Source organism: Armigeres subalbatus, chromosome 1 (assembly GCF_024139115.2).
Source record: "Armigeres subalbatus isolate Guangzhou_Male chromosome 1, GZ_Asu_2, whole genome shotgun sequence".
NCBI classification, from domain to species: Eukaryota; Metazoa; Arthropoda; class Insecta; order Diptera; family Culicidae; genus Armigeres; species Armigeres subalbatus.
The window spans coordinates 142791577-142892630 of NC_085139.1; the positions used below are offsets into that span (position 1 = coordinate 142791577).

Below are 101054 nucleotides of genomic sequence, written 5' to 3' on the forward strand. Positions count from 1 at the left end.
CCAACTTATCAAGCAAATAATCATTTCATCAACTAACAAATCAATCAATCAACCAACCAACTAACCAATCACCCATCCAAGCAACCAACAAAACAACTAATCAACTAACAAGCCGACCAACCAAATAACCCACCAATTAAGCAACCAATTAATCAATCAAGAACCAATCAACCATATAACCAACGAATCAAGTAACCTACTAACCAATCGAGCTACCAATCAAAAGCAATCAATAAACCAACCAACTAATTGACCAAAAACCAACTGATTCACCATTCCAGAAACAAACAAAACAACTAATCAACTAACCAGCCGACCATCCAATTAGGCAACCAATCATTCAACCATTCAAGCAAGCTGCAAATCAATAAATCAATCAAGCAACTAATCAACCAACCAATCAACCAAACAACAAACGGATCAAGTAACCAACTAACCAATCAAGCAAACAATCATTCAAGCCCACTCGAGCTACCAATCAAAACACAATCAATAAACCAACCAACAAATAGACCAACCAAACAACCAACTGATCCACCATTCAAGCAACCAACAAAACAACTAATCAACTAACCAGCCGACCAACCAATCATTCAACCATTATTTAAGCAAGCTACCAATCAATAAATCAAGCAACCAATTAACCAATCAACCAACCAAACAATCAAGCAACTAATCAATCAAACAACAAACGAATCAAGTAATCAACTAACCAATCAAGCAGCCAACCATTCAAGCAAGCTACCAACCAACCATTCAACTAACTAACCAAACATTCAATCATTCAAGGAAGCTACCAATCAATCAAGCAACGAATTAACCAATCAAGCAACTAACCATTCAACCAACAAAGCAACCAATCAATCAAATAACTAACGAATCAAGTAACCAGCTAACCAATCAAGCAACTAACCATTCAACCAACAAAGCAACCAATCAATCAAATAACTAACGAATCAAGTAACCAGCTAACCAATCGAGCAACCTACTATTCAAGCCCACTTCCAATCAATCAAGCAACAAACCAATCAATCAACCAACCAATAAACCATTTGAGCAAGCTACCAATGAACTAGTGGGTTCTCCTTAGCCGTGCGGTAAGACGCGCGGCTACAAAGCAAGACCATGCTGAGGGTGGCTGGGTTCGATTCCCGGTGCCGGTCTAGGTAATTTTCGGATTGAAATTGTCTCGACTTCCCTGGGCATAAAGAATCATCGTGCTAGCCTCATGATATACGAATGCTAAAATGGTAACCTGGCTTAGAAACCTCGCAGTTAATAACTGTGGAAGTGCTTAATGAACACTAAGCTGCGAGGCGGCTCTGTCCCAGTGTGGGGATGTAATGCCAATAAGAAGAAGACCAATGAACTAACCAACCAATAAGCATCTAATCAATCAACCAACCCACCAATCAAGCAACCAACCATTCAAGCTAGCTACCAATCAACCAAGCAAGCAATGTACCAAGAAATCAACTAATCCACCATTCAAGCAACCAACAAAACAACTAATCAACTAACCAGCCTACTTACCAATCAACCAATCAAGCAACCAATCATTCAACCATTCAAGCCGGAGGGGATTCTTTCGGGAATCCTGGGGAAATTCATTCGGGATTATTCTTTAAAACGAGATAGTTTTTTTTCTCTGTAAAATTCCTGAGCGTTTCTAAATTCCTTCCAATATCAATAAACCTAACTGCCAGCGGTTCCTTTTCGTGCTTTCCGATAAATTGCACACGCAAAACAACAAATTTACTTCGTTCCTGTTGGTGCAGGACATTCGAATCGTGTGTTGGAGTTGGTAGTAAGTCTTTGCAGGAAAGTTTTGCCGATTACGTTGGTGAGTCGCCTACGTTGGTTCCGGCAATGGCATATGTCGTACTGTTACGGGATCTGGATTGACCCGAGTGGAAAGTCGATCGCGATGGAATATTCCTGGGAAATGCAACCGGTTGTCTGGAATAATTAACGGCTGGTGTAAGACTATTGAGATTCACCATGGTGTTATCCGTGGTGGCATTTGTCTTTTCCGTCGAGGACGTCTTCTCGTACAGCGTCGTGGACCGCCTTGGCATCATGCCGCCGGCACTGGGCCCAACCGTCCGGTTGCCGTTGCCGGAGTCGAACTGGTGCTACGCGGTTTCGCCGGGCTGGAGATCGATGAATTATCTGCCGATGTGAATGGTTTGGAGCGGTTTGGTTATGCTCGACGCCGGCCTCTGGTTTTGTGCGGCTAATCTGGCAGTGTTCTCCTTCTTCTGTCGTTTGAAATTACTGCTAACTGACATCCGTTCCGAGATGCCACTGCTGGCCTTCGAGCTGTGATTATTACTGCCGGAGTTGTCAACCGCCGTGGGACCGGACCCAATGGCTGCCGATGCATCGCGTTGTTGCCACCGCCACCAGGCAGCGGTCACTGCTGCTGTCGGTCCGACACGTAAGGTTACACTGCCACTGGAGGCTCGTTTGATAGGTTTTGTGCTCGATGCAGATATTAATATTATACTTCGATGCACACCTCGGTACCTGGGACTTTCCTCTTGGGGGTAGCTAGCGGCGGCACCCTCATTGCCGGCGATATTACGTAGTGACAGAGACGATCCGGGCCGGGAGCCGTCGGACTCGGGGTCCGTACTCTTTCTTCCGAGTAGCAGATAAATGGTCAAAACATCAACAATGCTCACGACAAGCAAACACTTTGTTTAAATAAAATGAATAAAATCAACCGAAAAGTTGTGCGACACGCGAGGAAAAACATTGAACTGTCATGACAGATGATGTCATGATGCATTAGACTCTGATCGTAGCCAAAACATATCAGAGGTAAACAAAATGAAAATGACAACTGTTGTCAAACTGACGTGGTTCGAATTGAGGGGCTTCTCAATGGTCGAGTGATTGTAATAATTGTAATCCGTCACTCCCCAGGGGTATATAGTGGTGCCCGGAAAAATGGCCACCCCTCCGTCTATGTATTCGTCAATGAGGATACTATCTGAATTCCTTGAGAAATTCTCTCTGAATTCCTTATGTTATTCTTTTGGACTTACTAAAGTTATTCTTTCAATGTTTTTGCCTTTCTCGTACAACTAAGTTGTACCGAAAGGCTATCATTTCACTCCAAAATCGAACTTTTGATAGAAGTCCCGGAGACCCATAGTGTTATATACCATTCGACTCAGCTCGATTAGCTGAACAAATGTCTGTCTGTCCGTGTGTGCGTGTGTGTGTATATGTGTGTGCGTGTGTGTGTGCACAAAATGCCATAAAAAACATTAGCCAAATTTTCACATAGAAACTCTTAACCGATTTTCTTGCAACAAGTTGCATCCGACAGAGACTAAAACGCTGTTGATCACTATTGAATTTCATAATAATTGCAAACTGCAAAAAATAGATAATATTAAAATAGTGATGAGACATAGTCACATAGAACAATAATGTGTTATGAAAAATGCCTTGCATCTACACTGCCAAAAATATCTATATAAGATATATGTGCCGCCGTTATAAATTTTTGCAATAGCTCCACCCTAATATAATCAATATAGAACCACACATAAAATAAATAATTGCTAATTCGAGACCACACATAAAGTTTATTTGGACATATATTTTATTAGCAGTTCGCGTGGAGAATGGTTATGTGTGCGCTGATATACATCATAAGTTAAATCTATGAATTTTTGCCAATAAATATGTGTGGATTTTTAGTAGTGTATGAATATTTTATCCGTGGCTTCCCATTAACAGTTTCATCGTACTATAAAGATGCTCGTGTTGCACGCATTTAGGCGTAAGTATGCTCTTCGTTCAGTTTCATAGTACTATGAAATTGTCCGAAAGTCAAAATTCGAACATAGGAAATTCGAGAAACTTTTGGCAGCGCCATCTGTCGTCTACTAGTGTAAATTTTCTATCATAACATTAGACGGTGTAATTGTTTTGCTTTTCTTGTACATCATCGAGGTGTAAGCGTAAAGGCTACATTTATTACCTTTTGCGCGAGAAAGGCGCCATCACCGCTAGGTGGGTTAATCTGGGTTTTTTTCGTGAAATTGGTTTTGAATTCCTGGAGAATTGTTTCGAGAATGCTGGACGGACTTCTTCAGGAATCCAAGACGAATTCCGTCGGAAATGCCGATCGGACTTCTTAGGAAATCCTGAATGATTTCTGTAGTAAATCTTGGGAAAACTCCTTCGGAAATACGAGAAGGATTCCTTTGATAATTCTGATCAGTTCCTTCGGGAATCCTGGGCGTAACTTTGGTTGGGTTGCCTTGGAAATACTGGGCAGATGCTATAATAAATCCTAAAACAAATCTTCCGAGCATACCGGCTTCCAGGAATCCAGTAAGTGATTTCTTCGTCGGTCCAGTAAGGACTCCAACGGGAATCCACTAATCCTGTGAATTTCTTTTACCAGTGGATTTCAGAAATTCATTAGGGATTCCTTTGACGATCTAATAATGATTCCTTTGGGAATTCAGTGATGATTTTTTCAGGAGGGTCAAGTAACGATTTCTGCAAGGATTCAATAGGGATTGTTTTGACGATTCGTCGAGGTTACGGTAACGAATCCTTTGGGAATCCAGTAGATTTTCTTTTCAACTATCCTGTAATCTCGCCTGTAATGATAATTTTGGAAATTTGATTTCAGTGGGAACTCTTTTTGAATCAAGTATTTTTTTTTTTAATATAAGAGGGATTATTTCGGGAATCAAGTAGGGATTACTCCGGGAAAGCAGTATTGATTCCATAAAGAATTCAGTGGGAACTCATTTGGGAATCCAGTAGGGGTTTCTTCGGGATTTCAGCTGGGTTTCCTTCGGGGATCCAGTAGGAATTCATTCGGGTTCTAGCAACTATTCCCTTGGAAATTTAGTTGGGATTACTCCGGGATCCTGTCCTAGAGAATCCTTTGGTAATTCAATGGGAATTCCTCCAGGAAACCATATTCTTCCGGAAATCGAGTAGGGATTTCAGCTGAGTTTCCTTTGAGATTGGTGAACAGAATGCTTGTGGATCCAATAGCGATTTGGTCGAGGATCCATTAGGGATTCCTTTGGGAATCAAGTAGAGATTCCTTGGGGATCTGGTGAAGGTTGCTTCTGGATTGTTAGTTGGGATTCCTTCGATGATCGAGTAGAAAATCCTTCGGAGATACAGTAACGTTTCTTTCGGGAATCCAGTATGGATTCCCTCCAGTAAAGCCCAAAACTCAACACAACGGAACGGCGACGGAAACGGCAAATTTGACAGAAAATATATGGGCTAACTGTCAAATTTTCCGTTTCCGTCGCCGTTCCGTCGTATTGCGTTTGGGGCTTAACAACTCCTTTTGAAATTTAGAGGAGATTCCTTCGGAAATCTACTAGCAATTTCTTCGGGATCGCGTAGAAATTCTTTTTGAGGATGCAGTAGGGAACTATAGGAACTTCCAATGGAATGCCTGGAGGAATATTAGGGGGATTCCTGGAGAAAATAAAGGAGGATTTTTTGGAGGAACTTACAAAGAAATGTCCGAAGAATCTTTAGGAAGAATTATTGAAAGTATTTCTGGAGAATCTTCCGAAGGAATTCCTGGAGGAACTTCCGATGAAATGACCGGAGAAACATTAGGAGGAATTCCTGGAGAAACTTCCTGGAGAAACTTCCAAAAAAATTCCTGAAGGAACTTGCGAAAAATTCCCGTAAGAACTTGCGATGGAATACTCGAACTTCCTAGAGAAACTTCCGGAGGAATTCCTGAAAAAACTTTCGAAGGACTTCGTGTACGAACTTTCGAAGGAATTCCTGGAGGAACTACTGAAGGAATTCCTAGAGAAACTTTTGAGGGAATTCCTGAAGGAACTTTCGAAGGAATTCCTGAAATAATTTCCGAAGTAATTCCCGGACGAACCTTCGATGGAATGCAGGAACATTCGAAGAAATGCCAAGAGGATCTCAAGAAAAAAAATCTGGAGGAACTTTAGAAAGAAGCTTATGAAGAAATGCCCGGAGAATCACCAGAAAGAATTACTGGAACAACTTTAAGAGGAACTTCAGAAGGAACTCCTGGAGAAACATCCGAAGGAATTCCTTAAGGATTTTCCGAATGAATTCCTGAAAGAACTTGCCAAGAAATTCCCGTGGAACTTCCGATGGAATGCCAGGAGGAACATTAGGAGAAATTCATGGAGAAACTAACGGAGGAATTCCTGGAGGAACTTACAAAGAAATCTCTGAGGATCTTTAGGAAGAATTACTGATGGAATTTCCGGAGGAATTCCTTGAGAAACTTCCCGAGAAATTCATGGAGCAACATACGGATGAAATTCTGGAAGAACTTGCGAAGGAATTTCCGAAGGCATTCCTGGAGGAACTTCCTAAAAAATGCCTTAAGGAATTTCAGGAGGAACTTCCGGAAAAATTTCTGGAGGAACTTTCGAAGGAATCCCTGGAAAAACTTACAAAGAAATGCTCGGAGGATCTTCTGGAAAGATTACTGAAGAAACTTTCGAAGAAATTCCTGGAGGAACTTCCGATGGAAACCCTGAAGGAACTTCCGAAGAAAATCCTGGAGGAACTTTCTATAAAATGGAGGAACTTACGAAGAAATGCCAAGAGGATCTTAAGGAAGAATTTCTGAAGGAACTTCCGAAGGAATTCCTGGATGAATTTCCGAGAGGAATTCCTGGTAGAGCTTTTGAAAGGATTTCCTGGAGGATCTTCCAAACGAATTCCAGGAAGGAATTAATCTTAAGGAAGATTTTCTGGAGCAGCTTTAGAAAAAAGCTTACGAAGAAAGGCCCGAAGAATAAGAAATACTTGAAAATTTTTAGGAGGAACTTCCGAAGGAATTCCCTGAGAAATATTAGAAGGAATTCCTGGATAAACTAACGCACATGTGTCCCCCATATTAAGAGCTGGTATAGTAAATTCCCGATTAATCGATTACTCTCGATTCTTGTCGATTATTGAATCGATTAATAAAAGATATTTTAGTTACTAGATAAAGATTGTCGCTGTCGTCGCTGTCCGGAACATCTTTTGCTGGCGAGGATAGGGGAGCTAAATGTCAAAGAAGGAAAATCCAAACGATTTGACAGGTATGTACCACACATGTTTCGGACAGCAGAACAAAGGGAACCGAAGCGACAATCTTTATCTAGTAACTAAAATATCTTTTCGATTAATCGTTACACTGAGAAAAGCTTTATAGTAGAAACTACCATTTCAGGGGTAATATTGAGAATGGTACCGACACAGAGAAACAGACGTCTCACTCAACATATGTTCCATCGTTCACCTTTTTAACGGTTTATTTAACTTTTTGTAGGTGGTCAATCGGCCACCGATGGCGCTTTCATCGATTTTGCTTGTGTTTGACGTTTGCACACTATTGTGTATCCGGAATAAATTTATACCGCTTTTTATACCGAAGTTGGATTTTTCTCCAGATACAGGCAACTTTCCCAACTTCGGAAGTAGTGCGCTGGATTTGCCTAAAGATGCGCTAAACAACGCATCAATTAGTTTGACAAATAAAACTTCGGAAGAAAGTTCGGTTCGGAAGTCCCGACTTCCGAATTCTAACTTGGTGCTACGCCGACAATACCTCCATCTGGTTGCCGCTTGGTCACTCACCGGGATTTTAGCATTGGGCGACAATGTTTTCGTGACGATGATTTTGATTGCAATTTGTTCTAAGTGAGACGTCTGTTTCTCTGTGGTACCGACGTTTTTCAACCGAAGCGCCAATCGTCTTAAAATAACTAAAATATGGTCTATCTTACTATAAAAACAGTATATTCAACCGCTTACATGGTTATTCTTACTGAAAATATAGTAAAATTGTGTAGTAAAATCAACTATTTTGTTTGAGTCTACACTCAGCGAACTGGACTATCGAAATTCATAACCGGCGCCTTATGAATATTCGACTTATTCCACAATCAGTGCTTCTTATACGCAGTTACCTCTTCGAATACCCAAGCGTCGATAAGCGTGTGGTCTACATACCGGCCTCCCGACCCCGACGTCCATGGTTCGAATCAAGGATGTTAACGATCATTCAGTAATTCGCGTTCGATCATTTAGTAGTTTGTCAATAACACATTCCAGAAGCTGAATTTCAAATCATGTTGTATGGTGGACTTCTAGTGCGAAGGTTTTTCTACAATTTTGCCTAATGGTTCGTTATTAGAATTCAACTAATAACGTAGTTAGAGTGCTAGTTTTAGTAACTTAAACTAAATGATTGGAATTTTGTTATCATTTAGTCTAAGTTACTGAGACTATAGCTATAACTCCGTTACTAAAGGAATTCAAACGACGAATCATTGGGAAGAGTTGTAGAAAAACCTTCACACTAGAAGTCCACCATACAACATATTTTGAAATTCAGCTTCTGGAATGTGTTATTGACAAACTACTAAATGATCGAACGCAAATTACTGAATGATCGTTAACATCCTTGGTTCGAATCCAGTCTGCCGCACTTCACGTTTTTTTAAATGAAAATCATCATTCATAAGGGCCCATTCACAAATTACATAACGCTTTAGGGGGTGGGAGGGTATCTGCCCGAACGTTACGACCCATACAAATTTTAGAACCCTTCCATACAAAACACGTTACGAGGGGGTGGGTGGGGGTTAAAAATGGTCTATTTTAGCGTTATGTAATTTGTGAATGAACCCTAAGGCAACATATTGAAATTCATACCGATTCCTTGTGGCAAATTTCCATAGAGCGTTTTATTGAAAATCGTAAGTCCATTTTCCTCAGTGTATGCTAAATAACAATTTTTGTGGTGAAATTGAAAATAATGTCAATCAGATTTACTACATTTATGGTAAAATTAAGCGATTTGTCCCTTCAGTTGAAAAAACGTCGGTACTGTTCTTAATTTTACCATAAAATTGTAATTTCTACTACAAAGTTTTTTTTCAGTGTAGGAAGTAATCGATTCAAAATTAATCGATTATCACAACGATTAATCGATTAATCGAAGTAATCGATTAATTTGCGACATCTCTAGACAGATCTGACAGTTTGAAGCAAAACAAACAGGCCGAGGTCCAGTGCGGTGTTATACAATTTTAATCCAAAAAAATATTGGCAATCTATTCGATAATTTACTTTTGTAAGTATTAGAAGATTACCTTTTCATGATACTGAGGTTAACAAAATACTTTGCAGAATTGGAAATGTCTAAAGCAGCAGGCAGACTAAAGTCACTTAAAAAAAGTATTGACAAAATCAATCACTCCAGTAAGCTCCGAACAAACATCCCGGCGGGTATGGCCATTGCGGGACCTCCACTTGGGCCAATGCTCGGTCAACGTGGTATCAATATAGCAGCATTCTGCAAAGACTTTAACGAACGGACTAAAGATTATAAGGAAGGCATTCCACTTCCATGTCGTGTGGCTGTCACATCCGATCGCACTTACGAGCTAACAATTCACGCACCCCCGGCAACATTCCTTCTAAAGCAGGCAGCTGGAATACAGAGAGGGGCAATGAATCCCGGCCAAGAAGTGGCAGGCAAAATCACACGGAAACATCTGTACGAGATTGCCCAGATTAAGCTTCAGGATCCACCAAATGCCTTGTTGACGCTCGAACAGATGTGTAAAGCACTGGTAGGGGTTGCTCGGACGTGTGGCATTGAAATTGTTAACGAAATGGATGCTACCGAGTACCAGGCATTTCTAGAGGAACGAAAAGAAATTGTGGAAGCACAGCGTAAAGAGCTACAGGAGAAGAGAGAGGCCAGAATGCTACGAATGGGTTAACGTAGATCAGAAATGCATATGTTGGTAAATAGCAGAGAAAAATAAGCATAAATCGTAATAGAACTTTGAGAAAGCTGGTAAACTTATAGTATAATCTAATCGAATACAAACGAATCCTTCAAATAATTGGGTTAGGGATGACGTTCAATTATATTTCTTTTCAATATTGAGGCTTACATGAGCATTTGGGCTCATAGCCTATTCAGATTACGTTTTCTTCTTCTTCTATGGCTCTACATTCCAACTGGAACTTGGCCTGCTTTTCAAGTATTCTATTACCATTTCCTCAGTTATTATTTGAAAGCTTTTCTATGCCCACCATTGCATGAGTATGAATCTTGTGTGGCAAGTACAATGGATACACTATGTCCAGGATTTCGAGAAAGTTTCCAATCCGAAAACATCCTAGACCGGACCGAGAATCGAACTCGCAATCTCCGGATTAGCAATCCTACGCCTTTGCTCGCAAGGCTACTGGAGACCCCCGTCATTTATGATAATAAATATCATGATAAAAAATAACTTGTTACATATCCCCATACATTTAATTTTCTTTCTCCTATTTAACACGTTAAATATAATAATAAATGGCGTAATCTGAATAGGCTTTCAGGGTTCTTGGCCGAAATTAATCAGGAAAATCTTTAAATATTTTTGGTAAATGTGTGATGGATACGAAAACATGTGGGTGTGCACCTGAGTCAGGAAAGGATTTTCAAACCTGTGTATAAATTGAAAGACTTCCTCATTCCATATCAGCTATTGATTGATTTGCTCAAACTTGCACACCCCACGGCGTATCCTTTAGGAAAAGACCCTGCGCTTCCTACACGCCATTCGCTTGGATTCAAATGGACGAATATCATTGAAGTGTGTCATCAGGCCGGCGCATTAGGCCCTTATTATGGATTCCATTGCACACTCCACAGCTTCACAGAGTACATTTTATTCACTTCACTTCATGTGGAAACGTTAATAGAACAACAAATGTAAAATGTTCGTTATGTGGAGTGACGGTCGAAATGAATGTGGCCCTTAGTTGCTCAGGAAAACATGGAGTTCTTCAAGTTAACATTTAAAACAACTGTCTCTAACTGAACGAGAATTCAATTCTGGATACAAAAATTGTATTTTACCAATAAACATATAGTTAGCTTAAATTTAAACAAGTAAAGTTTGTATTGCTAACTCTAATTTTTGAAGATGAAACATTTTTGTGTTTCTTCATTGCAGCAAAGCATTGTATTACATCAAGTAGAAAAATCCAGCTTTTTTCTGTCCTTCGACGTAATCTTTCTCTTCCGTTTATCAATGTGTTTGTCGATTTTGCCCCCTTCCTTGAGCTTATTATACTTTTCCACTAGTTCACGGGCTTTTCTAGTGCTGTTCTTTTCATAGTAAGGTTGCTTTCCGTCATCTATGGCTCTACGAGCCTGCAGTTTCTCCTCCTTGCGTTTCTTGTCCTGTTCCTTCTGTTTATTGAACTCCAAGATTTGGTTCTCTGTTCTGCGAATGGTAAATTTCAGCTGTTCTATTCTCTCCGGGTCGTTGGACTGTGCTAACTGTTTTTTGAGCGTTGTTAGCTCTTGGCTCCGCATATCATTTATGAATCCGTATTGTGCACGAAATTTTGTGCCACTAAAATAGCCCTGCTTAGCGTCGAATCGGGGATCTCTAAAGCGGGATTGTGCCACTTTTCGACTGTTTTTCGCAACTCCAAGGGCGGGCACTTTCCGTTTAGCAGTCAGCTCTTCTGGCGGTCCATCGGAATCACTTTCGTTTTTTATTATACATTTTTTCTTGTTTTGCTGCTTAATCTTCTCCAAATCAGTAGTTTTATTATCCGTTTGAGTTTTTCCAAAAACTGCTTCATTGTACACTTTTGAACCGAGGCGACGCTTCAATTGGAGTAAATCTTCAAATGACATCTGTTGGAAGTCTTTGTCAGCCATATGAATCTGTTGCAATTTGTAAAAAAGGAAGTTTGAAAGTTTTGAAAAACATTGATCTAATTCATTCCACAAAAAAAAACATGTCGTCTACATTTTCAAAGAAATGTGCTAAAAATTTGTGAAATGAAAAAGTTCAGGGAAAGTTCATGCTTCTGGGAACTTATAGTGAAATGCTTTTTGAAAATACAAAAGGATTCCTTTCGCTTCTGTAACATCTAGACCTAGAATGCGAATTCTTAAGAGAACGATGATCCCGACACATCTAACTTAAACTCTTATTTTGACTGATTCAAATATCTCCTTCTTCAATGGCTCTACATTCAAGCTGGAACTTGGCCTGCTTTTCAACTTAGTATTCTGATAGCATTACCTTATTTATTAATTAAAAGCTTTGAGTGCCCACCCATGCATTAGTATGTATCAAGTGCGGCAAATGTCGTAGCCAAGCAGTGGGTACACTATGCCTAGTGAGTCGAGAATGTTTCCCACCGAAAACAGCCTAGACCGGATACGATTTTTTTTTAATCTTTATTTAGGTGTTTTTTTTTAATTCTAGATTAAGTTCAACACCGAGGAGACCGGATACGAAAATCGAACTCGTCATCCCCGGATTGACAATTCTACTTTTATTCGCAAATCCCACTAGAAACTCCTAGGTTTAAATAATAAATACATTTATTACTGAGTAAAATGAACCTCCTGTGGGAGTAGATTTTATAGGAGATTTGCACTTAGTGTACTACACTAGTAACGCATGGTAGGAACGTGAGTGATTTCATCTATTTATACCAGTGAAATGAATTGATGGCGTACCTTTGATGGGGTTGTAGATTCTTCCTTTTCTGATTGCAGGTCCGAACTGCCGATGCTGCCTTCCTCAGCATCCAGTTCTTCTGTAGATATGTCTGACGAACTTTCCTCATCTGGCGAAGACATGTTGCTGATCGCTTGTGTGCAGCTAGCTAACAAAAAAAAGTTATTACTTTTCCAACCAAAGAATCTCTAAATCTATTTCGTACACGCAGGTTACCAAAAAGCCGCCGCTAATCACATCAATGACAAACATTCAGTCTGAAAAACAAAAACATTCCGTCAAAAAAAAACAAAAGCGCACATGTTGACGATCAAACCAATAATATTTTGACAGATTTTGACAAAATCAGTCATCAAAAGGAAACTCGAAAAATCAACAGTGGCATTAAGGTGCATCAACGCGCACATAACAAGCAAAAAAAAATTGGTTAGTCGAGGGTTAATTTAAGATAATATAAATATTATGGACCGACGATTTTCAGCAGATAACAACCCGCATAAATCCAAACGATAACCGAACGATTATTGAAACGGTTTACGTTCCACGTTGAACCATAATGTTAATGGTACTGAACCATAATCCTACTGTAGCGACTACAGTCAAGGATGTTAACGATCATTCAGTAATTTGCGTTCGATCATTTCTAGATTGCTTTGAGAATAGGTCGTATGTACAAAAGAGAGGCTCTCTTGACTTTCATTCTCTTTCGATTATTATAGAACTATACTAAAGTTTACTTCGGATTTCTTGGCAGATATCTAAAGACAATAGCTTTGTCTATCGTGCTGGAGTGAAAATGTAGCAAAATATGCAAAATTAGCTTATCTATTAGCTAAAGAGAGTGCAAGCAAAGAGAGACTCTCTTTTGCACATACGACCTATTCTCAAAGCAATCTAGATTTAGTAGTTTGTCAATAACACATTACAGAAGCTAAATTTCAAAATATGTTGTATGGTGGACTTCTAGTGCGAAGGTTTTTCTACAACTTTGCCTAATGGTTCGTTATTAGAATTCAACTAATAACGGAGTTAGAGCGCTAGTTGCAGTAACTTAAACTAAATGATTGGAATTTTGTTATCATTTTTAGTCTAAGTAACTGAAACTTTAGCTATAACTCCGTTACTGGTGGAATACAAACAACGGACCATTAGACAGAGTTGTAGAAAAACCTTCGCACTAGAAGTCCACCATACAACATATTTCGAAATTCAGCTTCTGGAATGTGTTATTGACAAAATACTAAATGATCGAACGCAAAATACTGAATGATCGTTAACATCCTTGACTACAGTTTTCGTAGACCAGACTGTATGAGCAACACGGGTTGTTAAGAATGTTGACCGTAAGAAAAAAAAACGATTTTCTTCATATACATTTTTGGATGAAAGATTTTATTAGTATTATATTGATTATGGTTCGTAGACTGTAAACCTCAAATGTACACATTTTGAACACCCCCAATTAAGCTCTTAAAGGCTAGTACGCTGCTGAAAAGTACTGTGCAAAAAGATAGGACACGGAATGATTCCGCTACTGAAATTTCGTAAGCAGTACGGAGCCAAAAAGTAAAGCAAATTTCGGAACGCTAATAACGCATGCTGGGTAAAGTAAATGGAGCTGTCACTTTTCCTTACCGAAAAATATGCCGTACGGAAAAGTGACACTTCTCCCATACTGAATCAGCTGTCAAATTTCCCTTGGTAATTTGATCAAATTTTCCGTAAACCCATTCCGTAAGAGCAGCGTACTAAGCTTAAAAGTCGAATTATCAATTCACTCTGATTAAATAATTGTGCTGAAGCAAAGCCTTGAAGAATATCTAAAAGCGAACAGGAATCTACCTCGAAAAGACTTGGGCCCGTATAATACCCAAGTAACCACCAAGCATTAATTAATGCATTTAATCAATCACAGATCAGCATGTTAAATGCTAACTGCATTAGATCAGTTTTACCGATGTAAAGGTGCATTTATTCATTGCCTGTCAAGCAACGATACACTAGTTCAGCGTTACGAATGCAGAAATGCATTACTTATGTTTTATTTCAACATGTCAAAGTAATGAAGCATTATTTCAATCGTAAAAGGGCCTTTTTCCACTTTAAGTCAACTTTAATGGCTGTATTATTTGCAAGCACATATACACACTTAACCAGCTTTTCGATGTTCGGTATTTTGTTTACTGAGTTTCAACTGCAAAATTTCTTTTTTACTGAAATACTAGTTTTTTAATGGACCTCCAATGATTTTCAGTAATAAATTCCCGAGTTTCGGTAAAAAAATATGTTTATGGCTCTGACGTTTACTTATTTTTACTGGACAAATCATTAAATCTGTAAATTGCTGAACTGTACAAAAAGTCGGTAGAAATCAAAACAGCAGCACCGGTGAAAAATGAAAAATTACCGACTAGTCATTAGAAAAACACTGAACACAATTAGTGCACTTTGCTTTTGTTTACTTTGTTATTTATTACCACTTTGTCGGACGCAAGTCTTATTTGACGATTTTCTAAAGTGAAAAATAATCGCTAACCATTAAAAATAACAACTAATTGCCATATTTAGCTTCGATTCTAGTTTTTGATAGCAGCCTCTTCTCGGCTGTGGTAGACAGCATCTGACGGGGATACGCAACTGGCCGCCATCAGCATCTCCATTTCAATGTTCGTCTCTGAGCATTATGGTACTCGGTGATTTCGAGCGCCTCCCCTCGCTCGGCGGCTTTGAGATGCGGCATTACTACCGTTGCTCCGGACACCTAGTCTATGAACCAGTATGTAGATGCTTTTCAGACCCTAGGATCTCAGACCGAACACGTTCAAAAAGTACCACGACGCGGATGATACCCATACCAATTCGATACCCAGCTGCAGCATCGCGGCTTGAAGCGCAGCGTCAGCGGGAATGGAACCGTCGTCGTCACCAGCCCAGAAATAACCAATTGATCCACCGATCACTATTATCGGTAGAACATTGATGTAGTTACCTTTGACTATGTCGGACAACATTGCAGTCCAGTTAGGACAGGGCGAATCCAGTTTCTCATAGAGGTTGCTGACGTTGATCATCTTTCTCTTGCACGCGCACGGAGGGGATAGGATTTGTTTTCATCGGGAAACGCTTCCGAAGCGTTTCCCGATGAAAACAAATCCTATCCGTTATGTGCGCGTGCAAGAGAAAGATGATCAAACGTCAGCAAGCTCTATTGTTGAAGTAATGCCGTCGCATATAGCAAACGACTGCGGGGTGAGGTATTTGCCGTTCTCGCGGAGAAGCCGCGTGCGGATGATTATCTGGCTGTCTTGAATCTGTGTCAATTCGACCTTTTTCTGGGCAGAGATCAATATCGAAAAGTAGTGGCAGATGATTACGACCAGAAAGGTGGATATTCAGGATCGACAGAAACACCCAACTCTGCAATGTCTGCAAAATCTAGCAGAATTTATCACAAAATCCCTGAAATTTCCCCATAGCACTTATATATTTTCAATCAGTAAAATATTTCCCAAAAAATAAATCCTCATTTACTGACTAACTCAGTTATGTTCACATAAACAAACTACCTTCATTACCGATTGTAATGTTTATTTGACATTTCTCGTTTATGCTGACAACTCAGTAATGCAAAATATTGCTGTTAAAATTACTGGGTGATCCGTAGTCCAAAAACTCAGTAAAATTTTACCGACTCCGGTAAAATAAAGTAGCTGTGTAGCTCCATGGTTACTTGGGTAGTACTTTCGGCTATTTACAATTGTGTGTGTATCTACCGGTGCACTCGTCGAAACGGTTTAAATGCTACGCGCCGCGCCATCTTTTTACTTCTATCATTCGCATCGCACGCGCACCGTACATTGTACCCCTCCCATCCGTTCACGGCAACTTGCCGTAAAATTCGAGCGGAAAATACCACCCGTGAAAATTGCAGATGCGCAGATTCGTGGGCGGAAATGATTGTGACTAAACGGCAGTGCAGTGGACATCGGCTTAAAATCGTCGGCATGTTGCCCCATTGGTATAGTTTAATTCGCGAATCGGACCGAAGCCTAAGCGTTCACATTTCAGACACGCTACGTCTGAATATTCTGCCGCAACCTCGGGAGAAAAATACCAGCCATCAGCACCGATGCGAACACTCGTAGGAAGGATCGTGACCTAAGCAACAATGCAATGGAGAGCACCACATCGGCGGGATAAACCGATAAACCGATTCTCCGACGATAAGGACCGGGTTGACTGTGATAGCCCATAACTAGAAAATGGACATTCCGTGTATTTTTTCCAGTTTTTTTCGTATCCGATTACCCACTATGTACCGTGGTTAGTTTTCCCCAATTTATATTTTTGTTATAATTATCACCCTTACAAAAATAAAGAGATGTTTTATATCTTCCTAAAAAAAACTGTGTTTCATGAAATTTTATGTAAATATCAACAAAGAAAAGAAAAAGAATAAGCAACATGGTACCCACATCTAGGAGAAGTCTAGAAGACCCGTGGTATTCGATTCTAGAAGATATCGAGGTAATATCTAAGAGACCACTCCTGTCATATCGGTCAAACGGTCTACTCGTCTAAAATTTGAGGTAGACACCGGTTTAAACGGTTGTTGCATTTGAGGCGGATTTGAGGTCTGACAGGCTCTAGAAATCGACCAAAAATATCTAGGAGACTAATTTTTTTGTCTCAGAGATATCACGGGAGATTTCTAGAAGACCTTCCCGAGCGGATTATCTTTCGATTGACATGCATAAATAAGATGATTCCCGCATTCTAAATTCTGAATTTCAACTTTTTGCGTGCATTTTGAGATTTTCAGCGATGTATGCTTCAAAGCGTAACGCATCGTAACGTTTGCCTGCTTGCCCAAACTGATTTCATAAAAAAATAATCTAAATTTTGTTATTTTCGCACATGCAATTATAAAGTTGAACAAATGCAGAACAACATTATTCTCTTGAAGCCATCAGTGATGGAATTATAGCCGAATTAGCATCACCCGGATAAAAGTGTACCAGCCTATGTACATAGTGTAAACGATTGAATTACCACAGACAAACAGACATAACACTCGTCAAATTTCCATCGTTTACTGATTTACTGGTCATTTCAAATAATCATTAGTTGGCCAATCGATCACTCGTGGCGCGCGCATCGTTTTTGCTCGAGTTTGACGTTTGCTCACTACCGCCATCTGGTTCGTGATTTGCCCAACTAACTGAAATCAACAGATGTCGTTAGTGTTTGAACGACGATTAATTTGATAAGTAAATGTTCAATGTGTTATGTCTGTTTGTCTGTGGAATTACCATATGCTCTACGGTATACAATAAGATATATTGTTTCTTGATGGTTGTCCATATTCTATCAACATCGTGGATATAATACGTCAACATAGTTCTCTAATGTAACAATACTTCCAATTGTTTTTAGAACATTTACTGTATAAATTTTAATCAATGATAACTTCTGAAAATGTTGTTCAAATTGCATATAAGCATATAACAATATTTATCCCATTGCCGCAAATATGCATTGTTTTTCTTAAAATTTCATTGTTGAACGGTAGAGCCGTCATAATTAAGAAATCCAATATTGTATTGTTTTACTATAAAAATACAATTCAATGTAATGTAATTTGAACGGTTTTCTTCGGATATTTCAACAATATATTTACGATACACTCTATTGTTTTACAAAAAAAAGTGTATGAAAAAATCTCAGATTTTGTATAGTTACGATACTTAACAACCCGTACGTTTTAATGCGAAAACTTCATTTACAATTTAACAAATGGTTCATAACAATACATTCTAATGTATTTCTATTATTTCATCTTCAATAAAATCTATTGTAAATTTATTGTGTTTTATAGTGATGTTACAATAAATTGTATTGTTTTTCTATAATATTTTTTATTCGGGCAGCCAAGGCATCAGCTGCATTGATTTTGGGTCAGAATTCAAGAAAATGTCACTCCAAAATCGGTTCAAATCAAGTTGATTCTTGGTTACCCTATACCGTGTAGACAAATGATCAACTATGGTAAAATAGTTTTTTGAGCTGTTTAAATATTATTGTTGTCTCTCTTGCACTGCTGTAACCGAGAAGCATCGCGTACAACAAAATAGTGCTGTCCAATGAGCAGCTCGAAGAGGCTCGAAGTAGCTCGAAGTTGTTCCCGTCCTGCTCGTTCTTTTTTGTCAACAAATGGGCATGAGCAGGACAGGAAGAAACTTCGAGCTACTTCAAGCTCTCATTGGACAGCACTAATGTGTCAAATTTTGTATCCTCTTCTGTCGCCTGTCTTTTACCGTCTACTTGCTTTCTCGTTCTATACTTCTATTTATCAAAATCATCAAAATAGCACAGACATTCGGTCACATCGGTAGTTCGTCAAACCTTTCAGGATTTTCCGCTGTAGATTTCGTAGATTTAGTCAGTTTAGTAGTTTACTTACTAAATTCTAATTCTTTGTTCCGTTGTTCGAACATCCTGTGTTCTCAAGCCTTTTCTTTCCTATGAAAAGATGCAATTAAGGCGTTCAAAAACGGATTGATGTCAATAGGTGCTCAGTGTGAAAATTGATGAACGTGTTTTGTTTCCCTGAAAAAGTACATGCAAATTGCATGTTAGATAGTGGTTGTTTATGCATGTGCCGTAAATTGGAGAAAATTATGTGCTGGATTGTTTGAATCTAACAAAACTAGTGTGTAAAGGATATTTTTCAGTCCCTGCCCCGCCATCAAACTACGCCTGCTACGATAAAGGTAGTGCAGAGGAAGAGGTTTTTGTTGATGCACTGTTATTTGTTCAGCGTTCACAGTGGTCCAGGATGATATTTTTGCAAATATAGTTCTATTGACATGAAGTACAAACAACAGTTTACATCTAAATTTTTTGAAGTCATCTTCTATACTAGTCAGTTTCCCACTGATTTATTGGAATGTTATAATTATAAAAAAAAATGATCTTTATGATCCCACTGATCTTAACCGGAACTGACAAAAAGTTTTATAATACAGGCTAACGCATTATTATCAATATTACTGTATAAGAAAAAAATAAATAATAATTGTAATTTATCAATTACGGTTATTAAATAAATATTAATTAATATTTATAGCATTCTGAGATAGCAATTAGCAATCTCATACAAAGCCTCTATTGATTTTTTTCTACAAACTTGCTATTTTATTGTTCTGGACCGCTTAGAATACGCATCTATTATGAATAAACAGTAACCAAAAAATGAATAATTTCTATTAAAGATTTAATAGTGAATCAAACTTGGATACCTGTACTGCAGAGAGCAATTTTTAGTAGGCCGCACTCTGTATGCGAGAACCAATTGGCCACTGACTGATGGTTCGCAATAAATATTCCTTAACTAATGCTGGCAAGTCGCCGAGTAAAAAGTCTCGCATCAACAGTAAGCAGCATGATGCTGCCAGTGATCACGAATGTGGAGAAGGAGATTCCGGTGCGACACTGATCGACGGTGGTAATGGATTAAACGGAACAGCCCCGCGATGTGATTCTGTGCACAAACAAAACCTTTACATTATTTCCTTTCCTGTTATTTTTGTGTTTAACGTTTTGCGTTCTCTGTTATATCAGTTGTTCGTTATTTTTCGGTACATTTATAATTTTACCACAAAAGTGGTTTACAAACCGGTGAGAAAGGACTGCGGGCTTGAAATCGTCATAAACGATCAGCAGCAATCAAAAGCACAGATTCAGTCTAGTGTGAATCCACATCAACAGTTTTCGTACGACCATCAACAAGAGCAGCAAGCCCATCCACTGCAGTATTCAAATAGTGGTGTATTAATTACTGGAGAAGGCCGAGAAATGGCATTGCAACGCTCGTCTAGCGGCAGTCAAGTTGGTCCTGGGGATCCGCTGCTTGCGAAACAAAAACATCATCATCGAAGAGCTTTTGAATATATATCAAAGGCACTGAAAATTGACGAAGAGAATGAAGGTAAGTACTGGTATATTTTTTCCATATCAAGTAATTAAATTTTACTTTAACAGCAATGTTTTAAAAGAGAGGCTAGACAAAACTTAGTTTTGGGAGGGACCAGAATAAAAATCCAACAAGTAGTACATGGAGAGAAGCTTTTTAACACTACGAATACCGATATCAGAATTGAAGGGAACTTAAAATTTAAATCGTTATATCTCAGCGCTGACCGATTTTCAAAATTCTTTTTATTGATCTTTTACCCATCTCATGTAGTTTCATAATACCAGTGTTCTGCGTACTCAGTACTCAGTTTTCCCCTGAAATGCCGTAAATACACCAAAAAAATTAGCCAGAGCATCGGGGTCGGACCACTTGTACTTGCGCATGTGCTGGAAAGTTTGTTGTACGAACGTTGATTGCAAGGACATGAATTGGATTAGGTATTGTTTTGGAGACAAGAAGCTCAGGAAGACTAACTCAATGTTGGGCGGCACGAGGAGATTAGCAAAGCGAATATCAGCTAGTGTACACCACCTCGCTGTAGACGGGAGATGGGTAGGAAGCAGGCGCCAAATAAATGTAGCTGATATTGTACTGTAGATACTTGTCGTTTAATTAAAAGAGAGCTGTAGCTGCTAGAAAAAGTATCAGTCAGTAGCCATCCATTGAGTATAGGGAAATCTAATATTTTTGTGAAGGTGTTCTATTAACTATCTCCGATATTTTCATGTCTGTTCCTCTCTTACTAATTTAATAATAAGATGATATCGATTGTGCATCACAAAGAACCTTGGCTCCGTATACATGCTTGAGCCTACCAAATAAACAAACTTGCAAAAAACATCATGTCTGATGGGAGGTATAAAAATATGATATGAGTTTATCACCTAAGTTGGGTTTCGCGTTCAAAACAAAAAACTTTTGTAAGAAGAAAAATTACACTGTTTGCAAACCGGAAATGAAACGGATTTTTTTGTCCCGGGTATCTCGGGATTTCAAAAATAATATCCCGGGAATCGGGAAATCCCGAATTTTCCTAAATCCCGGGAATTTTTGTCCCGGGATGTTCCGGGATGGAAACTTCCACGTTGAAAAGCTGAATTAAAATGTTTCTGTTTTGAGACATTCATGGTTCGCCTTAGGCGACCCATCTTGCCCCATCCTACCCTTCAAACACTGGTGGTAATACAAATACAAAAATTACTACAGAAATTCCATGTTCTCCAAATCGTCCAAGAGTTCAGATCAATTGATCTACCAGGACAACTACGCTCTGTATCACACCGACGTCTACCCATAAAACCCACATATATCCATTAGAGTGATTCAAATTTTGTTTTTTTTGCCCCCCGATGCTTAGCCGGACCTAGCCTACTCCGAATAACCGAATTCTCATGCACTGAGCCATTCGGCTTCTTGCCTAACATTTGAGACATTCAGCTCATGCCTTGGCCGTGAACTACTCGGATAGTCCCGGATAGATGTGAAAGATCAATCCTACTCAGGGGAGTTCCCCGATGTTGGAAGCTCCTTCGTAACCGACAACCCGTCTCAACGGGTGACCGGACGAATGCTGAGGTCGATTCAAAGATTCCGGGTGGAGATAGCTTCCGATTCAATGGTGCCCCGACGACCTGAAGCCGGTGCATTCACACCCCACGGTCTACTCAGCTGGTCCCCGGCGGTGATCCTAGCCTACATCGATAACGGATTCTCGATGCCCTTGAGCCATTCGGCTTCCACCTTATTTGTTGAGCCATTTAGCTCCCTCCTCGGTCGCTATATCATCCACGGTGGTGTACTCATGGTCCGCTATCCGCAATGGCTTGTTGCTGCTCCGTGCGCCAACTTCGTTTTGGGATGTCGGCTATCCTGGACGTCACTCTTGGGACCGCACTCCACTCTTCTGCGTTTTGGCACATGCTTCTGACCATTTTATCGGTGGTAGCGTCTATTTAGCATACCTTCAACACCGTACTCCTCTCCATTTCAAACCGCTGACATGTAAAGTGAACAGGGTGTGCTCAGCCGTTTCTGTCACGTCTGGGCAATACGGACAGACGGGGTAATCCGCATGTCCGAAACTGTGCAGGTACCATCTGAAGCTTCCGTAGCCTGTTAAGAACTTAGTCAAGCCAAAGTTTAGCTTTCCATGAGGTCTGATAATCCATGCCGAAACACTTGGGACTAGACGATGGGCCCAACTGCCTTTTGTCGAGTTGTCCCACTCTCTCTGTCATTTGACTACCGTTGCTGCCTTGACATTCCTTCGGGAATTAATGTTGCCCCTGAGGGCGTAGCACACATCGTCTTCATTCACCACCAGTTTGATAGGCATCATGCCCGCTAGTACACATGAAACCTCGCGAGACACGGTGCGATACGCACTGATGAATTTCAGGCACATTATGCTATGAATACTCTCTAACTTTCGGGCGTTGTAGTTTGCGCTCAACACCGATCTCCGATTGTTGAAAACTATCATCTCCGTTTTATGATGCGCTAACTGTAGGATATGCTGCAATGAATTCGACGTCCTCGATGGACTACCGGCGAATCCTATTAACTTGACTCCTGGCGGGAGCTTTAACCTCAGCATGCCATCGTATATCACGTTCCGGAGCAATGGACCCAGAATTGATAAAAAACCGATTCATGATCGTTTGAGAATAACATAGGTGACATATAGTCATTTTGAGCGCTGTTTTGCTTTGTTTTCCAAGATAGTAGTAGGGATGTTCAAAAGGTTTATGTGGCATTTCCTTATGGAATGGTAGTGAACTATGCTAAATTATATTGAGTAAACCGAATTTTATAATTTTTTGATTGGTAGGGTCCAGTTTCCAGGGGAAAACTGAGTACCCCTAGAAACACAAAACACCGGTATTATGAAACTACATGAGATCTATATGGTATTATGAAACAGCATGGGATGGGTAAAAGATCAATAATAGTAGTTTGTGCAACTAGTTGCAAAAAGATGAAATTTTCATTTATTTTAAATTTTCGGCAAGCCTCGTTGGATAAATACTACGAGTGTTGAAAAAATCGAATTTGCAACGAGTTGCACACGCTATTTTTTGCAATGACGATAAATGGGTTTTAATATGATAAATCTGTACTAAAACGGTACAGACTGATTTACTTCACATGATCATTCATACCAATAAATCATGTTGTTGCAGAGAACAATCATATTCCATGTTATCGTGTCACATAGCATAGCTCGACAAGCCGTGAAGCGATAAATGAATTTGCCTTTGTAAAATTCTGATGCCATGTCCATCAAAATATTTCATCTATTATGCGACGCAGAGAGTACACTATTTGAACACTTACCCAAGCTAATTCAGCAAAATTTAGTCATGTAACTTCTGTTCTGATGTTGGTTTTTCATTATAGCATCCAAATGAGTGCTATAATGGATTTTTTGCAATTCCTGATCATAATAGGGGAAAAGACGGCTTTGTCAGGGAGGTTTTTGTCGACCGAATTTTATGAAATTTGGCCACAACATTCTTTGATATGCAAATAATGTTTAGGCCAAATTTGAGCATAATCAGTCATAAAAAAACCCCTGCCAATAATAGAACAAAACCTGCCAAAGCCGTCATTCCCCCTACCTGGTTTACAGTTCGTCTTTGAGTGATAAAACGGCCTACTTTTCCATACCAACGAAATGGGTGCTTTAATGAACATTATGCAACTCAAATGAGTTGGCGGTATTGGTATATAACGCTATGGATCTCCGAGCCTACTTATACACTGCAAATAATATTCACGTAGCATTTACCTGAAAAGACACGTAGATATTTTCCACCTGTTTTTTCAGGTGAACTCTACGTGAATCAAAATGTCAAAATCGATTCATCTGATTCAGGTGAAATGTACCTGATTTTCACGTAACATTTACCGTTCACGATTAACGTAGAATTTACGTGATTTTCATATGAATTTTATTGGATTTTTGGGTGAATCTATTTTTTAAACCTTATATAGAATAAAGATATTTCTCATTGAAAATTGAAAATACAAAGATTAATCATTCTAGATTTGCTTCAGATGATGTATTTTTATCAAATGCTACATACATAAACAAATTTGGATATCACATATATATGGGCGGGGTTCAGCCAAACCGCACCAAACGGCTTTTGGCTGAATTGTAATATTTTGTTCGTAAAATGCAAACGGAAATAATTTTAAACCAAAATGCTTGATACGATTTGGCAGAACCCCGGCCATAAGTGTCTCTCATTGTTGTAACGAAACTGAATCCTTCATCCAAAGACGGCTACCCGTACACACAAAAAAAAAATCGTTGGTAAAAATGAAAGAAACGTTGTAAACATTAAGAAAATAAGTTAGTGATTTTCAGTAGAAAGTATAAGACTGTTGAATCTACCAATGCAAAAATTGTCATTTCAGTATGAACGTTGACAGGTGAAAACTTTTCGAAATAACATCTTGCTCTTAAAACTAAATGCGTTTTTACTACTCGAAATAACATTTTCCTTTTAAAACTAAATATGCATTTTACTTGTTAAAATAACATTTTTCTCTCAAAACTAAATGATTCTTTCAAAATCAAATCAACAATTGTTGTGCGCTTTCAATTTTCCTTTATTTAATCATAATGAAGTAAAAAAATTTCTTATTTTGGCTAATTCCGCCGAATGACCGGCTTCCTTGTCTGCTTCCTACTGCAGCCCATTGTTGAATGATGGTCGTATGCCAAAATAGGACGATGCACTTAAGATAATTCCCAGCACATGACTCTGAACATCCAGACATCGCTTTTCGTAGTTTAGATCCGGTGCCATCCATTTGACCGGAACACGATCTTCGCTCTCCTTCTGGTAGGCATCATCCTCGTACAAGTCGCAGCAGCCCAAGTCGCACATCCCAAGCGGTTAAATGACGATGAACTATAGTTTGATTTTCGCCGATAGGCAGTTTCCTTGCTGATCGGCCAGTTGAACAACAGGATGTCTTTGCCGTGATGACTCTAATGATCCACTATAGTGATTCTTCCTTTAATACCGGCAGGCTTTTCCTCCATTACCTGAAAAATAAATAAAATCACCATTATTTCGTCATTAATATAAACATCAAATTACGAACCGGCATTGGGATATCCACTCTGCAACCCAACCGACGACGGGACTGCAAGGTTTTTCATTAAAATGATCGTTGATCAGTGCTGGATGGCGACGGTAGGCAGCCTTCTGAGACTTCAAGGATCCGTTCGCGGCGGCCATTTCGGATCAAAACGCCCGGAAGTCCAGCGTTGGGTGAAAATGGGGCTTTCTAACCCGCACAATACACACGAACTCACGAACAGATTAGAAATGCACCTGATTTGGAACAACGGAACAAGCAAATAGTAAAAATCTCCGAAACGAGGGTTGCTTGTTTTTGTTCCCAACTTTTGCTATAAGTCATCGACCAGGCGGGTGCTGAGCTGTCAAATTTTTGTTGCCACCAATCGAGCGAATGCCGACGGCACTACCACCAAGCCGTAGTCAATGAAAAATAAACACTGCAGTGAGTGAGAATGTTCTGAAACGCACAAAGTTTGGATTATGCAAGAAACAACTGTTTCTGCTCAGCACAGATTTTCTTCTACCAACATAATTATTTATCTGCATATTTCGCGTAAGGAATAAAGTGAAAACACTACATATTTACGGATCCAAATCCGTATTTTTGTTCTTGCGATTTTTAATTTAATATGTGCTTTCGACACCACTCTCTCTTGTGAAAACGGTAAACAATACAAATTTTTACAAATACCACCACAATTTATGATAGTATATGAGCAATTTGACATTGGAGTATAAATTTATGCGCCAAATAAGAGGGTACTGTCATACTTGTCAAACTCCATATGAAAAAAATCCGTTGTCCCCCCTCTGTCATCGACAGATAGCAGTGGGCCGCCAGTTACATTTATTTTTCTGTCAGTGCTGCCAAAAAGGTAGATTGTTGAAGTTTGAATAAAATTTTTACACTTTTCGTTTTGAAAGTTACCGCTGTGAAAGTCACAATTTTAAACTGGAGAAAAACTTTCAAAACAGTCAATTTATAATTTGACTCAAAAGTTTTAGCTCTTAAAAATACCATATTTACTGTACTCTTAAAATAAAATTGAAAAATGTTGGAATCCCAACTTTTTTTTGTTCTGTGTAGAATTAAAGCGATATTAGTCGTCCATTACCCTTCTAGTGGAGTATGGCCAGGCCCGGTATGGCACCCGCTCCATCAACTGCCAGCTCGACTTCGAGTTCGATAAACACGGTATGGTATTTAAATATTATCAAATCCATGATTGATGATTCCTGTTGAAGAATATATGAGTAAAATTATTATTTTTCCTCTTATAAGTACAAACAAAAACTTACGTTCGCTTTCCTTCATGGTTATTACTATTTTCACTGAACTCATTTGCTCGATGTCACCGCCTTCAACGAACGACTCGAAACACTAAACTTTTCTTACATGTTCTCCTATAAAATTCACCCAAAATTCACGTAATATCAACCTGAACATCAGGTAGGGTTTACCTGCATATCTATAATATCTACCAACAACATGTGAAAAGAATCAGATAAGCAATTTTTATTGTTTACCTGAATTATCCGGTAAAATTTACATGCAAGATAAGTTGAGTGTACGCGAAAGGCAAAAAAACGAGCTCGAAAGATATTCAATGAAACACATAAATAATCTTTTCCAATTGTGATGCATTGATAATTCCTGAAATAAAAATTAATTCCTGAAATATAAAATGAAATCATAATCAATTTCATTTGTTAAGAATTTGATTCCGTAAGAAGCAGCAACCGTGGGCGTTCAACCATACTCATGCAAAATCAAGCTCTAAGGAGATATTACCTAAAATAATGATTTATTAATTAGACTTTTTCTTCGTTACGTACAAATTACACAAATTCTACACACGGATGTGGACGAGAAGTATTGAGTTGAAAAATAATGGTAGTGGTTTGAATGATGTTATGTTATTCATGATGTTATAGATAAATAAATAGCGTTACTGCTCCTGGACTTCATCTCATAGCACCGATATTCATCCCATGAAAAACACAGCAATGAAAAGGAATTTGGTTTGTTTCTTATTTTTTGATGTTTTCAAAAGTGAGCACGTATGTTTGCAAAAAGAAGCGACGAAATTGGTGCCGTATTTCTTTGTTTCGCGATGAGATGAATTCAGTGAGATGAAAAACGGAACAGTTCCCCTAGGTAGATTACATTACTGCGAACATTTCTTAAAGAATATGTTTTCTGAATATCTTTTTTTTTATAATTTGAACGTAAGGGAACAATTGAAAATATAGCTTATGTGCAAAATGTGTCATATCATGGGTGTGCTTTACAACGTACATTCCATGCTTATGGCCGGGAGTGTACGTTGTAAAGCACTTACCGTTAAGTTATTATTGATTAGTTTTTGTCTGGTGCATTTCTTTGTCTGCTGGTGGGCTGCAATAGGTGGGAATGATGCAGGCCGCCAGTTTGAGAAGTAAATTACTATTATAGTAGACTTGTCGAGCAAAAGCCGCATGGATTATGTCTGGACATCGTTAGTGCTGACTTTGACCCCTGCACGCTATGTCCAGAATACACATACGTTATTTGGATCAAGGCTAAGTGTAGACGTATATATTTTTCCTTTTGTAAGAAAGCGTATTGCATTGTTCAAATACAGGAGTTGGACAAATTGATGGGTCAGGTAAAGTTTCAACAAAATTCACTCTGTGAAACATCATCCGCTTTCTATGGTAATGCCAGGGTTCGACGGAACAATTCATCTAGTTTCATCACTGATTCATATTCATGTTCATACCGACGGATATCAAAAATATTCCAGATTATTTGAAGGCATGTTGAAAATACTATTTCTGAGCGCTTGTATTTTGCACGAACTACGAAAATGTCTGTCTGTTCGTATGTGTGTGTGCACATGTCCCATAAAAACATTAGCCAATTTTTCACATAGTAATTCTCAACAAGTTCTTCCGCAATAAATTGTATTCGGCAGAGAATGAAGCGTTATTGATCACTATTGTATTTCATAACGATTGTGCATTCCGAAAAATTTTAAATTTTAAAATAGTTATGAAACATAGTGATTAAGTCATAATATGCTATAAAATGCCTTGTAGAACCAACCCATGCAAGCTTTTCAACTAATTTTCTAATAATGCATTTGATTGATCAATTGGCTTGTTAAATAATGCACGAGAAAGGCGCAATCACTGCTAGGTGAATTAATCGGGTTTTTAAATTTAAAGTTCTCCACTCAAACAAGCGTCGTATGTACTCTACTCTCTCACTTATCATCTCTGTATTCATTTTTCGCAAGCTGTCATGATAGAGAACTGATTCGGGATCGGGATGTTATACCCCATGATAAATTTCTTTTAGAAAGCTTCAAATGCGGGGAGCACTGGCTCTGATGATGCATTTCAACTTGTTCTACACAGCTGTGCAATAACCAACACGAAAGGAGCGTAAACAAAGCTAGAATCACCATTTTTCTGTGGGGGCTGCCTATCCAATTCTTTTTTTTTTCGCACTTGTATACAAGTTTGATAAATTTGTTATCATGGCTTGTTATAATTCGGAACAGTTTTTGCCTCCCTTTTATCGTTGTTTTTATGCTGTATAACCGATATACTCTACGAATACAAAGCGATTTACGCAGGAATCCAAAACAGTTTTGGAAGTTTGTCAACTCAAAACGTAAGGAAGTAGGTTTACCCGTCGAGATGTATTTGAACAACGAAGTCGGTAGCACCGCAAGTGAGAAATGAAATATGTTTGCTAATCACTTCAAGCGTGCATTTACCGATTCCCCATCATATGCTGCTCAAATAGAACTGACATGCAGGGATAGACCGAGCAATATTTGTACCTTACAATCATTCCAAGTTACTCAGGAGCATGTCAAAACCGCTATCTCGAAACTCAAATACTCATCTTCTAGCCCCGATGGTATTCCATCGTGTATTTCCAAGAGGTGCAGTGATGCTTTGGTCTACCCGCTGACAATAATATTCAACGCATCGCAATAATATTCAAAGCACCCGTCTCTCGAATACTCCAAGCACTTGCCAGTCCTCCTCGAGAATGGTCCAAGTTTCATGTCTGTAGAGGACTACCGGTCTTATAAGCGTTTTGTACATGACACATTTGGTGCGATTGTGAATCTTTTTTGACCGCAGTTTCTTCTGGTACCCGTTGTAGGCCCAACTTCCACATATGATGCGCCTTCGTATTTCCAACCTCGAAAGTATCCCCGTCTATCTTAACACTGCTTACCAGGAGGGCCGTGTCGCGCTCAGTTCCGCCCACTAGCATGTACTTTGTCTTCGATGAATTCACCAACAGTCCAATTTTTGTTGCTTCACGTTTCAGGCAGGTGTACAGTTCTGTCACCTTTGCAAATGTTCGGCCGAAAATGTCGATGTCATACGCAAAACAAATAAATTGTAATTGACTGGATCTGTTAAAAATTGTACCCCGGCTGTTACACCCGGCACTCCACATGACACCTTCTAGCGCAATGTTGTTTTAGTGCCCGGCGCGATTAGAACGAACTGGAGTGTTCGCCCGAAATCTTCACACAGTTTTGCATACCATCCACCGTTGCTTTGATCAGTCTTGTAAGCTTGACCGCATCGTGCTTTCGTGCTGTGCGGTTCTTTCTCTTTGCGGAAGGAAGTTTTTAATACTACCCGAAGCTATTTTAATTTCAACGGTGCTTCTTAGCGCTATTTCTACCCACTGATCCCGTTACGATCTTTGCAAGGACCCGTGCCTTCGTTTTACGTTGGACCCGTTTGCGGAAGTAAAATTCCGACAAGCGGTGGTAATCCTGCAGGGACACCGTTCTGGAAAAAAACTTTTAGAAGGTCACGTCTCCACGCTCAGCAATGAGTATTAATAAAAACAAGAGGAAGGGGGAGTCTCTGAATTCTCCACTTCCTTCAAAGAAACAAGGTTTCAAGACCGTCCTGCCCAAGCGCGGAAAAAAATAGAAGGAAGCTGGAGACTTCAGATATTCCTTCTAAATCTAACGTTGACATTATTTCTTCTCCCATCGAACTGAGCAATCAGTTCGATTTGATTAATAACGAATTTGAGGAAATCGAATCTACCTCTAGCCCAGGTGATTCGATTCATGCGAAGAAACAACGGATTCCGCCAATTGTGGTATCTGTTGCCGAGTTTTCTGGCTTTCGGAATGAAATCTTGAGTAACCTTCAGGGGATCAAGGTTTCATTTCAGATTGCTAGGAAGGGTGACTGCCGCGTTTTGCCGGGATCCTTTGACGATCGCAAACGTCTTCTCCAGTATTTAACTGAGAAGCGCCATAAATTCTTCACATACGACGACAAAACTGAGCGATTGTTCAAAGTCGTCTTGAAAGGTCTGCCCAGTGATGACAAATCACTGGATGAGATTAAAATTGAAATTTCTGAATTACTTGGATTTTCACCAGTCCAAGTAATTAAGATGAAAAAGAAATCCCACTCTGGTATTTCCCAAAGGGGCATTTCTCAAGAATTTTATTTAGTTCATTTCAACAAAAGTGAACTAAATAATATGAAAAGTTTGGAAAAGGCCTGTATTATGTCCCATGTCCGTGTTACATGGGAACATTTCCGCAGGCCTGGGGGATATTTCCAAAATCCCACTCCAGTGCCGTAAGTGCCAAAAGTGGGTCACGGAACCAAACATTGCCACATGGATGCTAAATGCATGATTTGTGGTGGAACCTCTCACGCCAAGGACGCTTGTCCTGTGAGAGAAGATTCAATAAATTTAAGTGTGCAAATTGTGGGGGTAATCATAAATCCAATTTCTGGGAATGCCCTTCACGCAAAAAGTTTTGAATTCCCGTGCAAAATTGATGAGGGAAATTCCAATCGGATCCCAGATTCGACGGGTAGAAATTTTTCAAACGTTCAAATTTCGAAACCAGTTAACGGTCGAGCAATTCATACCCACCACAATTCACAAACAAATTTTGCCGCTCGTCAACGGGTAGCAAGCACTTCAGTAAATTCCAATTTTTCGAATGTACCTACGTATGCAAACATCGCTGCTGGTAGACAAAATTTCTCTTCTCAAAATGAGGTTTATACCCATGTCCCAACGGGAAATAATGGTCATGTTGCCGATTCAGGTAGCATGACTGCTTCCTGATTTTGATTTTTAACTGAACAATTGCATCACATGATTGATGCAATGTTCAAAGCAAATACCATTCCTGAAGCTGTTCAGGTAGGTATAAAGTACACACAAAAATTGTTATCGGACTCCGTTTCAATGGATCCAAATAATTGTGTGAAAGTTCTAAATTGGAATGCCCGCTCTCTAAAGGGGTAAGGAAGATGAATTATTCAACTTCCTAACAGTTCATAATGTGCATATTGCCATTATAACAGAAACTTATTTAAAACCTGGACTCTCCATTAAAAGAGATCCAAATTATTTTATCTACAGAAATGATCGTCTTGACAGCGCCTGTGGTGGGGTCGCCATTGTCATCAATAGACGTATCAAACATAAATTATTTTCTTCGTTTCAAAACCAAAGTTTTTGAAACCTTGGGAGTTTCTGTTGAAACAAATTTTGGAAAATTTTCCTTCATTGCAGCTTACTTGCCTTTTCAATGCAATGGGCAGCAAAAGAATTTGTTGAAAGCTGATCTTCAAATTCTGACTCGCAACAAATCTAAATTCTTCGTAATTGGTGACTTCAATGCCAAACACCGTTCATGGAATAATGCTCAAAGCAATTCCAATGGTAAAATTTTATTTGAAGATTGTTCTGCGGGATATTATACTATTCAATATCCCAATGGACCAACTTGTTTTTCTTCCAGTCGAAATCCTTCTACAATTGATTTAGTTTTAACGGATTCAAGTCAGCTGTGTGGCCAATTGGTAACTCATGCTGACTTTGACTCTAATCGCCTTCCTGTGACATTTGAAATCTCACAAGAAGCCATTTATAATCCAATCAGCTCTACTTTTAATTATCATAGAGCTGATTGGGTTCTCTCAAAACGTATATCGATAGGGATTTTGATGTTGATATTCCTCTCGATACCAAAAGTGATATTGATAATGCTCTCGTATCTTTGACAAATTTAATTGTCGAAGCCAGAGGCATTGCAATTCCTAAATGTGAAATTAAATTCAACTCCATTATTATTGACGACGATCTTCAGCTACTGATCCGTCTTAAAAATGTGAGGCGAAGGCAATACCAAAGAACTCGCGATCCTACTTTAAAAGTTATTTGGCGAGATTTGCAAAATGAAATTAAAAAACGTTTCGCTATTCTGAGAAATACCAACTTTGAGAATAATGTCTCGAAGTTGGATCCCAGTTCGAAACCCTTTTGAAATTAACGAAAATTCTTAAAAACCTCAAAAAGCCAATTCCAGCGCTTAAAGAGGGATATAAAATTTTATTAACAAATGGCGAAAAGGCTCAAAACTTGCTCAGCAGTTCGAGAGTGCCCATAATTTTAGTCTAGGTCTCACTAGTCCAATTGAGGATCAGGTTACACGAAGCTTCGAAGACATTCTCAACCAAGATAATGTTTTGACCCTTCGTTGGGAACTAATTTGGATGAAGTGAGATCTATTACTAGAAAATTTAAAAATATGAAAGCCCCAGGTGATGATGGTATTTTCTACATACTTATCAAAAACTTCCTGAGAGCTCTTTATCCGTTTTGGTTAATTTATTTAACAAATGTTTTCAACTGGCATACTTCCCAGATAAATATAAATACGCCAAAGTTGTTCCAATTTTGAAGCCGGACAAAAAATCCAGCTGAGGCTTCTAGTTATCGCCCAATCAGTTTGCTTTCTTCAAGAAGCAAACTTTTTGAAAAGATTATTTTAAATAGAATGCTGGTTCATATTAATGACCATTCTATTTTTGCTGATGAGCAATTTGGTTGTCGCCATGGGCATTCAACCACTCATCAGTTATTAAGAGTTACGAACTTAATTCGGCTCAACAAATCTGAAGGATATTCGACTGGAGCTGCTCAATTCTCGATATAGAGAAAGCATCTGACAGTGTTTGGCATGAAGGTTTGATTGTGAAATTGATGAATTTTAATTTTCCTCTGTACATCATTAAACTGATCCAAAACTATTTATCAGATCGCTCACTGCAGGTAAACTATCAGAATTCTAAATCTGATAGATTACCTGTTAGAGCTGGTGTTCCCCAAGGCAGCATACTGGGGCCCATATTGTATAACATTTTTACTTCTGACTTACCTGATTTACCACCAGGGTGTCAAAAATCTTTGTTTGCAGATGACACAGGTCTCTCAGCCAAAAGGCGAAGCCTTCGTGTCATTTGTAGTAGATTGCAAAAAAGTTTGGATATTTTCTCCACTTACTTGCAAAAATGGAAAATTTCCCCGAATGCTTCCAAAACTCAGCTTATAATTTTCCCACATAAGCCGAGAGCTTCTTATTTGAAACCTTCTAGCAGACATATTGTCACTATGAATGGGGTTCCAATTAATTGGTCTAGCGAAGCTAAATATTTAGGACTTCTGCTAGATCAAAAATTAACTTTTAAAAATCACATTGAAGGCCTTCAAGCCAAATGTAACAAATATATTAAGTGTCTATATCCACTTATAAACAGAAAATCAAAACTTTGTCTTAAGAACAAACTTTTGATTTACAAACAAATTTTAGACCAGCCATGTTGTATGCTGTGCCAATATGGACTAGTTGCTGCAATACCAGAAAGAAGGCACTTCAGAGGATTCAAAATAAAATTTTGAAAATGATTCTGAAGTTACCTCCGTGGTATAGTACCAATGAACTTCATAGAATTTCTAATATTGAGACATTGCAACAAATGTCCAACAAAATAATTTCCAATTTTAGACAAAAATCGTTGCAATCTTCTATTGCAACGATTAGCTCCTTGTACCCTTAGTATAAATTAGGTTAAGTTTAGTTTAAGTAGAAAACATTGTAATTCCTACATGGTTTAATTCAACCAGAGGAAATATCGTAACTGCCAGAGGCAATTGAAATGTATTAATAATATCTAAAAGCGTAACATAGCAAATAAGGATGATAGTGTTAAGAAAACACGGAACACCTAGTCTAAGAGATAAATGCATGTATTAGATAATTAGCAAATAAAATTAGTTAAAAAAAAAAAAAAAAAAAAAAAAAAAAAAAGTCTTGTAAGCTTCCTAGGGAAGCTGTTCTCGTTCATAATTTTCCATAGCTCTACGCGGTCAGTACAGTCGTATGCCGCCTTGATATCAATAAACAGATGTTGCGTAGGGACCTGGTATTCACGGCATTTTTTTTTTTTGAAGATTTGCCGTACATTACAGATCTGGTACGTTGTCGAGCGGCCGTCAACGAAGCCGGCTTGATAACATCCCACGAACTTATTCACAATTGATGATTTGGTGGTAATCGCTCGAAAGTTCTCACTCTTTCTTGTACATGGGGCATATGACTTCTTCCTTCTATTTCTCCAGTAGCTCTTCAGTTTCCCAGATTCTGACAATCATTTTTTGCAGGCAAGTGGCCGGCTTTTGCGGGCACATCTTGATGAGCTCAGCTCCGATATCATCCTTTCCAGCTGCTTGACTGATCTTTAGTTGTTTAATGGGATCCCTAACTTTCCTCAAGGTTGACTTCCATCTTCCGCTGAACTGACGTTGTCATCTACTCAGCTGCCTTGACTCTAACTGCCTTTACTCTCAGCTCCATTTCGTAGTAACGCTTCCACCTTTTGATCACAACACGTTCGTCCGTCAAGATGCTATCATCCTTATTTCTGCAGATCCCAGCTCGCGGCACGAAACCTTTGCGAGATGCGTTTAGCTTCTGATAAAACTTGCGTGTTTCATGAGAACGGCACAGTTATTCCATCTTATTGCACTCCGTTTCTTCCAGGCGGCGTTTCTTCTCCTGAAAAAGGCGGGTATGCTGTATCCGCTTCAGTCTATAGCGTTCCACGTTCTGCCGGATATCTTGCTGCAGCGTGACAACCCGCGTTGCGTCCTTCTCCTCCAGTATCTGTCTGCACATTTCGCCGAACCAACCGTTCCGTCGACTTCGACCCACATACCCGACCCGTCGAGATGCTGCATGGCGACATCAGGCTGCTGCAGTCGCTCTAGGTCAGTGATCCCCAAAGTGCGGCCCGCGGGCCGCATGCGGCCCTCGAAGCGTTTTCCTGCGGCCCGCGAAGGGTTTCAGAATATACACTACATGTGGCCCATTGACAAATATCACATCCAGGAGAAGCTTTCATAGTGTCCAGTTTTTCATTGTACTCGGGCTGGGCATACACACTTAATTTTTTTCCGGGATCTCAGCAATTTGTTCAACTTTTACCGGGATTCACACAGCCGAGCCCCAGCAAACATGTTTTTCGCCGAGAAATCGGTCAAAGTTGCTTTAAATCAGCAAATAATTTGCCGAAACCCAGCTAACAAACCTCATTTTCGACGAGAGATCAGTTTTTTTTCATTTTGCTGGGCACACGGCTGTGCGGATTTTGCCGAGCTGCGGAAATAAAAACTGAGTGTGTATGTCTTGTTCAAATTATGTTGATGTTCAAGAAACATATAAACCAATAATCTTTTTATCATCAAGATCAAATAAATTTCTCACTTCATACATGATATGTAGGCTAACGGCCACATACTTTGATGGTAGTTTTGGCGCTTTAACCAAGCTGAATATATAACGTTCTTAGGTAAAAATAATGTTGTCATACATTGCACCCTAATATGAATTCTTTCATTCTTTAAAATAAGTTAAGTTGTGGCAAAATTCGATTGAAAATTTCTTGATTTATAATTCCTGAAAATGCGTTATGTTAACGTACTTCACACTAAGAATAATTGTTCTTATTTTCTGAATTTGTTAGTTTGAGATATTCAAACAGGTTTACATTTGCAGTGTCCGACGTTTCGGCCCGTTATTGAGTCTTTTCCTGATGGCCATTTTCCGTGAAAAAGATCAAATAAACGAGTCGACACGTCAGGCAATCTGAGTTTAATCCGTTTGAATATCTCAAATCGAAAAATCAGAAAATAAGTACCACTGGTAAGTTCACCTGGCTTCAAAATCTGAATCGTAGACATGCTGTCGTTATTTGCAACGACTTTCATTGAACAATAATCATCGAGGATAAAAACAGTTCAAACTCTTAGAATCGGTCGACAGATGTTTATTTGGTAAAACAGTTTGGCCAACTAAGCCTAGGAGATTTTGTTGTGAAAGTAAAATTTCACGGTAAATCCGCTCTCGCAGAAGTGTGTGATAATATGAACTAAAACTCGGCTACGCTGTAGTATGTAATGCCCCTACAAGTATGTTTTTAAACAGTTTTTTTGATTACTTTGTATTATACTTCAAAATTCAATTCGAAATGATAAACAATATTGCAAATATACCGCGGCCCGCTTCAACAGTTTAAAATTGCTGTGTGGCCCTCGATAGTAAGCAGGCTGGGGACCACTGCTCTAGGTCGTACCGCGGATTCCAACGGTACCGAAGATTGTTGATGATAGCCAGATAGTGGTTGAAGTCGATGTTAGCGCCACGATATGTCCTGACGTCGAGATTTTTAGTTCAACGAACCGAGTTTCCAATCGCAAGTTCGGTCCGTATTCTCTCGCTAATTATGCGTTGCTGTATTTTTCTTAAAGCTGGCTTGCAGGGCCTTACACCAACCCACAACTGAGTCGCTCCTGCGATGATTTAGGTGTTACCGAAACCGAGCATCAAAGGTAAATTCGGCGAACGGTGTTGAATTTACCGGGCAGGAAAGTTCAGATCTTTGGGCTTTCCAACTGTGCTAGACCTCCATGTCGGGGCAGATTTCAATCCAGCACATCCAAATAGAATGTTGGTCATCTTCTCGGTCATCTATTTCAAAATTTGATCAGAATGGCGATATTTTCTCTTCAAATCATCTAGAATTTTCACCCTGAAAAAGAAACAAAATCTGAAAGCGTAGAAAAAAAACGGCCTACTAAGCTTCTTCCTTTCTTCCTTAAAAGAAAGTTCAGCAGATGATGCTGTTGATGATATTGGTTTCGTAACGCTTTACGGAATATTTGCATCCCAAATTAATTAATTAATTTATTTATTACCAGACTAAGGCCGGAGTGGCCTGTGCTGCACGGGTCCGTGACGTTAGGCATAAGTACGTTAGGCATAAGGACGTTAGGCATAAGTACGTTTGGCATAATGGACGTTAGGCATAACGGACAATAGGCATAATGGACGTTTGGCATAATTCTGCCTTCTTGATGTCATGGGCTGTATATACTTACCACCTGACTTACCACGCTTCCATATCATATTTAATTGAATTTCAGCAATTATTGTTGTTCTCTACTACAACGGAAGTGAAATGGAAAAATATAACTGTTGGTTGTTACGTGTTTTCTTTAAGAAGGATAATTTATTCATTACATATTCATATTTATGGAAGAACTGAATTATATTGGTGTTTAAAACTACGCGTTAGCAACAGCTACTATAATATTTTTATAAATCACTATACCTTTGACGAAAATATCAGCTTGCAAGTACTCGTCGTGATCATGCAGTAAAACTGGAGTGTTATTCATTGGTGAAAATCCGATTGCTGGTATCCCCAATTCTCTTATATATCGGATATCCGTTGCACCTGGCATAATTTGTGGCTTTACTTCCAAGTTCATATTTTGTATAGCTTGCTCAAATGCAATCCAAAATTGGTTGGATTCGTCAAGTTTCGTTGATTGAATGAAAGGATAATCATCGTATGCAATTTCTATTCCGCCTCCAGATTCTACGCACCATTTCTCCACAAGCTGTTCGAATTCACTCAACCCTATATTGTGTGATAGCCGTACGTCGAAACAAAGTTTGAACTCCGGAGGGACTACATTAGTTTGCACTCCTCCCTAAAAAATATTAATATATAGTTTATATCTACTAAATATTTGAACGCTACCGTTGAATGAGACGTAACTGCTTGTGTTTTGAAATCTACTTGTTTTTATTCAACAAAAAAGTAAAAAGTTGATATTAACAGCTTAGAAGGGGCAGATTTAACATTTTACATATTTTGAATGAAAGCAACACAAAATTGTTCTAAAAAGCAGTAAAACTTTTCGGTTGTACTTAGATAATAGCGATAAATTAATAAAAGTATCGCTATCATCAATTTAATCAGTTACAAACTCTACGTATGTAATATAAAATAAAATAGGATAAAAAAACGTTATTCGGTTATTTCTTTATAACTTATTTCAAACTTACCGAAATCATTGTCAAATTAATAGTTGTTACATCGCCGAGTGTTAATTCGCTGTTTGTTTTCAAACGATGTTCTTCGTGCTGACGAAACGTCATTATTTTTTCAATTAATCTTCCAGCTTTCTCGCCTGGGGTATTTTCTAGAAGAAGAGACCCATGCCCAGCAGTTCCACTTATGGTAAAAATCATAGCTGAAAAGCGACAATTTTATCATTTATTCACTTAACACACATAGGTAAATCGTAAAATATGTTACGTTTCATGGTGCGTTCGCCGTAAAATAGTCTGAATACATCTGTCTCAGAAGCGTAACCTTCATCAATGCCGAATCCACAGTTTAGTTCCTTGAAGCAATCCGTCTTTACAAACTCTTTCATGCCTGTGACACCGCCGATTTCCTCATCTGGTACAAAAACTACATGAAGGGTTCTCTTCAATCTGCAATTTTCTATTTTTAGTGCACGAATGACTCCCAAAAATTGTATTCCAACGCATTTCATGTCTTGCGATCCACGACCGTAAATTCGACCTTGTTCGTCCATGTGCGCAGAAAAAGGTGGATAAGTCCATTTGTCTGGATAAACAGGCACAACATCCATATGAGAATTTAAAAGTATAGACTTTGCTGCCGGATCTGTGCCTGTCCACGTCATTATGACAACGGGTTTTTCCGGGTTGATCTGAATGACCTTGCATGGCAGCTCCAGTACTGCAGCTTGATATTTTAAAAACTCGACGCACTCATCTGAACATTGTAATTTCAATTTATCATATCTATTTCTCAAATATATTGTAAAGACTACTCACCGTAATTTACATTTGGGTGAACTGACGGAATTTTGATGTATTCTCGAAATATTTTGATATCTTCATTGCTCTCCCACTCAGCAAATTTAGCTCGCTGATTGTCTTCCATTATTATTTGAAACAGTTTGTGGTGCGTCTTCGAGGTAAGACAAATCTAGTATTATTAAAAGCTACTGAATGTGCACTGTCGTTTGTTGATTCGGTTGATCACGCGGAAAACACACAGATGTATGAGATAAAGTCGAAACTTTTGTGACATAAAGTAAAATGTATGTTCATGTGTGCGTCTGTGGCACAGATTTATAACTCTTTATCATCAAAACAAATAACTAGTACAATTTATACTACAGGGGAAAAGTCACTTTGGCAGGTTATTGCCATAGAATATTCCAAAAATCAGCCACAACCTGCTACGATATACAAAAAAAATGTGGGCAAATATGAGCGCGATTGGTGTGAAACCCTGATTAATCCACCTAGTGGTGTTTGTGCCTTTCTCATAGGATATTAAAGGCAAATATCATAAAAGAAAAGTTTGAGAAAACCTGTCTACCGTACTGGTTTCGTGGGATCATTGTTATCGGATCGTGGTTACCCTCCAATACATTTTACGAACATCTGTCACATGTTGTGCATATGCATGAATCGAGTTTCATACATAGTAAACGTAAATGTTCTGAATGGGATCTGTACTCATTTCAAGAACACCCGTCGAACGCAACTTGTTACGAGAAAATCAGATGAGAATAAAAATAAGTGTCAAAAAACTTATTTTTAACACACATATTTTTAAATTAGTATATAAGCCCTCGATCCGCTCATTATAGTCGAGCCACTCCTCCCGAGCAGCACAAGTCAGACGAAAATTGTTGCAGTAACTTTTGTGACTGAATACGGTCACTTATGAGTTGCAGTAAACTGTGTGGAACATGTGTGCTAGAGCTGCCAGCCATTCGCAGTCATCCGGGTCCTGTGAATGAGTCTTGTCATGCAAGGCTTCCAAACCGTTATTTCAGGCAAGTCCAATATCGTCCCGAACAATTTTATTCCGGTAACGTCTATTACTTCCAGTATCCAGCCAGTAGATACTGATTGCAACCCTAAACTTCCTTTCCATATTGTGGGGATGCAGAGGTATTCGCGGCATCTAATGGCAACAATTACTACACACTAATATTTATTTCCTTTCCCAACTGATTGTAAGGACGTGGCCGGCGCCGTTTTTGATCTAGACTTGTAAACTCTGAAACGTGTACTTCGAGAATGGGTGATAAATCCCAACCTCTATTCAATTGAATCGTAGTGCAATTTACACCAGTTCTGATCAATCACGGAGTAGCAACCATTGACATGTGCAGTCAGTCTAAGCTAAGCTAGAGTTTCTTCATATTCCTACACGTTTTAACTTGATTCAGGACCTAAGCGGAGGTGAACAAAACATCCCTTACTTTCATTGTTTTTCGAGTTGTGAAATAAGGTCTTCTTCTTGGAAATAAAAAGTTGTTGCAATATATACCAATCGCACATTTTTGTTTGTTCTTTTCAGGTCAAAAAGAACTTGCTATAGAGCTGTACCGGAAAGGCATCTTAGAACTAGAACGTGGTATTGCTGTAGAATGCTGGGGTGGTCGAGGCGAAGTATGGGAGCGAGCCCAGCGGTTGCATGACAAGATGCAAACAAATCTATCCATGGCACGCGATAGATTGCACTTTCTAGGTAAGTTAGTTTACATTCTCTGAATACATTTATGAATATTATTATTATCATATTTTTTGAAAGTAAAAAACTATTACCTTTTTGTAAAAATCAAGCAAATGAACCAAAACAAAATCACAGCTCAAATTTGAAAACTGACAGCATAACGTGTTTAAATGGGTGTTGATACTTTTTAATCCAAAAAACTCCGAATTAGCGGGATCCGGACTAACGAGTCGCCAGACTAGCGAGGTCTGAATAAGCGGGGGGATACTGTAATTCGAAAATCTGTGTAAAAGTCTTTTATCATATGTCCTTTTGATTCGAAAATTTTTAGAATAATTTAATATAGGGGTAATGACGGCTTTGGCAGGTTTTGTTCTATTATTGGCAGGGGTTTTTTTCATGACTGGTTATGCTCAAATTTGGCCCAAACATTCTTTGCATATCAAAGAATGTTGTGGCCAAATTTCATAAAATTCGGTCGACAAAAACCCCCCTGCCAATAATAGAACAAAACCTGCCAAAGCCGTCTGTTCCCCTAACTAAAAAGTGTCTCCGTCTATTTGACAGAAAACTTAGAAACTGGGTATTGTCGAAACGTGCTCGATTAGTAGAAGCCGAAAGTCGATACAATATGAGTATTGTCGACATGGGCTCGATAAGTAGAAGCCCGAACTCGATGTTTGGGTCAATTTTAGAATTCAAGATGGCCGACTTCTGGTTTGTTAAAATTACTGCAAACCCATGTAATATGGTTATTGTCAGGACGGGCTCGATAGGTAGAAGCTAGAAATCGATGTTTGGCGACCTTATGAAATTCAAGATGGTGGACTTCCAGGTTGCTAAAAGGACCAGAAACCCATGCAATGTGGGTAACCCGGAAGTCGGTTATTTCGATTTTTAGAATGGCTCCAAACGTCGGTTTCAAGCATGTACTCATCGAGTTCATTCCGACAATATCCATATTGCTCGATTAGTAGAAGCCGGAAGTCGATACAATATGAGTATTGTCGGGATGTGCTCGATAAGTAGAAGCCCGAACTCGATGTTTGGGTCAATTTTAGAATTCAAGATGGCCGACTTCTGGTTTGTTAAAATTACTGCAAACCCATGTAATATGGTTATTGTCAGGACGGGCTCGATGGGTAGAAGCTGGAAATCGATGTTTGGCGACCTTATGAAATTCAAGATGGTGGACTTCCAGGTTGCTAAAAGGACCAGAAACCCATGCAATGTGGGTAACCCGGAAGTCGGTTATTTCGATTTTTAGAATGGCTCCAAACGTCGGTTTCAAGCATGTACTCATCGAGTTCATTCCGACAATATCCATATTGCTTGGCCATCTTGAATGCTAAAATGGCGCAGCTCATCGATTTCCGACTTCTATGCATCGAGCTCATTGCAACAATATCCATATGGTATGTAGTATGATACGTTACAGAATGGTCGTTCCCATATCCATAAAATTATGCTTGTGTTTTCCATTAAAAAAAAACTTTTCAGCTGGATACCGCGTCAATTCAAAAATCTGTGTAGAAAGACCTCGCAAAAAACGTGTAAAAAATCTGGTATTCACATCGCCGGGTTGCTGCTAAATCGAACCAAGTGTTTTCGTGTAACTGATTTAATTGATCATAAATCGTATTGGATATCCAAAACAACTCATTATTTCTGACGGAAGCAACACGATTTTACTAAACAGATATGATGGTGCTTCATTCAAAGAGCTAAATTCTCAATTCCTGTAAAAATAAAATGTGAGGAGTCGATGAAGTTTGAATTTCCAAATACACATAAAATCCACAATTGACTTCTCTAAAGCCAAAATAGTTTAAAAAGTAGAATTTCTAGATACTCACTGTAAGTAATGACCTTATCAACAGAAATGAATAAAATGGTATTCGGCGGTAATATATCCTCATAAATAAAAAGGTGGTATGTACCAAGAGTTGTTAAAAGTGAACCAAGATAAAAAAGATAAAAGACAAAACAAAAACAAAACTCTGGGCCACCTGAAAATAATTCTAGATTTTTTATTCAAATTCTTTCATCGTTCCTACCAGATACCTAGATCACAATTTATTCTTTCTGTTGGATTCATGAAGTTGTTCAAAATTGTTTAGTTAAGAGCATTCCTTCTGATTCTTTGTCCACATATATAGTTATACACTTATACATATATGTAGATGAAGAATCAGAAGGAATAAACTTTGACTATTAAGCACTTTTCAAATGTTGGTCTAGATTTATCCTAATATTTAAACCAGGAGCGCTCGGGATAATGCGAAAGAGCGAATGGCAAAGGTGATGTTTATATACAAACCAGCGGAGAGAATGAATGAATGAAAGCAAGTTGCACATGTGAAATTTTCATGCAAGTCTTAATTTTAGTTTTTCACGGTTCACTTTAAGGTGTATCCCATTGGGATCCACTTTCAAAACTACTAAGCGCTTTCAGGCAGGGGCACAATGCACATAACTACAAAAGCAAACGACAGACAAAAGCGAAAAGCCGTTTCCCATCTTTGCTCACTTGCAGCATACACGAAATATGGTTTTCAGGTGTGCTAATCGCCTATAAATTTACATTTGTGCGAGCAAAAATGCGAATTGAGGGCTGGCACGGCCATCGTGGCAGCCATTTTCGGACTCTGCCGTAAGTCACCTCATAATATGAGTTAATTTGAGCCCACCCACGCAATCCAATACCAATGATGGAAGCATCGAATCCTCTTCTTTCATTTAATGGTGCTGGATTGCGTGGGTGAGCACAAATAAGCCCACCCGAGACGTGAGAAGCTCTTGTTTACAAAAGCAGTTTCGCCCTTTTGAAATGTTGGTGCCGATATAAACCCAGGGTGGCCAGTGAGTCGGGAAATGCGGGAAATATGCGGGAATTGAAATTCCATGCGGGAAATGCAGGAAAAAGTCGGGAATTTCTTGAAATTACACAAAAAATCGGGAAAAAAGTCACCAGGTGTTCATTTCAATCATGTATAATTATTGTACAGTAGACGTTCGATAACTGCAAGTCATTTAACTGCAATGCTTTTTAACTGCAATTCGATAGTTGCAACAGTTTTGCAGTTATCGGACCACTAAACTTCAAACTGATGTCAGACTCAATGACAGCTGCATTGCGCTGCACATTTAGATGCACTTTTATTGCATCTGATGTCGATTGACAACCGTTGACAACATCTAACAACGTCTAGAATGCATTACAGTTATCGAACGGCATTCGTTAACTGAAAAGTAAACATGTTGCAGTTATCGAACGGCTATGTAGTGTATAACATGAAAAAACATTATTTACTATTTTAAAAGCATATGTTTTTCCACGTAACGTTTAAAACTATTTGAGGAACTATTCGACTTTGTCGAATTCTCTAATGTCGAGTCTAGAGCCCTCGGTAGTGATGATGGAAAGCAACATGCCACCTACGCTTCGGCAGGTTTCTGAGACCATAGATATCTCCAAGAGTCCGAGAAAAAGCTAATTAGCATTTCGTTGCAGCTTGCGGATTCCTGAAGATGCTTTATCGATATTCTCTTGAAAGCGACTCGAGTTTTGTCTGGAGACTTGTCGACATTGGTCGAGTATTTCCAATTATGGCCAATTCAAGGCACACTTCTCAACAATCTCTGGTCATTCGTTGTTACCATCTTAATTTTAACACATGGTAATGCTGTACAGAAGAAGTGCTTTAGATTAATGATTTAGATGTTTGATCATAAACCAGCAAGAGGATGAAGGAAGGACTGGAGTATGATGCCATAATAAGATCAGGATGTGTAGGTAGCAATAGTAGAAATAATCAAATCAATAATACATCAATGGTCAAAGTAAAATAAGTCTCAAAAACTGAAAATAGATTGAGGAAAAAAATAGAGATGGGTAACAAGCAATGAAGAACATGAAGGTTATAATTATTATTATTTTTATTAAAGTGGTTTGCAGCAGAAGAGATGAGCCAGCCTAGGGCTGGAAGAAGATGGATGAAAAAATATTGGCAGACGCAAAAATGTTTATTCTCTCAACGGCTTCTTCGCTTTATTTTAAACGGACTCGGTAGTCATATGGCTACTGCTTCTGCCTCATACGCAGGAGGTCGTGGGTTCAATTCCAGGTCCGTTCGATTATCCTACTTTGTATCTTTCTCTATATTTCTCATGTTCTAGCAATCGCTAGAACTGGAAATGGGCTTCCATTCCGTTTCCATTTATATCCTATACCTTCAACTTGACTATTCTAACAGTAGCTGCTAGAATTGGAAATGAACTAAAAAAAGCTCGTTTCCTACATCTAATTAGAAATTCCATCAGTTGCTTTCTTCTATCTATAAAATTGGCAGCTTGTTAACCAAGACAAACCTCTGCCTCTCGAACCTAACCCAAAAATTCCAATAAATCCCGTATGAACTCGTGACAAGTGCAGAGGTATATTCGGCTTGCAGTGGGCGAGTGAGTACATCATCATTTCTTCCCCTCCCCTGACGTGGCAGGCGCCAGTATGACCTAACAAATGAGATCACCAGTACTTGTACTAGGAGTGCTAGTACCAAGCAAACATCTGTTTGTTCTCTGTGCAAAAACAGCTGATCTGGTCATAACGGAGTAACAACTACGGACAGTCAATCAAGCTCAAGCTCAACGGCTTCCTCACTTTATTTTAAGGTTTACTCTAGACCAACATTTGAGAAGAGCGTAACAGTCATATTTATTCTTCCCGGTTCCTCGTTTGCATATAGACAAAGAATTGGAAATGATAAATTTTGGCTGTTACACACTTTTCAAATGTAGATTTAGAACTATCGATTTCTAAAATACATTGTTAGAGGCCTTAAAAATTGAGCCTAAATTAGCCAAAGAATTGACTGAGACAAAAAAAACTAAATAAATTTATGTCAGGAAACGAAAATTAAAAGCACTTTTTGAATAAAATATAATCAATCAGGATTTTTTTAGATTAGAATACAAATTTGAAATCTTCAAAATTGCATCGGGAATTTTTCAAAAATACAGTCCCATCCCGATTTTGGCAACACCCGTTTTTGTCTACCCCCGATTTTGGCAACATCCGTTTTTGGCAACATTTTCTACCCGATTTTGGCAACAACCTCGATTTTTTTTATTGCTTTTTAGAGCTAAAACCTTTTTATTAATATGTAATGGGATAAACAAAGCCAAAAATGAATGCCATTAAGGTTTATATGCGTATTATGGGCTCTGTACGAATAGTGAGCACCTTCACTGAAATAATGAACCACCACTCGTATCACCGCTCATTGCAAACAATATCTATTGAAACTTTTCTGCTCTTTTTATTCACGTTTTCCATGTCTCTATTCACACTACCCTAATCTCACCAGCCCACCGTAGAATGTCGAATTTTTTGGCATTCTCACTGATTTTGTCGTCGACAAGCTAACTTACACCGTTGTACATAGTACAACACCTATTAAGCGAAGCCCGCTGTTTACATCACAATGCAACCGATACTGCATGGGTGATTCAGGAGCAAGCAAGCCCCAGTAGGTTTAATTGCTAGTGATTAGCACATTCGATTTTCTAAATGCGTTATATAGCTTCAAGTCGTTTTGCTCATTATGTGCCTCTTTTCTGGTTGCGTTGCGTTGCGTTGTAACGGAGTATTTCGTAGATTGCATACTGATAGCTGTCATGTATATTCTTTAACTTTCTTACTCCAATTGCTTATGGATTACTATTTGGGATTTAATAGCAACCCAATTAGAGGTCCAAAAGGATAAAGCATGAAAGCTACCATTGCTGGCCACGCCCATCTTCTCCGTTACTAGGGAAAGGGAGGAAATGATGATATGACATCTACTTAGCGAGAGGCCAGCGACTCACCGACGCCCTCATAGATGTCAAGGAGTTGGATGGTTGGTAGAGGATATAGTTTAGGAATATCATCATAAGCAAATGATATAATAAGTTTGAACATACGTTGGGAGTGACCATGCTAAGAAAATTATATCACTCCATTGATGGCTTTCCTGGGATGGGACAAAGCTATTAAACTTGCCCTGGCTAAATAGCCTAGGTTTAAGCGCCATTGTTCGCTCTCTGAAACGAGAAAGAAAAGAAAATATATTAAATGCCCCTTCTCCCCTTATTTATTTTTTTCCAATTGAGAGCCCGCATCGAATAATATAAGTAAAGTTATGCATAAAATAAAATTTATTCATTATCTTATATGATTTTCATAATGATGAATAATATTGTTTCAATGCACCTCTTGGTTAACTAGTTCGTTTTCTATGACAAATATTGGCTGTATCTATTTCTTAAAAAAATATCGTTAGCTGCACTGGGAACGCAATAATATAACATATGTTTTGAGCCAATTAGGTCGATATTATGATCAACAACAAAAAGATGTAGCGGATAACCTTATTGGTTTCCGAAGAACATGCTCCTACAAGATTACAGATTTAAGCAGATGTGGTGTCTGGAGGACGTGTGTTTTTCGGCTTCGGAAAGATTATTTTAGCGACTGTAATCACCTCCAAATCTTATATTAATTGTTTAGGATGAAGTTTTTTAATTGTTTAGCGATACTATACTTAAAATTCATTCAGTAGAGGAGAGTTGTAACAAGATCACAACATCCATAGTACACAAAAGAATTGTAATAAACAGCATTGTGTAAATGATACTGAACCACTACAACTGATAAGCCTTTTGCAAACGCTATTAGGATTGGCAATCAAATGCACCATCCCTATTAAAATTGTTACACCCTGTCGCAAACCCAGTATTTTACGGCGTACGTAGTTGCCCACGGAAAAGATGTTGAAAAGGGCGTATTGACGCATCTCTACAAAAATTTAGTGAAGTGGAGTGAAATTGTACTCACCTTTTTGCTCGGTACTTACTTCTCACTACCAAGACTGTCTTACTACCCATGTTCCCACTCGCATTCCTGGACATCATCATAAACTTGCCCGACGTCAGACGTCATTTTAGTCTCAGCAGCAGCAGACGAACAGCGCTTTTGATTTTGCGGGAGTTAATGTCGGCGTTCGACGACACACAGTTACCCGTGTAGATTTGCTTCTGCATCCTGTAAATGCAATTTGGTCTTCCTTCTTCTTCTAGATCGTTCCTGTGGGGTTTAGTGACGTTTCTTTGTGATTTATCCAGGATATCAAAAAGTTGTAAATCAGCCGAAACTGGAATTTCAACGATTGAAAAAAATTCTAACAGAAACAAAAAAATCGCCTTCACTTCGTCACGACTTGCTTCGATCTCCATAGCTTCAAGTCGTTTTGCTCATTATGTGCCTCTTTTCTGGTATCAGCCGACAAACTGTCATTTTATCATTTTATCCGTCTTTAAGCTACATTGCTGTATAGATAAAAAGCAATAATTTTATTCCAAAAAGTCTTTTTGCTTAAAATTGACGCAAATTTGTCTAGCGATTAATATCACAATACTGTTGGCATTTCCAGTTTCCTGATGTGTCAATTACATAACGAGCCTATTGATTCCAGTATGTTTGCCAACAGTTCAACAGTAATGGTAAGAGTTTGGTAACATGTAACCGTAAGGCTCTCGAGCAGGCATTCAAAAAAATCAGGTCATGAGAAAAAATCGGGCTAATCTAAGCCAACTTGATGCTCTGCCGCGGGGCAGAGCTTCCTAAGATCTTTGAAATTGGACGTTCGATGATTAACCGTGCGCTGAAGAAGAAGCCAATCAAGCATTCAAAAAATGAAGACTTCTATCAGTCTGGCACTCTAGCACACTGAATGGGAGGCGTTTATATTTTCTCTCGACTATCTTATCACCTTTGAAAGAAGAGTGTATGTTGGAGTCCAAAGTACGTACGCTTTCCTAACACGTTGCGCCTCCGAATTTGTCTACTGGTATCGGTATCTTTATCGTTATCGTTCTTCAACCACCTTGATTTTGTCGCCATGATGACCGTTGTCTTCTCTTGAGCCTACTTTGTCTTCAAAGTGTTAATGACTAGGCCGATCTGCTTTGCTTCCCTCTTCAGTCTGATGTAGGATTCTTCCATCTTTTCAAAGTTATAATAATGAAAGTAGTGCATGGAGAACTGGAGTGCGATGACCTGCAGCGAGCTCCAGTTTGTCCGTAGGTTGACTGCTGTCGAGTGTCAGAGGTGGCATGCCGCAAATGGTCTTCATGCTTCCACTTGGCCACACTGTCACTCATAGCGCGAGGTGCACATTGTGCTCATGGATCAATCATGGCCGCCTGAAATATTCCAGGGTTAAGTGCTAGGAGACCGACTAGTGCAAAGGAACTTGGTTTTAGTGAGTCGAGTGTAGTTAACCTTTTTCACACTACATTGGATACGCTTGACCAATATGCAGAATGCAGATTTCCGTTACCATTCTCTAAAACACTGGAACGTCTTATTCCTGGCGTTCATTTTTCCCATAATGTCAGCGAAAATTGTGCACAGAATTTTACTCTTTTACGACCACAAGAAAGTTTGCCTCCATCAAAATCCATTATATAAGAATTCGAAATTTATAGCACATTTAGTCATCTTGTATCCGTCGAATATAGTGAATTTTGATAACAACAAGCATTTTTGGTGGACCAAAATGTATATATGGGATGTCAGATTGAAGTCAGCACTTCAATTGACTACAATAGAAACGTTTTTATATCACCACAAATGTTTGTAAGGACGTGGCCCACGCTATTGTTAATTTAAAATATTATTTATTATTAAATTTGTATTATGAAATTGGTTAATCACATTATCGTTTGATTACCATTCTTGAGTTTGTTTCAATTTTGTTTGAACTACAATCTCCGAGTTATGAATAATATCGCAAAAATGTCAATTATGATGCACGTGCATTATTTAAACACACTCCACATACTTTGTAGTACATCTTCTAAGTATTTAGCTTCAATCATGCAAACAAAAAAAATGAAATTTTGTATGAAATTTTTTCCCGTTTTTGGCAACATCCCCATTTTGGCAACATTAAAATCCGGTCGTGTTGCCAAAATCGGGAAGGGACTGTATCGGGCAAAGTCGGGTAATATGCGGGAATTTTAAAATGGAAGTTTAGTGGTCACCCAGGGAAACGACATATAACGAACGTTTCAACTGAAGGAATGAAGAAAATCTTTTCAACAATCTTAGAGTTATGCGGATACGAACACAGACCATTTCATTTTTATATTATTTCATCCCATAATATGTCCAACTGGCAGTGTTGGTAAAATCTCAAATTCTGAATTCTCATCGGAGATTCAAATCATCCGTTAGTCAAGTCCCATCAGAATCATAGCCCAGCTCATGATTCGAATGGCGATTTGCATCATTGCATGATTTTTACGCGTTCTACATTGTTGAATCCATTGAATTAACTTTTTTCGCTTAAAACAATGGCTAATAAATCTATATGTAAATATACGCTTGGATTGCGTTTTGACGCTTTTTGGAGCGAAATCATTTCTAGCCCTTAAATGCGTAATGTTATTTTAATACAACTAACAAAAAATACGCATCTCTGACTCTCGTTTGCTTTGATATACTGCGATCTTTATATACTTTGATATACTGCGATTAGCGATGCGATCTATAGGATGGGATTTAAATACGCGCATTGAAAATACTCTACTCATGTTTCTACTTATCAAACCGGCGCACCGAGGCGTGGAACCTATGATACGACCATACGCGCATCAGTTAATTAATTTCACGGCCGCACAAAGCAGAATAAATTATTCCGAATGATCGCGCGATCGTTCTGCGCACTTCTCGAAACATAAACACGCACTAATTGATTCATTTACATTAAATTTATATCGGATGATCGCGTGATCGTTCTGCCTACTTCTTGAAATCACGAACGCGCACTCTTTATTTTTTTTGTGTGTCTTTCTTAAGGAGACTTTCAGTCCTAGGCTGGCTCGTCTCCGAAACTCTATATTTATTCACCGACCGCACATATCACAACCCCGGATTCCATGATTTTTCAGTGTCCTAACTCGAACGCGTGCAATCATGCACTCCCGCACGATCGTTCTGCGCCCAATACAGAACATGACCAAACTTACTAATTCTTATTAATTTACTCACCCGCGTCGCAGAACCGGACATTTAGATAATCGCGCGATCATTCTGCGTCCAAACCAAACAAGAAGCAAACCTGCACTTGTGATGGTTTGACTGGCGTGATGGTTTTGACTTTCTAATTAATTTACTCACCCGCACAGCAGAACCGGACATTTTGATAACCGCGCGATCGTCCTGCGTATAACACAAAACACGAACAAACTTGTATTGTTACATTCTTGGTGTAGAAGCTACATTTTTCAAGAACGAAGGAAAAATGGAATCGAAGCGTCACCATACTGGCATCACGACCTTCACGAGAAATTTGCAATAACGTGATGAGACTTTCAGTATGATCAATTACTTCTTTTTCTTTAATACATGTCCTGCCTATGGACCTGATATATTTTCAGCAACTAATAATGTTAATACGCTAAATACAATAATACACGCACTTGCCCGGGACAAGGCGAGAGAGTATATTACTTCTTTTTTCAAAGTATGCACTTGCCCGGAATAATATGGTAGAGTAAGTGTCACCTCCTTGTAAAGCGCGCTTGCCGATAATTATGCGAGAGAGTGAATGCCTACTTCTTTTGAACCACGTATTTGACCGAAATAAGGTGGGACAGTGAATGACATCATTAAAGCACGCATTTGCTCGGACTAATGTAGAAAAGTAAATGACACATTTTTGCCCGGAATAATGCGAATAATGCTTACTTCTTTCAGGGTGGCCACTCACCCGGGAATCCGGGAAAACCGGGAAAAACACGGGAATTTGTAATCACCGTGAAAAAGCCGGGAAAAACCCGGGAATTTGATTAATCTACCGGGAATTTCTCCAAATTTGTATTAAATTTATATTCCAAATGTATATGTTACTTCTTTAATTATTTATGTTTAAAATAGCAGATATGCTAATAACGTTGATACACTTGAATTTGTAGCTGAATTTCAGAAAGTCGTAGGAACTAAAATTAAAACTAAGTGTACAGACTGCTTTCATAATTTCAGAAATTTTTGTGATGTCCATGCGATTTTTTGGAAATTCCTGGGAGCTTCCTGTAATTTACGCACCTTTTCAGGTACCAGTTTACTGTCGCTTGTCGTTTAATACCGCAATTTGATTCATTTTTGACACAATAAACTGTTTAACCTATCTATCTTCCTATCTTTATTTCATAATCTATTTAAAATTAGAAAAAAGACAGTTCAGCTAAGAAGGTACGCCTAAGAAAGATGTGCCAAAGGTACTGCAAAAATATAAGATCTTTCGACAGTATCGAGTACAGAACAGTAGAGGACCCTTTTTGTCTTTCTCATACATATTATAATTTCTCGTATTATAATACTAAGTATATGGAAGGGCTATTGGACCGGTCCAAAACCAATTTTGATTGAAAGCTCAGAGGCCCATAGTGTTATATACCAATCGAATCAGCTTAACGAATTGAGGTAAGTCTGTATGTATGTATGTATGTATGTATCTTTTATCTTTTACTGAAAGGAAAAGCTGGCGGGAATGGAGATAAGAATGAATTTCACTCCTTCTCCCGTTGGCATAAAACTTCTTTTTTTTTTTTCATATCAACTGTTTACAGACCAAATGATACATTCTTGGTATTTTTGTATGTATGTTTGTGTGTGCACAAAAATGTGAGACACACTTTTTGGTATTAAGCGTTATCCGATTTGCTCTCAACAAGTTGCATTCGATGAGGAAAGCGGCTCAGTTTTTCCCTTCCGGAGATATTGAAAATCATTGTTTTTTTTTTGCTAAGGGTTCCCCTTGGGAAATAAATTTAGAAACATCGAATTTTGTATCCATAAATTGCTGCAATGCATTCAAATGCACGCAAATAGATGTGAATTGATGGAAATAGTGGAATTTATACTCCTAAATTGATATTTTTGCCTTTCTGATGCCTTTTTTTAAATTATGTGGCACCAGAAAGGCACCACCAACACGCTAAGGTGGATTAATCTTGCTGGGTTTAGATGATAGTTTTACTAAAAATAAAGTTTCGACGAGCTTGGTAGTCATATGGCTATCGCTTCTGCCTCATATGCAGGAGGTCGTGGGTTCAATCAAAGGCTCGTCTCATTCCTACTACTTTGTATTGTTTCTTTATATATTTCTCATATTCTAGCGACCGCGAGAACAGAAAATGGACTTCAATACCACCGTTTCCATTTCTATCCTACACCTTCAAATTGACTATTCTAGCAGTATCTGCTAGAATTGAAAATAAACGGGAAGCTAGTTTCCTATATCCAATTAAAATTCCATCAATTGCTTTCTCCTACCACGCTGGCAACTGCTGAACCAAGACGAAGCTCTGCCTGTCAACCTCACCCAAAAAAATCTATAAAATTCCGCTTGAACTAGGGGCAAGTGCAGAGGTATATTCGGCTTGCAGTGGGCGAGTGAATGCATCATCAACTCCTTCCCTTCCCTACATTGACTTGCATTCTGACGGCACCCGAAACTGGCACCCGAGTTTGAACTAACAAATGAGATCACCGGTACTTCTTAATTGAAGATGAGTGCTAGTCCCAAACAAAACATCTGTTGTTCTCTGTGCAAGAACAGCTGATCTGGTCATAATGGAGTAGTAACTATGGGCAGTCAATCAAGCTCAAGAAGCTCAAGGTTTACTGAAAATGAATTCCTAGCTTGCTTTTTACAGTAAAAGACTGTTAGAGCGAACAGGCTGTTGGTACTGTTTGACTATCAATGCGAGAAGGTAGAGAAACCATTATACATATGAACATTATTTAGATAAAAATGGATAAATGACTCATCAATAAACCATGTTGAAATATTTTTTATATTTTTTCCATATATGTGCGCTTTTCATTATTTTCATGGAGCATGGCCACATAGGTTCTAGACTACAATCAATATCTCAAAAGCTTTTTGGACGAAGCAGCAGTTAGAACTTAAAGTCTTTTGCAGCAGTCTGTTAGAATGTTAGAACGCAATGCTTATTATAAAATAACTTAATTGATATTTTTAAATGATGTTGAACATTGTATATACCAAGAAACTATTCTCTTCTTTCAAATAAAATACATACATTTTTTACATAATATGGACTTAAGTGCTCAAAACATTATCAGGTACTTTTTAAATTTCCGGGAAAATTTTGAAAAACCTACCGGGAAAACCGGGAAAAACCCGGGAATTTATTTTGTCGACAAGAGTGGTCATTCATTTCATTTATTTAGTCTACATCTATACAGATAACACTGAATCAACAATTTGACGCCACAATACACGGTTCGAGGCCGCATCTCTCCATCCTCGAATACGCCCCACGCTCGCCAAGTCGTTCTGCACCTGGTCTGCCCATCTCGCTCGCTGCGCTCCACGTCGTCTCGTACCTGCCGGATCGGAAGCGAACACCATCTTTGCAGGGTTGCTGTCCGGCATTCTTGCAACATGCCCTGCCCATCGTACCCTTCCGGCTTTAGCTACCTTCTGGATACTGGGTTCGCCGTAGAGCTGGGCGAGCTCATGGTTCATTCTTCGCCGCCACACACCGTCTTCTTGTACACCGCCAAAGATGGTCCTAAGCACCCGTCTCTCGAATACTCCGAGTGCTTGCAAGTCCTCCTCGAGCATTGTCCATGTTTCATGTCCGTAGAGGACTACCGGTCTTATTAACGTCTTGTACATGACACATTTGGTGCGGTGGCGAATCTTTTTCGACCGCAGTTTCTTCTGAAGCCCGTAGTAGGCCCGACTTCCACAGATGATGCGCCTTCGTATTTCACGACTAACGTTGTTGTCAGCCGTTAGCAAGGATCCGAGGTAGACGAATTCCTCGACCACTTCGAAGGTATCCCCTGTCTATCGTAACACTGCTTCCCAGGCGGACCCTGTCGCGCTCGGTTCCACCCACAAGCATGTACTTTGTCTTTGACGCATTCACCACCAGTCCAACTCTTGTTGCTTCACGTTTCAGGCGGGTGTACAGTTCTGCCACCTTTGCAAATGTTCGGCCGACAATGTCCATGTCATCCGCGAAGCAAATAAATTGACTGGATCTGTTGAAAATCGTACCCCGGCTGTTACACCCGGCTCTCCGCATGACACCTTCTAGCGCAATGTTGAACAACAGGCACGAAAGTCCATCACCTTGTCTTAGTGCCAGGCGCGATTTGAACGAACTGGAGTGTTCGCCCGAGATCTTCACACAGTTTTGCACACCATCCACCGTTGCTTTGATCAGTCTGGTGAGCTTTCCAGGGAAGCTGTTCTCGTCCATAATTTTCCATAGCTCTACGCGGTCTATACTGTCGTATGCCGCCTTGAAATCAACAAACAGATGGTGCGTTGGGACCTGGTATTCACGGCATTTTTGAAGGATTTGCCGTACAGTAAAGATCTGGTCCGTTGTCGAGCGGCCGTCAACGAAGCCGGCTTGATAACTTCCCACGAACTCGTTCACTAATGGTGACAGACGACGGAAGATGATCTGGGATATCACTTTGTAGGCGGCATTAAGGATGGTGATCGCTCGAAAGTTCTCACACTCCAGTTTGTCGCCTTTCTTGTAGATGGGGCATATAACCCCTTCCTTCCACTCCTCCGGTAGCTGTTCGTTTTCCCAGATTCTGACTATCAGTTTGTGCAGGCAAGTGGCCAGCTTTTCCGGGCCCATCTTGATGAGCTCAGCTCCGATACCATCCTTACCAGCTGCTTTATTGGTCTTTAGCTGTTGAATGGCATCCTTAACTTCCCTCAAGGTGGGGGCTGGTTGGCTTCCATCGTCCGCTGAACTGACGTAGTCATCTCCTCCGCTGCCTTGACTTTCATTGCCTGTACTCTCAGCGCCATTCAGATGTTCCTCGTAGTGCTGCTTCCACCTTTCGATCACCACACGTTCGTCCGTCAAGATGCTCCCATCCTTATCCCGGCACATTTCGGCTCGCGGCACGAAGCCTTTGCGGGATGCGTTGAGCTTCTGATAGAACTTGCGTGTATCTTGAGAACGGCACAGCTGTTCCATCTCCTCGCACTCCGCTTCTTCCAGGCGGCGTTTCTTCTCCTGAAAAAGGCGGGTCTGTTGTCTCCGCTTCCGTCTATAACGTTCCACGTTCTGCCGGGTACCTTGCTGCAGCGCGACCGCCCGCGCTGCGTCCTTCTCCTCCCGAATCTGTCTGCACTCTTCGTCGAACCAATCGTTCCGTCGACTTCGACCCATATACCCGACGTTGCTCTCCGCTGCGTCGTTAATGGCTGCTTTGACTGTATTCCAGCAGTCCTCAAGAGGGGCCCCATCGAGCTCACCCTCTTCCGGCAACGCTGCCTCGAGATGCTGCGCGTATGCAGTGGCGACTTCAGGTTGCTTCAGTCGCTCTAGGTCGTACCGCGGCGGTCGTCGGTACCGAACATTGTTGATGACGGATAGTTTTGGGCGCAGTTTAACCATCACCAGATAGTGGTCAGAGTCGATGTTAGCGCCACGATATGTCCTGACGTCGATAATGTCGGAGAAGTGCCGTCCATCAATCAGAACGTGGTCGATTTGTGATTCTGTCTGCAGTGGCGATCTCCAGGTGTACCGATACGGGAGGCTGTGTTGGAAGTAGGTGCTGCGAATGGCCATATTCTTGGAGGCGGCGAAATCAATTAGTCGTAGGCCGTTTTCGTTCGTCAGCCGGTGAGCGCTGAACTTTCCAATAGTCGGTCTAAACTCCTCCTCTTGGCCAACCTGAGCGTTCAAATCTCCTATGATGATTTTGACGTCGTGGCTTGGGCAGCTGTCGTACTCACGTTCCAGCTGCGCGTAGAATGCGTCCTTATCATCATCAGTGCTTCCGGAGTGTGGGCTATGAACGTTGATTATGCTGAAGTTGAAGAACCGGCCTTTGATCCTCAACCTGCACATTCTTTCATTGATCGGCCCCCACCCGATCACGCGCCTTTGCATATCGCCCATCACTATGAAAGCTGTTCCCAGCTCGTGTGTGTTGCCGCAGCTCTGGTAGATGGTATGATTACCTCTAAACGTTCGCACCATTGATCCCTTCCAACAAACCTCCTGCAGCGCTACGATGCCGAATCCACGGTCCTTGAGCACATCGGCGAGTATGCGTGTGCTCCCGATGAAGTTGAGAGATTTGCAGTTCCACGAACCGAGTTTCCAATCGCTAGTCCCTTTTCGTTGCAGTGGTCTTCGCCGATGGTTCCGGTCCGTACTCTCTTGTTGATTGTTCGTTGCGTATGTTTTTTTTAAAGGCTGGCTTGCAGAGCCTGACATCAAACCCCTAAATTTCCGGAGGGCCATTCCTCCTTATTTCCGGTGGACCATGGTGCACAGTTTCACTTAGAGTCCCTCGCTGGCACTCGGACGATGATCAGCCGCCCCTAACATGGAGAACAGACGCTGTTGTGAGCCGATCCTGACATGGAGAACAGACGCTCAATAAGATTTGCACCTCCGGAGAGGAGCAAACCCCCCCTTCCCTGTCAGCATACGACCATAGTTCCCACCGGGGTTGGTTACCCGATCTTCCCTAAGGTTGCTCGTATCCCGGCCAGCACCGAGGTAGGGATAGGAGTTGCTGGGTAAGAGGCTAAGGACCGCGAGATGGGGTCTATTTTATTCCTTCAGGTACGCGAAGTACCAATGGTACGCTTTACCCAGCATTTGCCGTGCCAAGAGTGGTCACCCTGTTCTTTTATAGCACGCATCTGCCCAAAATAAGGTAGGAGAGTAAATGCTTCTTCTTTCAAAGCACGAATTTACCCGGAATGAGGCGAAAAGTAATACTTTTATGCCCAGGGAAGTCGAGACAATTTCCAATCCGGAAATTGCCTAGACCCGCACCGGGAATCAAACCCAGCCATTCTCAGCATAGTCTTGCTTTATAGGGGCGCATATTACCGCTAGGCGGTAGTTATTTTGAATATGTTATTTTTGACAGAAAACAATTCTCAAATCAAATTCCACAATTTTCTCAATTTTACTAGTAATTTTAATATGAATAAATGTTGTATAAATCCGTCGGATATAAATACAAAGCAATCCATTTTCATAGGTATACTAGCAGAACACTGCCCCCCAAAACAAATCCGAGATTGTTTGCCCAAAAATAATATTTTGAGGGGACAAAAAAAGGTAATTTTGAGGATTTTCAAAACATTCTTTAACAAATCCGAGGAGTTTTTTTTTATTTTCTCATTTTAATATTTATTTTTTATTATCCACCTTTTAACCTTCCGGAGACCAGTAGGAAATAATTCAAATTAAAAGTTTTGAAACGGTCTAATGAGGTTTTTGCGACGCCGCAATTTTTCATCACAACTCATTGTAACGAAACTGCTCCATTTTCCATACCACTGAACATATATGCATCTCATCGCAAAGCAGAGGAATACATCACCAATCTTGTCGCTTCTTTTTGCTAACATGCGTGCTCACTGCTTAAAAAAATCATAAAAATAGAAAATAAATCAAATTCCTTTTCATTGCTTTGTTTTTGATGGGATGGAAATCGGAGCTATAAGATGAAGTTCCAAACCGTTTCCCTATTTTAATGATTTTTCAACTATCTCCGACGTAAGAGACGAGCCAGCCGAGGCTTGCAAGTCTATCTAATAAAGACTATAATAATAATAACTTTCTCCGAAAAATTTGCAAACTCTTTATATAAACATAGCTGATCTCGAATCGATTAGTGAGAAAAAATGTGAGAAAATCTTGTGAATCGGTCTAATTCATTTTTATATATAGAGAGTAGATATGTGTTAAAAGAGAGCATGAGCATGAGCATGATTGACCGCCCACGGTTGTTCCTCCGTTATTGCCAGGTCAGCTGTAATTACACAGAGAACCAACAGATGATATTTGGGACTAACATCATCCTCAATGTGTAAAAACTGGTAACCAAAAAAAGGCAATACCGACGCCGGCCGTGTCCGAATGCAGGTCAATTGAGGAATGGGTAGGAAAATGTTGACGTGAAACTCGCTTTGATGGAAGCCGACGAGTCATCTGCACTTCCACGAGAAATCACTGGGATTTTGGATATAGGGGGTAGGAATTGTAGCAGGGTTCGTTTTGGTAAACGGTTGCCGTGTGTAACGTGTAGTGATTATGAACGTACAAAGCAGGACGAAACAACGCAGATCTCGAGATCATTTTTTCAAACACGTTTAATAGCGTACTAATTATTAATATTTTTCTATCATACAAGGCAGAACAACATAACGCGGAACTCCTTCTGTACTTTCAAACGCGTTCGATCGTGCACTTCAAATTGTTCATCCATCGCGAGGATAAGCTCAAAGTGAGCGAATGTTCATTTATTCCATGACTAAAACGCCTACAATATTATTTCTTTAACGCGAGAATATGCATCGCTCAAAGTGAATCCTTTTTGTAATATTCATAACGCGTAGAAACAATAAAGAAAAATTATGGAATTGTTTGAGCTATTAATAAAAATGTATTGTGAGGTGAATTTTTATCCAAAAACGACGACGACGACGACTTCTTGAGGAATGCTTCGTATTTCAATATTTTTCCTCCCAGAACGAACAAGCGTGTAATCGACTCAAACGAAGTTTACTTCCCTGCTCAACTATTTAATCACTCGAATGCAATGACTGACCACCGCTACCAGCTTCGCGGTATCTGAGGAGAACTAACCTAGAGCTAAAAACCTTAATAATAAAGATAAAAAAAAGCTTTGCGGCGCCAGCCTATGCGTGCAGCAGAAAATCAACCGTCAGAGATAAATACAACGAAATTCTTAAGAACTAAATTCCCTAAAAAACGATATTCATCTCGAAAAAAAAAAGTTGCACCATATGATTAATTAAAAAAATAAACAACTAAATATGACAATGAATTTTCGTCTATATGGTATTTATACTAACAGTCATATCACTTTATATAAAATACTACGGTGGCATAGTTAACATATCTAACTCACATTGAAAACAATGTTATTGACGACGCGCATCATTAATTCTTGAAAAAAAAAAGTCATAATAGGGCCAGGCCTGAGTCGGCTGAAACTGTATGATTTGGAAGTAGTATGTATAGATAGAATTCATACAATTCATATAATAAATATAGTGAAATTTGTGAGAAGCATGAATTTCAATATAATGTACGATACGATTTTCTATACTTTACCGTTCTAAATGTTTCTTCTTCTTCTTATTGGCATTCCATCTCCAACTGGGACATTGCCGCCTCGCTGCTTAGCGTTCATTCAGCACTCTCACAGTTATTAACCGCGAGGTTTCTAAGCCAAGTTACAATTTTTGCATTCGTATATCATGAGGCTAACACGATGATACTTTTTTGCCTAGGGAAATTTCCAAGCCGAAAACTGCCTAGACCGACACCAGGAATTGAACCCAGCCACCCTCGGCATGGTCTTACTTAACAACCGCGCATCTTACCGCTAGGCTAAAGAGGGCCCCGTTCGAAATTATTATTTCCATATTTGGAAATATTTAGCCTGCTGTACATTAAAACACAAGACACATAGGGACACGGCAGGTATTTCCGTCCATCGTCATAGGGGCTAAAACCAACGAAAGCAACGTACATTTGCTAGAACTCCATTATAGCAGAACGTTTCTCCTGAGCTTACGATTTGGTACGTATGAGTTCTACAAAAAGGCGTCTCTTTTATTGGTTTCCGAGACCATGACGAACAGGCGAAAATACCCGCCGTGTCCCTACTCATGAAATGGCGGGCATTGAGAAGCTTTTAATTAATAGTCAATAACTGAGGAAAAGCCAATAGAATACCACATTGGAAAGCAGGGCAAGCCTCAGTTGGAATGCAGAGCCATTGAAGAAGAAGAAGAAGAAGAAGAAGAGTTTTACTGGTAGCTACTATCAAAAGTCCCCGAAGACACCAAGTGTCTATCGATCATAGACATTATAGGGTATGTTTAAGCTACATATTTATGTATTCTAAACTGGCATTTATTGTTTTGAAGGTGTACCTATATAATAGAATCTGGGACTGATTGTTTGGTAATACTTTCTTTGTTTAAGATGAGCGCTTATCTGGTTACAACACTCGCGGCTCCTATAATTTATTATATCATAAGTATTCACAGAAAATGTTATCGAAAGCATATTGATGTAGAACTTAGAGAAAGTAGATGAAGGTAATGCTATTCGTATTTAGTTCTATTTAGTTGTCAATCGGATGCAAATCATCATTGAAGAAAATAGAACAGAGGGTGTAAAAGGAAACGGCTCACCGGATATAACTGTAATTCACCCAAACATTGGAAACAGCACCTGTTGGTTTTATACCAACGAGACTGAAGGGGTTAAATCCGTAACTATAATTGCCGCAATGAAACACGAGACTGGGTGTTGTTCAACGGCTGAATTATAATTTTCCTGGCAAAGGTAACGTTATACATAATTGTAATAGCATAATTTACTCATAATTCATTTATGTAGTGTAATAATAGATATAAGTTTATGTCATACAATCAGTGCTTTCATAAGATTCATAGTTTGTTCTTAGATTAGTTGACTTACGTTTAGTCCCTTATGTGGTCGTTCGTAGCTTTCTGTCGATTTCTAGTAATTATATTGTAATTAGAGTCGTTTACGATGAAATTGAACTGTTTACCCTTACCGTGATTGTGCGCTTTTTACGTTAGATGGGAATTAGGGTTAGGCTCGAAACAATTTATGTTGGGAATCTAGCTTATAAGTAAATTGATGTAGTATTTCAGTAGTTTCAAATGAATTCAACATTTTTACCTAATATAAACCACTGTAGTAATAAGAACTTCCCAACTTTATAATAATTATTTTTAGTTTAGAATAGAAACAATTGTAATTTAGTTTAGCTTTTAGATTTTAAGGCGACTTCTCGATTTTGTTTATATATCCTTACTTCGCTAATTGACGTTGCCAACTTTTACCTTACCTATAGCAGCTCTTCGTCGGTTGTGTTTGTGGATAAGCTTACTGAATGCATAGATGCGCGCTGGCAGCAAGCTGCCTCCTTGAATTTGTAACCGAAGAGCACTTTTTTAAATGTTTCTGTTCAATTTTCACTAAAACTCACTGATGAAAAAAAAAAAACTCGGAAGACGAAAAAAATGACGTCTACTTCTTATCGCGGTGTACTATGATCTCAGAGAGTAGATATGTGTTAAAAGAGAAGATTTATAATTAAAATAACACAGGTCATTAAACAAATGCGAATCTTATTTTATCTTTTATTTTTTATCACTATCACTAACAATGCCATACCAACTAGAATTTTCACACTCGTTATCAGGTTATGCACTTCCGTTCGGGTATGAAATCGTCTCCAAGACTTACCAATTTGCTTTTGCGTTTCCTCCTTACATTGATTGCCGTGCTTAATCATTGTTGATTGTTTGATATAGCTTTGTTCCGATGTCCGCAATCCATGCAAACGTGCGTACATCAAAGGTTGGAAATGAACATGAATGAAACGCTTTTTGAGAAGCGATGTAAGTCCAATTTCACACAAATCCGAGAAAACAACGTTTTCAAACAAAATGACATTGAATCTTAACTCTTTGATATTAGATCAAAAGTTATAAAAAAATAATTCCTGGATGCACTCGCAGCACAACAACGGATGCACAACAGCAGCCGATGCTTCATATAGTTGCACTTAAAAATGCGTGCATGTTGGACATGTGTGGTTTCTTAAACTAACGGTTCAAATGCTTTCACCATCCTTCAATGATCGGCTTACAATAGTGCGTTTAATAAACTTACAACCAAAGGATGATTGGTTCACTAAATAGATACTTTCTGCTTTACGCCAACAGTATCAGCGTTTGTGAAGGCCAGACAAATTATATAAAATTCAGCGCAAAATCGGCCGCTTAAGTCAATTCTGTATTTGTCTTCGATCAAACTAGTGCGTGATCATATCCATTACCATGAAGAACATATTATTCTTTACTATAATCGTAGTAGTATCGGGACTAGTGTTATGTGAAAATTCTAATTTGGATAGTGATTCCAAATCTTCTCGTGATGTGAGACATATCGGTGGATACCTATATGGCCACAACCCTCATTACGATTTAGGATATTACCCCATACAACCTTATATTCAACCTCTAGGAATTGTGCCTATACCTGTTTACGGAGGTGGAAGACGACATAAGTCAAAAGTATGTAATAAACATCAATGGGTTTTTTTGTTTCATCTTATGCTTATGAAATTTTCGTATTGCGAGTATGGTAGCAAATTGTGAATAAATCGCGTGTAATTTCTTGGTGTTCTTGTGTATAAGATGAACAATGAATAATCCTCTGATACAAATAATGATTAACAAAGGATCATTGTTTTTTTTTTCTAGAAACAGCCTCATGGATTCTTACCTCATTACCCGTTATTATACTGAAAGAATTGGCAATTATTTATAATGGTTCAAATATGTGGCAGTTGCTCAGATCATTACTTAAATTGGAAGATGAGTATCTTGAAATTGTACCTTTTGCACTATAACACTAATAAAATTAAAATGAATATGTAATTTTAATAGTTTGTATGTTTTTATGAGCGAATAATACACATATCCAACAATAGAGGAAACTACAGTGATCGTTCGACACGACACCGCCCCAGCTAGCGAATGCCGTCTGCTTATTTAGGTCTTTTGACAAGCGTTTACATTCTCGTACTTATCGTCTATTTTTGAGAGGTTGCAAATATTTAAACAGGTACCGAAAGCACAATGCTTGACCAATTCTTTCGATGAAACTTGCATTTCCTACAGATTTTTTTATATGCTGAATAAAACCATAGTTTGGTTCCAGAGTTATTCCAGATTCCGTTGGTGACCCTTATCCTCATAAAAGGTCCCACTAACGACATTGAGTCCAAACAGGCTGTGTGACTGCTCAAACTTCATGTTCTCGCTAAATATTGATGAAAATGGGATGTTTACGGTTCCAAGGCAACTCCGAATCATTCCTGTCATGTGGGCCAGAATCCGGAGGAACATATTCTAAACTGGGCATCAACGAGTGGTGTGACGGCTCAAACTCAACCTTAAACAAATGAAGTTTTATGGGCTATTCCAAATCAATTCGGTCATATTGACCAAGATCTGGAGGATCTAAGAGGTGAATATTTTCCTATTTGAACCTTAACAAGTGACAGTCCAAACATTATGATTTTGCTAAAAAAAAATGGTGTTCACAGTTCCAACACCAATTCGGATAAATTCGGTCATATAGGCATCGATCGGGAAGGCCGATATGTGGTGATCATTTCCTAAGCTGGGTGTAAAAAAATCGTGAGTCGGCTTAAGGTTTCAAGGCTACTCTAGATTCATTCGGCCAAATTAGACAGGATCCGCAGCACCTAAGAGGACATTCCCTAAGGGGTCATCCACAAAGTACGTCACGCTCCTAGGAGGGAGGGGGGGGGTTCCGAGCAGCGTGACGACTCTTACAAAAATGTTAGAGTTTTAATACAAAAAGTGTGACGAAGGGGGGAGGGTGGGTTAAAAATTGCCGATTTTTGCGTGACGTACTTTATGGATCTTCCCTAAGGTGGGATTGCTCGAACTTGCAAAATTTAGCTAAATAAAGATAAAAATGGGGTAGCGAGTCACTTTTTAGTGACTTGGTCACTATTTTAGGTTTAGTCACTAAAAAGTCACTATTTGCATCCAAAAGTAATTATTTTTAGGAAAATGGACACTAAAGTCACAATTTTTGTATCGCTGATTATAAATCAGATCAGGAGTCAACTTGTACCTACTGTTATTATCAACCCAAGAATGTTAACGATCATTAAGTAATTTGCGTTCGATCATTTAGTAGTTTGTCAATAACACATTCCAGAAGCTGAATTTCAAAATATGTTGTATGGTGGACTTCTAGTGCGAAGGTTTTTCTACAACTTTGCCTAATGGTTCATTATTAGAATTCAACTAATAACGGAGTTAGAGCGCTAGTTGCAGTAACTTGAACTAAATGATTGGAATTTTGTTATCATTTAGTCTAAGTTACTGAAACCAACTGATAATCAACCAAATCAAAAGTAAATCTGCTAGCAATATATAATATATTAATATACAATAAAAAGCCCTAAGTGTATTGTGAAAATTACTTCCGATTCTGATCAACTATGACCTTCTTCTTCTTCTTCTTCTTTGCAAATGGAAGTTGTTAAAATGCGAAGTGGTGACATCGTGTACAGAGTACAGAATTGAGGACTATTAGAACAAGTTTTTTTTATTTTACCAAAAACAATTAGCCAAAATCCACAAGATGATTAAAATCGTGAAAACAGATTGAGCTGCATCACATGACAACCGGTGTCGAGCGAGGTTTCTCTATGTCAGGGAGACTGCTCGATAACCGAAAGTACATTAAAGTCGGTTATCGTTTATGATTGTTTAATCCGCCTTGCGATCCTTCGGGATCCAAGAATAGTCTTGGAAAAGTAAAGCGAAAAGCTCTCCATTGGTCCACTGGGTGTTGTGTAAATGTCCTGTCCGTTGCCTCATGCTAAATATTAAGTGTTCAGTCTATGCGACCTCTGGTCGAAGATGGTGATTCTGTCTTTTTTTGACATAAACTACGTCTAAGGGGAAGACTCAGATACAGGGTGTAAAACGGAAATTTCCAAATTCGAGACCGTCACGAAATTAGGATAGATTCCAAACGCTAACAGCGTATTTATCTTTCGATGGATTTTCGACATTTGCTCACAGAGAACAGACGTTCATCTTCATTCGCGTGCTTGTGTGAAAGTTTGTACTGGTCATTTTAAAGTATGTCGTTATGCCCCCGTTGCGCGGTGCTAGTGTGCTGATAAATATGGTTAAAATTTGCCGTGTTTTACTTTTTAGCGCTAATGTTCATTCCGAATTGCTCCTAGGCTCGCTCCTAGGTGGCAGCACTACATTGTTTATGAAGTGTATGCCTACGCCATCACTTAGTGAAATTGAGTTTTTATGTCGGGCAGCCTGCGTTGGCGGCGCTGAGGTGCGATTTAAATCTTTACACACGTTTTTAATGAAATTTTGTTCGAGCATCCATGTCTGTTCTCTGTGATTTGCTTATCAATCGATTCGGAAACTCTCCAGCAATTTGTCAATTCTATTGATACTATTGATTATCAACGTTAAACTACTGAAAATTTTATTTCTTTCCAAACCGAAAAATCATAAATCCCCAACACGGACATCAGATTGCAGTAAGGTACGGGCCTTTTGATCCACTGCTTCTTTTTTCCTGTGTATAAAAAGACCCGTGTTTCGCGTGCGTGCGTCATTTTCATTCTGGATGTCACGGAGAACGGAGCAGGGTGGTTCCAACGATAACGCCTGTGGTTTGGTCTATGGTGGTAAAAACTCAAAATCTCAAAACTCATGGACGATTCTAATCAAGCGTGAGTTGAAACGCATCTAACTCAGCACCTTAAAACTTATGGATGGGTTGAATCATCGTATGTTTTCTTGTGTTAAAAACAGTGAATTAACGATTCTCGCATAAAATATTAGACTCTTTCATGTATAAGCAATACATTTCCCCCAAATTAATTTCGAATGCGTTTTAAACCAAAATGATAATTTGGCAAATGAGTGGAATGATGCGTTTTAGCATTAAAATTCAAGCGTGATGCATTCCTTCAAAATCGCAGGCGATTTCGTTCGCACGGGAAGGCTCGTTGATTGATATTTAGGAGTGATGATGCGGATGAAATTTTTCGTTAGGTGGTGGTGGCGGTCGTGACAATAGCAGTACATCTTTACATCCGTGTTCCCAACAGCATCTTTGAATCTGGCAATCAACGCCGTGCTGTTGATGAGGCACATAAGTGGAAATAAATCGGTTCCTTTCAGAACCGTTAGGGAGGAAGGTTAAGTTAAAATATTTTTTTGACGTAAACTACGTCTAAGGGGAAGAATCAGATACAGGGTGTAAAACGGAAATTTCCAAATTCGAGACCGTCATGAAATTAGTATAGATTTTAAACACTAATAGCGTCTTTCTCTTTTGATGGATTTTCAATCACCATCGGTGGGAACGAAGAGCGTGCGTCAGAAGAAGACGCTGCAAAAATGTATGGAAATGGATGGAAATTAAACCTGAAACAAGTAGGGGAAACCGCCAAATGTTGAACGGCTAATTCCTTCGCCTATTGTTGAACTCCCATAGGAAATGCACGTGCGTTCAACAATAGACAAAGAAATTAGCCGTTCACATTTGGCGAACTTCCCTAGCAGTCTATCTACTAAAATTATAAACTTGAGGGGAAATTTCACTGGTATTGATGCTATCCATGCGAATAAGTTTTTGTAGCGTCCCATCGGTGAGAATAAGATTTCCGGTAGGAGCTCCGTCGATGCCGATGGTGGGACCGTGATCTGCTTTTCGCGAAATCTCGTACGAAATGGCTCGCGCGCGCCGAAAAGCTGTTTTTTTGTAATCAATCAAGTTAAACCTGTAGCCACGCCCCTTTGGTGTGCGTTTCGGTTACACAATATTTGCAGTCATACCAGACAACATTTTAACCGCAAACGCGCGCGTGAGAGAGCAAAACCGCCGGTAGTGGTCCAAGTAACATCTGTATGGTCGTCGGTGGTGATTGAGAAAAATGTTTGTTCTGAAAACAGTTTAAGATAATTTTTAGTTGAAATTCGCTATTGTGTCATGTATACAATCAAATGTTCATATGATATTACGATTCTTATTGCACTAAGAGGTTTTACGTAGTTTACGTCGAGCTGACGTGTCTTGTACACAACCCTTCTGATTTTTTCTAGTGATTTTTCAAGAGCACGAATTGAGAGAACTACAACGCCCATGGGGATGATACATCCGTAGATCATTTGTAGTTATGCTAAACAATCGACTTTAATTTCAGCATTGTACGAAAACTATTACGCTAGATTTGAACTTTCGATAATAGGAATAGATAACCGTGTGGTGAATTTAAAATTCATGTACATCGCTAGATATCGACAGAAACTAACCATGTACTAAGAAACAAGTCTTCTTCTTCTTATTGGCATTACATCCCCACATTGGGACAGAGCCGCCTCGCAGCTTAGTGTTAATAAGCACTTCCACAGTTATTAACTGCGAGGTTTCTAAGCCAGGTTACCATTTTTGCATTCGTATATCATGAGGCTAGCACGATGATACTTTTATGCCCAGGGAAGTCGAGACAGTTTCCAATCCGAAAATTGCCTAGACCGGCACCGGGAATCGAACCCAGCCACCCTCAGCATGGTCTTGCTTTGTAGCCGCGCGTCTTGCCGCACGGCTAAGGAGGGCCCCTTACTAAGAAACAAGTAATTTGGTTGTAATGCGCTCGAGTAGTGAACGTTGTGAACGGGAATAGGGGGTGCTGCCCAAATGGTTCTCTACCTATGTGTGCACGTCAGTGCTGCGAATTCTCAGTATCAGTGAGGGAGATTTGTAGGATACAGATACCATTGCCTCACACTCACTTCCTAGCAATGAAAACTGAAAATTGTTAGCAGCAACAATCATGGATAAAGTAAGACCTCTTTTCTTAGCGCACACGCAGCCCGCAGTAACATTCCATTCACTTCACTCACTGTTGCGCAGAAGAGAGGGCTTCATTTAATTGCATGGTGAAAATTATCACTTGAAAGAAAAAGACAGGAAATTTGTTTAAGAGCTGAGTCAGCCAAGGGCTGAAAACCTCTCAAATAAAGACAAAAAAAGAAAATTTGTGCCGAATGATCATCGGCTCCATCCCACTGTTAGCAAACCATATTCTAGTTTATTCCTGTTTTGTCTTTCTGACTGAAAGGCATCATTATATGCAGAGAGAAGCAGAGAAAAATACAAAACAAAAGAATCACACTCAACAAGTGCGGTCGATAAATTACACCACTGGTACACGTTAAATGTACCTGAAAATCAGGTAGAAACAACGTTCAGACTATTTTGAGTGTACTGTCATTAGGCAGAAAGCAGATGAACTTACTTACTTACTTATGGGTCCTGGTACACCTCCGGTGGTACAAAGGGCCGACTTGAAAGATCTCCATCCTGAGCGTTGCCCGGCTATCGCTTTAACCTGTTGCCAGGTTAGATTTCGGTTGACTTCTTTTAGCAGATGAAGGGACGCAAAAAACAAGCTGTGAAATTTTGTTTTTAAGTTTCCGAAATCTTTAAAAATCACACTTCTGATAGATTCCTTAAGGATATTTGAGACAATGTCTTGAATAGTTTAAAGGTTCTCCACCCATATACACGCGACGCGACAATTGCTACGCGGTTCTATCGCTTGGCGACTGCGATTCTGTCGCCGTTGGTATGGAAGCGTAAAAGGAACATTGTCTGCAGCGACCCAACGGAACATTGTCAGCGGCGATGGAATCGCTTACGTCTGGGGGAGCCTTAAAGGTAAAATAACGTTCATGTCTCAACGCCCATCTATGTAGATATGTCGCAAATTAATCGATTAATCGGGATTTCACGACATCTCTACGCCCAAATAGCGTCTTTTCAATTCAAGGAATTAATTTTTATAGTTATTTTTTATTTAATTGTATGAATTAGTTTATGTTTTTTGTTCACCCCATATATGTTTTTCCTAATATTTATTTTTTTTATAATTATACTCATTTTTTTGTTTGTGTTTTTTCATTACCCTGTTTTATCTTAGAATGCATGCTAGAAGCTAACAATTTAGAGATTAGCGAAGCGCACAAACTGAAACGGTCCAACACGTTTACTGTGAGCGTCAATCCTCATCCTTCGTATCATAATCATGTGACGACTCCTATCACCGTTACGAAAGATGAAACACATCATAAACATGCACAATTCAAAGCTCCATCGGCAGTTAGCAAGTCCCGAACAAGGCAACAGGAAAATCGGTTGATGATGCTGAATGAGAACCCTATATCAACTACCTCGAAAAACAAACACGTGTCCCTTCATGCAGACGGTAAGATATACATAATTAACACTAAGCATATACATAATTAATATAACTGTGAATAAACTTAGTATGTTACCATATACATGAAAATTGAAGACTAACAAATCTCGCACTTAGAATCATAGGATATTATATTTCGTTTCTCAACTAATAATTTCGAAACTCAACTGTTTCAAAAGCTGCAGCCGTGATTGATGCTTTAATAGCAAGATGCAGTCGTCCTTTATTACACAAAACAATCGAATTTTCAGCAAACTACAGCGAGTCGCTACAATAATAAAACATCGAAAAAGAGAAATCGATCAAAGCAGTTATGTCCCTATCACAGAGAAACAGACGTCTCACTCAACACATGTTACATCGTTCACCTTTTTAACGGTTGATTTATTTTTTTGTAGGTGGTCAATCGGCCACCGATGGCGCTTCCATCGATTTTGCTTGTGTTTGACGTTTGCGCACTACCGCCATCTGGTTGCCGCTTGGCCACACACAGTGATTTTAGTATTGGGCGGCAATGTATCCGTGACGATGATTTTGATTGCATTTTGTTCTAAGTGAAACGTCTGTTTCTCTGTGTCCCTATGATTCTAAGCTAATATGGAAATGTTTATCTGTCTCATGTCTCTGATTTACTAACAAAGCAAATAACGTTATGAATGTAAGTGAATGATTAGCAGTGTTTATTGGTTAACAGTAGCAACACTAAACACTGTTAGAGATGTCGCAAATCAATCGAATACTTCGATTAATCGTTGTGATAATCGATTAATTTTGAATCGATTACTTCCCATCGATTAATAGATTCAATAATCGACAAGAATCAAGATTATTCGACTAGTTACTAATCTATTAATCGGGCATTTACGACAACTCTTAGTTGTCAATTACTCCGATTAATCGATTCATCGTTGCGATAATCGATTAATTTTGAATCGATTACTACTCAACGATGAATCGATTCAATAATCGTCAAGAAGAGAGTAATCGATTAATCGAGATTTTACGACATCTCTAAACACTGTCAAATTGAACGCAAAATGAACTTTTGTTCGAGAAGACGACCCGCTCAAATGTCAAAATCCATCGGGTGAGTGAATTTAATGAACCGCTGCACACGTCTATGAGATCATGGAAGTCGTACCTAGAGATGTCGTAAAATCCTGAATAATCGATTAGTAATTAATCGATTACTCTCGTCTTATCGAGTATTAAATCGATTAATCGTTGGGTAGTAGTCGATTCAAAATTTATCGATTATCACAGCGATTAATCGATTAATCGAAGTAATCTTTTAATTTGCGACATCCTAAAGATGTTGTTAAATCCAGATCAATCGATTACTCTCGATTCTTCTCGATTATTGAATCGATTAATCATTTGGTAGTAATCGATTCAAAATTAATCGATTATCACAACGTTGAATCGATTAATCAAAGTAATCGATTAATTTGCGACATCTCTAAGTACCGGAGTGACCATATATATCCCGGGTAGAAAGAAATATCAAAGGAATAGCTAATTTTACCATTATTATATGAATAACAGCCAGCATAGGGCTGCAAGCCTCTTTAATAAAAAAAAGAATAACAAAATCTGATGTTAGTTTCCCGGCAACATATGTTATTATATTATACTAACTAACTACTAACATCCCACCTACCACAAAAGTTCAACTCAATGGACGCAGTGGTTCTACGCCCCAACCAAAAAAAAACTACTAACAGCTTTGTTAGAGACATGATGCAGGATGTTGTTAAAATATCTAAATTTCTATCAAAAATTACACTACTCAGATTCGTCTGCCTTATAAAGGGTTAAAATCCAAAGTGCTGACATCGTGTACAGAGTACAGAATTGAGGAGTACCAGGGTCGAAAAAAATAACTTAGAAAATGAAAACCGCATGAGCTGCATTATACGACAACGCGGGGGAAATAATATAATATTTTATTATTAGCATTGCGTTCTAACATTCTAACAGACTGCTGCAAAAGACTTTAAGTTCTAAATGCTGCTTCGTCCAAAAGCTTTTGAGATTTTGATTGTAGTCTAGAACCTATGTGGCCATGCTCCATGAAAATAACGAAAAGCTCACATATAGGGAAAAAATATAAAAATATTTCAACATGGTTTATTGATCATTTATCCATTTTTATCTAAATAATGTTCATATGCCTAATGGTTTCTCTACCTTCTCGCATTAATAGTCAAACAACACCAACAGCCTGTTCGCTCTAACAGTCTTTTGCTGTAAAAAGGCAAGCTAGGACTTCATTTTCAATAAACCTTGAGCTTCATTGACTGCCCGTAGTTGCTACTCCATTATTATCAGATCATCTGTTCTAGCACAGTGAACAACAGATGTTTTGATTGGACTAGCACTCATGTTCGATGCAGAAGTACTGGTGATATCATTTGTTAGGTCACACTGGCGCCTATTACGTCAGAATGCAAGTAAATTTAGGGAAGGGGAAGAATTGATGATCCATTCACTCGACCACTGCAAGCCGAATATTCCTCTGCACTTGCCACTAGTTCATGCGGAATTTTATAGAATTTTTTGGGTGAGGTTGACGGGCAGAGGTTCGTCTTGGTTCACGAGTTGCCAGTGTGGTAGGAGAAAGCAATTGATGGGATTCTAATTAGATATAGGAAACTAGCTTTCCGTTCATTTTCAATTCTAGCAGTTACTGCTAGAATAGTCAACTTGAAGGTGTAGAAAAGAAATGGAAAAGGTATGAAAGTCCATTTTCTGTTCTAGCGATTACTAGAACATGAGAAATATATAAAGAATGAATACAAAGTAGGAGGAATGAGACGAGCCTGTAATTGAACCCACAACCTCCTGCATATGAGGCAGAAGCGATGACCATATGACTACTAAGCTCGTCAAAACTTTATTTTCAGTAAACCTATCTTCTAACCCCAGATAGATTAATCCACCTTGGCGATAGTGATACCTTTCTAGCACATAATTTGAAAAACAAAAAAGGCATCAGAAAGGCAAAAACTTCAATTTAGGAGGATAAATCCCACCATTTCCATCAATAGCATAGCATAGCATAGCATATGTGATTGTACAAATCGTGGGTAGCTATACAATGCTCAATTGAGCAATCTACTGTATATTGTCGCAAATTGGTACTTGGGATTAGTACCTTTTCCTATACAGTAGCAGTTGTATACCTGGCCACGTCCTTACAATCACGGAAGGAAGGGAAGGAATGTTAGTTCAAAATCTGCTAGTGAAGATGCAAGGAACTCATACTACCTTCATAGATGTCTCGGGAAGGAAAATTTGTGTTAGTGGAAATAAATCCCACCATTTCCATCAATTCACATATATTTGCGTTCATTTGAATGCATTGCACCAATTGATGAAAAAAAAATTCGATGTTTCAAAGGAACGATTTCCTAAAAGGAACCCTTGGTAAAAAAACAATGTTTTTCAATATCTTCGGAAGCGAAAAACAAAGCCGTGTTCCGCGTCGAATGCAACTTGTTGGGAGCAAATCGGATAATGCTTAATACCAAAAAGTGTGTCTCCCATTTTTGTGCATACACATACACAGACATTACCTCAATTCGTTAAGCTGATTCGATTGGTATACAACACTATGGGTCTCTAAGCTTTCTATCAGAAGTTCGGTTTTGGACCGGTCCAATAGCCTTTCCATATACTTAGTATTATAATACGAGAAATTATAATATGTTTGAGAAAGGCAAAATGGGCCCTTTACTGTTCTGTACTCGATACTGTCGAAAGATCTTATATTTTTGCAGTACCTTTGGCACATCTTTCTAATGCGTACCTTCTTAGCTGAACTGTCTTTTTCTTTAATTTCAAATAGATTGCGAAATAAAGATAGGAAACTTGAACAGTTTAGTATGTCAAAAATGAATCATATTGCAGTATTAAACGACATTTAAATGTGTAGGAATCTTCTCAGAATATTGTAAAAGCAGTAAGCATTGCTGATAAAAATTTAGAAAAAAAGTATTCAAAGTTCTTACGACTTTCCGAAATTCAGCTTCAAATTCAAGTGTTATTAGCAAATCTGATATTTTGACATAAATAATTAAGAATTAATTAACATTCTGGAATATAAATTCAATATAAATTTGAAAGAATATAAATTTGGAGAAATTCCCGGTAACTTGATCAAATTCCCGGGTTTTCCCGGCTTTTTCCCGGTGATTTAAAATTCCCGTGTTTTTCCCGGTTTTCCCGGATTCCCGGGTGAGTGGCCACCCTGTATTTATAGAAGCTTTAAAATTTTCCTTGGCATGCCATGTCGAGTTCGAAATCTTTTTATTTAAATGTTATATTTTTATTTAAATGCTAGCTTCTGGCTGATCCAACCTTCCTCTATATCCAACTACGTGGTACTTATGATGGTTTCGCTAAGTCGATGGCCTCTAGCTAAGTTCCATCCTCTACCTCATAGCTTCCCAAAGTTGGGGGGTCGCGACCCCCTTCCATAAGATTTACACAAGCTGGGGGGTCGCGACCACCACTTTGGGGAACTAGTCTACCTAGTTACAGTGAAGATACAGGGGTTAGACAAAAAGGTTGAGATAGGCAAAATTTTGTCGAAGTTCAAATCAGCATGACTTTGCGTAGAATGATCCGATTTCGATGAAACCGAAACCTTCGGACACGGAAACTCTGCTAGTATAGTGTCCCCATGCAAAACCTCAGATTGGACCTTGGCCACCGGAGATGTTCCGGGTTTTCCGAGGGTATGTTAAAAATGCATTTTTTCTTCGGCTTGTCGTTTTATCTGACGTTTACTGCCATCATGTTTTACACTCTTCCTGGAAACTAGAACTAATATGCTGACCAATGCTGGCTGCAGATCGAAAATTCGTTTGGTATACGCAAAGATATGGCCATTTTCGTAAAATCGGTACGGGGTTGGCCTCACACCCTGAACAAATGCCACTTTCGCAGAGCACCCGGAACCTGTTACAAATTAGCCAGAGAGTCTTACAGTCACCATAATGTATCTTTAATAAAGATCCTATATTAATCGGCTTGGGAAAACATGAATTTTGACACCCATATATGCAAAGTTTCAGACGGTGCCATAACCGGTTCCTCCTGGAAGGCCCTTGGATCCTGCTATAAAGGTGGCCGTTGACACTATCATTCTGGAAATGTTTCTGCAATTATCGTCTTGCAAAGCCATGAAGATAGATACCCATATTTGCATTATTCCGATCTGTTATCATTTCATTATGTTCTCGGAACCGTTTTTACGGGAATGGCCATATCTCTGCGTAGTTTTGATGGATTCTCGATCTACAGCCACCATTAGCCGGCATATTAGTTCTAGTTTTTGGGGAGAGCATAAAATATGACGAAAGTAAACGTCACATAAAATGACAAGCAGTGGAAAAAATGCATCTTGAACATACCTTCGGAAAACCCGGAACATCTACGGTGGCCAAGGACCAACCTTAGGTTTTGCAAGGGGGCAGTATACTAGAAAAGCGTCTGGTTCTGATGGCCCTGATTTTATCAAAATCGGATTATTCTACGCAAAGTTATGATGATTTGAATTTCGACATAATTTTACCTATCTCAACCTTTTTGTCTAACCCCTGTACATGTTTTTGATTACATGCTAGATAAGGATTTAAAAAAAAACACCGCTACAATACTTATGCAACTTGTACTATACTACATGAAAACGCCACTATTTGGTTACTTTTTCTGTAACTGAAAGTCGCTATTTAGTCACTTTTTTCGTCATAATTTTGTCACTATTTTGAACAGCATCCATTGCTACCAGCCCTGTTACAGCTTTAAAGCTTTTTCGAACTACATACAAGGAAAATCATCTTCATACAAAGAATCTTCAATCAGAACTTTTTTTTAGTTTCTACGGTGGTCATTTAGAATTTTAAACTCCATCGATTTATTTTCCATCAAATAACACAATCTATTTTTAACTAATTTCACCTTGAAAAAACATTCTAACGATTACTTTGAATTTGGTTGATAAATCTTTGTCAGAATCTAAGTCATACTTTTGCAATCTCCTTAGACAACATCATTTCGAAAGTATGAATACTAATCGTCTTTCATGATACTTTTGCAACTTTTGAAAATCTCATCGTGAGCAATATAAAATCCACGATGCCCAGAAAATTTCTTGAGAATCTTGTGTAATTTGCACATTTTAGAAAAAGGTTTGAGAAATCTTAGTACACCCGGTTCTTTTTTTACACGGGTGAGTTTTAGTTAATTACGACCTTTAGCGTTGATGAAACTATGAGTTAACCCCATGAAAAAATTCACAAAAAATCAAAGAAAATTCAGGTGGTATTTAAAAAGATGTGGAGAATCAGGTTAACCGGGAAATTGAAGAATACCAACCGTGTAAAAAAAATATTGGGTGTACAGTTGCCGTTCAACTGCAACGTTCGATAACTGCAACGCATTCTGATACTTAAAGACTTTGTTCATGGGTTGTGGATTACAGATCCTTAGCGTTTTGGTAACTCCTGGTCGATGAGCACCACGGCTCCATAGGAGGTTCAGGTACCAGACAAAAAATATCTGCAACGTACAGTTTTCAGGGTCCAGAGAAATTTCGCACTTTTAGGTGGACTTTCAGACCACTCACCTTAGTCGGCGAACTTGGTTTGCTCCTCTACTAATGAATTCCTTTCGTTTCCTCGATGACTTTAAAAACGGGCCGGCCGTATCCGATGCCATAATTGGTGGTCAGATGTGGTCAATCTACTCAAGCTTTTGCTATTTTCTTCGACACTCAGGATTTGATCTTGTACAAATAATCTTCGTATCATACCTAATCAAACTTTTATCATACCTAAATTAAACCATACTCATATTTCTCTTTTCAGCATCCGGAAAAAAATTAACAGTCGGCTACAAACGTCCGGGCAATCTCGGTGTGATGAACAAATCCCAAACATTGCCACGCAGCATGGGTGGTACAAGAACTACCCCGACTGGTACAAGTGGTGCTGGCTTGAGCGGTGGTTTCATAGGAGGAAATGGGTCTGGCGGTGGAACAAGTGGCATGCCGAAAATTGTACCAAAACCAGCAGCAACACCGCCCGCTATTCGACGACAATTTTCGGTACGTTTTGTTACCTGAATGTGAGCATATTGGTAGTGCATTTGGGGTCGTACACGTATTCCACGCAAAAGATTTATTATTTATAATGATGCGTAAGAAAACGACAAACCCTCCTGCCTCATAAGGGCTTGTAAGATTTCTTCCACGCAAAAGATTTATTATTTATAATGATGCGTAAGAAAACGACAAACCCTCCTGCCTCATAAGGGCTTGTGTGATATGTGTACAGACCCTTTGCAAATGTCGATGATTTAATTCTTTGACTATTTTGATTTTCTTTTGATAATATGCTGTTTCGGTGTTTTTGTTTCATTAATAATTTTATTTATTACTAGCAGACCCGACGAACTTCGTTTCGCCTAAAATTGATTTATTCTCTGATTAGTTCTCGAGTTATGCAGAAATCTATGCATATGTACAACATGTGATAGATTTAGTTCGGAAAAGGCATTGGAGGGTACCGTGCACGCACCATACTTTGCGCAGTTAAGGAAATGCAAAATTTAATCAACTCGTACAACTTACAGAAAGCAGCTATCCGCCTGAAACAGTTTCCATGCTGTAGTATTATTATCATATTATTGTTTAAGAACTAAATTTGGTACAAAAATTGGAAATAAATAATAAATTGAACTTCAAAGGAGACCCCTTATTATATGCCTAACTTTGCGCACATAACTTGGAAAATTTGTAACACGGAGCAAGCGTCTATCATAAATTTTTTCATCCAAATTTTATTTTTTCATCTAATACTACTATTACAAATCATGTTCATTCCATTTGCAGGCATATATGGGCATATTTGAGACAATGAGGATGCCCGGCATTATTTTCTTATGATTCGACATACTTAGTATGTTTTCTCGTCTGTTGGTGTATGTACAGCCTTATTTAATTACATTGACCACAGCTAACAAAAGTTCTTTTTTGCGCAAACCCTTTTTTGATGAGGTACCGTGCTGTGCCCTTATTCCGTTCACCTAAGACAATGCGCTATGTCTAAAAGCTCTAAAACAGTGATCCCCAAAGCGCGGCCCGCGGGCCGCATGCGGCCCTCCAAGCCTTTTCCTGCGGCCCGCGAAGGTTTTCCGAGAATACACTTAATGTGGCCCATTGATAAGCTTTATATGACAGCAAAAACATTTTATCATTCCCAATATCTCGGTGTACTCCCCAACAAACAATTTTAGCTGAATAGGCTAGTTTTTCAGCTGAAAATGACTATTTTTGGTCAAAGAAGCGAATTACTGACCTTCAATGTTTGTTGAGTCGGGAACCTGTCAACTTCACATCAATATGTTGTTGAAGCACGATTTCTACTTCGTGAATAGTTATTATCATTATGATTCATTTGATTCATAAAATGCATAACTTCATACATGGATGATGTGTAGGCCGACAGCAAATATACTTCGGTGCAGTGGTGCGAATTCTCAATCTCAGTGACTGAAATTTGTTGGATATTGATATTTACCATTCCCTCTTCACACTCACTTCCTAGCAGTGAAAACTGAAAATGGTTAGCAGCAACAATCAAAGATAAAGTAAACAAAAGACCTCTCTTATCATTGCACACGCAGCCCGCACTGACAGTCTATTCAGTTCACTCGCTGATGTGTGAATGCGACGGCCCTATCCAGTTTTCCGCGAACGGTAATGGCCGCCACCGTGCCTGCGGGTTAGTCTCTGATTTGACGTTTCTGGAGGTCAACTGCACCCACCATTCGAGCATTTTGATCAATGTGGTATATAAGAAGGCTTGAATTCACTGAATCAGCACCTTCTTATATACCACTTTAGTCAGAATGCTCGGAGTGGTGGGTGCAGTTGACCTCCACAAACGTCAAATCAGAGACTGACCCGCAGGCAAGCTGACGGCCATTACCGCTCGCGGAAAACTGGGTGAATACTATCACTTGAAAGACAATGACAGAGACAATGAAAGACAATGCTTTGTCGTTCTGACTGAAAGGCACCGTCATAGAGCTTGCTGACGTTTACTCATCCTTCTCTTTCAAGCGCATGCGGAGGATAGGATTTGTTTTCATCGGGAAACGCTTCGGAAGCGTTTCCCGATGAAAACAAAACCCATTTATTCTGTGCGCGTGCAAGAGAAAGATGACTAAACGTCAGCAAGCTCTATAGGCGAAGAGGAGCAGAGAAAAATACAAAACAAAAGAATCACACTCAGCACTCACACTCGCAAGCAGATTCTGTTCAGAGCCTTCCTTCAATCGGATTCTGTTCAGAATCTCAAACAGAATGCTAAACGGGCTCTATTCGAAATTTCAAACAAATTCCGAAAGATTTCTGTCCCGAATATCGATTAAAATTCTGTTCAGACTCGCGAATGGATTCTTTTTAGAATTCCAAACGGATTCTGTTTAAAATTCTGGTCGAATTTTGTTCAGATTCCCGAACGATTTTTTTTTCAGAATCTCATAAGGAATGTTGTGAACGATTTTTTCTTAGAATCTCGAACAGATGCTGCTCAGAATTCCAATAGAATTTTTCTCAGAACCCCGAAAAACGGTACTATGTACCAAAAGCCAGCTATGGCGATTAAATCTGTAGAATTAAATGTCCTTACAAGTACATATTTGATTTGAAAAAAAAAATCACGGGTTTAAAATATTTTGTCCAAATACCTATACAATATTCTGTAATATGCAATATGAACTGAAAAACAAATCTTGCAAATATACTGCGGCCCGCTTCGGCAGCTCAAAAATTCTGTACGGCCCTTGATAGTAGGCATGCTGGGGACCACTGCTCTAAAAAATAGCTGTTTAGTATTTTGAAGCAGCAAATTCGCTACATAGTGTCATTTTCTATATAAAATTGAAAATAAAATATGTTGGGATGCATTCATAGACTTAGGCTCCGTTAGTGAAAACAAAATTGACCAATTATGTTGTCGTAATTCCAATCAACTGAAATAGCATTGTTCCTAATTCCGTTCATTCGTGTTCCTAATTCTAATCACCCAAAAAAACATTTGATTTCTTGGAGATGCTAATTCCAGGCATCATTTTTTTCACAAATCCATCTTTTCATTTATTATAATATTGCAAATAAAAAGCTTAAAATGTAATTTCCTTTCAAATTTAAATTACAGTGAATGATATTTCCTTAGTATAGCCAAGTTGACTGTTTTTCGTATGTTTCACTTACCATTCGAGATGTATTCAACATGAACATTGATGCTAGCTGCCCAGTTGCATTAGGTACCACAGAAAAGGGCAGATACGATTCCTTATCGGAGTTTTACACCTTATCCTCAACGTAATTTTGACAAAACCTGGATACTAGGCATTTAATTCTGACCTGAACCTTCCAAAACAATATCTCTGTTTGTTTAGAATTGTTCGTACTACTGTTTCGTTAAAATTGAATATTCTTTAAAATTCCGATTCACGGACAACCCTACTTCTACAAAGTATTCACGGATTTCGGTAAAACATAACTTTATTTGCAGCTCTGAGAGGGCAGAGTTTTTTTTTTATAGAAATTCGCCAAGAAATTTCCGGATAAAGCTTTTAAACAAGAACGTCGGAATTATGGATTGTGCTGTTGAAAGCTGTCCGTATTCTCCGGAAATCCTTTCTTATCATTGTCCAGCACTCACTTTATAAATCATCATTGAATCATTAACTGAAAAACTGTATTTTCCCGGCACGAGTTGAAAAAGGTCCCATATTTTTTTTAAGTAGAGTCGTTAACGGAATTCCTTTTGGTCTGCCTGCTTGCGAGACAGAATTTCAAATGTTCACCATTCATATGGCTTCATGTACGATGTACCTTTTCTTGCTCATTAGATTATATTCTCAAACACGGAATTTTCGGAATCCATCCTCCAAACCCAATGAACGGAATAAGGAACGAGTAGATTTAGATGTACCCTTATTCCGGTCAAGATATTTTTTACTTTTAGCATTTTCTATCGAGAAAATACAGGCAACAATTTGGTAATACGCTATAATGTTACCTGTTTTGTCTTGTTATGCTGCTGTGTTTGAAATCCAGGGCAAATTTTCACTTAAAAATGCTTAAATATTATGACAGACGTTCTTAGCAAGTGGGTTAATGAAAACAGTCAAAATGGCGCTCGTAGTGACGACCAACAAATTTTGTTTAAATTGTCACTATTAATCGCTAAAAATGACGCTGGTTTTCATGTTATTTCATGCATACATAACCATAGAAAAGTACAAGGATATTTTTCTGTTGTTTTTATACAAAAACTCTTTATTATTTATCATCTTGTCTTGCGTGAACGGAATTAGGCGCTGATTGGAATAAGGGCACAGCACGGTATATCAAAAATGTTGAAAATATCAAAGATAGGAATGGGCGATACCGATACGATATATCGGGAATCGATATTTTCGCTCCGATTAATCGATATTTCGTATCGATTTTTTTAAGTTCGATATTTGACTGTATCGATTTTTTCTAGCGGATATCGGATTTCGATTTTTTGAATTCCAAAAATATAGCACATTAGGCACAATCTGTTAAAAACTGCGAAACAGCGAAACTTTGATGTGCGATTCGATGACCTGAAATGAAAAATCTAAACTAACCCTGTTTTTTTTTTTTGCTCGTGCTTTTAATTTTTCGGGCGTATCGATATATCGGAATATCGATGTTTCGACGCCGATATTTTTCGGCATCGATTTTTCGACAATAAAAACATCGATTCGGCGGTATCGATATTTTTCCGAAAAACGCCCATTCCTAATCAAAGAAATACGAGTTGTGCGCAAAATTGAGTACACTGTGTTGAAAAATGGTTCCTAACATTGCGCATAATATATTTCAAAGAAAAATATAAATAACAAACCAAATTCTCTTGAGATGGCTTTAATAATATTATAATTATTGTATCCATGTGTAATCGTTGTCACCGAATGTAAAAATTTACAAAAAATACAGTTTTTCGGGTAGACCGTCCAGGGGGGGAGTAAGCCTGTCATCCACGAACAAATCAAGCCTACCTAAGATGTATTATCCGGGCCTCGCCGCTTGGGAAAGGCGGGCCACCCTGGGCCACCCCGTTTGGCAAGTGTAACATTTTTCGAACTGGAATCTTGTAGGATATTGGTTAACCTACACTACTGCTGACTAACGAAAAAATTGTGGGATTGTTTATTTACATTTGCTTCATACTACATGCAAAGGAGGCGCGATGCACCGCATATTACCCCCCTGAGACCGTCACTAGCCATTTGTGCTAAGAACACGTCATTTTGGTTATTTTCACTGTTTTCAGTACAAATTTCAACTAATAAAATGGAAAAATGTGTCATTTGGCAGCGGCAAAATGAATGCACTGTTATAATAACATGTATGTGCTGACCAGTTGTAATTATATTTCGAATTTCAATTTAAATGCATTCTATAACAAAAATAACCGCAAAATGCGCAAAGTTAGGTGCGTGCACGGTAATCGCCTCTTCGGTGGGCTTTGATCCCACGACCCCAGTACGCTAGACAGGTGCTTTCCCTACTAAGCTACGAAGGAGCTCCGTCGTCCACCGCAGCTTAGCGGATACTGATGAAGACAAAGACAAAATTAATATGCATTGATTAGTTTTTTTTCGGGGGCTTTTTATGATTATTCTGCATGTAGAAAGCGTTAGGGCTGTGCAAATATCGATAAAATCGATAATATCGATATTATCGGATGAAATTTATCGATACGATATCCGATATCATTGAACTCAGATATCGCCGATATCGATAAATTTTTGTAATCGATGTAATGATGATGCCCAATTAAATCAACTACACACACTGGCTCACTGACTACATCCTTTAAAACATATGAAGCAAGCCAATCACATTTTTTGGATGTCCATTGTGTCTGGTGTTGAGAAATTGGGCGCATCAGTACCCACTAAGACGAAAGGCAAAACGCATGAACGATAAAGCTTACAAAACCCTCGACAGGAAATCTAAAATCATTCATAATAAACCACAGGCGATGAAAGTTATTTCATGATAATTATTGTCGTTTGCGGTGTTTTACCAAGATGAATAAGAGCGACTAAAATTTTCAAATGGTTTTGGAGTGACAAATTAGAGTTAGAAACGTGATAAAATCGATAGTAGACAAACTCGGGTAAAAACTGTATTTTTTTTATTTTATCGGATATCGATCCGATATCCGATATTTTCAAACCCGATATATCGCCGATACCGATATATCACCAAATGAATATCGTCGATATCGATAAACCTCCATTGTGCACAGCCCTAGAAAGCGTACTTCTGAATAACATTGACAAAGTATTTGGTTTTTAGTGTAATCTTTATTGTAAATATTCACTATTATCTTGAAAAGTTACTGATTATTTCATATCTCCTATTTATTTTAGGTACCTGGTAATTCACCAATACGAAAACCAAGCAATGGTTACGGCCGAAGCGGTGGCAAGGACACTCCTCCTCGTTCGAGAACGCCTTCCAATAATCCATCCACTCAACAACAGCAAATCAACGTGAAGGGAGTAGAACCAAAATTAGTTCAAATAATCATGGATGAAATTGTCGAAGGTGGTGCTAGGGTAGAGTGGCAAGATATTGCTGGCCAAGAGGTGGCGAAACAGGCGCTACAAGAGATGGTCATTTTACCATCTGTGCGACCGGAACTTTTTACCGGTTTACGAACACCTGCTAAAGGTTTACTGCTTTTTGGCCCTCCTGGTAACGGTAAGACTCTACTCGCACGGGCCGTTGCCACGGAGTGCTCTGCAACCTTCTTCAGTATATCGGCAGCCACGTTAACTAGCAAATATGTAGGGGACGGGGAAAAACTTGTCAGAGCCTTGTTCGCAGTGGCTAGAGAAATGCAACCGTCTATCATATTTATTGACGAAGTTGATTCTTTGCTTTCCGAACGCAGCAGTGGAGAACATGAGGCTACTCGTCGGTTGAAGACTGAATTTTTAGTCCAATTTGACGGCCTTCCAGCAAATTCAGAATCTGATAAAATTGTTGTAATGGCAGCGACGAACCGCCCGCAAGAACTTGACGAAGCTGCCTTACGACGGTTTCCCAAACGAGTGTATGTTACCCTTCCAGATTTAAGTACACGAGAAATATTGCTTAGGAAATTGTTGGAAAAGCAAGGAAGCCCCCTGGGTGATGCTGATATGAAACACCTTGCAGAATTGACAGAAGGATACTCTGGGTCGGATTTGACAGCACTTGCGAAGGATGCTGCATTAGAACCAATTAGAGGTAAGACATATATATATATATTTATTTAAACAAAAAAAAAACTAGGAGAATCAATAAGGGTGAAAATAACTTTTTCTAAAACATCATAATTTTACTCGTGATGTCCATTTAAAAAAAAAAAACTAGATTAATCCACCTAGAGTTGGTGGTGCCTTTCTCGCATTTAGTTAAGACACCAACCTTATATGGGGTTTATATGGTCCGATGTACCATTTTCTTAATAAATTTTAAACGTAATCAAAATCAACGTTATCAAATTCAATAGTGATCAACAAGGCTTTGTCCCTTGTCGAATAAAACTTGTTGCGAGAAAATCGGTTAAGGATTACTATACGAAAAGTTGTCTAATGTTTTTTTATAGCTTTTGTGCACACACATACACACGGACAGACAGACATGTGCTCAGTTTGTCGAGCCTCAAGGCTCCTATAAATAGTTCGTTTTCGGAGTGAAATGATAGCCTTTCGGTACAATTTCGTTGTACGAGAAAGGCAAAAATATAAGAAAAATGGTCAATATGCGCCCCCAAAGCAAATGGTCAATATGCGCCAAAACGCGTGCTTCAAAAGAAGGCAGCATCAACGCTTTAGCCTTATCTCGATCAATCGCATAACACTCCTATGTTCAAGGAGTCGAGGATGTTTTCCACCCGAAAACATCATAAGACTGGACCGAGAATATAATTCATCATTTCCGGATTGGTGCTCATGGTAACTCATCATCTCCGGAAGTGCGTGCTTTAGAAGAAGTCAGTATAAACTTTTTTGTCTTGACAACTCCAGCTATTCAAAAAAAAGTATCGACAATAATTTGTAATCTTTTTTATCTTTATTGTTTTCTAGAGCTCAACGTAGAGGAAGTTAAAAACATGGACCCAACGAAACTGCGCAGTATACGTGAGAATGACTTCCACAATTCATTGAAACGGATCCGCAGATCGGTGGCTTCTAACAGCTTGGCAGCGTATGAAAAATGGTTACAAGATTTCGGAGATGTCACCCTATAAGGCTGGCTGGTTCAGCCTTCATTGCCATTCCATCGTTAATTCATGTATCCTTATGTAATGGTTTATTTTTCTTGCTGTAGTCAAACGTATAAACGTGCTGTGTATTTGAAAATTTGTTGCAGTTTGAGTCGCATAGCTTTTAATTATAAATCTATCGATTTTCAGCTATTTGTGTCACTACGAATTTTCAAAATTATACAGCTTATTGTTTAAGTTAGAGATTTCATTGCCAAGTTTCTAATAGAGATAAATATTAATCAAAAATTAAATGCAAAAAGCTCAGACGTTTAATGACTAATTGAAAATTTCAGTATCATATTCAAGCTACTTTTATTGAAACAACATAAGATAGTAAGAAAATAAACTCAAATTAATTCATTATAATATGTATATATAGTTTAACATTGATCACAACCTTTCATTAAGGTTAATTACCAAGTAAACCGACATTCGTCTAGTATGAATAGGCATAGAGTTACCGTATGAAAGACATCAATTATTTTTCTTTTACTCGTGAAAATACTTACCAGTGCTACATTGCGTTCTATGTTTTTTCGTTCCTCGCTGCTATTCTCATTGTGAAACGATACAGTAAACTTAAAGAAAAAAATAACCGAAAACAATAGTTTTAACTTACAAATAAAGTTGCACAAATAAAGAGCTTTGTCGCGCCAAATAATTTGTTTCAACTTATTTCTGCATGCACTAAAAATACTCAAGAAAGCCTGAGGTGGGGACAAGTGGTGTGGCAATCGCCGCTTACTTAAGGTGGGACGCGACAGAATCAATAGTTTTCAAATTTAATTGTAGAAAAAAAACAGTTAACAATATTTGGGTTGATTAAGAAATTTGTATTTACGTTTCGTGCGTGCATCTCCCTCCTTAGCCTTGCCAAACCTTCAATGCCACACGGTCCTTCGCCGATCAAATAATTGTTTGTTGCTTTTAATCATACTACATCAGAAAACTGAAAAGCCGGCTCAGATGCTCTAGAATTCGCTCTTCGCTCTCTTCAGATGCTCTAGAATTCGCTGGCTACGTACTTAGCTAGGCTTTTCAGGAGGGTAAGTTTAAAGGTGAATGTAGTGTAGTGTGTGTCTGCCGATTACATTGGTTCACTTTTCTGTTGCTAGGTGTGGTAGTAGTTCAGTTTGAAGATTCGGGCTGTCAAGTAAAGACGTTTCTATAGATTGTACCAAGTTATCCTAAGTTATGGATATATAAAACTTTTCAAGAAGTCTGCCTGTAATTATTTAATAGTTGTACAATTACCACATACTGGCGACGAGGATAGAATCATAGCCCGACTGAACCAACTAAAAGGTAAATTAAAGTTAAATAAAAATCTAAAGTCTATACACTGCTATAAAAGTGTACATGCACATAAAAGACTTTAAAGTATGCTCTTTGAATATAAAGTATTCAAATATGACTTCAAAGTACGCTCTTTCGTGGGAGAATGGGGCTTCACACAAAAAGGAATAAATATTATGCACAATTTTGACTATGTTTTTTCACAAATGATTAACTTTTATGCTTAAAAATAGGAAAAATGTCAGAAAAAATATGTTAAGCTTTTTTAGTGGAATGCATTTAACCGTCTAAGACGAGTTAAGTCCTCTCCATTTAATTCCACCAATTATTTCGATATCTTTGCAAATAGGGGAACAGACGGCTTTGGCAGGTTTTGTTCTATTATTGGCAGGGGGGTTTTTGTCGACCGAATTTTATGAAATTTGGCCACAATATTCTTCGATATGCAAAGAATGTTTGGGCCAAATTTGAGCAAAATCAGTTATAAAAAACCCCCCTGCCAATAATAGAACAAAACCAGTCAAAGCCGTCATTACCCCTACGTATTTTAGGAAAAATGTGTTAAACTTATGCCTTTTATGCATCAAATTTTACTCCTTTTGTGGGTAGTCCCATTCTCCCGCAAAAGAGCATACTTCTCCACAAAAGAACATATTGGCCCGTTTACATGTATAACAATGTTGACACCGAGTGTCGACGCTTGCTGTTGAACATGCACATGCCGTCCTATTCATTCGCACATTCAAATTTGTAATGGAACGTACACACGGTCAAGCAGTTTGACCAACATTGACTCCACCTCTCGTTTATTCAAACATCCATCAAGTTTTACCAACACCAGCACGAACAATCAATTTATTCGACCAACAATATCACACACGAACGACCGAAGCTCCAACTTGAGCACCAACCATCAAAAAATATATGAGGGTTTGTGCAACTTCACTACAAATGCTCAAACATGTTCGGCGAAACTTGACTCCACCCCCGACAACTCAAACCAAAATCAAACCATTTTATTTTTTTTTTCCAACCGAGCCGCAAGCTGTCAAATGGTTGTTCGAACAACTTCACACACGTTCAAACAAAGCAGCAACCGAAGCGTTTTCTTGGGACGGAGTCAATGTTCGTCAAACTGCTTGACTGGTGTGTACGTTGCATAAAGGACTGGCTAATTGATCACGCGTTGGATGTCAACTGTTTGAGTGTAGTTGAAGTGACTTTTTCTGTCCCTGATTACGTCACAGGACCATTCAGAAAAGTCAGTTCCATTGAAATTTTTTTTAATTTTTCACCCACAAATAGAATTTGCGATCATGAAAATAGTTTGGCGGGTCAGTTATGCCGAAAAATACAGCACTTCTTTGAGGCTATTTAAGTAAGCATTTTTTCTGGGTTTTTCAAACCCCCACCCCCCCACCGTTTAAGATTTTTCCCATACAATTATTTTTTTATTTATATGGAGCGTAAGAAAATGGCACACTTCCTCCCCCCATAAGTGCTTACGTAATTATTGTACAACCCCTTTGGTGGTTTCTACGTATATCAGTCCCGCTCAGTGCATGATTTTGTAAATGACTACTACTATTGACAAAAATGTCTCTCCATGCTTCATCTATGGAAGTGAATTGTCCTCGTGGTTGAAGTGATTTATGTCGCTTAAAATGATTTTTTTTTTCTGATTGCCCCCATTATCCACGAGCGGCTGAAATTGGAAGATCTAAGCATAAAATACTATTTCAATGAGCGATGCTGCATAAAATAACAGAATCTGCCATAATAACGAATTAATTCACCGCGAGACAATTATGCGTAGAAATTTAACAATGGGACAAATAGACTTGACGTTATTTTCAATGATTTTCAGAACAAAGTTCGATACCTTGAAATTTTTTTGAAAAATATACATCAAAATAGACTACTCTATGATAAAAAGTAAAAATCCGCGAAAACTAACATGGGACAATTATGCGTAAAAGGGTAGTATACAAGTTTGATAAATTTGTTATCATGGCTTGTTATGATTCGGAACAATTTTTGCCTTTCTTTTATCATTTGTTCGTTATCTATATTGAAAGCGATTTCTACAAACCCTGCTAAGGACCTAAGTTTTCATTATCAAGCGTCCATTCAGCAAATGGACTGTTTAAAATTTAGATGTGCTGTTTCATTAAATGTGATTTCATTACTTTTGTCCTAAACAATCGGCTTTCTTTCATTTAACAATGTGATCGTTTTTTTTTTTGTAGTTTTTTTTATTAAATTTCTTTTTATCACGTAGAGAAAATTACGGCTTTGGCTGATGTTTTATTATTGACATAGGTTTTTTCGTAAATAAAATTTTCTGATCCACGACCTCAACGTACCTGGGTGCACTTACAATGTTCAGGACAAATTTGAGCACAATGGATCTTAGAAAACCTATTGACAAAAACAAACTCTACCAAAGCAGCCATTTGCCCTACCCAGTTGTATGAGTAGGCTATAATGTTTTAACAATATTTTTTATCTCTGTGTCTTTATAAGGTGAATACATGTCCTTTTATAACGTCAAAAGTACCTATGTTAATTTTAGAAATACAAAAAAAAACAGAAAAGGCGAGATATTCACAACAAAATCAGGTTGACGTAATTATTATTATAACCGAAGTTAATGTTTCATACCGTTTCAATAAATAAATACAACCATTAATTTCCATCCTTTAGAGAGCTTCGCTATGCGTTTTTAACAAAATATCGATGGAGTGTATTTTTCGAGCTAGAACTGGACAACGATGCGCTTGAGGATGATGCGGGATTCGAGGTTCGCCAATTCTCCAAAAGTTCCTGTTGTACTTCCACCGGCAGCGCATTGAACACATTAGGATCGACATTTGAGGGAAGACCGCTTTCATTGGACGCCTTGAGGTTACCGCCACCAGTAGGTCCCCTTGCCAATGGCGATTCAGCTTGCGATGATGATTTTGCAGGAGTCGATGTAGATAGATGATTTTTGAAGAATCCTGCGGATTTTAACCCGAGTGGAATGCTTGTTACGCTCGCGCCAGAATTGGATGGCTCTTGATCGTACTCCTTGGAATTCAGTCGAAGATCAGCAACACGTAGTTTACTAGGCGACGAACAATCATCCTCGTTAGATGGTAGCAAACTACTATTTTTGCGCGCAAGAAATGAAGCCAAACGACGACACTTTTTTGGCGACGGTTCCACATCTGATTCTGAACCGGATAAGGATGCTACTGAGGCGGTGTCTGACAAACACGTACTCGATGAGGGATCGCAATCCATTGCCGTGGAATAAGACCGGGTCGATGTGAAACTGTCACTTAATGTAAGTGATTCGTTGCTAAGGTTAGTAATCGATTGGACCTCAATATCTGACTTCTTAATCAGAAAATTTGCTATCGACTTCGAGCCGGCTTTACGTTCTTGGAATTTGAAAAATGAAAGTCCCAGCAATGTAATGTTGAACGGTTGTCCCAAATCGACCATACGTTCGAATACTTTCATCACGATGGCTAGAATTTTATCCTGGGCGCCATCAGCTAACACCAGCTTGCCGTCTTTGTGCCGAAAATAAGATGGCAGTATTTTATCTTGTTTACATTCGCGATGACTCGTTTTCTTTACAGAATCATGTTTTCTAACAGTTACTTTAATAGCTATTGGAATGCGACAATCATCAGCTATGTTTTTCACTAGCCGGATTAAAAGATGCCTGAACTTGTCCTCAGCGTCAGCTCGAATAGAAATTGCAGGGCAAGAATCTTCTAAACCAACTGATTTTGGTTTCCCAGTTTGCTTAACCGGTGTATCGTCTTTCCCGAAGGACATCTCTTTTAATTTACTGGATTGTTCGAATCCCAGTCGTTTTGAGAGCTGATGAAGTGAAACTTCCTGTAGCTCACGAACAGTTCTCACACCACATTCTTCCAATATTTGAGCAGTCTTCTCACCGATGCCAGTCAAATTTTTGACTGTCCCGAGTGTTCCCACGAAGCTCGCGGCACAGTTTGGAAGTAATACCGTTTGTTTGTTAGGCTTGTGGACCCCACCAACTAACTTTGCTAATAGCTTATTATGCGCTATCCCCGCGCAACACTTCATACCCAACTCGCAAAATATGCGGTCTCGTATCTGTTTTGCCATGTGTGATGCAAGTATTATTCTTCTGTCACAACCACAACAGCACGCTCTTCGGAACACTTCTCGATCGGTTAAGCTTGGTTCTTCTACCGGTGGATGAATGAAACCCACGACGTTCTGCAATTGCTCCAGGTCAATTTTCTGCTCCAGCTGTTCATTTATCTCTTTCGTGACGTCAAGATAGTTTTCATCCAATCCTAGCTTTTCAACATTCGGCGTGAATTTGTGCATGATTTCGTTTATCTTAGTCGACATTTGCTTATACTTGGTAAGATCTTCGCCATTGACGAGCACCAAGTCTGGGCATAGCTTCGTGGCTTCATTGATGAGCATCATTTTTTTGATACCGTATTCCCGAGCGATATAGTTAGACGTCACCACATTGAACCGTTGCTTAACTCCCACTGGTTTGTCCTTGAGACTGGGGTTCAGCACCTCTTCAACCTGTGCATAAAAGCAATCCATATCTACGTGTATGATTACACGAGGATGATCCTCGGCATTGTTTGATGTTTCCAAAGTGTCCATGATTTGTTCCTCGTTGGAGAGATCATTAAAAACCATACGACCGATCAAAATAGCGGATCTGAAAAAAAAAATACATTTTAGTTATTATATTTTATTTATCCCATTTATTTATTTATTTATTTTGTGCTGTACTTTGTCAAACGTAAATTACTTTTTTTTAAAGCTAATTCTCTTATCTTTTCGGATGCAAATCGTGGTTTTCTCAAAAAATGCTTTCCAATATTTCTTTTTAAAATCATGTTGTAGGTATGCCCAAAGCACAATGTGGTTATTAATTAACCTATAGGTACAACACATGCCAATCGAACTACGAGTTTCAAAGTGGACTCATTGTGTACCAACAGCAACAACCTTTTTTTTTTGGAAATACCTACGTTATCATTCGTGTCATTCAAGATGAATATGAAATTGAATAATGGAATTGAAATCTTCCTTGTCAGCCTTCACATGGAAGAAAGGTTTACCAACAGGAAGTTTTGTTACAATAGATCGTAAGTAAATTGTTGATGCCTGAAGATCTGAAGCCACTGCCGTCGATCCGCTGAAAGTTTGCTCAGAGAAAATTATAGTTATGGAGTACGCAGCAATCTACCTCTCATCAGTATCCCCTGCATCGGTACACAAACTCTCTATAGTATGCAGCCATAAGAACAGTACTATCATCATTAGTACCAACGCGTATCTCCATCGAACGTTTAACTAACTATCCGGTAATCGAACAATATTGGATCTTTCGATGGAACGTCATCACGATGCTTCCATGGGGCACCTACATAAGAAGCACTGCAGAGGGACGATGAAACACAGTTTTCAAATGTCAGTTTATGGCCATGGGTATATGAGCTAGGAAGACATACCCACTGCCATGATGTGGACTCGTGGTGCTAAGTATCCTGAACTGATTGTATTTGCCCGATATAAGGCAAAACGAGATGTTTTGCCCAAGGTTTTGCCTTCTTCAAATGCTCGCATTTCAGTTTGCGTTCAGCTCTCGACAGAGCAACTGGTTATTTGTTCGTTATGAACCACGCGGTAGCTGTCTGTTGTTTAACAGTGCATTGTCTTAGCCTTCAAGTCGATTTTGCCGTCGCGATGTGTGAGATAAAGAACGCAATAAAGTTCAGCTTCCTGTGCAAAGTATGGTTCGTGCACGGTATGTCATGAGGCTAACATGATGATACTTTTATGCCCAGGGCAGTCGAGACAATTTCCAAACCGAAAATTGCCTAGACCGGTACCGCTTACCGCTAGGCTGAGGAGGGCCCCTACATTGGATCATACATTGTATAAACGGGTGGTTACTAAAAAACGGGAATTTCAATACTTTTCTATTAGAACATTAATGCTTTCAGAGAAATACTACCTTATGTGAATGAATGCTTGGCATATCCAGACAATTGTCGCTTACACACTTTTACTCGAACCATTTGTTATCATTTTGAACCATGTTGGGATGAGATTTGAAAAAAAATACTCGATAGAAGAAAACTTGGAAAATTGGTCGGATTGGGGTAATACTGCCAAACTGTCTATACCACGACAAGATTTTAGAGGGCAATAAGTATAATCCAAATTTTAAATGCATTCCAAAATGCTTACAAAAGAATCAAAATAATTTGAGTTCAAATGAGAGCTGATTTAAAACAATGGAAAAATATTAGTCATAAAAATTAGTTTCAGCCGAAATTATGACCAGTAACCGCAAAATCAACATTTAAAACCACAATTTTGGAATTAGCATCATTCGTACATAATCTCTTTAAGTGCAAAAATGATACCTAATGTTTTATTAAAGCCTGTCCACGCTAAATTTTGGACACTGAGACAATGTCCAACTGATTTGCAGCCATTTTATCTCTTGGGACGAGAAGGAAAACCCGCTGAAAGAATAACATAAAGCGGAGAGATTCAACTGTCGTGTAAATTGATCTCCTCAGTGGTTTGTGAAAATTTTAAAAAATCGCGTTGGATGATGGGTGTCCGAAATTTAACGTGGACAGGCTTTAAGTTTTAAACATTTTTTTTTCAAATGTTTTATGGGCTTTGCTTGTCTCGCCCGTGGGGTTGGCGAATTCACCCCATACAGTAAATTAACGCCTCGAAAAAAACACACATTTAAAACTAATTGCATATTATTCGGCAACTTGGCCGTACAAAAATCATTTTTTTGTTAAATATCTTGGCTATGCATATGCAAAGCAAATGTTTCGAAATGGACAAATTGATATGAAATTTGCGAAAAAATATTCACGTGTCTTGGAGGGATTCGAACCTTCAACCTCCTACTCTCTAAATAGGCGTAATTAGGAGGGTGAAACGCCTGTCATCCGCGGTACAATGGCACTCTAGCCAACATCGTAATTGGTACTTCTGTTTTTGGTACCCAGTTTCAGGGTGGTATATCCGAATTCAGCTGCCAATTATCAGCAATTATCTTTTTCTGGTGAAAACTTGCAATTAGGTATATCGAGCCTTTTGTGTTTGTATGTTTTTTTTATGTCGGAAAATAGCCCGTCGATACTTCCGAATCTTTCACTCTGAAAAATCTTCACGTCATGTTTACCTGAAAACAAATGTAGTTCTCATCCACCACACTTTTCACGTAAGAGTGACCTGAATGGCATGTAACCTGAACAAAACTTAGCTTCGGTGAGTTACGTGATTTATCAGGTGAATCTGACTGGATTTTCCAGTACTAATGACGTGAAGTTTGAAAGTAGTTACGTGTTTGATCAGGTGAACCTTATGTGATTGCTACGTACTGGTTACGTGAACTTTTAGTGAAAGCTACATGATATCAGGTATGCTTTGAAATATATAACATTAATGCTGTCTATTGCATTAATGCTGTCATTCGGCAATTGCACTTCGGAGTTATCGCTAAAACACTGTTGGAGAACAAATCAACGAATGTCGAATGAAATTTATCAGATTTGGACAGCAATGTTGAAACTAGATTCTTTCACAAATATTGCTGCTATTTCCGATGTTGAACCAATCAAAAGGTAGTCCATCCTTGGACGTTGAAATCTGAAATAAATTTTTATGCTAACGCTACCGAAAACTGTAGTTCTAGTCTTCATGTAGCTTAAACTTCTTCCAAATCACTTTTCTACGAATCTTCTAAATTTCATGCGACTTCCGTTGATATTTTTTCCAAGGAGGTTCGGAAAATTCTCGCCTAGTTGCACCTAAAATATCCTTTACCTCTGCGAAGCCTAATAACTATGTTTAGGTTATGTATCATTCATTCTTACGTGATTGTCAAGTCACTTCCACGTGAAGAGTATGGTGGATGATAACCACGTTTGTTTTCAGGTAAATCTGACGTGAAGATTGTTTACATTGCTGGTTTTCCGTAAATGCCGAAGCTGCAATCACACTAACACAATCTCACTTAAGTTGTTTACAGTACATACAAACATATTCACCAAGATTTTTAGTAAAAGTTACGTGAATTTCAGGTGAACATTACCAACGTCACGTATCAAACGTCGTTTGTTCAAAACAGTTCAGTTACGTGATTTTTCACGTGAATATGATTATTTAGAGTGTTGTTATCATGCATTAAACGAAATCTCGCTTAACAATTGATTAGGGCCTACAATGAAAAGTAAACAAATTCAATTTTAACACCCTTCGATAGCATCCTCTAATAGCTACTAATAGTATAAAAATGTTCCGCATCTTCAATTAAATTACTTAGAAAAAACTAATTTTTGATTGGGCCTACAACGTGTTATTTTCAAAATATGTGTAGGTCCACCCTAAAAAACGGCCAAGCCACTGTTTTTTTTCTGTCTGGGATAAGCCTTCTCCAACTTCGGGCCTATAACGGGATTTTTTTCCGAACCGTCATCGGCCCAACCTCGTAGAGAGAAAATTTCCCCTCCCGAAAAGCCTTATCCCGTGTTTACTTTCGAAAAATGCCGTAAACAAAGGGTCTATGAATGACAAGCAAATGCAGATTGACTTATCAAGAAGGCCTATTCCGGAGAAAAAATTGAAAATAGACTTGAAATTTTATTTTAACGATTTCGACACATTCTTGCATGTTTTCGATGCAATTAGGGTTATGGATGGATAGATATGGTTGATTATGTGGTTTTAGGAGTTTTTGCTGCTTAAAATATCATAAACCTGGGAAATAGGAATAGAAATTGTTATGCATTGTTGAATGAATGGTGTATTAGCTTTCTCTTCAGTCCCCTGGGCGTGATAACCCCTACACAACAAGACCACTTAAAGGTCACGTTTGCGGAAATGCCATCGCCAAGCCAAGCAAGCCTTTGGAACAGCAGAGTGTGATTGATTCATATGCACAGCCAAGACATTTTTAAAACCAATTTATAAGATTTTTAGACTTTTATGCTTTTATAATCCATATTTTTGCATCTTATATCATAGAAGAGACCCAAAATAGATGGCTAAGAGACAAATCTGCAGTATGCGGATTATTTTTAGTGTTCCATAAGAGCCAGGGCTTAGGGTGGCGATCTTGCCCCACGTTCCCCTAATATACATTGCAACTGCACAAAGCAGAAGAAACCCGTTCTTAACCTCCTAACTATCAACTTAGGTATTTATTAATTTTCAGACTAAGGCCGGAGTGGCCTGTGCAGTGCATACAAGTTTTCCCCATTTAGCTCGGTCCTTGGCTGCACGTCGCCAATCACGCAGTCTGTCTGTCTGAGACAAACTAGCAATTATGAAGAACAATTATGTACAGAATCAAAAGTTATCGCAAGCGAGCGACAAATATGAAATCGTATTATATTATTTTATCTATTATTAATTAACGACTGGACATATTGTTGCTGCAAGGATATAACTTTTTCAGTCTCTGGGTTGATCAATTCGGCTATATTTTGAATTACTCGACGTTTCGGCAGGATTTATTCTGCCTTTTCAGAGGAGAATTAACAGTCATCCGTTTTTCGTTGTGTACACATATTTTACATGCACTACCATATTTTTCCCTACATTTTGTAAGGATTATTACAAATAATCAAGAATCTTTAAAAACTATCAGAAAATTCCAGGGATTTTTCCACCCTTCAAACATCCCTAATTTTGCTAGTATTTGAAAATATTTAAATTAGCTCGCTGAACATTTTGAATTTAATTCATAATTTTAAATTCAACTGAATTCCCGGTTATTTCCCGATTCTTCCCGGTTCTCCCGGTTCAGTGGCCACCATGCATATGATCGAGCAGATCTGCTCTTCAGTGTTAATAAGTGACGAAGTTAACTGAATCATTTGTTTGAGAAACAAAACACCATATTGACACCAAATCTTTCATTTTCTTCGATACAGATCAATAGTTTTTGACAAATCTCAACACCCTGGGGCACTTCCAGTGCGAAATCTTAAGAAGTAGGGTATGATGGGGCAAGATGGGTCGCCTAAGGCGAACCTCGAATGCCTCAAAACAGAAACATTTTAATTCAACTTTTCAACGTGGATCTATAAAAATAGCTCATAATCTGTAAGCCTGGGGTATGAAATAACAAAAATTCCACTTTTTATTTCTTTTTGAGTCATTAAAGTAGAAGTCTATTTTTCTGTCAATCAAAAAATACCGGGGTAAGATGGGTCAAACAGCGGGGCAAGATGGGTCACCTTTAAATTCTGCAATTAATATTGTTCTTATTCACAATATTGAATTACACACAGATAGATAAGCTCATTGCCAATGATGTTATTAAATAAAAAAAGATTTTTTAGCTTCGGATGAAGAAATGGCTCTACATATAAAAATGTCTGCAATTTCTTATGGAAACAAGCCGTCCGTGTAATGCTTTCTTGAAGACAAAATTTATACATTTTTAATTAATAAATTAACATCATTATGCTCAAAACTAACCTTAAAATTATTAAATCAGCAATGGAAAACATGTTTTGAATACGAACTATGCCCTTCAGTATGTGCTGACCCATCTTGCCCCATTTGCAAGTTCATGTTAGAATGTTTAATTTTCGATCAAATTTATTTGTTTCAACGCAGTTAGTACAACATCGCCTACATTACTTATGATACGTTCACTATATTACTAAAAATGTTAAAATTTTAGATTGCTCGACGAGATTACACGTTTTATAGAAGATGTGTTTCGCATAAGAAACAATGCTGAAAAATATTTTACCTTGCCATACTCTACCAAAATGAAATTCTATCATCAAATCGATTGGCAATCAAGTAGCACCAAATCATTCCTTCTACAAAGTCATAATCTCCACATTAAAATGTATACAATGGTCAAAAACGGCCTGACCCATCTTACCCCGTGACCCATCTTGCCCCACCTAACCCTACTCCATAATTGCTTCCCAAAGTGCGTGCATATTACGTAGTTTCCCAAACAAATCAATCGAATCGGAAACTCTCCAGTAATTTTTAAGCCTATTGGAACTATTGATTATCAACGTAAAAACATTGAAAATTCTAGAGCTTATATGATTCTTAAGCCAAATTTTACACATCCTATATCCACAGTCCCACCTTTTTCAATATCCTCTTCAATGTTTGTTCCTGCTAATTTCTGTGACTTTCTGAGAAGGAACAATTGAATTGAAGTAAGTGTAACAAAACAGGTGTAAAGAATGGCTATGAAAAATGTTAATGTCCGGACGTGGGGGACAACTATCGAATACACCCAGTTCTTTTTTTACAAGGGTGGGTTTAGTTGATTACTTTTAGCGTAAATGAAAAGTTAGCCCCATGAAAATATAAACAAAAAATAAAAAAATATATATATTAGGTGGTATTTAAAAAGCTGTGTTAAATCAGGTTAACCGGGAAATTAAAGAATACCAATCGTGTAAAAAAACATTGAGTGTACAGACATTCATTTTGCACCACAATTACATGGCTCATGATCATTACTTAAAATATGGCTAATATGGACCATCTCCACATAATCAGAATGCATTAGATTGATTTTAATATTGTTGATTCAAACCTTCTAAAATAACGCGAAACATCAAAATTTTAAGCATTTTTTTTCAATTTCAAATTTTGTATAAAGTTTACCACATGAAGATCTGATATTGCATGCCATTAAAAACATTTTCAATAGCTAGCTTCCTTTTGTATTGGGAGGTGTCCGGCGCTTGGGGATCTCCCCCTAAATAGTTAATGGGCCGCCTCACGACACGATCTTTCACCTACGGAACGATTTCTATAATAATTTCCATGCAAACTCAGAATATATAAAAATCTCATTTCAGCCAAAAATATTACATATCCAGTTTCTCAAAAAAAACGGTTCAACTATGACCACGCTATATTTGTAACTGGTAGAAGCATGGTAAATAATCATGCGGGTTAGATAAAATTTATGTTGTTAAAACTTCAGAACAATAAAACATAATAGAATGTGTACAGAACATTACACAGTTTTCTTCTAATTTATTATGCTAAAAAACTCCTACGTGACTTTAAATAATGAAATTATGGAAAACTATGTGGTGTTTACTCAATAAAAAGCCTTATATTGCAGTATCTGGTCTAATTTGTTTTTCAAAATCTGCAGAAAGCCAACATTTGGAGCTGATTTCAAGAAAAATGTTCCTCAAATTTTTCATAAATTTAATACTGAAGAGATCAATTACAATAGATTGTGAATTGAATAAAAACTGTCATAGATAGTTATGACTATTTTAATGAAAATCTAAACAGGATGTTTAAAAATTACCTTAAAGGCTTTTGCGCAGCCTCTAATTTTCAATACTTTGGCCCTAAATTCTGAGGCTTTTTTGCTATAAAAAAGCGTTAAAGCACACGAATTTCATCGATCAATAAAATCACCAAATTCTTAAAAATGTAAGAATGAGGATTCCAGCTGAATTTACGTACATATAGGTAAATACCAAAATATTTTATTTAACAATGAAAAAATGAGTTTAATGTTACCGCCTATATAGTACATACTATTTTGAGGCATCAAACTTTTATTTTGTGCTTTTATATTTGTATAACGTGTGAAAGTAGAGATAGCAGATTTTCGTGTTCAATAAAATAGATGAATATTAGGAATAATATTTTAACAAATATAATCTAATAAATTTAAAAAATTGCCCTTTTATGTATCCCACCAGAAAAAAGAACATAAAACAGTAAATAAATGGCTTATCAAAAAACACTACTCAGAAAAGCGCAATATTGTTTTGTTTACCTCGTATCGTCATATGCTGCGAATATAAATTTGCTCACTCGCTTTCACCACATTCTCGCTGGTAGGTGCAGTTTCTCGCTCTCTTTCGTTTTTATGTTACGCAGTACTCGTATTCCCAGCCTGCCAACACACTTTCCCCGTTCTTTTTGGAAAGTTGTCACCTCCGATGATTTAAAAACGCTTTCCCTGGCTTTTGCAAGGATTCCTAAAATTTGGACTCAAATTCCTGATAACCGACTTCGATGGGGACTTGCACATTAGACGCTTCCGGGGCACCGTAATATGATGCATTCAGCAGAATGCAGCCAAGGGCAGTTTCTCTAAGCAACAGTAGGCCGAAGGATCTGTGCGTCGTATTTTGCTTAGAAACGGTCGGAAAATAATTTTCTTCGGCGTAAACTTCACTCTAATCACACCAGCTACGTCTGAAACAAGAAATATTCGTGAAACTACGGTTGATACAATAAAAATTACAAAAATACCGTGCCAGAGAACAGCAGAACTTGTAATTCGTAATCGTCGTGTTGCTTCTTGTTAGTGATTTTTGTAGTTTTCCTTAACGTTTGACTGTATTGAGTGCATTAAATTTGTGTTGGTTTTATCTTATTATTTTGAAAATGTATAGGATACTTTTATTACAAATTCAAACAGAAAACTACACTGTTATGCCATGTGATGTTTTAGAAATACGTAGTTTTATGTTCAAAAACGCTAAACAAACGCTCAGTATATACTAGAAATGCAATCCTAATTTAATTTTAAAATTACTGCACCGCAATGTATACAATACTGATGCAAAAACACATTCCCACTCACGCAATAAAAATGAATATCGAAGCTTCACCACCACTACTTTAATTATTATCAGTATTTTCTTTCTCACTCACTTTCAATTTATCACTCTACATGGTTGGCAACACGATTTGTATAAAAATAAGGGAATAGGCCTTTCATGTGACTTTAGGGCTTTTCATGTGACACTGCCGAGACTACAGTTTTGTTTACAACCTCGCGATTAGTTTCATACCACAGAGAACAGACGTTCATCTTCATTCGCGTGCTTGTGTAAAAGTTTGTACTGGTAATTTTGA

At 38.6% G+C, this 101054-nt stretch overlaps 5 protein-coding genes, 1 long non-coding RNA gene and 2 pseudogenes across 23 annotated transcripts; 2 read left to right on the forward strand and 6 right to left on the reverse strand.

Moving 5' to 3' along the window:
* Nucleotides 1-1573: 1573 nt before the first annotated feature.
* LOC134206592 (serine/threonine-protein kinase MARK2-like) lies at nt 1574-2787 on the reverse strand (annotated as a pseudogene).
* Nucleotides 2788-9018: 6231 nt separating this feature from the next.
* LOC134205193 (large ribosomal subunit protein uL11m) lies at nt 9019-9870 on the forward strand. Its single transcript, XM_062680218.1, has 2 exons — nt 9019-9133; nt 9190-9870. The coding sequence occupies exon 2, from the start codon at nt 9198-9200 to the stop codon at nt 9786-9788; it is 591 nt and encodes a 196-aa protein (XP_062536202.1). The 5' UTR covers nt 9019-9133; nt 9190-9197; the 3' UTR covers nt 9789-9870.
* A 1007-nt stretch (nt 9871-10877) lies between these two features.
* LOC134205192 (ribosomal RNA processing protein 36 homolog) lies at nt 10878-12901 on the reverse strand. 3 transcript variants are annotated; one of them, XM_062680216.1, is made up of 3 exons: nt 12764-12901; nt 12554-12702; nt 10878-11746 (listed from the first exon to the last, which is right to left on the reverse strand). In XM_062680216.1, the coding sequence occupies exons 1-3, from the start codon at nt 12804-12806 to the stop codon at nt 11039-11041; spliced, it is 900 nt and encodes a 299-aa protein (XP_062536200.1). In that variant the 5' UTR covers nt 12807-12901; the 3' UTR covers nt 10878-11038. The 3 variants fall into 3 exon arrangements, with proteins under 3 accessions (XP_062536200.1, XP_062536199.1, XP_062536201.1); XM_062680215.1 differs by having other exon boundaries at nt 12554-12698; nt 12760-12887; XM_062680217.1 differs by having other exon boundaries at nt 12760-12887.
* Nucleotides 12902-15009: 2108 nt separating this feature from the next.
* On the reverse strand, nt 15010-15937 carry LOC134206593 (ER membrane protein complex subunit 3-like; annotated as a pseudogene).
* A 2971-nt stretch (nt 15938-18908) lies between these two features.
* On the forward strand, nt 18909-86475 carry LOC134205195 (spastin). Of its 12 annotated transcripts, none has more exons than XM_062680220.1 (7): nt 18909-19344; nt 19829-20544; nt 41250-41420; nt 70150-70434; nt 77304-77542; nt 83926-84790; nt 85633-86475. In XM_062680220.1, the coding sequence occupies exons 2-7, from the start codon at nt 19923-19925 to the stop codon at nt 85794-85796; spliced, it is 2346 nt and encodes a 781-aa protein (XP_062536204.1). In that variant the 5' UTR covers nt 18909-19344; nt 19829-19922; the 3' UTR covers nt 85797-86475. The 12 variants fall into 12 exon arrangements, with proteins under 12 accessions (XP_062536204.1, XP_062536203.1, XP_062536206.1 ...); XM_062680219.1 differs by having other exon boundaries at nt 18909-19327; XM_062680222.1 differs by having other exon boundaries at nt 18909-19327; nt 19838-20544.
* On the reverse strand, nt 38026-40036 carry LOC134205197 (aminoacylase-1-like). The gene is made up of 4 exons (XM_062680232.1): nt 39704-40036; nt 39153-39641; nt 38900-39087; nt 38026-38541 (listed from the first exon to the last, which is right to left on the reverse strand). Exons 1-4 carry the CDS (start codon nt 39810-39812, stop codon nt 38110-38112), a joined length of 1218 nt encoding a protein of 405 aa, XP_062536216.1. The 5' UTR covers nt 39813-40036; the 3' UTR covers nt 38026-38109.
* Nucleotides 62022-62456, reverse strand: LOC134205199 (uncharacterized). The gene is made up of 3 exons (XR_009978077.1): nt 62250-62456; nt 62122-62192; nt 62022-62063 (listed from the first exon to the last, which is right to left on the reverse strand). It is a non-coding gene; the product is annotated as an uncharacterized LOC134205199 (long non-coding RNA).
* A 2869-nt stretch (nt 86476-89344) lies between the features above and the next one.
* Nucleotides 89345-100798, reverse strand: LOC134205200 (DNA polymerase iota). Of its 5 annotated transcripts, none has more exons than XM_062680237.1 (4): nt 100780-100798; nt 100446-100530; nt 99964-100388; nt 89345-91842 (listed from the first exon to the last, which is right to left on the reverse strand). In XM_062680237.1, the coding sequence occupies exon 4, from the start codon at nt 91818-91820 to the stop codon at nt 89826-89828; it is 1995 nt and encodes a 664-aa protein (XP_062536221.1). In that variant the 5' UTR covers nt 91821-91842; nt 99964-100388; nt 100446-100530; nt 100780-100798; the 3' UTR covers nt 89345-89825. The 5 variants fall into 5 exon arrangements, with proteins under 5 accessions (XP_062536221.1, XP_062536217.1, XP_062536220.1 ...); XM_062680233.1 differs by lacking the exon at nt 100780-100798 and adding an exon at nt 100594-100773; XM_062680236.1 differs by lacking the exon at nt 100780-100798 and adding an exon at nt 100623-100769.
* Nucleotides 100799-101054: the final 256 nt, after the last annotated feature.

Coding starts and splice junctions, on each gene's coding strand:
- LOC134205193 (XM_062680218.1), top strand. CDS start 9,198: ATGTCTAAAGCAGCAGGCAGACTAAAGTCACTTAAAAAAAGTATTGAC.
- LOC134205192 (XM_062680216.1), bottom strand. CDS start 12,806: ATGTTTGTCATTGATGTGATTAGCGGCGGCTTTTTGGTAACCT. Junction 12,703..12,763: donor CGGCGGCTTTTTGGTAACCT/GCGTGTACGAAA, acceptor TTTTTTTGTTAG/CTAGCTGCACACAAGCGATC. Junction 11,747..12,553: donor AATCTACAACCCCATCAAAG/GTACGCCATCAA, acceptor AAATTGCAACAG/ATTCATATGGCTGACAAAGA.
- LOC134205195 (XM_062680220.1), top strand. CDS start 19,923: ATGGTTCGCAATAAATATTCCTTAACTAATGCTGGCAAGTCGCCGAGT. Junction 41,421..70,149: donor CGATAGATTGCACTTTCTAG/GTAAGTTAGTTT, acceptor GTTTTATCTTAG/AATGCATGCTAGAAGCTAAC. Junction 84,791..85,632: donor TGCATTAGAACCAATTAGAG/GTAAGACATATA, acceptor ATTGTTTTCTAG/AGCTCAACGTAGAGGAAGTT.
- LOC134205197 (XM_062680232.1), bottom strand. CDS start 39,812: ATGGAAGACAATCAGCGAGCTAAATTTGCTGAGTGGGAGAGCAATGAA. Junction 39,642..39,703: donor TCACCCAAATGTAAATTACG/GTGAGTAGTCTT, acceptor TACAATGTTCAG/ATGAGTGCGTCGAGTTTTTA. Junction 39,088..39,152: donor CGGCGAACGCACCATGAAAC/GTAACATATTTT, acceptor GTCGCTTTTCAG/CTATGATTTTTACCATAAGT.
- LOC134205200 (XM_062680237.1), bottom strand. CDS start 91,820: ATGGTTTTTAATGATCTCTCCAACGAGGAACAAATCATGGACACTTTG.